The 144,179-nt window shown below is 47.4% G+C and overlaps 1 protein-coding gene across 1 annotated transcript; it reads right to left on the reverse strand.

The window, feature by feature from the left end:
- Positions 1–23,939: 23,939 nt before the first annotated feature.
- LOC125758593 (uncharacterized) lies at positions 23,940–77,946 on the reverse strand. Its single transcript, XM_049415930.1, has 2 exons — positions 77,739–77,946; positions 23,940–24,390 (listed from the first exon to the last, which is right to left on the reverse strand). The coding sequence occupies exon 2, from the start codon at positions 24,333–24,335 to the stop codon at positions 23,940–23,942; it is 396 nt and encodes a 131-aa protein (XP_049271887.1). The 5' UTR covers positions 24,336–24,390; positions 77,739–77,946.
- Between the last annotated feature and the right edge of the window lie 66,233 nt (positions 77,947–144,179).

The raw sequence follows: 144,179 nt of genomic DNA on the forward strand, positions 1-144,179 counted from the left end.
GCCCCTTTATGCTTCGGCCAATGGCGACATAAAAGAGGCCGTAGCGTCGGTGCCACTCCTAGCTCTGAGAAAGTGGCCAAATGTTTCCCCATCCCTCTAATTGGTTCTATCGCGAAGGGTCTGAACTAGCGACGACTATGTCCCGGCGACAGGCATACGAAGAGGCCCTATAGAAGGCCCAAAAATAGCAGCAAGAATTGGGAGACCTTCGGCGGAATGGGTTTCAGTCCGGCGCAAACGTTTCGTAGGTAACCACTTTCGCGTGGTTTTTCTCTCTTTCAGAGAAAACTATTTAGCTTATACGCGGGGACTTACTCTACTCTAGAAAGGCCAAAAAACTGGGCAAACACTCAAATATGGCCATGAATTGAGTGTGCACGAGACAGCTTTGTGCTCATGTTGTGAATTCGAATGGCTGTTTTCCATTTAATATGGGCAAGTTGAGCGGGTTGCGAAAGTCTGAAGAAACAGCAATAAAACGTTAACACGTTAGGACAACTTTAAACGCTGGAAGTTTGTCGCAAAGAACTGGCTGTAGGATTGAGTTAAAGTTCCCGCTCCTAGCTATCATGCCCGCAAGAGATGCTGAGCACTCTTGCTCACCAACCAGGGCAGAACCAGAGGCAGGATCAGCCTGCTTTGAAGTTGAGCGCCTACATCCAACCGTGAGCATCTATTTTGCGCAGAGCTTTGTATACCGGAATTAAGAGAAGTGATATTCGGGAACATTTCATTTGATTACCGCTTTCACCTCCACTGCCAGTGAGATAAGAATTTTAGGCATGCCAACTCACTGGCAGTGTTTCGCAAGGAAGGATTCAAACATTTTTTCCTCTTTTTGGGTGAGCGTCCGAATTTTGCTATAAATGCATGATTTGTGCGATGAGCACTGTCGCTGAGTGTAAACGCTTGAGGACGTAGATAAAGAAAGAAGACCAAAAAGAACACTGCAAGCTCGTTCTCTCTGTAAAACTGCACAAATAAGGCTCGTTATGCTTCAAAGTGCTTAGCGGTGAAATGAGAGACTTAGGCGAGTGGGCCTAAAACCCCGCTGCTCTTGCTCTTGACGCCAGCTCTTACTCTAGAGAGCCGAGTGGAGGCTATCCTGCTAAATAAGCCGGCGCTCTTAGAGGAAAAAAAAAAAAACATACCTTCGTGAAAGGAGAATAAGCTTGAAAGCCAGTCGCCGCATCAGGCACTGGCGGTGCACTCGCCGAGCGGCTGTTGTTGGAGCAACGGTTTCGGACCGCACCTTTTATTAGCGTCGCTAAGAACCCACCCTAGTCCCGGTATACGCTGTCCCGTACATAAACAGTGGCTGTAGAAGCACGGCCCCAATTGATGCCCCGGTGGAAGCGTGCGCCGCTTAGTCCGTTATCAGGCAAACCGCAATCCCGCGCGGTCTCGCCGCCCGGCCGTTAACCGCGGCCACGCGCATCGCTGCCGATGGTTAAGCCGCGGCAAGCTGTCGTTTCGACTATATAGACCTCCGAAAGTCTACGACCATCCCATTCTAGAGCCCTGTTGCTGGTGTCGTTATCCGCGCCGTCACCGTAAATGGCGCAGTTTCATCGTGGCACGACCTTCACTCCAGGATCGATCTGCCCTCGTGCATTGCCAAATCGTTCATCGTCAGCGCGGTCGCGCGACCGCTTTATAGCGCACGTGGGGTTCTTTTGAGCGACGGGCGCTCCGCGGTGCGTCCAGCCACTACCTCGTATAAGCGCGCGAAGAATATAACACTGCCGCGCAAAGGAGGGCAAGGAAAGCACGCCCACGCGCCCGACCGCCCTATAATACAGGCTGGGCTTTTTCCCGGGAGGGTGCTTTAACGACGACGCGGCCTTTTGTCGTGAAGCGGAAGCTAATCTCACCCGAAGGCTGAAAGCTGCCCGTGTTGTCGGTTGTTGTAGGCGTCGTTAATGCATGCGTCTGTTACTTGTTTTCTCCACTACTGCTTAATGTTCGCCTTGTAACCTTTGCACCGCCCAGTACTTCTAGCTTCTTTCTCCTTCGATATTTTTCGAAGAAAACACCCCTTTTGGAATGCCTTCTTTCTTTCTTTCTCTCACTCTCTGTTGTTTTTTTATTTGTCTTGGAGTGACGTGGTATCGTACTCTACGTTGTTGACGATTTCCGCTTGCGGTTTGAGTTGCAGGGCGAAAGCAAAAGATTGTGTGTAATGAAGGCGGAGATCGGCGCATCGCATCCAAAATCGCACAGTGTATTTCGCGCTTAATGCTGCTTGTGATTGTATAGTGCAGAGGCGTGTTAACTGTATAATAAATGAGTATCGCTAATAGCAGTACAATACTGCCCACGCCCACGCCCCCCCCCCCCTTTGATGAGGAACCCTACGCACGCATATGTCTGTCTCAACGCGACCGCGTTAACGAGCCCGTGTCGCGGAAAATACAATGTCGGTGTCGGCGACGTTGTCCGTGAGTGGAAGATCCCGATGGATGCAAATAATAAATATCACGGTTCGACTGGGGATCGAACCCAGCAATCAGCTTGGCAGTCGGGTACTCTACCGCACAGCCACGCCTGTTCTTGAGACTGCTTCTGACCCTGTATACAGTTTTCTTGTCGAGCGAGGATTCTGGTTAAGTGTAATATTGCGTGGCAGAAGCGTAGACTCGAACGATGCGTCACGCCACGTGAATTGCTTAGCAAGCGGGTGCTTGAAAGCTTCCAATCCAATACAAAGGGCTGTGCTATAATTCATCAATGTCATCAACAATGTGGAACTACAGATATGTAGTATGGCAGCTACAGATATGTAGTATTGCCAATGGCAGCTACAGATATGTAGTATTGCCTTACGAACGCGTAGTGGGTACTTCGTATACGTAATTGCAGTAAGCGCCCTAGGAGAATTTTACAATGACCGATGTCACGCGGACAGACTGACAGCACGGTTGAGGTGTCCAACGAGAAGCGAAGCACGGCAAGCCAATGAGAAGGCAACGCGAAGTGGGCCCGATAACACTATCGTCCTCCAAGATTTTTTTTTGTCATGGAATCAATATCACTCGATTACCAAAGCGCTTTGCCAGGACGGCGCGAAGTTCGAGGAAAAAGGCTGACGATGCTTACGTCGCATTGAGGCTCCCCCAGCTCCTGCCGCATTTAACTACCCAGGAAACTTTTACAAAATGTCGTCGCGTTCCTCGGCTTCCACACAACGCTCGCACCGTCGCGCGCGGCGCCGAGAGCTTGATTAACGGCTTTCCTACCCGCAAGGCGCATGCATCCGTTTACTATAGTTGCCGGAAGAGAGGTTTTCCACGGCCGTTCTAACAATTTTAGCCCCGAGGCAACAACAACAACAACAAAAAAGAAAGCTCTCTTAGGATGGTCTGCCACAACAAGCGCAGCACAGTGTGCACAACTCTTTTTTCTTTGCGTTTTTCGATAAACAAAAGCGAAGCGTACACAGGGGCTACACTTAGCTGTTACCCTAACACACGCGCACAAAACCAAGCAGGCAGTCACGGCAACCGCCTAACGCTGCTCTCCGGCGCTCGCCAGCAACAATGACGTCGGCGGTGTAGGAGCGAGCCTGAACGACGAAAACGAAAATATTCATAATGACAAAATGCTGAGATCGCTGCCGCGGGCGTCGGCGCGTGTTTCGGCGCGATGGAAAAGTGGCCATTATGCTAATCAGGTAATTAGCCGGCCCCCGGCAGCGAGGGGGCCCGCGTTCTCACCTAACGCTATAGCGTCGGCGACGCTACGCGCAGCGATGCTCGAAGCACCACGTGTGCGAGCCCAGAAGAAACGTGCCGCTATACAGCGCACATAAGCTATTTTCGGTCAAGGCGCACAGCTGAGCACCGAACGATACTCCATCTCGCGCTGCAGCAAAACACAACGCCAAGTCATCGGTTTGTTGCGCGCAAAGAAACTCTTTTTAAAGCATTCGATCCAACCCCACTCGCTTCCCTAACGTCGCCTTCTCTGCCGAACGCGCAGTTTCTTTGCCCTTTAAAACGCTCCTTCATTATAAAAGGAAGCCCTCCCGCGCACGAGCGCCCACATCTTCGCGACCGCTAACAACCGGCTCCGCATTCTTTCATTCTCTCCGCGATCAGGCGTCGTTAAGAACGCCGCCTCGCCTTGTTTATTCTCCTGCCTTGATTAAGCGCAGCTCCCGCGCCGCCTCTCGCGGCGGGCGGGTGGTGGTCCGATCAGCGTATCTCGTTTCGCGATGAAAAGCAGCCGAGACGCGGATGCTTACATTGCAAAAGAAATGGAGAAAGGCGCAGAAAAGTCCGGGTGTCAGGTTTTATCGATCACGTAACATTCGTGAAGCTAAAGCGTATGCTGGGCGATTTGGTACGACACCCTAGAAATTAAACAGCGTAAAAGACAGAGGACCAATGAAGGAAGGACACGAAACAGTGATGTGTCTTGTCCTTATTTTACTGGTCCTCTGTCTTCTGCGCTCTTTTATTTCAAGTAATGTCTATAAAGCGGTGCAGTTAGCTCTAATACCAGCGCTTGTTAGCGCGGATTGAGACAGAGAAAAAGGAGTTAGAAAGCAGAGAAACGGCAGAGAGGTTAACCAGGTTAACAGTGCGCTTTCGATGCTCTGCAGTGGGGGGGCAGGGTGAGCGCAGGGAGGAGCGTAGAAAGCCAGAGTTCTTTCTTGGACACTGCTTCCAGCCGTCGTCGTCCTGAACTGCGCTTAAAGCGCTAGTGTATTTTCTGAAAGTACAGAACCGACTGGAGAGTTGCGGTGGCGGATAGCACTGTCACCACACACACACACACACACAACACACACACCACACCACACACACACACACACACACACACACACGCAACACACGCACACGCACACGCACACACAACACACACACGCACACACGCGCACACGCGCACACACCCACACACACACCACACACACACACACACACACACACCAACACACCACACACACACACACACACACACACCAACTGTGAGCACAATTACGAATTCAGGACTTGATGGCGGGTTTCTCGATATAATTTGCCAGAATCCGAGATCTATTGTTGTGACCGGTGACACTTTGGTGACTTTTGCGCGCAGCGAAGGCATTGTGCGCAATATGCGGAGTTTGTTCGTACTTGTACGCATGCGCCCGTCGGTTACAGCCACATAGCTATTTTGGAGGAGGGACGTACATAGGTTTGTTTTTTTCTTTGCTTGTAGCTTGCAGAGCGTCATGGTGAGCTTCTTGCAGTGCTTGTTTCCGGTGTTTCATAAGGCCAATCCATGACTCGTCTAAGCGTAGGAATTCCTTTGTGCTATCGCAGTGGCGGTTGCCATTGAATTACCTCCCTTATTTTCCTTTGTCCACGTACTGTATGCATGTTTAGATATAAAATAATCAATTAGGACATTTAAAATGCCATACTACTTTAAATTTAAAGTGCATTGGTAGTCGGCCGGTATAGCTTACAGTGAGGACCACGCTTTAGTCAACCTTTCAGGGAAGGCGAGATAATCAACACACGATTGATTATTGATTGAGTGGGTTTAACGTCCATATGCAACACCGACGATAGCTATGAGAGCCGTTGTATTGAAGGCTCCCGATTCTTTTCCTCAGCTTTTGTTTCCTACTTTATTTTCTTTATTTTGTCCCGCCTTACTCACTACCAATACAGGTTAATACAGTAGATATTGTCACGGGGGTCGTGACGTCGACGAAGGCAGCAGTCGGCGTGTCCAAGATGGAACTCTTTATTTGCCCGAACTTGTGGCCGGGAAAAGGAAAGTCAAACTACAGTAATACACATTGTATACACTGATAGCGGCGCACAAAGCGTCAGCCGTCGATAAACTGATCCGCGGCAAGGCGCGTCGGCATTTATGCATGCGGCATCGAACATTCGAGCCTTATCGCCGATGGCCGCGTTAGTTTCAGAATAAACTCAGCTGTTCGCGTTTGCGCGCTCAAGCCCAACAGATGATCCCAAAACTATCTCGAACGTTCCCAGACATTCTGGCGCGGTTTGCGCAAGTCAACAGCTACACGCGCAATGGGCCGGTAATAGAAAACAGCAAAAAAGGAGCGTGTGTGGCAATATTTACCTTCCATTTTACCTACCCACCTTTCGCATCTCATTTTTCACTCCCTTCCTTTCCTCCTCTCCACACCAGCATGTCTCTTTCCAACCTAGCTGTGCCTCTCTCTCTCTTTCGCTATCACAGTCGTTGCATACAACTATATTTCAGCCCAAAGGCCGAGATGACCGAAATGCTTGACCTGGAAAATTAAAACATACTTTTGAAACTTGGCAGCGCGCTTGACTCAAATGTAAGCGTGAATCACACTTCGACGTTGTTAGAATGTGGCCGCCGAAGGCAGGACTTGCACCGGCGACGTTGTGTTTAGCAGCTGAACACTGCTGCCATTAAGCTTTTCCGTGCGTAAGAAAGCCAAGGAAGTGTCTGCAGTGTGCAGGAAGGCGGCAGAAGCGGCATTGAGCGCAGTAGCACGTACTATCTTTTCGACACTGCGTTGTGTACATATAGTCGGGTTTACGCAAGCGCGATTTTATAATAACGCGCGTGAGCGGAGTCCCACTCGCGCGTGGTGTTTTTGAAATTCGAGGCAGAGTTCTCCGAGAAGTCCATCCTACATCACACTGCGCGGAAACAAAGGCCTCTCCAGTTCTCTCGCGCAAACAATCTCTCAGGTATTCGGCGTACGCACGCAAGGACATCGCTTTACGGCCACGCTGCTGTTTTCAGAAGCAGCTGGCAGCGCCTCTAGCAAAGAGAACTTCAACGGCTATTCGCATAGGGGGAGAGACAAGCACACACAAGCGGGAGATAAACAACGAAAACAAAAAAAAACCAAAGAACGTTTCGCGCGCCTTTAGGCCCACCGTAATACTGCAACAGTTGCGGAGAAGTTGCACAGAAAGAAAATGTGGATCTAAATAAAGACCGCTTGAAATTCTGGGACAAAAGAACCAGAAGGTCTCGGCCCCAGAAGCCCTATTTCCGTGCTATTCGCGCAACGGGATAAACCTCCAGCTTGAAAAACCGTTTCAATTTGCATAGATATTCGCCATTTTCCACTGCTTTCAGAGAGCCCTCACCGCCGCCGAGAAGTGGAGTAGTTTCTCTTTTTTATTTCGCCGGCACCTAGCAGATGGTGGCTGTGCGAGAAACGACGAGACTCAAGTAAGCAACAACAAACGAAGAGTAAACGCAAGAAACAGACAAGGAATAACGGCAGAAGCACGGCCGAGGCGCACAATAGCAGCGGAGGCAATAGGAAAGGGCGTGCTGGCCTCCGTAAAAGCAAAACAATAATAACCACAGCGTCATCCGAAGCCGCGAGACGCGCGGTCGGACGCTCGCGTAAGAAGAGCAGATCTCGAAGTCAGTGAACGCCGAAAGTGGTTCGGGGAAAGGGGGAAAGAGGGGGGGGGGGGCTCGAGCCACGGTTTAGGCGCGTAGTCTCAGGCCTCGGAAACACTATTGCGAAAAACTAACAAAACACCGCACGGAGCGCTACCAGTTTTCCTTCCTTCCTCTCCCATTTCCCAGCGGACCAAGCGTCGGCGACACTGCGAGTTGGTTGGGTTGCGTGTGGCCGCCCGGGTGGTCTCGGGATACGTCTCACCGCATTTGAGTCTCGCGCATGCGCGAACCGCTAAACTAAACTGAGAAACGCAAGAAAAGTTGGGAATAAAGACACGCCACTACGCCTCTCTTTCTCTCTCTCTCTCTCTTTCATACAATAGTGCTCGAAGAAGAAAGCTAGTCCAGGCATTGGCGGCATCTTCATGCAAACCGATGCTGCAGAGGCAGTCGAGGCGCATTCCACGCAGCCCAGGCGATCCTGGTTGCGCGTCTCTAGCAGCCCAACAAGAATCGTTTATTCTCGCATTCTTCGTTATCTTCCAACCGGTCCTATTTCGTTTCTTCTTTCTCATTTCTTTTACCTCTCCTTTTTTAACTCGCAGCTCGCGTATTCGGGTACAAAGAAAGTGATATAGATTGGGGAGGCTTGAAAGCAAGCGCGGGATCCCGCCGGATCCTGAAATTGGACTCTCGCCACCGCTGGTGTGCGGAGAAACGCGCCAAACAGCCACAAGCAAGCAAGCAAGCAAGCGCCAGCAAGAACACCGGTAGCGGAGAGCGTTGTGCGTGAGCGCGTATTGTGACGACCCAACCGGGAGCAACAACGGCTGGGCGTACGCGCATCGGCCGAAGCCGCAGCCGAAGCTGCAGCTGTCGAATGCAGGCATCCTACCGCGGCTTTGCAGTTTGCGGCTTTGTGCTCTAGTTTTTAATAGTTCAAAAAAGTTTATTTTATTGTATTTTTTTTTTCTCGCGTGCGTGCGTCGGAGACGAGTGATTTCCGTGCTTTCTTGTTTTTTGTTCCGTTCAAATTCTGGGAACTTTTGTCCGGAGCCGGTATTCGCAAAAGCCCTCTCTCCAGGATTCTACTTTATGGTCATTCTTTTTTATTTTCCCGCTATCACTCAACGAACGCCGCCTTAACATGTTTCGCCACTGGCTTTGCGCTGTTGAGCAACCTCATAGGTGCTCGCGAGGCTTAGTTTTGAAAACGCCTGTTAGCATGCAGACTACGTATTATTTCCCCGATTTTTTTCGTATTTTTTTTTACTGGAGAGCGAAAGCATGAAATACCTTTTATTGTATTGTTCAGAGTATTCTCCGAATAAAGGGCGAGATCGAGGTTTCCAAGAAATTCTTCTTATGCAATGGCGGCCGGATGGCGCGAAGGTACTAATTTGGAGAGAGCATTTATTATGCTGTCGAGGTTTTTCTTTCTGTTTTTTTTTTTTGTCGCGATCGCTTCGTTTTCGCCGTTCGCTTCGCCGTTCCTGGGTAGATATAAACTGTCGATCGCCTCTGGCGCATACCCGCATACCACGGCAAGTGGTTTACGGGTATTCGTCAAACCGCCTTACCCTCCCTTGCCAATTTTAGTCGACACCAAGTTAAGGAGGCGATCACTCCTAGACGTAGGCGGCTAGATAGATAGATAGATAGATAGATAGATAGATAGATAGATAGATAGATAGATAGATAGCTAGATAGATAGATAGAGAGTAGATAGTAGATAGATAGATAGATAGATAGATAGATAGATAGATAGATAGATGATCGATAGATAGATAGATAGATGATAGATAGATAGATAGATAGATAGATAGATAGATAGATAGATAGCTAGATAGATAGATAGATAGATAGATAGATAGATAGATAGATAGATAGGAACGGTCCAAGTGGCTTTGGTTCGCTAAGAAATGCTTTGCATTTAGTGTAATGTGTGGACATTTTCAGGCATGGAGTTGTAATGCAGACGCTGCAAGACGACTATAAACGGTATTGTACATGGACTTTAGTTCATGTACTGTTCAGCTTTGTTTCCCGTTGAGGGAACAATGCACTCGAACGAAGGTACATTAAAAAAAAGCGACCCTTTTTACAGCTTGCCGTATAGCTGTAAATGGGATATATATATATATATATAATATATATATATATATATATAGATATATATTATATATATAATATATATATATATATATATATAGGTGGCACTTCAAGAAAACTTCATTTATTACGTCGACGTTTCGGTCAGAGTCTGACCTTGAGAAAGGTCAGGCTCTGACCGAAACGTCGACGTAATAAATGAAGTTTCTTGAAGTGCCAACCTCTCATACTTATACTTCTACGGCAACCAAAGGAAACCACTCCTTCAACTATATATGTATAAGTGTGTGTGTATATATTATATTATATATATATATTATATATATATATGTGCCGTGTCGATTTATCACAATGAAGGCTCCTAGATGGCAAAGTTTTAGACCGGCCGAGGTTCCTTCCTAATTGAGACAATATTCATCCTAGTCTAAACGTGACAACGAGTGATTACAATCTTTCCTTTTCGCGAACTTAGCAGTATCACGCGGGTTTCCACAGAACTGGTATCAATTCATGGCAATCACTCTCTGCATTCAGACAAAGAAAGGAAGGATTTTCCACGACAGCGCTGGCTCTGGTGCATGCAACACAAGGGGGGGGGGGTCATGACAGTGGTCTCGGAATCGCCATAGAACGCGTACATTGCCTGCGCGAAGGGAAGTCTTCAGCACGTGAAGCGGTGCATTGGTTATCTAGGCAGGGCCCGAACGATGGATTGCAAAATCGATGCTAAATGTCCGTTTGCGTGGTCGGGTACATCGAGGCGCCGACGGAGCCCTATTCATGCAGGGCCGCGTATCGCGTCTCGCGGACAGATAGGCTGTTGAGTCGTACGCGACTGCACTGTACGTTTACACAAATAGTCCGTATTACGAAAGATTGAAGGCCGCGGGAGACCTGAGGTATCGAGTTGATCTGATGAATACGCATCAACGAGACTGTGTGTTGACACGTATACGCTCTAGCGTACAACGAGGTGGAAGCGCTCGGTGCTGTCACTCTGTCGTGCTGCTTGTTCACGCGATTCGGGCCTGTTGCTGTTGTTGCGAAGAACTGCAATATTGAAAGGAAGTTTGCCCACTGACCGTCTTGTTTCTTTAATGGGCGCGTGCGTGAGAGAGTGAGGAGTGAGTGAGTGAGTGATGTGAGTGAGTGAGGTGAGTGAGTGAGTGAGGTGAGTGAGTGATGTGAGTGAGTGAGTGAGTGAGTGAGTGAGTGAGTGAGTGAGTGAGTGAGTGAGTGTGAGGTGAGTGAGTGGTGATGAGTGAGTGAGCGAGTGAGCAAGCACGGAAAGGCAGGGCGTTAACGAGACGCGCATCTGGTTTGCTACCCTGCACTGAGAAAAGGAATAAAGGGTCGAAAAGCGAGACAGAAGAAAGAGATATTGACAAAATCGGGAGCCACACCAAGTCTACTGGTAGTCGCACAGACCTGTTGACTTTAAGTACGTCAGCAAAGCTTTTGTTACCTCCTGCGCCTTCGACTCACATTGTCCATGGTCCTAGAATCTTGGCTACAGAAAATGTCCTCCAGTCCAGTTGTTCAGTAGCACTCGGAATGGACATCGCAAGGGTACTGCGAAGGGCTGTCGGGCGCGTCTTCAATATTTGCATCGCGCACCTGAGATTTCTCGCACTTCGAGGGGACGTAGCGAGGAAAGCAAAACGAATGCGTTCAAGGCAAAGTGGGTGGAGTGGGAGGTTGAAATATTGGGCTAAGCTGGGTGCGAGCGTGATCAAACCGTAAAGTGCGCGGACTTGGCAAAGGACGTCAGGGTACAAATGGACAAGGCTGCGTCCCACCATCCCCTGACTTGTTGGGAGCAAGAGCAGAAGATAGCGAGGACAGAAAGCGAGGGGCGCGCGAATGAAGAAAAATACTCGAAGTTTTCTTCTCGCGTCGCGAAAATTGAACTTCACAAGTTCGCGCTCGCCATTCTGTTTGTGTTCCGGGAAGGGGCCCAAAAACGGAGCGCGCGGACTCCGTGGAATTGAATTCTCGTTCGCCGCCGGCACAGTTTTCAATCATTTTCACTCATTGCGCGAAAAAAAAGTGAAATAAAGAAAAAAATGTACGAGCAGAACGTTAGTAATAAGACGGCCAGGTGGCAATGTCTTCTTATTTTTCGTGTTTTTTTTTTTTCTCTCCTCTTTCTCATATCCGCATTATTTCATTTTTTGAATGCTCCTAAACGAAACCCCGCGAGTGTGTGGGCCGTTTTACTTCAGTGCTGGACTCGTTAAATTATTTCTCTTTACTTGATTGAGCGAGCTCTTGCTAACAGGTAGCGACTTCGCGCCTTGTTACTTTTACTCTGCTGACCCTCCTCGAGCAGCTTCTCTTCGCCTGTGGCGACAGGTAATGGCTTCGCTGTACGAGGTCTCGCTTCCAGAATAACGTCGGCCTATCGTACGTGCCGCTTCTGTGATGGTCGTCGTGCGCTGGTCTACAGCAGTGCCTGTAAACACGTAACGCAATAGCTCGCATTACGGTTAGCGCTATCTCTCTAGAGGCGTATGGGACGAGCTGGGAGTGACGTGTTAATGCAAAAATAAGCGAACAAAATGCTAGGTGAACGGTAAAAGTTACGCGGAGCATAACTGACACGCTTCGTAAACTCTCGCTGTACAGCAGTATGGGCTGGACGAATAACGCTAGCAAAGCTGTTTATTTCGTGCTGCGAGCTAAACAAACGCTACATGTACAGCCATAGCTAGCCGCACAGGGTGCGTGGTAAGTAGCGGCACGTTGCGATCAGTGATAAGACTTCTTGCGGCGCTGGCCATCCCCTTGTTATGTGGTTCGTGATATTTGTGTTTTCGTCGAAAAGAAAAGGGGCCTAGACGTGCTTCCGCAGTGAGGAGCGGGCACGTGTTGTTATGGTAAATAAGCGCCACATTGTCTTTTTTTCCCCGGAGGCTGACGAATCAAGTTAGGAGAGCCGACTGGAGGAGGAGAATGAGTGAATATACGAACCTAATACCGTCGTCTTATTCCCTTTTTTTTTTATTGATATGATATATAAGGAGATGTTGGCGCACAATTTTGGCGCCGGCTACTCCTTAGCCCTTGAGGTGAAACTTGAACACATATCTTAAAGAAAACATACAAGGCAGTTCATTGTAAAATAGAACACTCGGGCACACATATGCAAAACACACTTATATGGCACATATCACAACACAATGATAAAGAAATGTTCCAAAGACAGCGAAGAAGTCTCTGATAATGTCCGTCGTTAATATTTAGTCTCTCTGTATTTTGCGCTGCTTTTATTTTAGTTTGAACAACTTCATTTTCGTGCTGTCTCTTAATGCCAGTACCTGTAGGCACAGTATGCCTTATGTGCTCTGGGAAGGCTCCAGGTTTGCCTACTGTGGCCTTCTATAGGCGTCAGGTTAATATTGCCGCTGTTCTCTAGCTATTCCTTCTTTCCCTATCTTAATACTTGACACAAGCTCTCCACATTGGCTCAGCACAGCTACGCGCGACCACTGCGTTGTCTAGGAGGAAGAATGATGATGATGATATATGTATTTAATGGCGCAAGGGCCAATGATGGCCAAAGAGCGCCAGGTCATAGGACAGACGATGTGATCAGTGATGGTGTTTAGGGCTGTATAAGGGCCCAAATTCTGCGCACTAAAGGTGCGTAAAAATATATAATCGTTAAAATTATGAAAGTGACGTGAAACATGCGTGATTAAGATGAGTGATAAGCGATCATGGTAATAAAGTGACAAAGCGTGGCATTAGCACTGCTACCTCGTCGATACCCTTGACTCCAAGGGCTGGGAGGTCAGTGCTTTCTCAATTTTACATACCGCAGCAGCAACCTCTGCTGAGAGGCCGTGCTACGGAGTCCCTGGGCATATAACGTTAAAAGTTCCTACATATTTTAGAAATTCTAATAGAGCCCATGTTGGAAAAGAGGTTCATTTCCTATTAGCATTGATGGATGAAGTGGTATTGCGTTGTTGGTATAATAACGCAAAGTGTTTTTTTCCTGTAAGACCTCCAGTCATGAGCATTGTACGAGTATGTGCAGCCACAGTTAGTGGCCACACCACATCTATCGCACCTCGGTGGGTCGCCACCGAAGAGAAGGTGTGCGTGTGTGCTGTGTGTGTGTCCTATTCTAAGTCTGCAAAATGTGACATCTGTACGACGTGTTTTTGATATGGGTGCCAGTGTCCTAGGTGTGGCTTCACCAAGTGCAATTTAATTTGTGTTTCAGTGTCCCATAAGCGTTGCCAGTAAGCTCTGAGCTTTCGTTTTAGGAACCGTTTTAGGTCTAGAACAGGGACAGCTATAGATGTATCGGGCAGCGTTGTCGTGGGCGGATGCAGCTAATTGGTCCGTCAACACGTTTCCTTGAATCTCGCGGTGCCCTGGCACCCAGCACACCACGACGTGCTGTCCGAGTGCATAGACAGTGCATAACAGTGAGAAAAGTGAGACTAGGACAGGATTTTTATGTCTTTTCAATGTTTCAAAGCCTTTACGACGCGTTAGGGAGTCAGTGTATATAACTGCATTTTGTAGTTTTGAATGTTTAATGTGTTTAACAGCCACACATCGCATAAGCCTCAGCTGTAAAGATACTTGTATTCGGGGCAGAGCGCCGGCATCCGAAAACGATGGGCCGACAGCTGCAAGAGGACACACCACGTGAGACTTCGAAGCATCGGTGAAAAATTCCGGACTAAGCTGTACTTGTGCTGCAGTTACGAGGAAGTACCTACGGATAATGTGCGATAGGTCTGTGCTTTGTAACTTCCTCGAAGGTGTATCACAATCTAGACCTGCCACTGCCCCGGCGGGAGATGCACAGCGGGAGCCATCAGACGGTGTTCAAGAAGTGGCACATCAGTTTCCTCAGCCAGGCCGCTCACACGAAGTGAGTAGGGAGTCTCACGCCGGACGATTCTTAAAGAGGGCACAACTGGACAGATCAATTGATAGTGGAGTGTGAGGGGTGTTCGTTGTTCGCGTTCACCTTGAGAAAATATCCGAAAGTCCTGTAGGATCTCTGCAAGTGGAGGACCACTCATTGGATTCCACATACAGGCTTTCTGCCGGGCTTGTCCGAAAAGCACCCGTCGAAAGGCGAATGCCCAGGTGGTGGACAGGATCAAGCATCTTCAATGCGCTTGGTGTCGCGGAGTGATAAACAACGGCCCCGTAATCGAGGCGCGTGCGGATGAGGCTTCTATAGAGATTCATCAGGCACTTCCTGTCACTACCCACGCAGTGCGTGACAGCAGGTTTAGGATATTCATTGTTTTATACATTTGCTTTTTTATATACTTGATGTGTGGTATAAATGTGAGCTTGTAGTCGAGTATTAATCCTAGAATTTATGCTCCGCCTCTACAGGTAGCCGTTGACATGCAGGTCAATTTCAGGATTCGGGTGGAGGGCCTCTATTTCTAGAGAAGAGAACACAGGTGTCTCTTTTGTGGATTTAACCGGAATCCGTTCTCATCTGCCCCATTTCGGACACCTTGTTCAGCCCAATGCTGGACCTGCCGCTCACAAATCGCTAATTGCATGATCTGAATGCTATCTGGATATCGTCCACATATGTACAATTAAAACATGGTTCGTGGGATGGAAAGATGCAAACGAGTTCATTTTTATAATGAAAAGCGCTACAGCTAAGCACACCACCTTGTGGTACGCCCGTTTCCTGCACGAACGGTCGTGACAGCGCATGCCCACACGAACACGGAATATGCGGTTCGACAACTAACTTTCGATTATATTTAACATCGGCCACGTATGCCTAAGTGTGAGAGGTCTCTCAGTATCCAACGCGCCCACGTCGTGTCATATTGCCTTTTCCATGTCGAGGAATACCTGAGAGAAAGAATTGTCTGTGGACAAAAGCCTCGCGAATTTGTGATCAATTACGTACGAGGTGGTCAATGGTGGATCGACCTCTCGGAAGCCGCACTGATATGGATCAAGCAGCTTGTTTGATTCTAAGAAATGTGTTAAGCGGCAGTTAATCATTTTCTCAAACACTTTGCATAGGCAACTGTTAATGCTATAGGTCGGTAGCTGGAAACACAGGATGGATCCTTTCCCTGTTTTAGAATTGGAATGACTATGGCCTCCTTCCAAGTAGAGGGCATCTCTCCAGAGGTCCATATAAAATGTATAAGGAAAGGAGGGTTTTCCTGTGTTTCGTGAGGGCAGGTGTTTCAGCTCTCATATATGACTCGATCGGAACCAGGAGCAGACTTAGTGCAGCTGTTTAGTGATGCCCGAAGTTCTGCCTAAGCAGAATGGTTGATTATATGCTTCGTTTTTTGTACATTTTCGTTTCTAACTTTGTTGTTCCATTTGTGCTTTGTACCTGTGGAATGTATCAGAGTAGTGTGATGAACTGGATATGTGTAGGAAGTGTGCGCCCAGAAAAATTAGCTTGGTCTTCCAAGCTTTCTCCTTGGGTGTTTACCAGGGGCAGTGAGCATGTTTGTTGGCCTTTAACTCTTTTTACCTTGTTCCATACTTTCCCCTCGTCTGTGTAGGAGTTGATACTTGTTATAAATTTTGCCCAACTCTCTCGCCGTGCTTGTCGGCGCGTTCTCCTTCCCTGTGATTTGACAAGCTTGAAGTGTTCGAGGTTTTCTGCTGTTGGAGATTCGCGTAGCATACCCCATGCTTTGTTTTGCTTTCTTCGCGCTTTTCTGCATTCATCGTTCCACCAAGGAACCCGGCGTCTTGATCCTGCACCGCTCGCTTCAGGAACACACTTGGAAGCGGCATCAACTAAAAAAGCTGTAAAGTACTTTACGGCGTCTTCTATGCTTAGAGCAGATATGTCAGCCCATGACAGGTGCGTCAGGGTTTGGTAAAGTTCCCAATCGGCTGAGTCAGCCTTCCACCGAGGCGCCTGCGGAATAGGTTCGTTTTCAGTTGGTGCACTCAGGATGATCGGGAAATGGTCACTTCCGTAAGGGGTTTTAAAACATTCCATTTTAAATAGGTAAAAGCGAGGGCGATGAAATGCTAAGGTCTATGGCGGAGTATGACTTGTTTGCGAGGCTAAAATACGTGGGCTCATTCGTGTTCAAGAGACATAAGTATAGAGTTGAAAAGAAGCTGTTCAATAACACGTCTCGGGCGTCACAGCGGGAGTCGCTCCCACAGGACACTGTGTGCATTAAAGGCCCCAAGAATCAAATAGGGCTCTTGTAGCTCACCGATTAATAATTCTAGGTCCCGTTGTGGAGCTGAAAGTGTGGTGGTATGTAGAGTGAGCAAATAGTAACTTAGTTTATTAAAAGAACGGCTCGGATGGCAACTGCCTCAAGGGTTGTTTGAAGCTTAGTTGTGCACACGCTTACACTTCTGTCTACTACAATGGCTACGCCACCTGATGACGCCGCAGCATCATCGCGGTCCTTTCGGAAAATGGCGTAAGGGCGGAGAAAATTAGGGTGCTGGATTTTAAGTGTGTCTCCTGTACACACAGCACTTTTGGACTAAGGTTGTGGATAAGTTCCTGTATATCATCGAGGTTTTTTAGGAAGGCCTCTTATGTTCCATTGTATTATATGTGGCTCCATATTAACTATAGAAATGGTTGCTGTGTGTACTGTAAGAAAGTAGGGAGTGTTCACGTGCATTGTTTTCTCTTTCAGGAGGCAGGACCGCCCGTCCGGCCCCCTGATGAGCTGTTTTGTTTCCTTGGCACGGGTCGGAAGAACCGCGCCGTTCTTTAGGGCACCTGAGGTGCCGACGTCCGTGTTCATTGCTCTTGCGACGGCACTGGATGCCCGCATCCGCGAGCTGGCAGTTCGGTTTTTCGGGCCTCGCCTGGTGAGACGAGGCCTTGAGACCCGATGACCCTGGAGTCGCCAGGCTCTGTTCGCGAGTTGGCGGAGTAGCCCCTGAGCTACTGCCGCCTTGGGGCAGGTGCCACAGCCGATGGTCCGCTCAGCGCGGGCAGGGCAAGTGTCGGAGGCCGGTGCGACGCTGCCCCCTGACGCGCCGCATCGGCATAAGTCGTGCCATGGAATGGTGAGCATCTCTTTCTGGCTTTCCTGAAAGAAATGTTTTCTCTCACTTTCAATGCATAATGTCTTTTTCTTTCTTCCACACAGCACAGGACCGTGAGTACGCTGGGTGGTCATCACCGCAGTCCACACAGTGAGCTGCAGCCTCACATTTGTCTGACATGTGGTCTTTAGAGGCACATCTGGCACAAGTGGGTTGTCCTTTGCATGTTTTAGAGAGCTATGGGCCGTACCTTGACAGTTAAAACACATTCGTGGGTTTGGAACGTATGGACGGACTCTCAGTTTTGTTGTAGCCTGTTTCTAGGGTTTCTGGAAGCTCGCTCGATCCGAATGTTAGTATTAGGTGCTTGGTTACCTTCTCTTGGTTGTCCCTTCTTATTTTATTCTTTGTACATTGACGACGTTTTGTTGTTTCCATCCGTCAAGAAGTCAGTTTCGGAGATGTTCAACAGATCCTCATCTGAGACGACACCACGAACAGTGTTCATGGACCTATGTGGGGTGACTGTGACAGGGATACTTCCAAGTGATGTGAGCTGAGAGAGGTTTTCATACTGCTTTCTGTCTTTGATCTCAAGGAGCAGATCGCCACTAGCCATCTTAGATGCCTGTAACCATGGTCCCAGTTCTTCAGTTAAGCTTCTTGCCACCAAAAGGGTGAGATCGTTCTCGCTTTTTCGTATGACTGCTCACTGTGAATAACGTGGTACTTCGGAAAGTGTTCATGTGTCTTTGAAAAGAGTTGGAGAGGTGCTTCGGTTCGTACCCTTTCAGGCTACGATCGGATTTCGAAAAAAAATGTGCTTAACATAGCATTCGCGTTATGTTTCGGCGGCGGTGCCAACCACCCACCACCGAGCCCAACAAGGGGACGCGACAGGAAATGTGCGAGGACAAGTCTGCCAGCGCCAGCTGTACGCCACCGCTATAACCACATATGGGAGCCAAGACTGGTCATCCACACAAGGTTAACCCTTGCCGCCATGAAAAATTTGAAGTAAACAGAAGATAGGAGAGGACAGGACAGATGAAAAGTGTGAGGAAAAGACGAAGATGAGGGGAGAGAGAGACAGGAAAAGGCGACTGATTTCCCCTGGGTGGGTCAGCCCAGGGGTGCCGTCTACGTGAAGCCGGGGCCAAAGGGGTGTGTTGCTCTGCCGGGGGGCCTTAAAGGTCCAAACCCGGCGTCGGCTCAACCCCCAGGATCCCCTTTTCCCCGGACACGGCAAAGCCACGCACGGCTAGGCGTGGGAGGGGGTCGAAACCCCCCGTTAGCTCGGGTCCGTGGTGTCGCTACACACCAAACGCCTGCTAGCGCAGACGCCCCTGCGGGGAGGAGGAAGAAGAAAGTGCTGTTGTGAAAATTGGCAGCATTAGCCAGACGTGGCTGTTATCTTGCAACGGCGTGCCCTCTATTATGATGAGACAGGACTCGACATAAAAAGGCCTAATTTCGGCTTCGCGTGCATAATCCAGTATGATAAGTATAATAAGTGTCCCAAAACCACGATATGAGTATGAGGACGCCATATTCAGTAGAGAGCATTTCATGCGAGTGCGGTATGCCAGTGAAATGAACTCTTTATAGGGAGAACATGTGCACTCGTTTTGTCGCTTGCATCACCGTCTATACTTGATGCAACGCAACACCACGACCGTCGTGATCAGGCCCGCCGACAGTGCTGGTGGTGCTGGGTTGTAATACTAACATTTTTTCGCTTGTGCGCTCGGTGATGGCAGTTTAACGCTTGTGGTGAAACGCCAAGGGTGTTGGATACAACTATTTCAACGCTCAAGAAATCTGTGGTTACACTTTGCTTCTGCCATTACCGTTAAAATTCACGCGTGTTAGCAGGCAGCGTCGACAGCATTAATGGCTCCTTATGCCCACGCTGGAGTATAAAATACACCTACGTGTTTGAGCTGTTCAGTGTAGTGTTAGCCTGCGGCGACGTAGTTTGACGCAAACCATGTTATTTTGTTTTCGTTTTTCTTCGTCTATTCCTTTCGTTTTCCACGCACGGCTGTATACCGAATGCATACGTCAAGAAGGGGCTCTTATGAGCGTCTACGTTGAGGCCAAACCATTGGCTTTCTGTAGACTAGAGCAGCACGCACTCCTAATGCTACGAAGGATCATATCCTCATAGCTTAGCAAAATTACACCTTTGACTGCCCTCGAATTGCCAGCCACTGTGGAGAGCTCGTGGACCAGTGCTACAAAACATAGGCTTGCCACTTCAACCACGTAACACCACCCCCAATCTCGCTTTCGTGCAACGTGAGGCTATCCGTTGCAGCCGTGATCCTGAACCTGGTAGTTTAGGAAACAAGAGGAAGGCCGAGAGAGGCCGCCCTCCACTTCGGCTGGTATAAGTTTCATGGCGAACAAAAATGTTTTTAATCAATCAATCAATCAATCAATCAATCAATCAATCAATCAATCAATCAATCATCAATCATCATCATCAATCATCATCATCAATCTCATCAATCAATCAATCAATCAATCAATCAATCAATCAATCAATCGGTCGGTCGGTCGGTCGGTCAATCAATCAACCTGCGCGTCATTTTCACGGCTGAAGTAGCACTACGCGATGGATTCAGTGTAATACACTATGTTTAAACGCCGTATTACTGCTCTAATTCCTTGTCTGTGCGTGTTGTGCTTAAGACAGTCGAGCAGCAGGTGTCGTATTTGATATTTAAAGCGACAGAACGGCACAGACGCAGCAAGCATGACTTACGCGTCACACTTCGCGAGCCGTGCGTCAAATGACTCTCTATGCAGTGTCGTTTAATGAAGTGTCGTAAGCGGTGGCATGGAACTGTCTCTCGCCTCCACCGACAGTTGCGGCTCCGACGGCCACTCCTAAAGTCTGTGCACTCTCATTCAGTGCCCAGGAGGTTATCATAATGCCACGCCTGTTTATTGCTTTATTTTCATTTACTTGGGTTTCACCCACAAAAACTGTTAGATATGTTCGACGCATACCACGCCGCAATGTTTGCGAAGCTTCGCGATTGTTTGATATCATTCTAAGTTTATGCGCAGGACCCGAATAGTCACGTTTATTCGAGAGCTTACGCGAGCTCCAGCGATAACGCTGGAAGGTTTGGTGATTGCATGATGTATAAAAAGGACGCGTTCTACTGATGGTCAGTTAATCGACGGCCGACGCTGTTCTCGCCGCTATCAGTGTACAGCTTGAATTTTTTGTACTTTGACCTTTCAGTTTCCGGGCAGAAGTTTGCCCACATAAAGAGGTCCGTATTTCCGAGTCCTGCTGGAGCCTTCTTCACTGCTGAGGCCACGTGACAGTATATTATCCTTCAGTGCGTGCTATGGGGAACATAGGATAAACGCCTATTAGCAGTCAAAATCGTTAGTTCAGGAAAGAAAACTAAGTATACCTAAGTTCTACTTTGATGGACTGAATCGGATTGTAATCTTCCGTTTCCACAGTTGCTACTTTTCAACTTCGCGTCGTGCTCCGTGGCCCCACGCAACTCCTACCAGAGACCGCGATAAAAAGATCAAAAGGCTTTTTATCATTCCCCCGCTCCTTTTTTTCTGTCTAGCTCATAGGGCCGGTGGTCATGTAGAGATACCGGAGCGCAAGCACGATTCTTGTGGCTTTGGATGGAGACCCGCTGGCTGCCAGTGCTGCCCCTCTACGCCCGCCTTGCAACCCGTCAGCGTTGTTCCTTTTCCTTCTGTGTCCGGCCGCAAGACGGCGCCACCGCTCGTCCCCGTGCACAGCATTAGAGCCCAATTGGCGCTCGCTAATAACGCGGCCACCGATGGCGGCCTCCCTAATAACGGTCCCAGCGTAATGGACTTCCGCCGAACACCCCCACTTCACCAAAGCAGCCCTTCTTTCGATGTACGCCTGGTCTCTCTTTCTTATTTTGACAATCTGTTTCCTCGTCTGTCCTCTCTTTGTGCTTACTAGCAGGAGCTGTGTAGAGAGCACACACACACACCTACGTACGTACGTACGGGCACACATACACTCACACACAGTCACGTACTCACACCCGCACGTACACACAAAAGGGAGGGTGCAGCCGACGCCTACGTGACACTCTAAGATCTACAGCCAAGCAGCATCAACGCGCCACGTTGCCTCAGCGAACCAATTGCATGCAGCTGCTCGGATGCCGCAGATTAAGCACTTAATGTCAGGGGAAAGATTGAACGAGTGTACCAGTCTGTCTTCCATTGTGTTTTCTCTCAACCATCTGGGCACGTTCGCGACATTTCAACTTGCGAATGCCCGTCGCTCACTCATTCGTTAGAACCTTGCAAGACACCAGGAGGTCAGTGTCTTCTCAAGAAGTCAACCGCTACGGCGACAGAACGACGTCTTTTTGCGCCCAGAGCCAAGCGCTGCTGACAAAACGGTCAGCTCAGAGCACCCTGCACGCAACATCGATGAGGAAGCGGGAACTGGGGGTTTCAACGTGGCGTTAGTTTCATACCTTTTGTCCTTCTCTTTCTTTTATGTTCTATATTCTTGTCTGCCTCCTTTCTTCGCGTCGTGTTATCGCGCTGATCTGCTAGCCCTTTGACAGTGTCTTTCTTTAACCTCTTTTTACTGTTCATTCATTTTTTCGGCCGCCCAGACGCCGCTTCCCGTAGCATTTTCGACGCGCCGTCCCTCGTGCACAAAGGTTTTCTTTTTGTAGCGGCCTGTCGTTTGGAAGCCATTTGCGCTGCGATGGGGATGACAGAAAGATCGTAGCCCTCGCAGAAATAATCCATAGCCGCGCGCCGGTACGTTCTTGATATCTGGTGGAGTGCGCTCTTGTGCAAGGCTTTTGTTCTAGTCACCAGCTCGTTCCAACAAGCTCTATCTTTTGTTTCCGTTTAGATTCGATAGCTCACTGATTAAGGCAGCTTTTATTAGCAGTTCTTTTCAAACCTGAACTATAACTAAGCTTGTTACTTGTAAAGTGGGTATTGATGCACTCAGAACAACAGCGAATTAGATGACTCTTTCACACAATACGTACATTTTCTCGTATATTTTATCTTTAATAAACCACAAAATGTCGAACTAGTGTGTGGCAGGGCTGATAGCTACTGCAAGTAATCAATAACAATCGCGATGAGATAATGAGAACTGAAGTGATTAGATTGGTAGTATGATTGAGATGCTACTCCAGAGAAGTGGAGAAAAAGATAAAAAAGTAACATAGGCTGAGACGTGATAACAAGGTCCGCGCTGATGAATAGTTAAGAACACAAACAAATTCACTGAGGCTCTTCGGGACTTTTGCACAGTAATAGCTGAACGCGATTTCGCGCTGCCCTAGAATGCTTCTTGGTTAGCCAAATGCTTAGCTAGCTTTCTCTCTCTTTCTCCCTTGTCTGGTACATTTAATATTTTTCACCGGGATGACATAATCTTAATCAATACAGCGAAAAATTGTAAAAAAAGACAAAATAGGTAAATTATATTTATTAAATAAAATAGTGGTTCATCGCGGGCGGAGACCCTCCTCGAAGGCCCGCAGGCTACAGCGGCTCGCAGAGCCTGCAGACCAGGCTTGTTAGTTGGCTTCCCAGGGTTTGTTCAGCGGTTACCGCCCCCAACGGCAACACATATTCAATAGGTGCATATGTCCTAGTCAAATGTAGCGGGTCACTCTGTTGTAGGGCATGTGTCTGAGCGTGAAGAAAGAAAAGCAGCTCAACCACCGGCAAGTGACACCTACAACATCAATAAAATATTCTCTCTCGCAGCAGACTGCTGCTTCCGTATGTACAAACGTTTATTCCAAGCGATATAAGGCAGGTGAAAGTGCGCAAGACATACCAGCAATATCGCGTCAATGCTTCGGATTGTGGACAGAATGACATTTCCTTTATTATTGTAGAGCCATTCCCATGAGCTGAAGTTATTCGGGGTGCTTATAAATTGCATATGTTGAACTCGATCCACGCCTAAGTGATCCAAGCATTTTGCACGTTGTATTTTAAAGAGAAATATAGCAAACAGGTTGACGGTATGCTGCTGGGCACAGCCGCCCCCTCTCACCTGAACACGAGCGAGTTGTCCCTGCGCACGCCGAGGAAGGGCAGCGCGAACGTGGCCACCCAGGCGTCGGTGACGGCGCAGTCGAAGTACGGCGCCGTCCACAGTCCGTCGCGGGCGGCCACCTGCAGCCCGCTGGCCACGTCGAGCACGCTGGTGCCGTAGCGCCGCAGCAGCCACGCCGTGTAGTTGGCGCCGGCGAGGCGGGCGAACCACGCGCACTGGTCCACCGAGTCCGCCTCGTACGAGTAGTTTCGGTGGAAGGCGAGGCCCCCGGAAGGGGACGCGTACGCGAACACGCTCAGCACGGGCGCCTCGCGGCCCCGGGGCACCACCAGCAGGCCGCTGCCCAGCACGCCGTCCTCGCTGAGCACGTTCATGCGCGCCAGCGTGTAGTAGAGGTCCTCGCCGTACACCAGCTCGGTGTCGTTCTGCAGCCGCGCGAGAGCGAGGTCAGCAGGTTGGCCGTGCGCACGGCCACCTGCGCCTGGCGCTCCAGGAGCGGCGAGGTGGTGGCGCGCGCGTTGGGCCGCACGCCCAGCGGCGCGAGTGAGACGCGGCTGCACGCGGTCCAGTGCTGTGACTCGTGCACGAGCTGCAGAGCGGCCGACACGTTCCGGCCTCGGCGCACCAGGCTGAGCACGGCGTCGGACCAGCGCGGGTGGTGCGGCGCGGAGGCGCTGGTGGTCGAGGAGGGCTGGACGGCCTGGGGCCAGGCCGCCAGCTGGCCCGCCAGCAGGAGCCAGGCGCAGAGCAGGCGGCGGCGGCCCATCGAACGACGCTCCTCAGGGCCCCGACGGCATCGCCCGCCGCGCTGGCCCGCTGCCCTGCAGCACCGAGAAAGACGAGATGAGTTCGCCGAGCACGCACGCGCTGTGGTGATTCAACGTTGCGAAGAAAGACTCTGAGGCTGGCTCTTGCAAAGTTGATCGAAAGGGGCATAACCCAGCAACCCTGGTTGTCTCAAAGCTGAACAATGCGAAAATCTTCATGCGACTCATTTAATGCTAAGCATGCAGTTATGGGCAACAGGCATATGCCTGCAACATCGGAATCTGCCTGTAACATCGAATTTCCTCTAATATTACAGGTTTTCCTAGTATCGCGGATCATTGTAACATCACGTTCGAAGCCTCAGAACAATATGGACGAGGGTACACACAGTGGAGATCAAAGTGAAAATGTATTCGTATAAAAAATATGGCGTTTAGGCTTTTAAATGCGAAGCTTTCTTAGCGAACCTCTGCCACTTTGAGCGTTTCTATCTACGTATCTATCTATCTATCTATCTATCTATCTATCTAGCCGCCTACGTCTGGGTGCTCTCATGATCGCCTCCTTAACTTGGTGTAGACCAAAATTTGCATGGGAGGGTAAGAGGATTTGACGAATATGACTGCCGGGTCATGACATAAATAACGTTAAAATCCTGTCGCGTACGTCGTCAAACCCTTTCCACTAGACACGTGTGGCACATACCCGTTTACCACGGGCCTAGGTGTACGGGTATGCGCCACAGGTGATTGACAGTTTGTCTACCCAGGAACGGCTAGAACAGACACTGGTAACTTAAATGCTAGAGAGTTAAGTAAAACCAACATCGGCAGCGTTGACTCAACGAATGGAAATAATGAAAATTAGGATCCCAGCAGGAATCGAACCCAAGCATTCTGCGTGGCAATCAGGTATTCTACGACTGAGCCACGACAGGTCTATAAATTGGTTTGGATAAGAACCTACGCAGGCGCAATATCGGTGCAACGTCAATTGTGGTTGTGGTGCTGGCTATCTAATTATACAAGAAAGCAATAAACACTACATGATACTCCTACGATGTGTACCCCTACGATACGGGCGTCATATCAGATTGAGTCTGTAGTCCAGTGTTGGCTACTATGTTATAGCAGTCTAATAAACATTACGTTTGTATTCCTATGATTCAGCAAGCTATATTGAAGAATTGCTCGACCCCGGAGGAATACATTAACGAAAGTTACATATGTTATCCACATCACCGCATCGTAAAGTGCACTTCGTCCACCAGAACGATGAAGTGTCCTCTTCATTTCTTAAGAGGCTGGGCGATGGCCTCATGCTGACCGAAGATGAGGTCAGATTGATTGACAGCCATTTGTATAGTAGGCTACGTAGGCCACATACGCCCAGTAGTCTACGAATAGGACAAACATCATCCACTGATGTTGGTCTACGTAGCACTATCCAGGCCTACCAGCCTCGATGGCCTATGCCTCACCAACGCGAAAGGTGGCTTCAGGTTCTGACATGTCGCCGGCTCTGTCGACAGACAATTTGTCGACGAAATGACCGAGGCATCCACGAATTCCAACAGCTCTACTATACCACGTACTTCAATACACATGGACCCTCTTCACCACGATCACGACCGGATCCTATAACAAGTCATGACCAGCTGCTGGTGCTCACTGATCACGGTGATGATGCCCTTGTTCAAGAACTGTAAAAAACTTCTTGCACATGCACACGTGTTCGTGAAAAGCACGTGCGTTCTCGGGACACGTATAAACACTACATATCAGCTTACCGCTTCTGGTGTTGGTAATACCCACGTTGTCATTGGCAGCGTTACCCAACCGTAAACAACTGCTTATATCACATATGCAGCTCTTCAACATATATATATATGTGTGCGTATAAAATATATACAAATCTTTAGCGTCATTTTGTAACGCGTCGCTCAGTAAAAAAATTTACGCCACAGTCACCTACCCGCCACATGCTTCGCATAACATCGACTCCCACGGTACGTGGGATCTGCCGAATTTTATTTCGATAGCAATTATATGGACAGTCTCGGCTGGATTTTGCCGTCGCCGTCGTCATGCACAATATATATATATATAAGTCCCAAAGAAAAATAATTGAGAAAAATGCTTCCGAAGCGCGGAATCGAACCAGCGACCTCTCGTTCCGTAGCGCGTTGCGCTAACCACTACGCCAGAAAGCGCAGATCCTTCACGTACCTAACGGCGAGCGTTATATACGTACCCTTTACCGCTGGCAGGACTCAGAGACGGCAGGCGGTTATAAGCGTTTCTTCATTACCAGAGAGATGGCGCGAGGAGCGCGAAGGGCGCATTTAAAGGTCGTCGGCGAGCTTGCTCGCTTATATTTGCGCAGTGAGAACCTTGCCCTTCCGCTGGTCTGCCGCGCGTTTTTTCGTGGTGAGGGAAGAAATGTTTCGAGCTTTCACCGTGTGTCCGCGTCATGTTACGGAGCGTACGAAAGTCACTCGAGCTCAAGGGACGCCGCTAAACGAACACACAGAAGATGAGCGCGAACTATCAAGTGTCACAGCTTGACACTTGAAGCACGCTAGTTTCCTTCGCTGCTTCGCCGCCTTTGCAACAGGAGCGCTGTTCAAACTGACAGTATCCATTGGAGAGCCTCACTTCGTATAGCATTAGTTTTCTGCTATCGCATTCATTGTTTCGCCCTTGCGGCGAAACTGTGGACTTTTTTTATTAACGTCTTTGTTACAAATAATCTTTACTTTGGTCGGCGCCGTGTGTTTTCTCGTCCATGTTATTTTCCTTACCTGACGGGATTCCGTCTAAAACTTGACCTCAGAAACATCTTTTCGTGCACGGTAAACATGGTTCACTGTTAAGCAGCTTTGTATTGTGACAAAGCTTACCACAAGAAACCTAGAAGAATGCAGACACTTTAAGGCCTCTGGCAGGACATAGAGGTTGGGATGAATTTGCCATCTTGTACGCATATGAGAGCGAGAGAGAGAGAGAGAGGTGGAGATAGGTGAAATAAATTGAAGTTAATCACAGCAGTGATCGGCCTTTCCTCTCTTGAGTGCGGATGGGGGACGGGACTAAAAATAAGGAAAGCAAGAAAAGGATAGAAACAAGACATACACTCAGGTGCAGTAGCGTTCACAACATAGAATGACATCTGTCAGTGTTAGAATCGTTCATGCGGGCTTTTTGTTCTTAGACAGTGCAAGAACGTACCCTTCTCTGCTACCAAGGTTTGTAATGGACACAAAATGCACAAGAACTTTCAAGTGAATGCAAACCTTGAGCATTGCTTACACAAAGATTCTTTCAGCAGGACTCTGTTTGGTACGTTAGACGAAGGGTGATGTTGTAATGAAGCGGCCAGCGCATTAGTTGACTCTTCGCTGCTGAGCCTGTTTTTATTTTTTGTTCCCTATTTGCACGTGAGACATGCTCGTAAGAAATGGCATGAAATCCTATAAGTTTATTATTTATCATTCTGGTAGCTTACAGGACTGTTGTTGCAATCATTCCTTGAAAAATATTGCACATATAGAGCCTCAGTCTCTCATTACAGCTCCGTTAACAAGCAGTAATTCACAGTGTGACGCAACACTGTCTTGTCGGCTGTGGATTTGTGCTAGCCTTCACCAAGTCTCACGTATATTGCATTCATCTATGCGTTCTACGTGCCGATGTGCAGTGGACATCGATTACCTCCTGTTACGATGCTCGCGTATTGATAAAAAACGCCCAGACTGGTCAGTGCGCCTTGAGAAGAGAAGACTTGATGATCGGTCTTTAACAGAAGGAAATATACTGCATATGAATGGAAACTTGAGCTAGTTGGTATGCGTTTGTCACTGGTTGATGCAGCGCACACGGGACGAGGAGGAAGAATTAAGAAGCACAGGACAGGCGCTGTACAGCACAGGAGAGCGCCTGTTCTGTGCTTCTTAATTCTTCGTCCCCTTCCCGTGTACGCTGCATCAACCAACGAAGAAGAAAATATATTCTGAGCCTGGCCTCGCAGCTCATCTGTGTGTAAAGCCATGCGATCTCTTCTGCAGTACTTGAAGGTGGCATACTAAAGTGCCTGATCGTAGATGCTCTGCACCATGCTTGCGAATCATCTAGACTCACGCATCCTCTCTCTCTTACTCCTCCGTTATCCACCTCACGTACAGGATAGAAAACTGGACAAAGTCTCAGTAACATCCTTGCAAGCCATTCTTCATTCTGTCTCTCTCTCTGTCTTGTGCCACCGCGTCAGGAAGCTTCACTGACGTCTCAGCATATAGGTTGGTCACTGCTGGCGAGCTCGGGACGCAAGCGCCAGACTTCCCATCCACGTTTCCTTTCTTATGGCGCGCCGGAGGGTTCGCTTTGTTGCTTCTTCGTGTAGGCGGGAGCGCCGTGCAAGTGGCGGCTGTGATAAACTGGGAATGGACGACCACGTCGCCGCGCCGTACAAGTCCGTCGCCAGGAGTGACGAAGTGGCTGCGCGCGGACAGCTTCGCCGAGCGGCTGTCTCGGAAGGCGGTGCAAAGAGGGGGAAAGGGCTCTCGTCTAATGAGTGTCGCAAGACTGATTGCCAAAAACTGCCGCAGCAGCCGTGCCCGGCGCGAAATGACGGAGAACCGATAACCGCCTCTGCGCACGCGCGGTGCGAAATAAGGTGCACTGGGCACGAACGACGTGCAAAGGACGATATGTATAAATAAAGAAGACCTACCGGTGCACGGCATAATAATACTCGGTTATACTGTTAGGAACGAGGGAAGAAAAATGATTAATGGCAGTCACAGTTTCTTATAGCGCTCTGCTGTCCGAGGACCACTTTATCATTTTTTTTTCTGTCTGTCATTTGCTTTTGCTTTACCTCTCGTTTATGGGAAATATTGGTGTCCAATATGATCCGTCGGACGATGGTTTAATATTCTCACCTCCGGTCTCTCAGGCGCTATATGAAAGAGCTTACGTGCCTTCCTTAATAAAATTTTTTGAATATGTTGAACGATGTCGGTCTTCTATGGTTCCTCAGACGATTTCAGTGAGAGGAATATGAATGAGTGAATGAGAAGAGATACTGAAACATGTTTATTCATATAGTTTCGCTTTCTTCTGATCTGAGTAATTGTGACGTGATAGCAATACTCATCTCCTATTCTCGGCTTTTCATACTTCGCTTTGCTACGAATAACGAGCAAAATACGATGTAGCGAAAATGCAGGGCGCGTGGTGGCCTGTTCTCAATAGTATTTGGTTAATTATTGAAAGACCAGTTCTATGTGCATTCTGTGCGCGTTAGCGCCGTTGGTGCCGCCGTTGTCGTGCTGTCCCTCTATATCAACGGCATATTTACGGACTACACGTGGAACTTTACAAACTACTGAGGGACATGAAGTATGTGCAGTTGCCAAAACGAATAATAGAATTGCCAATGCATTGTCAACGTTTCACTTGGGTCTCCTATTGCACACGCCAGTATGCGCTACTGCTGGCTTTCGTCCTCACAACATCATTATGACTGGCCTTGTTTGCACGAGGCGTTGTTCCTGCTTCGTAGCTACGTCGCGCCATTTTGCCTCCTCATTTTGCTATAGCGCGGTGTGAACAGTTAAAGCGAAGCGCCTAACGCGGCTATTAATGTTGCGTCGCGTTAGCGTCACACTGCCAACTTAACTCAGTACTCAGTGCATCGTTGCACCGGTGCACTTACATTATTTGGCCCGAATGCGTGTTCTGAACAGAGAAGTCTCACGCAAATGCAATATCCAGTTTGATAAAATGCGCGAGGGCGGTCACAGTCTCGCACACGAGACGGCGATCTAGACTTGATTTTGAATGCGCAGTCGCGCAGACTGCGTACGACTGTGACAATCGACAAGTAGCAGAAGGAAAGGTTCATTCGCACGATTGTTCTATTCATTTGTGAACGATAGCTCTTCCCACTTCTCCGCCTCATTGTTGTTACGGAATAGAGTAGGTTGATATTTAGTGTTCGATGAAGAGTGTGCTCAAGCATAACGTCATTGGGATCGCTATGACAGAAATTGTTTTTTAACACGAAAGTGCTTTATGCCGGGGTCCACCACGGCTTCACTGACGCATTTCCGTCACGGATATGACGGTGTAAAACATAAAGACTAACATATGGCAAAGAAAAAACAAAAAGAAAAAGTTCCGACACCTGGAATCGAACTTGCGACCTCGCGATCCCCAGCGCGCAGCGCAAAACGACTCCGCCGCAAACGGCACGTTCTTCATCACACTAACAGCGTGCTATTTATATGCACCATTTGCCAGTGGCGGTACTCAGAGATCAGGGTACATCAGCGTGTTTTCGTTATTACTAGCGAGATGGCGCGAAGGGCTCGAAGAGCGTAGAGTTACTGTATATGCTACCTTTAGGTAGCAGAGTTGCGCATCTGTCTTCCAACGCCGCTAGCAACCATGCATTGCGGAGAAGCTGCCGCTTGGGCCAATTTTTTTATTTCTCGACGCCGCCACTGCAGCGCACTGAATTAACACTAGCCATCAACAGCCAATGTTTATCGCCGGTCTTCTACACGCCAGACAGGTTAATCGGCGACACAGTAGGCATGTCGCCCGCAAAAACGAAGCGCGACTTCACCGCATAGCTGTGGTTGCTAGCCGGACCTATGCGCTACTCTGCTACCTAAAGGTAGCATATACAATGACTCTAGAAGAGCGTGCTTTAAATGTCGTCGCCCCCCGCGTTGAGATGAGCGTGTGTCTCTACAGGGAGTGGTCGCTCCTGCGCGCGCGCTTATCTTGTACGTCTTGCGCTCTCACCGCAAGTTTGCGTTCAAGATAGAGAGAGCGCGAAGGTCATTTCGCTCACTGCAGCGGCCGCTTTTGCGAAAGGAGCGCGCTGCTCACAAACAAATGTTACAACTGTGACAGTTCGCGCTCATTCTGTGTATACTTGTGCGTTCGTTTCGTGCGTCCTCATTTGTATTTGACCAGCGCGCTTTAACTGTCGAGCTGCGTTAGTTATTAGTTCGCGCTCATCCTGTGTATGTTAGTTCCGTGCGTCCTTTCTGCTTGAGCAACGCGTTGGAAGTTTCAAGCTGCTTGCCGTTCTTCGCGTGACACTACAACTTGTTGTTATAGCATTCATTCCTTCGTCCTCGGGGCGAAACAATGCACAACAAACGCTCAACTACGTCTGTGAAGACACCTTTTACTTTCGTGTTATACCGATTTCTATGACAGAGGGATCAGCCATGTTTTTTTAGCAATCTCCTGCTTTTTTAGTGGCGCTGACTGTAGAAATAAGGCGTGATTGGTGCCAGCGGTTCTTTCCTGCACGATGAGGTAATAACATTTGGGGTGGCATAGTGAACGCGTTCACTTGTATGGTCGCAAACGGAATGCAGTCCTGTTCATGCATTTCGCCGCTACAAATTGAGCCTTGGCTTGGCTTCACCAGGATCGAATAAGAAGCATCTTTTATTTTTCATCTTCCCCAGAGAAAAGCCAGTCCACGTTCTCCTTCCAAATGATGCCATGCAAAATGCGGTCGTGCACGGGGCAGTTTGCCACTCCAAATTGACCCCCGACTTGCGTTTTTTCAGATCCACTAATGTACTTTTTTTTTCTGGAACTAAAGTGCCTTTGCATTCCGCATTCAGCAGTTGGTCCTCCGCACGCACTTCCCGTGATGTTGTCGAAGTTGTTTACTCATTCATTCACGAGCTGTAAGCGCCAAGGGTAGCGGCCCTTGACTGATGAACGAAATGCAGACACACATGTCGCGAATGTCGGTATGCGCAATCAGTTTCTTTTTGCGCCGATCTTGTCCGCGTGAAAGGCCCCGCGAATTCATGTGCGGTGACGTGCCGTGGAAGATAAGTCACTCACACGGATCGCTGTCCTAATGCATGAGTTCGGGAGCATATATTTTGATGTGTATGTACAACTTTGTGCCGACAGAATCTCGGAATTTCACATGCACTGTAGTGGATGTATATAAACAGAGATCGAAGACGGCGCTATTTTGTGAAATAGTACAGATCCAGCGACTTGGTAAATTCAGGAATAGCCATCGATCCTGACGACATGACGAGCTCTGTAGTGAAAGAAAGAAAGAAAGAAAGAAAGAAGAAAGAAAGAAAGAAAGAAGAAAGAAAGAAAGAAAGAAAGAAAGAAAGAAAGAAAGAAAGAAAGAAAGAAAGAAAGAAAGAAAGAAAGAAAGAAAGAAAGAAAGAAAGAAAGAAAGAAAGAAAGAAAGAAAGAAAGAAAGAAAGAAACAAGTAACGCACCTACTGAATAGCGATTCGCTTTTCGGAACGCACAACAAGGCGCCAGCTCGTACACCGCGCTGGGTGCCTTCATGTTGTCAAAGATATTTGCGAATGAATGAATGAATGAATGAATGAATGAATGAATGAATGAATGAATGAATGAATGAATGAATGAATGAATGAATGAAAAAGAGCAAATAAAGCCACGGGGGAGGCCGACAAGCTTTGCAAGTCTCTTGTCTGACTTTGCGTTTTTTGTGTGCACTTTAAGGGCTGTAGTCGACGCTGTCGAATCGAACTCCCTATATGTACTCCGAGAGCGGTGAACAGGCAAGAAGGGAGCCTCCAATACGTCGACAACGTTCGCTGGCGTGTGGACGCCAATCGCGTTCCACGACGCGGGCAATCGGCACGGTTCGCTCGCACCAACGGCGCTGCTGAAAATTTGAGCAGCTTGCCGAGTCTGACGGCGTCGATTCGGGAAAGAAGCAACCCGGGCGGCTGCGACAGTCAGAGCGCCGAGAGAGCAACGGATGCGAATCGATTTCCCGAGCCGAGCACCGAGGAAGCTTGTGAGAACGAGGAGAACTTGAGCGCAAGTACGAGTGAGAGAGTGAGAACGAGAAGGAGATGCTAAAATGGTGTGCCGCAGCACTGCGCAGTTCGCTTCTTGCGAGCAGAGTTAGGGGAAGTGAGTTGAGTCGGTGCAGGCATTAGAGATGAATTCTTTTCTGGCGCACTTCTTCATCCAATGAAGCGGGATGTTGAACGTAATTGTGCTTTCGAGAGGCGCTGTGACATGTTGAACTAACCATTAATACTTATTAAAGGAATGAACAAAGCTAGTTGCTGAACGTTCGTAATAATAACAATTATTGGGTTTTTACGTCGCAAAACCATGATATGATTACGAGGGACGCCGCAGTGCAGGGCTCCGGAAATTTCGACCACCTTTAACGTGCACCTAAATCTAAGTACACGGACTTCTAGCACTTTGCCTTAATGGAAACGCGGCCGCCGCAGCCGGGATTCGATCCCGCGACTTCCGGGTCAGCAGTCGAGCACCATGACCCCTAGATGACCATGGCGGGTAGTGGAGTTTGGGATTGTATTGCGCTTAGTGTTACACTGAAGGAACAACACTGAGGAACGACGCCTACGTTTTGCTGTTTTTAACATGAAAGTCTTTTATGCTGGGGTCCACCACGACTTTCATGATGCATTTCCGTCACGGAAATACGTCAGCAAAATGCACACGATCAGATGGCAAAGGAAAAGAAAGTTCTCGGTCCTTCTCGGTCCGCGACGATGGGTGACGGACGCTCTAACCACTACGCCACGGTTAGTCACCATACCACGGTCACACATGCAGGAGACTTCACGAACGCGCCTTTTATCTCTCACACTTTCTTCTCACAATGCTTTTGGTTTGCGGGGTGGTGTCACCGTCTGGGAGTGGTAGAGGGAAGTGATGCATGGCCTCACGATTAGCTTCGGCAACGCGCCGTTGCACCGTTGCTACGGCCGTCTCATTGAGCGCATTTCCAAAAGAAGTGTAATTTTGCCAACGCCCTACACCGAGAGGTGGCGACTTTAGCCCAAGCCTCGCTCATGGCGTCCATCCATATGACAAAATAGCTCTGCGACGCTCGCCTGGCTGTCACACCGCGTTCCCGCTCGAACAGTGAGGAATCACGGCCAGACGCGCGTCGCGTTTCCCGTCGCGTTTCTAGCCCGGCCGTGGTGTGATCTTTCTCGTAATTATTTAACATTCCGCGGGATGGCGACCTTAGCCCAAGCTCAGTAAAGAAGCTCAGCGTCTAATAAGGCACGCTCTTCTAAGGCGGTCACACCGCTTTCTCTGATTACGCTCTCCCCGTGCGAATTGAACGGCCTGAGAAACATTAGCAACGGCCCGTTGCCGGAGCCAATGTCGGAGACCACGATCAGTGGCGTGGCCAGGAGGTGACACACCGGGGGTGACACGCCTACAGCTTCGAGTGCTCTGGCTCCGACTTCTAGGAAGCGCACACTTTCCCGTTTCGATCTTCAACTGACTAGGCTTTGAAAGAGTGCATGTCGAGTTAGTGTTTATTATGTGCATGTTGAAGCCATATTTGCCCGGGATTCACCATATGCTGTGTCTGTGTGTATGCTAACTACTAACCTGCCACAGAGGTTTAATCATGTTCTAGGACGTTAGTCGTCGGGATGGGGATGTGCCACCAGGCGTCAACGTGGGTGCGTCCACATCCCGGTTCACATCAAGCGGTGCAATAGCTGCCAAACAACAATAGACATTGTGCAAGCTCTCGTATATCAATGAATAATCAACATTCAAATACCTCTGCGAGGAGACGTTTCACTTTCGTGTTATATCGATTGCTTTGACAGGGGGATCAACCATGTTTTTTTTGTTGGTTATTTCTTTTTTCCTGAGTGTAATACTAAGCGCAATTGCATCATAATTATTAGTAGCTATAATTACAAGAAAATACAATAGGAAAGTTTTTGATCGATCAGATATACCTAGTATGGACGTCATGCCACGATGAACGTTCCCACTGCGGCGTGTTTCATAATAATATCGTGGTTCTCCAACGCAAAACATCTGGCATTATTATATTATATTGTTCTTATGAAACAATCCTGCTGCTCCTGCATATTATTAAAAAGTGGCTGGCAAATGGCGAAAAGGAAAGCATTGAACAGCGACAAGCTTTGCGAATTCGGCCCCCATTCTATAGAGACGACCAGACCCTACCACTTCATACGAATGCGACGGCTGATGCGAGGCACGTCGCATTTCGGATGCGCATTTGCGCGCTCCGCGCGTGCCATGCTGGAGAACTGGAAGCGAGGGGCGGCGAGGGAGAATTGTACCACGATTGCTTCCCGCACGCTCTGTCCACGTCGTTCACTCGGCCGTTTCGCGGCATAGCTGGCGGTCAAGTCAGCGCTGTTCACGGATGTAGGGGGGTGGGTGCTTTGCGGCGCGTGTTTATTTGACTTCTCCAGACCGGCGGGGGCTAACCGCGATTCCACTCGAATCAAATGGGCCCTCCTCGGACCACTGCGTGGGCCGAACCTCTCCCATATACAGCGTTACCCTGGGGTTACTTCGCGGGTAATTCGGATAGAGCAATCATTCTGACACGGCTGGTGTAATAAAAGTACTGTATCGGTTATCAGAAGATTCAGACTGTCGTGGATTCGCTACAAACAGTTCATCGTGTCTCGCGGTATCATTACGGTGTCCGACCGTCTAGGTGTTTCCTTGTGAATGTAGCCTTACCCTTATAAACTCATAGTTTTATAACGTGATTTTTGGTTTAAAACATCAGGTTAGTTCGGTTTCTCGCAGGAGTAAAGTACTGGATGATTCCGGGTAATGTATAATTACAAGGGAGCCGATCATGCACACTCTGTAATGTACTGTCTTGTGGGTCGTGTAATAGACCCAGAGGAGCAGGTCCACAACCATGGAATAAACTATGGCTTATCCATGGCTATGCGAGAGCCAAGACTGATCCCGTCGCTTAGTCGAAGGTGGTTGTAAACGTGCGGACGGCCGCTCCGCAAGTTGCTTTAAGCCTGCTCTCTCTCTCCTGTTCCTCTAATCCTCTACTTCCTTCCTCGTGGCGCTGAGCTGTGTGCTTTAATAGGCCGTAGATGACAGAGCCACCTTCATTTTCCAAACAATAACCTATACCCCCTCCCCTCACCGCGCTGGAGACGGCACACATTACAAACTCCTTGTTTTGCGAGTTGTGTATGTCTTGCGTCAACGTGCCTTGCCAGATACATTCTGCCTTTTGCCTTCGAAAGATACATTGTGTCTTCTGCCTTCGAACGGACACATTACGAGTTACCTTATATATGCGTATAGCCAGCTACACTACCCTTTCTTCTGCGATTATTGAGGAAAGGAAAAAGGCACCTAATTTCTGTCTGCCTTCAGGCGACACGGCGCAGTGCCTTGTAGGGGTGGGGGTAAGGAGGGAATGAAAGAATAGTAGGAAAAAAATAGAGAAAGAAGTGATAGAGCCATCCATCCAAAGAACAGAAAAGAGGACAGGAAAGATGTGGGAGACGATCACGGGAGTTCAGGGACGGGACAACGAACACAGCCAGAGGCACGGTGCACAACATCGACGAAGCGGCGAAGGCCCCGACGATGAGCGGCGCACGGCATAGCGGGCGAGGCGACCGTCACGGGGCGCCGATCAGCGAGAGGTACGAGGAGTAATCCAGGACATCGCGGCCGGCACGTCCGTCTTGCTTGAAATCCAGCGAGCGACTCCACTACCCTTACGCACACACATAAGTGTGTGCGTGTGTGTTCGCCTCTCTTTCGCTCTTTCTTTACTCTTCTTCGATCTCCCCCATCCCTTCCCCCTGTACAGGGTAGCATACCGTTTATGCCAAACTGGTTAACATCCCTGTCTTTCCTCTCTCCCGTTTTCCTTCCTACACTACTCTTACGCTTGTGTTGGTTAACTGTTCTTTTCTCTACCACTTTACTTGATGAAATATCCTCACTAAAAGAAAAACACGCGCGCAGCGCACCATATCTCTAGCACAGCGAATAGCTTTTCAAAAACACTCGCCCCCTTTGGGACACTGAGAATAATCCTCAGCTGTTTCTGCACAATCTTTCTTTTTTGTGTTCGATCACCAAACTACTCTACCAATCTTCCCACGAAGTGTGGAGATAAAAACGGCACTGTACTGTGGAAGAAATAATCTGGCGAAGGTATCGATAGGGACGGGGTCCGGCGCGCCGAGTTTCCGAAGGATGAGCTGTCGAGGGACCGGGCAGGGCCGCACGAAGCGGATCAGGCCTGCTGAACAGGACAAGCTCGGCACAAAGGCATCCGAACGCGTTGTGGTGGGCCGGTTTTAACCGCCGATCGATGGCCGCGCGGCTTCTTCTGCGGCACAAAACACCCGGGTCTACTCTGTTGGGAATGCTGCAGGCCAGCGTCCGCAGCTGCGTCAACGAACTGCGCTGTTCATCACAGGCACAAGTGTACCGCTCCCCCCGTCCCCGCCTTCCCCACCCCTCGAAGGAACGCTTGAGGGTTGATAAAGAGAACCCGCCGTAGATCTGCAAGGTCTTGTGGGAAATCACCGTGCCATTACCATATTACCGTATCACCGTATTACCAAACCACCGTATCATTAAGCGACCACTAAGTGGCGCCTGCGCCTTGGCGTTATCCCGTAGTATTAAGAGGGAGCATGAGCCCCATTAACACGCACTTGTAAATAATCAGAAAGAAATGAGTCATATGGTATTACGCGTAGTCCCTTTTCTGTCCTGTTGTATTCCCCTTTCTTCTTTCCCTATTGCATGGTAGCCAGCCGGTCTAAGAAGTGGCTAACCTCCCTGTCTCCTCCTCGTTCAAACACCAAGCGTAGTTATTATCTCTTATACACTGCGAACTAAACCGGAATCTCAGACTAATATATTCAACAACGAAGTAGAAACGGGATGTTTTTTGAGAATCGGAACCTAACGGGCATGTAACGATTTCTTTTTATTTCGCTTTGCACTTGGATGAAGAAGGTTTGTTTCAGGTTGGCCACGTTAACGGGGCCTTCTAAACCACGCGCATGACTTGGGATTTATTTGGGCATGTTACCTCATTTGAATATGAACCTGACTTTGCTTTGTGACGTTGCGAGTGACCGTTAATGTAGTTTTATATGTGTAGCGCCGGGATGTAGGGCAGAATAAGTAATTAAATTGTGCAATCTTGAAATAGCTGACCATCAACGACTATAGTGGTGTGAGAATAATATCTGATACCTAATATATGATTAGAACATCTTTGGTGATCGCTTTCATTACATTGTATGTAAACTGAAGTAGCTTTGGTAGGGGGGACATATTGCTTCTCGCATAATGTCAGTAAACAAAATGTGATTAAAAAGCCCGACATGATGATGTGTACCATTTTAGAGTGTTTGAGTGCAGCTCAAGAGCATGCTTGAGCTACTGTACGTAATAAACTTTGCTGGTTTTCCGCAATTATTCCTAGGTTACTTAAACAAACATCAACCTGTGTAAACCGGCTTTAAATATTTTCTCGCTTGAAAGCTGAACCGGAACTTAACCGCTTTTGCTGCACGGAAACGGTGAAAGTTCTGGTTCGGCAATCAGGGAAGACACCAGTGCAATAAAGTTACAACTCACCATTAGATCGCGTTTTTTACACGCCACGGTCTTCAATAGATTGATCCAGCTAAGAGGAAATGAGTACTTATACTATGATTCTCAGATCTGTAATCATTCTTCATGTCTAGTGACGAGCTTGCCCTGAAGCACATGCCAAATCGATGTTTCGTCTTCAATTTCCTGAGGGCATACTAATGCCTTATTTCGAAGTAGTTCACAGGCGCTTTGTGCCTAGCACAAGTTGAATTAAAAAGAAAGAACATGTAAATCCGTGTACAGCAACATTCACGCTGTCAAGAAATGCTGCAACACTGGAGGCCGAGACAAGCCAAGCCTAGGAGCGGACAAGCAAACAAACATTCGAGATGCTTCGAACCGAGGAAGTACAGGCAAACAAGACCACCGCGCGGATCCATAGCTGAACGGAACTCGAACGGTGTGCTTCCCTCTGCGCCAGAGGTCGAGTGGGCGAGAGACAGGAAGTAAAGAAGGAAGTAACGGGGGCGGATATGTAAGAGGGAAAAAAAAGGGAAGTGAAGGAATAACCCCCTGTTCCTTCGCCTCTCCTCGTCGGGTCACGGAAAAACAAGAGAACAAACGCAGCCAACGCCGCCGTCCTCTGCATAAGGCATCGATCTCGGATATATCGACAACGTCACTGGCAGAGTGCGTTCGAGGCGCGTAGTCTCGCGCATGAGGCTACCGAGCAAGGGCACCTTGCAAAGCACAACGAAGTCACGAAGGGATGCGTGGGCCCAGACGATGGGCGTTCACGCGCAGACCCTGCGGGCATGAGAGGCGCCGCCTCCGTGACACAATGTCTCTGGATGACTCTGAGCCGTCACGTCACGCGAGTGGGCCGAGACGACGTCCCGCGTAACATTTAGTGAGTGCGGAGGCTATCACGTGATTCTGTTGACAACTTCGCCACTCTTGTCACGCCTGCACCGTTGTTGTATGTGGCGTCTTTTTTTTTCTAAAAGAACCAAATCCAGAAACCGAAACTGGGCTAAGTTTCACGGGAGCGTAAAGCGCGCCTAGTATATTTCACTTCTAAAACAGTTGTAATCAAAATGGGGCGATTCCTGATTGTAACGTAGACTCGAAAAGGCAGTTTCGAATAAAAAATGAGCCAAATCCTGTACCTGTTTGAATCAAACTGAGCCAGATCCGTTGAAGCAGCGCTGCGTCAACAATCGTGACAAAAACAACCAACGCGGCCTTATATAATCTATTTCATTGTGTCCTAGTTGCTTTGATATTGGTGCTTTCGTTCCACAATTATTTTTCTTGGACTAGTTGGCACTCACTGAAGAACATCATTGTTGTAGGCAGAACTTCGAATATAAAGAGTAAGAGGCCGACTTTCCTACTTCTTTCTGCCTCTTTTCGAGCTTTACGCTACAGTATCATGCCTTTCTTTCGCTCCAAGACGGTATATTTGAAATAGAAGATAACTGAAACGAAGATATTGGGCGCCGATCTGTTCCTTGAAGAATAAAAAGTGATCCGAAACGGCGCGCATAAAACGAGCTAAGAAGAAGAGCTGAAGCATTTTTTGAAAGCCTTCAATAGATGCCAAGAACAAGAAAACTCTGCGTACAGTCCAGAATGATGCGCCTTTTGCCTGGAAGGACCACTCGCTCTACAAGTCTAGTCATCGCCATTATGCAAATGCAACAAAGGACGGCACCGGCGGGAGCAAAAATAATGATGTTAATTTTGTAGCAAAAAATGGTATATCGTTCATTCGCGGCGATTTAGACTTTTTTACGAGCTAATTCAAGTCAAAATGAAATGTTCCAATCAATCAATCAATCAATCAATCAATCAATCAATCAATCAATCAATCAATCAATCAATCAATCAATCAATCAATCAATCAATCAAATTCAATATTTGCTCCTCAATACAGACTATAGTGGGCTATATAGATCTTAGCCGCAATATAGATTTGAGGTATTTTGGTTACATGAGCACATTGGTAAAAAGTTATCGGAGCAGGCCCGAGCATATTGCCGGTAAAAAAAAAAAAAAAAACGGTGTTTTTCTCAGTCTCAGTTAAAGTGGACCTGGCTGTTATAGAAAAAAAACCGCTGGAAATGTCTTACGAGACTGCAAATAGATATTCAATAATTCAATACATTGTTCATGTAGTTGTAGCTGCAGCAGGTCGTAAAGTTAATGGGAGCTAAAGAGTGAAGGGAAATTAATAAAAGAAATGCTTGCAGTTTGCTGCTTTAAACTACACTATAAGAAAAAAAAAGAAAATGCATGTGCTACACTTTTCCTTGAGTCCTGACTCGCCACGTATATGACTCCCTTTCAAGATGTTAACTCTCGTTTTACAGCGAATCTGTTGTGAGATCATTTCACCGGCCGTTTTTGGCGCCGTAGTTGTCCGCCGCTGCCGCCGGTGTCCGTAACCAGTATCGCTCGAAATAAGAAAAAAGAAACGAAATAAGAAAAAATTCCAGGACGGAATGAGGTTCGAACCTGGGCCCTCTGCGTGGGAGCCTAGTATTCAACCTCTGAGCCATGCCGCAGCTTGAAACTGCTTTGCAAAAAGGTCCTATACAGGCTTCATGTCGGGAAGGAACCACATTAGCATATGCAATAGCGTGGTAGAAGAGTAAAATAAGCACCAAGCGTTGCACAACGCGAATTCTGTAACCAGGCGTCACACAATGCCAGTTGCGCAACGAGTAGGTTATTGAATGCTTCCAACCCATTACAAGGGCTCTGCCATAATTCTTCGTCCGCATCAGGCACAGCATCAACAAAGTGCGCATAATGCCTTACATGCGTTTAGCAGGCACCACGGCTCTCCGTAGAATGACGAAAAATGGCACAGTGCCTGCTGCCCTACTTCTCAAAAATTACAGTGATTTATAGCGTAGTGGGTTCCTCGCAAGTGCACTTGTATTGGTTGCCAAGGAAGCCCATAATGCATGATCCATTTCCTTGGGGTCGCAGTAAAATTTCAATGATTTACAGCGTAGTGGGTTCCTCGCAAGTACACTTGTATTTGTTGCCAAGGGAGCCCATAAGCGCATGATCCATTTCCTCGGGGTCTCAGTAAAGTTCTTCGCCTCCCCCCCCCCCCCCCCCCTCCTCTCTCCCACGTCAACGTATGTTATGCAGCATGACGGGAGAGGGCAATAGCGACCGGGCGTCACCTCAAATTACGTAACTGGTGGGCCGTTTAAAGCTTCCAACCCATTACGAAGGTCTGAGCCATAATTCTTCATCGTCATCAGTCGTCGCGTCAACAAATCGCACATAATGTCTTACAGACGTGTAGCTGGTGCCTCGCTTCTCCGCAGAATGAAGAATAATGGCTTAGTAGGTGCTTCGCAACTTCACAAAATCGTGATTTATGGCGTAGTGGGTACCTTTCTAGTGTACTTGTATTGTAGCCCCAAGAGAGCTTACAACGGGCTCTAGAAACGCCGCTCTTCCCGCTTTCGCTGTGACTGTGCTGCGGTTTCAGCGCAGGCCTGGCGTTTTTGCTTCCAACGACTCTCTGAAGAGAGTACACTCATCTTTTAAAAGAGTTCATGCGTCTCTTTGAAGAGAGTCATATATATAGCAAGTCAAGGCTCACAAAAAAACAGTCAAAGAACTGTTCTTTTTTTCCTTAGAGTGTAGGAAAAAGATAAAAAGGGAAATATATACGGAATGAATACGGAGAAGTACTGAAATTAGTCATTTTGGTTGTTCACTCATTTCTGTTTCTTGTTTATTGTACAAGAAAACAATAAAACAAATTTAGAAATTGAAAATTGAATTAAAATATTCATGCGCGATACACGGTGGCGCTCAAGTCAACGTGAGGTCCTAGGCTCAATTGTCGGTCACACCCAAGCGCGCACTTTATCGCAATTTCAATTAGCCGCCGACTTGAGGATGCCTGCGGGATTTAAAAAAAAATGATCATGCATTAACCGAGCTCTGGGTCATGTTTATTAAAACGCTTGTGGCTAGCCTTAGACATAAGTTGAACCTACGATCTTTGCGAAGCAGCGCGTTATCGAATGTCAGCCGACGTGACGGTTGCAGCATTAGATATAATAATTGGGCTAGTTGGTACGAGTTGACTTGGAACATAATTGGTGCAAAAAAGGACAGAGGACAACGTGAAGGAAACAAACAGAATGCTGCGCTATACTTCAACTGAGGATTTACTCACAGAAAAATACAATTCACAGGATGCGCAGAAACCTGCTCAACAGAGGAAAAAAAAAACACTTTAAGAACGCCTCCTATATTAGCGGGGTGTTTGCGCCGCGCTAATCTGCTTTGTACGGAATGCTGCTTAGATAACTTCCTTTAAATTTGTTAACGTCGACCTTAAAGTTCAGGCGCGCACCTAAAGGCGAAAAGAAAACAGCAACAACAACAAAAATCACAGCATATCCACGGAGTGAATCATGATGAGTGGGCGAAGCTGCGGAGGTTCATCGTAAACCGTGAATCTTCCGTGAATTCTGCCCAGTACATCATCACCGACGTGAGATCGGGCGCGTTTATACTAAAGGTTCGATGAGTTATGACGACTTGCAGCTCACTTTAATTTACATGTACGCTGTGATTTTCATTGTTTGAAAACCAGTGCTTTAGAAAACATCTGGCGTCTTTCGTTAAAGGCCAACTCCGGCGATTTTTCGAGGTCGATGGATCTCAATGAAATTCGCTGGATACGTTCCTTTGCACGTTTCCGTCATTTATGCCAAATTACAGGCTTGAGACATGCGCAGATTGTTTGCAAATGAATTTTACAGATTGTCTGCAAACGCCCTCCTGGCTTCCCACATTATTGGCAACATTGCGTCTGTGACGTCAGTATTGGAAGGCGGCGGAAGTGACGCAGCCGAGGGCACCGCTAACTTTGGCCGCTACAGCGAGCGTCTGCTGTGCTGGCCGAGACACTGTCATTATCAGACGCGGCACTGTCAGTCGCAGACATTACAGCTGATGCGCGGCGTGCTCACCTCTCCACTGTCACAGTTTTCATACTCCGCGCCGGCCTGACCGGCATGCCTTTCACGACTTCCCGTTCGTTCGTAACAACGTATACGTCATACGTAGACAGTACACTCGGTTGGGTTTCGGTTTCGGTGTTGCGCTTTTTTGCTTATAATAAAGGAGATTTATTGGGGCGTCGAGCTTATCGTTGGTCGCGTAATGCACCGAGCACAGTCCGCTAGCGCGAGGCTCTACTGCACCCTCGATGCTGCTGCTTCTGCGCCGGAGTACTTCGTCTTCGTTACAAATGGCCCCGGCGAAAAAAAGGAGCCATCCTGGCGACTTAGTCGTCTGCTGGTACCGTAGAATCATGATAGGGTTTCAGTCTCTGGACGTGTACAACCTCGCGGTTACGACGCCGCAGGTCAGACGGTGGCGTGAGAGGTTCAATAAGGTAGTTGACTGGAGAAGTCTGTTCGAGAACGCGGTATGGCCCTCGTACTTGGGGAGAAATTTAGAAGAGAGCCCTGGTGTGCGATGCGGCACTGACAGCCACACAAGGGCACCCGGGAGAAAGACGGGAGTCGAGTTCTGGGCATCGTGGATGGCTTTTTGGCGGTTCTGGTCATCGGAGGTAAAGTGGCGGGCCAGCTGGCGACATTCTTCTGCGTGCCTGGCGGATTCCAAGATCGGCGGGCACTCGGACGCGTCCGGTCGATAGGGCAGAATGGTGTCAATGGTGTGGGAAGGGTGACGGCCCATAAACGAGGTAAAAGGGGGAGAAACCAGTGTAGCGTGCGTCGAGGTATTGTAGGCGTAGTTACGAACGGAAGGACTAGGTCCCAATTCGAGTGATCAGGTGTGACGTACATAGCGAGCATGTCACCAAGAGTTCGATTAAAGCGCTCTGTAGTGCCATTGGTCTGCGGATGGTAAGCAGTACATGTGCGGTGTACAATAGCACATTCAGCGAGCAATTTTCAACGACCTCTGATAAGAAGACGCGGCCACGGTCGCTGAGAAGTTCTTGAGGACCTCCATGACGCAGCACAAAACGGTGTAGTATGAAAGAGGCGACCTCTTGTGCTGTGGCAGTTTGAAGAGCAGCAGTCTCGGTATAGCGTGTTAAGTGGTCGACTGCAACGATTATCCACCTGTTGCCGGTAGGAGTCAATGGAAGCGGCCCATAGAGATCTATACCGACCCTATCGAAGGGTCGGGAAGGGCAATGCAAAGGTAGTAGTTCACCGGCGTAGATGTGCGGTGGAGATTTTCGGCGCTGACATTCACGGCAAGAGCGGACGAAGTTGCGGACGAAAGTATACATGCCACGCCAGTAGTAACGGTGTCGAAGTCTTTCGTACGTTTTGAAAACTCCTGCGTGGCCACACTGTGGGTCAGCGTGGAAAGAGGAACAGATCTCCAACCTCAAGGCTCGCGGTACGACGAGCAACCACGTGCGTCCCTCTGGTGCATAGTTGCGTCGATAGAGGAGCTTGTCACGAATCGCAAAGTGCGGGACTTGGCGCCGGAGCATTCGCGACGCTGGCACTTGAGAAGGGTCGGAGAGGAGGTCTAGCAGAGACGCAGTCCACGGGTCATTGCGCTGTTCGGCAGCAATGCTGTCAAAGTCGAGAGATGATAATGTGCTCTCACACGTGGAATCAGCAGTGGCTTCCAGAGAGAGAGAGGGGAACGGGAAAGCGCGTCAGCGTCAGCGTGCTTCCGTCCTGAGCGATAAACCACGCGTATATCGTAATCTTGAATTTTCAACGCCCAGCGAGCAAGGCGGCCGGATGGGTCTTTTAACGTCGAAAGCCAGCACAGCGCGTGGTGGTCAGTCACGACGTCAAAAGAACGGCCATATAAATATGGGCGAAACTTGCCAAGCGCCCACACAATGGCCAAACACTCCTTTTCTGTGACGTTGTAGTTACTCTCTGCCTTGGTGAGCGTGCGACTTGCGTATGCCACGACGTATTCTGTGTGGCCAGGTTGGCGCTGTGCAAGCACAGCACCCAGGCCTACACCGCTGGCGTCGGTATGGACCTCAGTTGGAGCTTGAGGGTCAAAATGGCGAAGAATGGGTGGCGTCGTGAGAAGCCGTCGCAAGGTGGTGAAAGCTTCGTCGCAGGCAGGAGACCACGATGAAAGATCTTTAGTGTCGCCAAGGAGTTGTGTGAGAGGCGATATAATTGACGCAAAGTTTCGAACAAATCGCCGGAAATAAGAACATAGGCCAATGAAACTGCGAAGTTCTTTGATGCTAGTAGGTTTAGGAAACGCAGTAACAGCGCGCAATTTCTCGGGATCCGGGAGGATGCCGTCCTTGGACACAACGTGGCCTAGAATGGTCAGTTGACGCATGGCAAATCGGCATTTTTTAAGGTTTAATTGCAAACCCGCGTTGGTCAAGCAACTAAGGACGTGCTGAAGGCGGCGCAAGTGTGTTGCGAAGTCAGGGGCGAAGACCACGATGTCATCGAGGTAGCATAGGCAGGTGGTGATGGAAGCGTCTGCTGGTTGGCGTCCGGCATAGCAGAAGGTAGCCTCCGAGAACGAAGATCCAGGATGGTAGAGGAAACGTTACCCCGCACGGCTCCACCAAATATAAAGGAGATTTATTGGGCGTCGAGCTTATCGTTGGTCGCGTAATGCACCGAGCACAGTGCGCTAGCGCGAGGCTCTACTGCACCCTCGATGCTGCTGCTTCTGCGCCGGAGTACTTCGTCTTCGTTACAAATAAATCTCCTTTATATTATTTAAAATTATTCTCCAATTTGCCGAGTATTTCTGCTATCGGGCCCGTAGCAGGAGCGTCTCAGGAACATAAAAGCACCATTACTTTGACATGGCCAAAAAATCGCCGGAGTTGGCCTTTAAGCAGCTGGCGTCTTTTCGTTTTGCTTTAGAAACATCTGGCGTTCTTTCGTTTTGCTTTTAGAAAACATCTGGCGTCTTTCGTTGGTTATTTCATCAATCAACGCCGTGTTGAACGAAATTTTTATTGTTTAATCACGCACAGGAGAAATCTCGCCAGGCACTACCTTGGAGGTAAACAATGGCTGCTAATGGGAATGAGAGACAGAAGAAGTCGGCTTTTAGCTAACACTTCCACTTCCACTTCTACTAACGTTTCCTACTGGAACATGCCGATGGCTGCTAATGGGGAATGAGAGACAGAATAATTCGGCTTTTAGTTAACGCGCACGCTGCGAATTTTTTATTGTTCAACAACGCACAGGAAAAATCTCCCACCGGCACCACCTTGGAGGTCAAGATCTGGTACTAGCGTTACGACTGGTTACGCACTACGGCTACGACAACTACGAGGGACGAACGGGTGCCGCTTTAAGGAGCTTCGCCCCTAAAAAACACAAACGAACGAAAGTGAGAAGGAATGCGAACGAACAAGCCGGCCGCAATCCGCACAAGATGCAACCAAAAGACGATACGACCTGTTCGGAGCGCCGATGCAGTGAGGCGCTCTTCGCTGTAGTCATCAGAAGGCCTGTTGTCTTAATAAGATTGTCCTCAAGAGGTGCGTCGATGGCTCGCTTGGGCGGTGCGCCATTAGCCTAAAAGCTTCGGACGCTGTCGCGAACAAAGGATACACTGCGCAAGATACGCAGCGGCGATCGGTGTAAAGGCAAAGGCGCAGAGACTTGAAAGACGTAATTGTAACTCGGCAGCAGTAGATTGTGATGGGAATAGGGGAGGAACGTACACGGTTATTCAAGCAGAACGCGAATAAACTTGAGGAAAAAAAAAACAAATTGAATGAAGGAAAGGCAGGGATGTTGACAAAAAAAGTATTAGTCAGATCACAACGAGCAAATGATGGAATGACAAAGTAAAAGCTTTTTTCACCTTTATATTAGCTGTTTCTGGAGACTTCGATGTGGGCTCCATAGTACCTTCGTCATTCGTGTAATTGAATAAAAATAAACTCTCTAGTTCTACATGCCGGTAATACTATACGATTATGAGGCACGTCGCATAGTCGGCCACTCTGGACTAATTTCGACCTGGTGGGGTTGTTTAACGTGCTACTAAATCTACGTAAACGGGTGCTCGTTGCCTCCATCTAAACGCGGTCGCCACGGTCGGTAATCAAACCCGCGTCCTCGAGTTGAGCACTGCAATAGTTTAGACGTGAAGCTACCATGGTGAGTCAGTATCCGTGTAATCAACCGGCAGGAAGATGTTCAGGGCTCGGCGACTGAAACGCTATACTTAGGGGGCGCGGCTGCTGGCAGTGAGCTGGGCAGCGAGCGTGGCAGCGAGGGCGAAAGCGTTCGTGATGAATGAAAGCTGAATCCGGTAAACAGTCGTTCAGTCTGTGGTTCTCAGTTTTCCTTCGTGGTTCTCCTTCTAAAGCATGGCCTCCAGCTCCAGTCGCTTCGCGCGGCGCGACACGCCAGCGCGGTGTTCTGAAGCCATGGCAAGCAGCGCTCTGCCGGCGCCACCAAGAACCACCGACTGAACGGTTCTCTATCGGATGCAGTCACCATGCGTCACTTTCCTATCCTCTTGTTTTTTTCTTTGTCTTGCGTTGCGTCATTACCTACTGCACAGTATGAAAAAACTAGCACAACGACATGTTTTATTAAAACGAACGCGCTTGCTCTCACCGTCATCGTCAGCAGCCACGCGCTCCAAGTATCGCGTTTAAATTGCCGAGCACTGTTCATTTCGACTTCGCAGACGTTGGCGAACACTTTAGTCGGCAGAAAAAAAAAATGATATCGGTTGTTTCAGCTGGCGTCTGATGTATTATTGCGTGTGTTCGCAAAGCGTGAATCCCCGGGCGTTTTTCTACTCCGCCCAGGTCAGAATGCGGCTGCGCACGGCAAATATTTGACCACACGACTTCGTGCTGGACAGCTTGACGCTGTGGCCACTGAACGACATCAACGGCAACTTCGTCAAAACATCGCAAGGTACACCGTTTCGTCCAAGTCTCGTTTCCATTTACGTCGCTTTGCAAAGAAACGGCAGAGAGCTGTCGATTTACTCGGCGAGGTGTACAGCGGCACATTGTTTTTTTAACACGAAGTGCATGCGCGCGAGATCGTTTCAAGCAAAGCAGGTGGCTGGCTTGGAAACCGTTGTGAAGTGGAAATAGATGGTGATAGACGACGCGGGAAATGTATCGATAGCATGCCATTTGCCTTTTGCAACAACGATATTTTGCAATGCCGAATTTCTTCAAATAACAGAGTTCGCGGTCGCACGAAGAGCGGTGCGTCGACGCTGTTTAGGTTCCCAACTCGCAAGTACATCTAGCCAGTAAAGGCGTTCTTGTACCTCGGTAGTGTTTCTATAAGTAGGCGCCAAATGTGAGGGTTTTGCGTGATTTCTATGTTAGCGAACCCGTATAGGCTTCTTTGAAATAGCGCCACACTCCAAATGTGATGTTATTTTGATACATTTGAACGGCTGCAACGGCAGTTTTACGGCGTCGGCGAAATTTTATGCGCCCTGCGGGTGATTCGAGGCTACTAGTGGTTAAGCCAAGTGTTTGCGATGATCCTTAACTTCGCATGATATGTAAAAACATGTTGCCTTTTCTTAGTGTATACATCTATTTCAGGGGATCTTTTATTTCTTGTCACTGTGAAATGGTGCTTTAAAATTTTGTTCTGTTATACATCTGTCCTGTTTTGTGTCGTTTCGTTATTTCCGGAAAGGCAGGATGATATCTCCGCTAACCGTGCAGCTCGGTGTGATTAAAATACCCTGCCATTAATTTGCGGCATTGGTCCCCGCAATAATCGACAGCACAGTGGTGCACTGCGCTGCCGTGCTTCGTTCCGTGAGCGAACGTGAAGGCATATGACAAGTAAGGACACAGTTTTATGGACGGACCGCGAACACTGACGCATGACAAGTTGAATTGTTCAGTTGTACAGGAAACGAAATCCTTGCATTTGACGGTACCGTACGGCTTAACATTTATATTGCATTTTGTGATTTTGAAATATCAAGAACTAGGTTTTTTAATTGGAAGGTGCAAGTGATAATTTTTGAATATTAATTTATTAATGGGCATGTTCCTGCATTTTCACTGCTGAAAGAATTTTTATTTCGTAAAGAAAGCGCTCACAAATTAAGTAAACTGAGTATTGGGGATATTAGGCTATCGCAAATGCTTTTTGGCAATATCGCCGCCAGGAACAGCATAATTATTCACAGCACTATTGATAGTAGTAATACTACCGACGGTACTGTCGATAGTACCATTGATAGTTGACTTGCCTATAGTTTTGCATCACTAGCAGTAGCGATAGTTCCATTTCAAAGGCCTTATGAATGGAATTTCATAATTGCTGGGCTTTAACGTCCCAAAACGGCGATACGTTTGTGAGGGACGCCATAGCGGAGAGCTCCGGAAATTTAGACCAGCTGGGGTTCCTCAACGCGAACCTCAATCTCAGTACACGAGCCTTTTTCGCCTCCATCGAAAATGCGGCCGCCGCGGCCAGGATTCGATCCCGCGACCTTCGGGTCAGCAGTCGAGCACCATAACCACTAGAACACCGAGGCTGGTTGGCCTTATGACTATAGATCGACTGTGTCCTTCATGCAGGCGCCGCACAATGACGCGCGCTTTAGCAATATCAGTCGCCCAACGCACTCTTTCTTATCCTATAGCGAGATACATCATATGCATCGCAGATGCCGCTCACGAATGGCGCCACGTTAACGGCGAATATCGAGATAGAAGGAATAAAATGAAGGAAAGAAAGAAATGGAGGGGCACGGAATTCGTTAGGCGGTAGGCCGAACCGCCGTCTCACCCGTGGAAGCAAAAAAAAAGAAAGGTTCATGCACGAACGCAGTAAAGACGTAAAAAGAGACGAAGGCCAGGCCCACGTCCGGGGTCTCTAGGCATATACGTCGATATGAGACATACGGCTCTTCTCATTGAACCGCCGCCGTGCCTAGATAGCAGAGCTCGAAGATCCCCGTCCTTCTCACTTTCCTTTCATGGCTACGTCGGCGGCCCTGCTGGCAGGCATGCGGGCCTCGGTCAAGACGACACGGAAATCGATATCCCTTTGCAGAAGACTGCTGGCGATGTGAAAAGCGGGGCGAGGAACCGGAGAGACTGAGAAAGATCGGGCCGCTGAAGGGTGGGGTATGTTAGGAGGTGCACACAGTGTGCAGGACCTAGAGACGAAGCTGTGTGCTTCTTGCGAGTACAACTCGCAAGTTGGGTGTGCACTGCCCGAGAAAGCGTTGCTCCACTCCTCGCGCCATCGGACAACTGCGCCGTCTCGTCCGTCGACTCTGGACGGCCGCGTTTAGTATCTTTTTTTTTGTAAGTCTGTAGCTGAGGTGATGTTGCAGTGTAGAAGAGCATTGACGCTAAGGTTGACGCTGCGAGCACTTTTCTCGGCACACAGGCAACAAGAACCTTGTCTCAACTTACCCCTTCCACAGTGACAGGTCGCAAGCTTGTCATTTGTCATCTAGTTACCATACCCGCTCTTCGCCTCTCCTTTTTCTCTCACTCTTCCAAGAAAATGTTGCGTGTACATGGGGTATAGAATTGACGTCGCTGTTTGGATCTTTACTTATCACGTGGTCATCTTTAGTACGTAGTTATTATCATGCCTAAGAAAAAGAGTAACCGGCGCCACCTACAGCCACTGACATTTCCTTAAATTGACCTATTTAGAACAAAAATGAAAAGAACCCTTCCCTTTCTTATTAATTAGGGTCGCGAACTTATAAATAAAAGTACAGTATTGTAATACTCACTCAAGGCAATGTCCTTTTAAAAGGAATGTTCTCACGTCATGCATAATGTCCACGTGTTGACAGCAATGTTCACACACAAGACACACATTGTTGTTGCTGCGGCAGGTGATGATGATAATGATGTGCAATCATTGCCGAGCCTTTTCTAATATGTGGGAAGCTTTAGATCACTGACTATCTGCATAATTCACATGGTGTGACGCCTGGTGGAATTATACTCTACTGCCACTAAATATTACATCTGTTAACGTGATTCCTCGCACGACATGACTCTTTTATATAGTCTTTTTCCGAAAAAGTTAGAAATGTTCACATACTCCACTGCCACGGCTCGATCCCCCCCCCCCCCTTTATTTTCTCATTGTGCGCGATAGCTGCGACCGACACCGGCGTCGGCGGCGAACAACATTGCCACAAAAAATAGCTGATGTTGTGAGCTCATAACAGCTTACCCAGTGAAAGCATTACTTTCCCTCGTTACCAATTTCTGTGAATGCGACGAGAAAGTTCCAATGTGTCTTGACACCAGCTGCCAGTCTGTCGTCAAGACCTTGTGTATTCCTCCTTACTTTTAGTGTAGCTGTGACGATGTTTTATACCAAATAATTCACCGAAAAGCGGGTGAGCTGCCTTTGCTGAAGTTGAATGAAACTTGAAGTTGATTTCTTTACTTTATTTACGGAATAGGCCGCATAACAGTATCGTATCTGCGCAACTTAAGAAAGTACGCAGGCATTGTACCTTCATGGTTAAAGTCATCTGCCCCTGCTGGAGCTGCGTGACGTCTCAGTTGATTCCACCAGGTCGCAGAGACGTGTCAAAGAATGTGTCTCAGAGATGCGATGAAAAAAGAGTGTACTGAACACTGCCGTTCCAAGCAGAAACTGAATTATTCCTGCTTCACGCATGCAAGGCTCAATCGCTTCACCATCAAGTTTGGCATCTACGCTAATTGGCGTGACCGAGCTCTGCGCACCTCCCCCCCCCCCAAAAAATATTATACAAGCTCACGATATTACCATCGTGGGCACCCCACAAGACCTCACAACATGCGCAAGCCGGAATGGACGGATCCCGTCTTGTCGCACAGGGAGCCTGCACGCGGGAAAGCAAAAAAAAAAAAAAAAGCAGGAAAAGCTCACGCGCGTGTGTGGTACGAAGAGGGGTGGGAGTGAAAGGGGTGGCGAATGCGCATACTATATTACACGGGGCCGCTCGACGTGGGCCCGCCGAATTCCCGTCAGGGCCATCAAAGCTCGAGCTCAGTCCGGTCGCGCGAGCACACCCCGTCACTCAGGCTCGGGTCGGAACTCCGGTCGACAGCTAGGCAAGAGAAGGCGAGATAAAAGAAGAAAAAGGGGGATGGGGGTAGGGGGGGGGGGGACATAGACTGCGTAGTAGGAGGTGATGGGCCAGCCGGGCGAATGCTCTATTCTCCTCTTGTTTCTTTCTGGCTGGACTAGGAGATGCGACGAGAATGCAGACGACAAAGCCCTTCCACTCTCACTCCGCTCTCTCACACACATCTCATTGGCACGCAAGTGAAGGGAGAGTCTCCATGCGAAAGACGGTCCTTATACGATCGCGTCGTTCGACCGGCCTCGACCGCTATCGATTGCCATTGAGTGCCGATGTCGGCCTACCCGAGGACTATACCATAGGAACGCTCCAGAGCGCTCGGCATACATATATGCACTCCAGCGACTCGACAGAGAAGTGATGTAAGAGAAAGCAAAAAGAAAGGACGGAAAGAGAAAAGGAAATGCGATATCCGTGAGATTATGCACGGCTCGCCGCCTTTCTTCGCTCCGGAGCATCGCTGCGTCCTTGCGCGAAGCGCTTTCGCTGAAGAGTCGATTGTTGCCGCCGTCTCTATAGAAGTGAATACCAGAGGTGACCGGTAACGTCAGACAGTTTTAGAGCGTCTCTCACGAGTATTCGGTCGTAACCGCACCGCTTACGAAAGTAATGTTCTCTTTGCTCGAATTAACACCACCCTACGGACACCATGTTGCGTTGCGGTCGCGACGGTCATGTGAATTCGCTCTAAATAGACGAATTTTGTCACGTAGAAAACTGAACACGGACGACTCATTAGGCATTGAGGTGTAGGCAAGGATATTGCTCACAACAGATCGCCCTGATCGTGTTTCTGTTGTGTGCACGTCTTTAAATGTACACTTATGAATTGTGGGTTAGCTCTCGTAACTAGGCTACCTAGATAGATGTAACTAAACTGAAATGAAAGTCACGGGTTCGATTCCGGCCGCGGCGGTCGCATTTCGATGGACGCGAAATGCTAAAGGCCCTTGTACTGTTAAATGTCAGTGCACGTAAAAGAGCACCAGATGGTTGAAAGTTCCGGAGCGCTTCACTACGGCAGGCCTCTTAATCATATCGTGGTTTCGACCCGTACAACCGCGTATATTATTATTATTAGATGTAACTACATCGTCCATGCGCTTCAGAGTTCGAAATGTAAGACTGCGGCCAGCTATGTCTCCCTGCTGGCAGCAAACACAAGTATTAAATGGAAAAATAAGGTCCTTTCGAGCTTCTTGCAAGCATTTCCAGTGTTATTGTCATGGTGTCTTGGAGTATATCCCAAGGTGTGTACCAAAGCATAGACTGCACATGAGCTCTCGGAAATTGAAGGAATAAACAACATCTTGCGAAAATTCGAGGGTGCGTGTTTCATGGTACCCTGTCTACACACGTAGCCTGCTGTGAGCATTTACCGCATACTTCATCGAGCAATCTCCTGTCAATTCACCGCTGTCTTCCTCTAGACCATTCATGAGGGGCCTTTCAGCGACTAAATACGCCCGTAAAATGTCCGCATTTGGCGGAACTGCAAGATCGATACCAGGCGACCCGAAGAGCGATCGACTCTGTCTTGACAGAAAATACAGAAAAAAAAAAAAAAGAAAGGGGCCGCATCGGAACCGTGTCTACGGCGGCGATGTAAGCGAGAACCGTACGGGCTGGCTTCGCTGGGCGACTCACAGCACGCGTCAAAATGGCGCATTTGTTGGCACCGCGCCCTAAAAGCTAGACGAGCGTTCAACGACGCTCCTGGAACGTGCCCATCTCACTTTCACTGGCATCCATCACTGCTGCATCATATATAACGAGAAATAAGAAGAAAAAAAATGACCTTTTTATTTCCTTTACGTTATACACGGTGACTTTGGAGCGTAAATATAACGCCCGTGGGAGTAGTTTATGAGATTCCGTTAAGCTCTGGGAAAGTACACATCGTTCAAACTGACCGAGGCATTAACGATCGCTGTGAGCATACACTTAAGTGAGCATACACTGTCTATGAAGAATGAAGCTGACTCACACCTTCCGCATCACTCATAATACCGTGTTTTATGACGCGATATTATGATATCACACATCCGTGTGAACTCACATCTTCGACTAGGATCCTGGAGAGTGATGACAGTGTTGCGCGAGAGGTGGCTAAGGCCTGTTTGATTAAAGAAGTAAAGAGAAGAAAAGAAAGCAAAAACCTCACGGGGTCTCTTATGCATTCACCTAAGACGACTCGAAGGCGAAAGCCATCTTCTTTTTCTTCACAGACGATGTAGCGATCCTGCCCCGCCACCCTCCGAAAGCTTTCTGCACCTAACGTGGTTCTGCACTGCCTCCAGGATAGGAGGAACGTCACCTGGTTTTGCACTGCCTCCGTGATCGGCCCACCTTTGACCAAGCTATGATGTCATGTGATGACGTCATCATCTGATGTGACGTCACAATGACTCCACACATTTACACAGTCTGTGACGTCATTATGACGTCACGTGGTGACGTCATCAAGTGATGATGATTTTTTGCATCACTCGTGTTGTTCCCGACGCCGCAGGACGCCGACGGTCAATTTTTGCTTTGATGAGGCATCTAAGGCTTTCGCATTGAAATAATACATGCATGACTGAGCCTTCCATTGTGTTGCAGAGCAACGAATTTGCCTTTCCGAGAGATTTGTTTCTCTTATGCCCTTTGCGCATGCGCTTTATGCCTGAATACATGGAGGCTGCTTTTCTGAAAAATAGATCAGAAGTGCGTGCCTGTGCCTTTTGTCCTCGTCTGTCGTCTTTTGCTGCGCATTAATTATAGTAATTAATCATGCACTAGCTTACCCAGCAACGTGCTTTATTGAAATATGGAGCCGCCATTAGAATTGTGAGCGACGCCGATTGGTTGTGCATGTATCGCGACCGGATCAGTTGATGGCCTTCGCTTTCAGCTAATATTGGCTGAAAACGGCAAGGAAGCATCATGTACCGTTTGCATCTATAGCCTCATTAATAACGAGCGACGGCAGCTAGCACGAGATAGGAGATGCACAAGGGAGAAAATGATCAAGCGTTTTCGTGCTAATTAGATAAAACTGTACAGACGACAGTCTGTACAGTTTTGAGGAAGATGAAATTTTGCTTTCCAGCGAGCGTTATATTCCAGAAAAATATGAGTATTAATCTGAGGATCCGGTTAAGATTGCAACGAAGCCTACGACAAATGCAACGAAACTTATATGACGTACCCCTAACGGCTATCGTCGTTTTAAACCAACAAATAAAGAAAGAAGTTCTTGACAAGTTTTCACGCACGTCCTAAAACGTTCTTGTGCTTATTATTATTCATGTTAGCAAACGTATGGCAAACGAATGAATGCGATAAGCAAGCTAGTCAAGAACGGCAGTGATAACACAATATACAAAACTGTTAAAAAAAGGTACAGGAGTAGTTACATAAACACCTACGCAAAACACTTTACCACTATTAGCACAAGTTTCCGAGAAAATAAGAAAACACAAAGAACGGCTGCTAGACAACAAGACAGCCGCCAGGGGCAATCAGAGACTCCCCGAACTAAAGCCCCGAGCGCAGCCTTTTGACGAAGTTAGATCTTTGATTTCCCGTGTTGCCGGCTTTGATTGAGAGGGTTGGAATTGTTGCTGCCGGCGGAAACGGGCACTGCAGCCGAGGGACTCGCCCATTAATATTCGATTGCGAACGCGGAACCCGCCGCTCGAGTTGCCCTGTTGTCGGCAGTTGTGCGGCGCCGCTCATTTTCTGGCGCTCGGTTGCATTTCAGTCCATTTATCCTACAAGAACCAGATAAAAATTGAACACTAAAATAACTCTCGTTTGTGACTGTCTGCGCATAAGCGACGAACACTATTGTGCGTCCACGCCTATCACTTATTCTCTTTTTTTAATTATTTCTTCCTTTCCTAACTGCTTTTCTGCTAGCTTCTCCCTACTCCAGTGTAGGGTAGCAAATCAGGCGGCTCATATATATATATATATATATATATATATATATATATCTTTTTTATTTTTATTTTTTTGGAAAGCTTCTGCCTCTCTACAGCATTCTCACTTTAGCTAGCGCTAAGTGACAGTGCAGGCCAAATAATTTCAGTGCAGATCGAAGACGACTGCACTTTATAATTTAGAGCACGCTCGACGTCTATAATGCTGCAGTCAAGCATTTGGCATGCTTCAATTAAGCTAACAAAATTGAACGCATGTTGAGCTCCAGGGGCGTAGCCAGAAATTTTTTTCGGGGGGGGGGTTCAACCATACAATATGTATGTTCGTGCGTGCGTTTGTATGTGTGCGTGTATATATGCGCAAGCAAAACTGAAAAATTTCGGGGGGGGGTTGGGGGGGGTCGAACCCCCCCCCCCCCTGGGCTACGCCCCTGTTGAGCTCGGTTAGGTTCGGTATTGCTCACGGGAGAATGCGTATGACAAGAGCGGACCTTTCAACGAAAGAAGGTAACTTTAGGGGGTCGTTTCTTTGTTCATACAGCCTTAGTGAAAATCAACAGCTAATGATAGGGGGCGTTAACTGCACTGTTTTGACTGTATTGTAGCAATTATGATGTATATATAACGAAAATAATGTGGCCGAAAAGACAACTTGCCGCCGGCAGACACCTAACCTGCAGGTTTTCATGCTCATAAATACCCGATAAAGTGGACGAGAGGACGACCGCTGCCGAAGCTCAATTGGTAGCGCATCGGGCGCGTTATCCGAAGGTTGCAGGTTCGGTCGCCGCCCGTGGCAAGTTGTGTTTTCATCCACTTTACTTTTTTCATATCGACACGACAATTGCTACAATACAGTTAAAACAGTGCAATTAGCATCCCCTGCCATTATCTGCTGGTTTTCATTAAGAGTTGATCTTTGAATTTCGCTGAGATGGCAGGCTTTTGTATGCTATATGCAGTAATATACTCAAAAGCTTGAAACATCAAAGATCAGCAGATTCACATGTTTAGATTACCCACACTAACACAAGCAGAGTGGCACCACTTTTGTCGGCACCCTTCGCTTTTGCTTGTTGACTCACAACGAAGCGAAGTGGCATCAGTCGCAGAGAGACAGAGATCAGTCTGTAAGTCAGATTTGCAGCTTGCACAGTTATTGTCCCACTAACTCGTGTATCATCTCATAAACCGAAATAGTCAAGTACTAGAGAAGGTAGGGAAAGATTCCTTATTGGAGCTTAAGAGCTTGGGCAGTTCAGTTTTGCATTTTCTCATTGCTCGTTCCCAATATCAACAGTTGAAGGTCATGTGCTACTCTAAGTCTCATCGAATGCAGTGCTCCCTTTGAGGCAGGTAATAACATTAGACGTATGTTTCCAATAACCAAATCATACGATCTAGGCTACTGGGAGAAGATGGAGGCTTCTTCAAGGCAGTTGCTCCCTGAAGAAGACAAGGCCCCGAGTCGAATTGTTGGCCACTAGTCGAAAAATCCTGTTTAAGGATTTTTCATGGCTAAGCTACTGATAGGCATATGAAATGGACTATGGTCGCTCCTGTGTACAAGTACCGACAAGTTTAGTAGGAATACGCAACTTATGGAGTATGCGCGCTGGCAGGAACTGGTAGACAGTGAGTGTATGATCACATTGCTAGCTTCTGCACGAGGCGGCTAGATGGCACTAGATTGCAGTTGCACCCAAACAGATTATATATATATATATATATATATATATATATATATATATATATATATATATATATATATATATATATATATATAATATATCTGTAGCGAAGCATTCGAAGTCTGTAATGGGTCGTCCTCTTCAGCTCTTCTCGGAGAGCACGCTCCTCGCGCTCAGAGTCCGCGCTCTGTCTTGACTGTCGCCGTTGTGCTTCGTCGACCATTGCCGTCAATAAACAGCCTTATTATATATATATATATATATATATATACAGTCCCCGCGTTGTAATTTTATATGCACCTCCACGCAGCAGTGCGAACGCGAAAACGGCAGCATAAGGATGCAATAATTGTATAGAAATAAAGAAGTTAGCAGTAATGGCCCTTCCGCACCCGCTACAGTGAGCACAGCATGAACATAACCAAGGCGCATTAAAGCCTTATTATTCGCTCAGTGATACTCTTAGGCTTTGGAATATCCGTGGAATAGAAGTAAGCGGAGACAGGCTATATAGAGCAAGAGCTTTTTTTAAAGCGCTGCCGCACAGCAGTACCATCAGGTTGTAATCTACTACGCTTCGTCCGAAACCAAAACCTTCACAGTAACCTTTAAAGGCTTCTCGTTTGGTGAATGACTTTTCGTAAGAGTGTAATTAACGGACTCGGTTCGTTTGGTTCTATTTACTGCTGCACCCCATTCGGCGAGAACTCATCAGCATGAAATCACTGCGCAGAGAGAGAAAACGTATATTGAGATAGTTTCACTTCGCGCGTGTTCAGCGCAGGCGGAGCTGATTGGAACTTGGATTGGAGCTTGAACATGCGCAATTTGTTTAACTGTTTCCTTCATGACTGTGCTCGTGCGGGCTAAGGGCTTGCGTAATAACGCTGCAAAGACGGAGCCACTGAAACGTGAACCAAGCTGTGCTGAATGGAGTTTTACCAGCAAGATGCGCCGACTGGGTGCTAAGTCATAATGTGTGTGTGTGTGGGGGGGGGGGGGGGGGTGTGAAGGAAGGGTAGTTGCCCACTGAGCTGCAACTGGAAGCACGTGCATGACTGGAAGCAAGGTCGACGCCCCTCACAAGAAGCCCGCAATTGCTGTGCGGCGTAGAGAAGAGAGAACCGGAAGTTATTGCTCCCAGTCCCGCCGACGTTAGCGGTAGGCTTTTTTGCCCCCTTCTTTGGCTGGAAGCACTTCTTGTCTTTTCTTGTATGATTCAATATCTTGATTGGTTCCGCGAACTCTGGTTAAACACTGCATTGGTTTTACCAGAAGATCAATATTTTTGTCTGCACTAAATTAAGATTTGCATCGAGATTGTCGTGCTTGAAAGTTACAATGCATGACTGACTGTGTGAGGGTTCGATTTCAAACCGCTCTTTTTTTTTGCATTGTATGAAAACAGAACTCGCTCGCCAATTGTTATGAGGCTTTGTCACGTTGTTTTCTCCATCATGGCGGGAAAGGGTTCGGGTCCAGGTGACCCCATAGCCCCACATTATTTTAGTAAAAGAATACAGAAGATGTGGCATGGTATCATAAAGCGCAGCGTAGCATGCGACATGACACTGGCGAACGTGCAACAGAAATACGGCCAAGTAGGAAAAAGGTCCTCTTTCAGTGAGACATTTTTAACCAAAGTTTCTTTTGAAAACAGAAACACTCATGTGTGAGGTACCGTAAGATGCGATACTCAGTGGATTATAATCGAGCGTAATTTTACGGGAGATATAGCGCAGAAAATAAATGGCAAGATAGTTCTGCGCAAAGATGTGGTCTGATCAACATTAGGCTGTATATGTGTACCTTTATGTGAGAGGTCTTGAAAGGTAATACCCGGGCATCTTAACGCGGCAGTAGTGCGCGTATTGACTTCCAAAATGGTTTTACTCCCCGAAACGACGAAATGTAACGCGGTTCGCAAAAGACCCGACGACGGTAGTACGCATAGTCGATTACGAGTAACACGGCTCGATGTTTGGATTCTCCTTTTCCAAGTGAAGTAGAAAGTGTCGGGAACTCTTCCGGCTCATCTCCAATTCGGCGGTTCATTTCCGTTAAAGCGACGAACGCGCGTCTCTCCGTGCCGGGTGCAGAGGCCACATTTGCAAAAGAGCGAGGCCCGATATTAGTGGCAAGGCATCGTCATGAGAGCCTCCGAAGCGAGAAAAGCCGTAAGCCGAGACAAATCGGGCCAAGTCGGAACCATTACTTCGTGGAAGCTGGTTTCTTCTTTTGTAAAAGGGAAACGAAGATTGCACGGCAACGCGGACGCACACACGTGTCCTTCGTCTTTCTAGTTTGACTCGGTAAAGACTCGGTACGGTAGATGCTGCTGTTGATTTCAACAGCGTTCGTTTGTTCGGCTCTCCTAAGCGCGCCTGCGTGCGACGAGTTAATTGCATTCCGCCAAGACACGCCCTGTGCCCCACGTCTTCGTGCACCGGGACACAGAATGTGCTGGTAGCGAACGCGAGAAGGAGTGAAGGAAAATAAAGAGAAGAAACGGGAAGGAAGGGAAAACAATTCCCTTGTTGTTCCCCGGATGCGGTGTGCCCACGGGCACGGCAAACTTGCTGCGCGGTCGTGAGACAAAGGACAGGGATGCTTTTGCTGCTTCGTGCTGGTGCTGCCTGCTGCCAGACGAACTGTGAAACAACAATAATGCGCTTCTTTAGTCCTTGTCCAATTTCCCCAACACCTTTTGTTATTTAAGCTTTCACTTTTGTTTTTCGTAGCTAATACAAAATCCGGACAGCTCCATTTCCTACTTTCTACTTCAGCATTGAGTTACTACGATTATACATACCTATAGCTTTGAAGGCTTCAATGGCTTATGGTTCTGGAGAAAGAGCGATTATTATTATTATTATTATTATTATTATTATTATTATTATTATTATTATTATTATTATTATTATTATTATTATTATTATTATTATTATTATTATTATTATTAGCAGCGAAGCTGTTCTATACTCCGTTTCACACATCAGGTGCAACGCTGTGGAAGCTATGCAAGAAGTTCGGCCAGCAAAGTGTGTAAGCCCGCCTGTCTTCTGCTTGGCCTCCGCGATTAGTTCCGGCTGCGCGCTGCCAGTGCTAATCGCGGAGGCCATGACACAAAAAAAGAAAGAGACGCTGAGCGATCCAAAACAAACTATCGACAACAGTGTCAATAACGGGATTCGTTCATTTCTTGGACACAAATCACCTTCTTTTATTACACAGCCCATGAACGAAAAAAAAAAAAAAAACACACACATTACGGGTGGTAAATTCACTGTACTATTTCTTAGTGCGAACGCATCTACAGCAAGAAGTCTCGCTAGCTTCCGTAGCGTTGCATCTGATGTATGAAACGGAGTATAGCTCGGCGTAAAGTGTGTGACCGTGCCCGAAAACTATCATCATCATGAACGGGTATGTGCGACATAATTTGGGCAGATCCCACTACTCACCGCTACGGCGTGGCCTGTAATAACCCTGATAATGAGTACACAGAGAGGAAGAAAGAAAGAAAGAAAGAAAGAAAGAAAGAAAGAAAGAAAGAAAGAAAGGAAAGTACAAAAGTTCTTGCCGGAAAATAGTTGTTCATGAGGCGGGATTCGAACCCGCGTGCCCTGAATCCGAAGGCGAGTGTCCTAACCACTCGGCTATCCAGGCATGCTAGCAGAGCAGAACATAGTCTTGTATAGTACAGTGTAGCAAGGGGTTCCTGAGATCGACTGACTTTAGTGAAATATTGTAGACATGGTGAACGCTTGCACGTGTTTGCATTTTTTGTATTTACCTTCGTCCTCTTTACTTCTCTTCAAACTCCTGTCCACCTGTGCGCCCGCCTATGCTACTTTTACAGAAACGCAGCAGCGTGGCGTTGTTTAAGAATGGGAATGAATCAGCTGGCGACTTTACCAGCGGACAGAAACCTGGTAACTTCACTTTCTTTACCCTGAAATGACCAGCTCTTAAGCGCGAGTGCGCTATTTCATTGTCGCTCCTCAGAGCGCGCATGTTTTAACGCGATAGCGTTAAAGAGCTCGTTTCGGAGAAATTCCGGCGTCGGCGTCGTTGGTTGAGAGCGAAAAATCAGCGTTGTCCGCGACCGAACAATCGAGAAAGATGCGAACAAAATAAATAATAGAAAATCTATGGTTTGAATGAGAATCGAACCCAGGCCTTCTGCGTGGGAAGCAGGTGTTCTACCACAGAGCCACGGCATTGCTCGAAACAGCTTCGAAAAAAAAAAACGCTATATAAATGTCTTCTAGTGGGAGGAGCCTCCTTAAAGCATGTAATACTGCGTGGCAGAAGCGTAGACTCGCGCCAGGCGTCAAAACATGTGAATTGAGCAACGAGCGGGTGTTTTAAAGGCCCACCCATTACAAAGCACTCAAACACATTTAACCATCATCATCAGCAACAAAAGCATAAACAAAATGAGCAGATGCGTAGGTTCGCGTGTTGCCTTACGGACGCGTGGTGGGCCCTCCACTCATTCGCAAAAGGAAGTTATGGCGTAGTGGACACTGTGCAACTGTACTTGCAGTAGGCAATCTAGGATACTTTGAAACGACCAATGTTACGCACACAGACGTTCGTTTCCATGCGACACGGATCGGGCGCGCACCGAGAACCGAAGCTAGGCTAGCAGTTGAGAAGTCTATGGGCACGGGGCCCGATTTCGCTTTCGCGTTCTACTCTTCAAGGCGAAGTGCAAGCGTCCTCCAAGCTTTTGTTACTTCGGAAATCAAACGCTCACTGCGCGATGCCTTCAGTGCGAATAATTATCACAAATGCGCGTCTGTGTGCGTTCACATCCAAATGTACAAGCAACTTTCCCCTTACCCTTTCCGTTTGGTCATTGAAGAGGTCTCTCTTCCGGCTGTGTTCCCCACTACGTGCGTTTCAGCTGTACGCTGGCCGACGTACGATATATCTCGCGGGGAAGATAACTTCCGCGAAGGAGTTGCACTCTCTACTCGCCCAGTGTAGTGCGCGAGCCTATTTCGGGCACAATACGGTGCTGTTGTACGGCATAACCCAACATGGTGGGCGCCAGAAAAGGAAGAAACGAACAGGGCTTACAGGGTGCTCGTACGCACCGACGGGTTGCGTGAATGGAAACCATTATAAGATGCGACCAAGTGCGTACATATAGGGCCTCGCATCGGCGTAGACGTACAATCACTGCCGTGTCTCGTCCCTGCCCGAGGGTTAACTGCCGGCTCCGCTTCCTGTCAGAGACGTCTTCAACGATGCCGCTCCCGACAAACGGGCACTCGCACCGTTGTGCCGTTTGTTCACCTTTCGACGTTTCTCCGAAATCTCTCGAGACAGAAACTACTGGAAAAGCAGGCAGCGGACAATTTTTGCCCGGGATAGACTATTCGACATGAAAGGCCGAGAAACTTTGGAAATAACTTCTGAAACGTTCTAAGCACCATGTCAACAATTTCAGAGGTTTTCAGTGTTACGTTCTAATATTGTTACGAGTAATCAGTTTCTATTTACAAATGAAGGCTTGTAGAGATGAGGGATTGCCGAGACAGCCATAGACACGTCGTATTTGTTAAGTAGAGAAATTTAGAAATAAGCGGGGAAATTTAGAATTTATACTTCGTGTTTGCTAGCAACAGAGTTTGTCGTCCTCTTCATCTATCTCCCCTTATTGGCGCCGTCACAATGTCATCAGTGGAGGAGTGCTGACACCTACGTCGTGAACAGGGGATGGGACAGTAGTGGCCCGTATGGCAAGCTCCCTACTTGGCATTTCAAGCCGCACGCAACGATCCGCAACCTTCTGTTGACCTTGTTTTAAATTGTTTGAGCCTCCCGCGGAGAATTCACGTTCATCGAATGAATTCCTCAAGGGCGAGGAAAATGAGAACGTTTCTGTGAATAAATGACATGGATGCTTTCTTTTATGTCCCTTTTCTCGGGTGCCATTAGATGGTGTGCCGAAGATCAGTTTTCCCACAGACGTGATGACTCAGGAAAGAACAGCCTTCTAAAGAAGAAAAAAACTAATGCAGGTATATGAGGCAAACTAAAGTCTTCTAAGTGCCGTGTTGTGAAGGGGCTCAGATTAAGTTTGGCTGTTCGTGGTATAGTAGCTCATTGCACAGCGCTGCTGAGTTCCAGCTCGCAGGTTTTCATCCGGGATCCGGTGACCGCGTTGTGATGGAGGCGCAAAATTGCTTGTGGATTTCAATTTTAAACAAATCCAGGCGACCAAAACTGATACGGAATTTCTCGCTATGACTTGCCTTACAACAAGATTATACTTTTCGGCGGTAAGACACTTGAAATTACGTTGTTGTTGATTAATAATTTTTCCTGCTTGGGAAGGTAGGCTACACTATCGACTGCGGACCCGAAGGTCGCGGGATCGAATCGCGGTCGCAGCGGCTGCATTTTCGATAGAGGCGAAAATGTTTGAGGCCCGCGTGCTTATATTTAGGTGCTCGTTAAAGAACCCCAGATGGTCGAAATTTCCGGAGCCCTCCACTACGGCGTCTATCATAATCATATCGTGGTTTGGGACGTTAAGCCCTAAATATTATAATTAAGGTAGGCTACACTAGAGCCGGCCATACCAGCGCATAGTTAAACAGCTTTCACTACCCATTTGCACATACATACGTATACTCATTGCGCCAACAAGCAGCGTATTATGTCTACAAAAAATATAAACGAGAAAAAAAAAACATACACAAACCAAGTGGAGTGACCGATAAGTATACCCGAATTTAATTATTTCGACAAAATATCGACTAACTGCACTTTGATGTACGCCTATGTCTCTCTACACATGATTGCTCAGTACAGCAAGCAAGCAAACATAGCGGAATGGTTCACTGTTGAGGCGGGAGCGATTACACGTTTGCTCCCACTCATGCAAGGTGTAAACATACACAAACACTGTCGGAAATTCAATCACTTGTCACTGTTTTAAAGGACAAATAAGCTAGCACATATTGACCAGTCGTCTCGTCATTAAGAGTGGTTGGTGACTGGCCCTAGCTGTGTCCGTCCTCGCCATTTTATGACTCCGATTGCTGCTGCGTGTTGCAGGCCTACGAATGCCTAACGATCGGGAAACCGCGAGCGCGCTTCGTGCCTCGTTTGAATTTCCCGCCTCCCCGGAGGAGGGCGGAGCTTCGTCCCAGCTAGCGTCTCGCGTGTGTGGGCCAGGCGAACGGGGCCTTCCACGAAAAGCATGCGGCGACGACGAGAAAACAGAGAAAGTGAGAGATAAATAGAGGGAGAGTGCAGAAAGCTGGTCAAAGGCAAGGAGTAAGGCAAAAGCCCCCCCCCCTCCCCCCCCCCCCCCCCCTCCCCATGCCAAGAGCTCAGCGCGCTCGCGCGGTACTTGTTCCGAAAGCGGGCGAAGAAAAACAAACAGCTCGCAGAGAGTCGGTTTATGAGAAAAGATGCGTGCCGCCCGCTGCTGCCGCACTCGGGCCCGACACGTCGGGTCGTTTCCCAAAATACAAGCCACGCGCCACCCTCGAAGACGACGACACGCGCCACGTGCGACGGGAAAGGCGGGCACACGGTGCGGAATATGCAGCGAAAATAAAAATAAAAATAAAAATAAAAATAAAGAAAAAATTACACCATCTTCCGCTAAAGGGGACCATAAGTTGATGCGAAGCGGGAGCACTTGCACGATCGCGTTCCGTTGGCGTTCGTTGGGCATGCTACCGAGCTCGCGTCGTGGAACGCGACGCGGTCGACAGGCAGAGGGGGCAGCGTAGGAGGAGGAGAGAGAAGGGGAGCGGGCGCTGCCATCATAGCGCAAAGAAAAAAAATCGCCACTAGCTTAAAAAAATAGGTGGCTTGCGCTCACATTTTCGGCAGGACACGTCGGGTCGTTTCCCAAATACAAGCCACGCGCCACCCTGTTTGCGTTTCAGAGGAAGAGTGGCGCGTTTCAGGGAAAGCGGAAGAGAGGATGGAGAGGAGAGGTAGATGCCACAGGAAGTGGCATGAGCACGGGTGGAGAGGGTGAGTGTGAAAAAAAAAAAGAAAGAAAGGAAGAAACAAAGCAAGAAAGCAAGAAAGAAAGAGAAGTACAAAAATTCTTGCTGGAAAATAGTTGTTCATGAGGCGGGATTCGAACCCGCGTGCCCTGGATCCGAAGGCGAGTGTCCTAACCACTCGGCTATCCAGGCACGCTAGCAGAGCAGAACATAGTCTTATATAGTACAGTGTAGCAAGGGGCTCCTGAGATCGACTGACTTTAGTGAAATATTGTAGACATGATGAACGCTTGCACGTGTTTGCATTTTTTGTATTTACCTTCGTGCTCTTTACTTCTCTTCAAGCTCCTGTCCACCTGTGCGCCCGCTTATGCTACTTCTACAGAAACGCAGCAGCGTGGTGTTGTTTAAGAATGGGAATGAATCAGCTGGCGACTTTACCAGCGGACAGAAACCTGGTAACTTCACTTTCTTTACCCTGAAATGACCAGCTCTTAAGCGCGAGTGCGATATTTCATTGTCGCTCCTCAGAGCGCGCAGGTTTTAACGCGATAGCGTTAAAGAGCTCGTTTCGGAGAAATTCCGGCGTCGGCGTCGTTGGTTGAGAGCGAAAAATCAGCGTTGTCCGCGACCGAACAATCGAGAAAGATGCAAACAAAATAAATAATAGAAAATCTATGGTTTGAATGAGAATCGAACCCAGGCCTTCTGCGCGGGAAGCAGGTGTTCTACCACAGAGCCACGGCATTGCTCGAAACAGCTTCAAAAAAAAAAAAACGCTATATGGATGTCTTCTAGTGGGAGGAGCCTCCTTAAAGCATGTAATACTGCGTGGCAGAAGCGTAGACTCGCGCCAGGCGTCAAAACATGTGAATTGAGCAACGAGCGGGTGTTTTAAAAGGCCCACCCATTACAAGCACTCAAACACATTTAACCATCATCATCAGCAACAAAAGCATAAACAAAATGAGCAGATGCGTAGGTTCGCGTGTTGCCTTACGGACGCGTGGTGGGCCCTCCACTCATTCGCAAAAGGGAGTTATGGCGTAGTGGACACTGTGCAACTGTACTTGCAGTAGGCAATCTATATAGGATACTTTGAAACGACCAATGTTACGCACACAGACGTTCGTTTCCATGCGGCACGGATCAGGCGCGCACCGAGAACCGAAGCTAGGCTAGCAGTTGAGAAGTCTATGGGCACGGGGCCCGATTTCGCTTTCGCGTTCTACTCTTCAAGGCGAAGTGCAAGCGTCCTCCAAGCTTTTGTTACTTCGGAAATCAAACGCTCACTGAGCGATGCCTTCAGTGCGAATAATTATCACAAATGCGCGTCTGTGTGCGTTCACATCCAAATGTACAAGCAATTTTCCCCTTACCCTTTCCGTTTGGTCATTGAAGAGATCTCTCTTCCGGCTGTCTTCCCCACTACGTGCGTTTCAGCTGTACGCTGGCCGACGTACGATATATCTCGCGGGGAAGATAACTTCCGCGAAGGAGTTGCACTCTCTACTCGCCCAGTGTAGTGCGCGAGCCTATTTCGGGCACAATACGGTGCTATTGTACGGCATAACCCAACATGGTGGGCGCCAGAAAAGGAAGAAACGAAACAGGGCTTACAGGGTGCTCGTACGCACCGACGGGTTGCGTGAATGGAAACCATTATAAGATGCGACGAAGTGCGTACATATAGGGCCTCGCATCGGCGTAGACGTACAATCACTGCCGTGTCTCGTCCCTGCCCGAGGGTTAACTGCCAGCTCCGCTTCCTGTCAGAGACGTCTTCAACGATGCCGCTCCCGACAAACGGGCACTCGCACCGTTGTGCCGTTTGTTCACCTTTCGACGTTTCTCCGAAATCTCTCGAGACAGAAACTACTGGAAAAGCAGGCAGCGGACAATTTTTGCCCGGGATAGACTATTCGACATGAAAGGCCGAGAAACTTTGGAAATAACTTCTGAAACGTTCTAAGCACCATGTGAACAATTTCAGAGGTTTTCAGTGTTACGTTCTAATATTGTTACGAGTAATCAGTTTCTATTTACAAATGAAGGCTTGTAGAGATGAGGGATTGCCGAGACAGCCATAGACACGTCGTATTTGCTAAGTAGGGGAAATTTAGAAATAAGTGGGGAAATTTAGAATTTATACTTCGTGTTTGCTAGCAACAGAGTTTGTCGTTCTCTTCATCTATCTCCCCTTATTGGCGCCGTCACAATGTCATCAGTGGAGGAGTGCTGAAACCTACGTCGTGAACAGGGGATGGGACAGTAGTGGCCCGTATGTCAAGCTCCCTACTTGGCATTTCAAGCCGCACGCAACGATCCGCAACCTTCTGTTGACCTTGTTTTAAATTGTTTGAGCCTCCCGCGGAGAATTCACGTGCATCGAATGAATTCCTCAAGGGCGAGGAAGATGAGAACGTTTCGGTGAATAAATGACATGGATGCTTTCTTTTGTGTCTCTTTTCTCGGGTGCCATTAGATGGTGTGCCGAAGATCAGTTTTCCCACAGACGTGATGACTCAGGAAAGAACAGCCTTCTAAAGAAGAAAAAAACTAATGCAGGTATATGAGGCAAACTAAAGTCTTCTAAGTGCCGTGTTGTGAAGGGGCTCAGATTAAGTTTGGCTGTTCGTGGTATAGTAGCTCATTGCACAGCGCTGCTGAGTTCCAGCTCGCAGGTTTTCATCCGGGATCCGGTGAACGCGTTGTGATGGAGGCGCAAAATTGCTTGTGGATTTCAATTTTAAACAAATCCAGGCGACCAAAACTGATACGGAATTTCTCGCTATGACTTGCCTTACAACAGGATTATACTTTTCGACGGTAAGACACTTGAAATTACGTTGTTGTTGATTAATTATTTTCCTGCTTGGGAAGGTAGGCTACACTATCGATTGCGGACCCGAAGGTCGCGGGATCGAATCGCGGTCGCAGCGGCTGCATTTTCGATAGAGGCGAAAATGCTTGAGGCCCGCGTGCTTATATTTAGGTGCTCGTTAAAGAACTCCAGATGGTCGAAATTTCCGGAGCCCTCCACTACGGCGTCTATCATAATCATATCGTGGTTTTGGGACGTTAAGCCCTAAATATTATAATTAAGGTAGGCTACACTAGAGCCGGCCATACCAGCGCATAGTTAAACAGCTTTCACTACCCATTTGCACATACATACGTATACTCATTGCGCCAACAAGCAGCGTATTATGTCTACAAAAAATATAAACGAGAAAAAAAAACATACACAAACCAAGTGGAGTGACCCATAAGTATACCCGAATTTAATTATTTCGACAAAATATCGACTAACTGCACTTTGATGTACGCCTATGTCTCTCTACACATGATTGCTCAGTACAGCAAGCAAGCAAACATAGCGGAATGGTTCACTGTTGAGGCGGGAGCGATTACACGTTTGCTCCCACTCATGCAAGGTGTAAACATACACAAACACTGTCGGAAATTCAATCACTTGTCACTGTTTTAAAGGACAAATAAGCTAGCACATATTGACCAGTCGTCTCGTCATTAAGCGTGGTTGGTGACTGGCCCTAGCTGTGTCCGTCCTCGCCATTTTATGACTCCGATTGCTGCTGCGTGTTGCAGGCCTACGAATGCCTAACGATCGGGGAACCGCGAGCGCGCTTCGTGCCTCGTTTGAATTTCCCGCCTCCCCGGAGGAGGGTGGAGCTTCGTCCCAGCTAGCGTCTCGCGTGTGTGGGCCAGGCGAACGGGGCCTTCCACGAAAAGCATGCGGCGACGACGAGAAAACAGAGAAAGTGAGAGATAAATGGAGGGAGAGTGCAGAAAGCTGGCCAAAGGCAAGGAGTAAGGCGAAAGCCCCCCCCTCCTCCCCCCCCCCCCTAGGGATGGTCGATTAAAATTTTTAATCGATTAATCGTTAATCGTTAATCGATTTAGCCTTTAATCGATTAATTGCTTTCAACGGAATGTTTTAATCAATTAATCGATTAATCGACACTTTTTGTGGATGCTTTAAAACCTACATCTCTTTGTTTGGGAGGAATCGTTCGTCTTTGATATGGACCCAAATCTTTTTATCAGACGCGCTGACGAGAGAAAATTCCCACTTTTCAAAGTGTCGACGACGGCCACCTTGTGTCCAATGTGCCAAAATTCCCACTTTCGCACACTGGACACAAGGGGCCCGTCGTCGTTGGTTGATGTCGCGGATTCAAGCATCTGTGGCCATCATATCCCTGGACTATTCGGCAGCAGGTCGTATTTTCTCGAAGCCTGCCTACTCGAGCTCATCGAAACCGGAGGCGCGTTCGGGGACCACACTGGTTGGAAAGTAGCAGCTGAAACATACAGTGTGGCGGAGGGTGAGGAAATCCCGAGAAAGGTAAAAGAGAGAAGAGGAGGAAGAGAAATTAAATAAGACGCTCGCTCTCGTAAGCACGGCATGTTTTCTCGGTGTGTCGGTTAGATATTGTGGAAGCCCTACATAGTAATATAATTGCGGACTGACGCGATCTTTTCCTTGAGGTCACCCATGCAGAGATTACACAGAAACATACTGGCCTCAAAGAGACCATCGGAACAGGCAACTGCGGGAGTGACATGAGTTTCTGCCTCCCGGCTAGAATAAACAGCAGCTGCGCCAGTATACTCCGCAGGTTTCATCCGATCGTTGCCTTAAGGCGGAGCCACTCGCACCTTTTCAATCGTATACGTACAGCCTTAACTGTGAGCGCTATCTAGTGTATCAGACATTACAACATAAATTTCGCGACTGTCCTTTCTTGTCACAGCAGAAGACGGGGGCATCTATATGCGACCATACAGTAATACTAAGTGCTACAAGGTCACTTCTTCAACAGTAATGCACTGGATGCTAGACATTCGATAAATGGACGCGTAATGTTGCGGATTACATAAAGGGTCTATAAGACCCTCTTCACAATGCGCGAGTGCGCATTCCTGCGCTACATTTTGTCTCAACTAACGGCAGCAGCATTCGTGCTTCAAGTAGAGACGCGGTCGCAGTTGCACGTGCTGTCTATTACGCGTGTTCGTGTCAAGAGAGCCGAGTCTACATTTTCCGCGTCCCAGCGCAAGCAAACCGCACTGGAACACTCCGTTTGAAGAAGCGACTAGCTGTCATTAATTGGGCTAACTGCATCGAAGGAAAGCTAGCTGAACAATTATGAAAGTAGTATATACCTTATAAGACGGACAGTTGGGCTAGTTTGTATACAGCATAATAAAAGATGTTTACTAGCGTCTTTGTCCTATTTACGCTAGCAAACATGTCTTATTATGTATATACGGATTACCTAATCCTCTCCCCATCATCGTACTTCATCACTCTTTTTCCCCCGTTGCATTTTCCCCGGTGCAGAGTAGCAGGCAGCGGCGTACTAGCTCAGACCACCCTCTCTGCCTTATAATATATTTTTCCTCTCTCTTTCATTGGTAAAGAATATTTTGTTTGCTAAAGTTTAAAACACAACGGCACTAAGAACCAATCAGGAAATAAGATATATGAGTCAAGAAGTAAGCAATGCCGCACTTACACATGAAACGAGTAAAATCTGAGGGTTGAATAAAATACAAAGAAAGTTGCGATTGGCACTACAGGCGACGAAAACTACTCATTTATCAAATGTAAGGAGAGATAAGTTTATGCGGCAACACGATGAAACAGCGCGGCAAAAAACGAACACGAACAAAATAAGCAACAAGACGACGCGCTGGCACGTATGAGGCAGTAGCAGCAGAAGACTGTGAGCCTGAGAGAAGCGGGCAAGTTCATTTCTGCCTCGATGGGTGGAGCCGTCTCCTGCCCGGGCTTGAAGCATTGGCGAGTGCTAGGAGTTGGACGCCGTACGCGACGGAGATCAGAGCGAGTTCACATCTTTCTCTATGGGCTATGGCCGCCGCCAGCTCCGGGCTCGTTCTGCTAGCGCAGAAATATGCGCTGTAGTGAAAGCAGTAAAAGAAAGAGAGGCGCTGTGCACGGCATCTGCGTCTCAGGATAGCGCGCCTCGCACTCATGCGCTCCGGCCAAGAGGCGAGGTTGGGGGCGGAGTGGGGGGTGCCGTAATCGATTAATCGAGTAGTTTTAATCGATTAATTCGATTAATCGAAAGCAGGAAATCGATTACGCTTAATCGATTAATTGTTTACCTTTAATCGATTAATCGAATAATCGTTCATCGATTTTACCATCCCTACCCCCCCCCCCCCATGCCTAGAGCTCATCGCGCTCGCGCGGTACTTGTTCCGAAAGCGGGCGAAGAAAAACAAACAGCTCGCAGAGAGTCAGTTTATGAGAAAAGATGCGTGCCGCCCGCTGCTGCCGCACTCGGGCCCGACACGTCGGGTCGTTTCCCAAAATACAAGCCACGCGCCACCCTCGAAGACGACGACACGCGCCACGTGCGACGGGAAAGGCGGGCACACGGTGCGGAATATGCAGCGAAAATAAAAATAAAAATAAAAATAAAAATAAAGAAAAAATTACACCATCTTCCGCTAAAGGGGACCATAAGTTGATGCGAAGCGGGAGCACTTGCACGATCGCGTTCCGTTGGCGTTCGTTGGGCATGCTACCGAGCTCGCGTCGTGGAACGCGACGCGGTCGACAGGCGGGCGAGAGGGGGCAGCGTAGGAGAGGAGAGAGAAGGGGAGGGGAGGCGCATGCGCTTGAGCTCATCCAAAGCCACCTAGAAAAAAAATAGGTGGCTTTGGCTCATCGCGGCGTTGCGCAGGAGAGAATTTCGGCATGTCTAGCACGCGTTTCAGAGGAAGAGTGGAGAGGATGAGTGGAAAGGGAAGTGGGAGAGGGTAGATGACAGGAGGAATGGTGAGGGGGAGTGGAGAGGAGGTGTGTGGAGAGGGTATGTGCATGCGCAGTAAGGGTGGTCACACCGCACACCACTACCGGACTGAGCTCCGCCTTAAGATACTTCGCATCTAATAAAAATAAAGTGACGATAGGCAAGAGCAGCAGTGAGCAGATCCACGTATATCCTCGCTGCGAGTAGTTGGCCGATCTGTAGCGCTTGTGCGCCGCTGATCGAGAGGGCATTGACAGCCGCGGCGAGAAATAGACCCGAGCTTATGGCAAAAAAAGTACAGGCGCCAACGATTCTGTCTAGAACGCTGGGACGTCGTGTTGGCGACCGAGTAAGATGAATATTTCTGCATTGCTGCTTTGATTCGCCGACTGAGGAGGGAACGTTTGATTCGGCTTGGTACCCCAGATCTCATGTCTGCTCTAGTTTTGCTTTTTGACCTCACAAACTGAAAGGGAGCGTAGTATAATAATAAATAAATGTGGAAGTTTTACGTCCCAAAACCACGATATGATTTTGAGGGACGCAGTAGCGGAGGGCTCCGGAAATTTCGGCCACCTGGGGTTCTTTAACGTGCACCGAAGTCTAAGCACACGGGCCTCTAGCATATAGCCTTCATGGAAATGCAGCCGCCGCGACCGGGATACGATCCCGCGGCCAAATGTAACAGTTTCATTCAACTGACTCGTTTTGGTGTCGCACTCACGAGTTATGACACAGATAGCATATCCTGCAACTACGCTGGTCCCACTTGCGAACTGTCAGGTGCAAGAAACGGTTGAAAACATGTTTGCATGCGTCCAGCGTACGCGCGACGTCGAGAGAAGCTGTTTTCTTCCGTCGCGCACATTGGTACCAGACCGTTATCGGATTAACTTATCTTAGGTCCTTGGCCCGACGGCAACAGCGTAGTCACGGTTACATGTAGTCAGTCTTCTGGTGACGAGTCACGATAGTTGGCACAACGTTATTCATAACCTCTCGTCGTTGTTCCATCGTTCTTTTCTTTACCGGTCTCCCTTCTGCACTGCGGGTCTATAGGCGAGGCCGACTTCTCTTTCTTTGTGCACCTTTAGTCTCTCTGTCATTGTATGACAAAAAAAAAAGACTTTGCAGCACGTAACGACAAGCCAAAGTTGAACGTAGCTAATTAGATGCGATTAATAGTGTCTCCTATTCGTATGTCACAACAACGCCCGTCTCTCAAGCCCACATAGTGATCCAGTTTTCAATGTCCCTGCTAACGACGCTTACAGGAAGGTAAAGGAAGATAAGCCGCGATAAAATTATAAAGTAATTGTGAAGAGAAGATGGACGAAGTGCGAAGTGCTGAAATGAACGCGATGAAGGAGCCGGGCCAGCTTGCTCTATCTATTGCATTTGTACGATGTTAGTGGGCTGTTAATACAGCTTGAAATATAATTAGCGTATATGTAAGTGATTACACTTCAGGTAACGCTCACTTACCTTCGGAGTGCGCTGCTAGTGCAATCGATTGCATTATTTTAGTAACATATAATGGTAAACGTGGTCGAGGACTCTTTTTCTTCATGTCAATAGTACTAATCCACATAGATGGCCTTCCCTAATACGCAGTTTCATGCACCGACCGTAAAACACCCAGGGAACTGGCACCGTGTTCACAAAAAACGTCGCACGCAAAAAGAAATTTTCTTAAGAGAATATTTCAGCCAATCACGATGCGGGGCATATCATTAGTCAGGCCGGCTGACCAATGGAAAAACGTGCTTATGAAAGAGGAGTTTTGTGAATTCGGCCCTGTTAACTAAGCAACTTTTATAAGCATAGGAAAACGTTTTCTTGGGCTAGTTGGTTCAATATTTCTATAGGAAAATTGTAGCGCAAGACAACTTGAACTGTTTTAGCGTAAATCAGTTGGAAATTAGCGCCAGTTCCGTGTTCTTTGTCGATCCTTGCGTTGTCTTGCGCTACAATTTTCCTACAGAAATGTATACAGTTCCCGAGCATACTTTTCATTCACTCCAGCCTACCGTCCCTTTTCTTTTTTTGTCGTTCTTCGTATCCGATTTACCCTATTTTATACAATCGTGCACCATTGTAAACGTTCCATTATTTAATTGCACTGTTCGTTAAGCAAATCCCTGCCCCTTCTATCTCATTTAGCGATGCTCCCTGGAACTTAAGGACAAAATAAACGACACGAACAGCTTACTTTTCCTTTTGTATGATTTTGGAAGAAGTGAGTGGTAAGAAGTTAGAAAGTATAGAGTGCAAGCCTCGCCTACATGAAGCGAACTGTACGTGCACCCCTGCAATCCAGCGCCTGGTGCTGCATAAAACAGCACCACGCATCGTAATGACGAGCGAGCTGTCGAAGTCATTGCTCTTATACCTTCTGCCGATAGCGCAACGGCTATATGCATATATTTTACTGCCGCTTGCAGAAGTGTAGGGTCGTCGAGTCACCGTTCTCTCCGCGTCAGTCGTGTAATGAGAGTCACGGATCCGGCGTAATGACGCCAACGCAAAGCGTAAATGAGGACCAGACCCTCGGGGCGGAGTGGTGGTGGGGGGGGGGGGGGGGGGTAAGAAAGAAGGTTTCATCCTACAGGAGTTACATAAGCGCCCAGAAAGCTTTTGCTGGCGCCGCTCTCTTTTCAGCGCCACGCAGGAAAGCAAGACGCTAGCGAGGCGACGAAGCGTGGGATAGGCACATAACGAGCACCAGCGGCGTTATGCGGAATGCGCGTAGTGCTATACAGCTGCAGCGCCGGCAGAAAGTCCTCGAAACGAGCGCAAACCGACGACGAAATCTCGAGAAATGCAAGCAATGCGGCCGCGTTTGAAGCGAAAAGTGGCTTGCTGAGAAGAAAGCCCGAGAACTGGGACGAGCCAGCTTGCTATTACAGCTTGAGAAACGAAATTTCTGCGCGCATTCTTGCTTCTAACGTGTTATGTTCAGAAAACCCGGCTTGGCCAAGTAGAGATGTGAGGACTAATAGCGCAACGTAAGATGAAGGTCCATCAACGCTGGCTGGAAACCATGCGAATTAAGGATGTTTCAGCGAATCTGTTATTTAAGTGCTATATTACTAAAGTTAATAAATATGACTGGTGCTTACTTTCGTACTATGTATACTTCAAAAGGTGTTCATGATTATGCAGTTCATTGATCATTAGTTGTACCTAAACACAAAGCAAAAGATTATGCGGAGGCACAGTGTTGACGGACCAATGCCATGAGGACGATAGAAACGCACGATACATGTGGAAGGAAGTGTGATGAACCGTAGCGAAGTACGACAAAGTGTTTTACTGCATTTACGCGTAATATATTTCAGTGTCCCAGCAGGACGCATCCATTCCGGGGGATTACGTACGGGCGCGTACTAAAAAGCCCAAGAAAGGGGTGTGTGTGTGTGTATGGGTGGCTCATATGTAGAATATTTCCGTAAATCAAAGAAAAGATTTGAGTTGAATACCATGCTCTTTTACATCAAGCATTTATTGTCCTGCACTCTACATCGTTACCTTATTACACCGGTGAACACACGCGGCTACCATTTCGTCGGTCGATACTGAGCGTCTGTTTGGTGAAGCCTAGTTCAAATGCTTATCAAGCAACAATTCGACGATCAAACGACCGACTACCCACTCCAAACATAGGTAGCGTAGGCAGAGAATAGAGCGGGAGAGTTGTACAATTTGAGAAATTGCTTTCATGTATTATCCACAGTGCTCTTTTTAGAGCGAAGGTGTATCTGGCTAGGGTTCCGTGTATTTTGCCTGTCCGTCAACAAAAACGCATGTGCGACACCAGTTAGGCAAAGCCCACCTCTCTCCACCGGTCCACTAAAACTGGAACACCCAGGCGGCAAACACCAATTAAGATCGTGCAGAAAGCGCTAAGAGTATGCGGCAAGCCAGACAAGACGACGCATCTCGAAACGGAGAATGAGGCAGAAAGATGCAAGCACCTTGCTGCTCAATTGGAAAACGCTAAAATAGTAAACACTAAATTCGAAAGGAGCTTACTGTACAGACGCTTCAGATTTAACTGCGGGGCGTGTGATCGGCTGTGGTTCAAAAATCATGGTCACACTGTGCCGTGTGCTAAACAGCGTCGCTGGCCATTCACTTTCACAGCGTGGAACAGCTCACAATTTTCTATGTGATAGAACACTGACGTAGCGTCTTCGATGGTGCGGTGTCCTTCGTGCCCGGCACCACCAGTTCGCTGCCGAATGAATGCAAGGAACGCTTGCAATAAAATAATTTCAAAACCTTTCCATGCGATGCGAGTACTAAAAAAAAAAAAGATACCATCCGTAAGAAAATAAAACAAGAAAACCGCTTCAATGTGCGGCCCGGCAACGTTTTATCCCTGCGAAGATTAAGTATTTGCCTTGACAGAGAAAAATATTTACTCACAACCTTATTAAAGCAGCTGGCGCCGTGCCCCGTTTATGAAATCGGTGACGTGCCGAAGGCAAGAATGGCTTTGGCCTTAATTAATGTCCATTACGATGCATGTGACCCATTGATTTTGCGTGGCGTGGTGCATTGGTGACCGGTTCCGATCGCGTGTTTGGACTGATTGTTTCTTTCTCACCAATTTTCTGTTACCTTGTTAGTTCCTCTCCTCCTTCCCTAATATTGAGTGGGAAGCTCTTTGTCTTCACCAATCCAATTATCTGGCTCTGTTATTATTCTTGTATACTGTGTGCAGTCAAGGATGTACGACAAGTGCACTGTGTGGGCCTGATATGACGCTCCTGCGATAAAAATGTAAAGTACCGTCACACGTGTGACGTTACACAATGTTGCACAGCTGGTGTCAAAGGTTTGTAGACCACTTGGTCTGAGAAAACTGAATTTTTCTGCAATGGGGGACCATGTTCGCTCGAACTGCGCAGTACATGTTCTTAACGCGTTTTACAGCAGGCCGAAAATCTAAGTTCAATGCGGCCTGTCGAAGCATCGGTAATATTGAGCTTTTTCTTGTGTCTCGTGGTCTCTAAACTTTTGCAGCTGCCTGTACACGGTAGAGGCATGAACAAGAGTGATGCCTGTGCCATTTTTGCATACGGCCTTGTAGCTGAACTTCTTTTTAACCCTTTCAGCCCTAGATTTTTTGTTTTGGCCGGAAACATTTTTTGTGCGTGTTTTCCTAATGGTTAGCATCTCAAAAGACCAAAAACGAAAAATTGAGCCAGTGGTGCAAGTATTTATGGATTAATTAGCAAGGAACCAAATTAGGTCATCAGTGCTCAGTGGTTGTGAATTTAGGAAAATTGTTTCTTTATTTCTCCTGCTCACTAGAGTACACAAAATGTGAACCACGTCTCATTTTTCAGTGTGATACTCCTTGAAACAGCGTCTGTACGACGTCCCGAAAACGGCGCTCAGCCGCCTCCTGACCCGCCTCGGCGTCACCCATCACTTCGGTCAAGCTTTTTCTTCTTTGTGGCTCCCAGCCCCGCATATATGTGGCAACATTGGTGTCAATCACAGTGGGGATCATTGAAGAAGTATATCCCCCTAGAATGAGCAGTTTTGGTTTCATTTCCGAGGTGCTAGGGGAACTTTGTGCAGTGACGACGCCAGGGCCGAAAGGGTTAAACTGTCACAATCAGAACCAGAAAACAGAGAGAGAGAGAGAGAGAGAGCAGGAACACTTGTGGTATGTCATTGGATAAACCAAAATTTTAACAAAGCAACTATATTACATGTTTTCTTGTGTCAAAATTGCGGTATGGTTATGGTATTTCTTGTTTTTTTTTTTTATTTTATTTATTTATACAAGTACCTGCAGCGCCACGAGGGCATTATTGCAGGGGGGCAATTCAGGAAAAAATAGATACAATAGCAAAATATATGTAAATTCACATACAGACATGAAAATGTCTGTATGTGCATTTAAATCTAGATACACTTAAATCTAGATGTGCACTTAAATCGTGCACTAAAAACGTGCACTTAAATCTAGATGCCAGAGAAACAAGCCAGATAACAGAACTTCTGCAGAAGAGCACGGGGGCACCTTGAAAGGTTGATAAAGTGGAACGAAGCCTTCGTTTAAGTGTGAAGCCCGACAGGTAGTCAAATAGGCGTTGAGTAGGAACAAAGAGATGTGGAGGAGACGGCTGATATTTTTTATAGATGGAGCGCCTGCATTATAGCGCAGGTCGCTGTTTACGCCTCACTTTTTGTGCGGGTATGACGCTGAAAAAAAAAAAAATCACGCCATCTCCCGCTAAAGGGGACCTCGAGGAGATGCGAAGCAGCGTTTCGGCATGTCGAGCCCGCGTTTCAGAGGGAGAAGTGGAGAGGGGGAGGGGAGAAGGGAAAGGGAGTCGAGAGGAGGAGGAGTGGAGATGAGGTGTGTGGAGAGGGTTTACGCATGCGCAGTAAGGGTGGTCACGCCGCACACCACCGGTTTGAACTCCCCCATAAGATGCTTCCCATCTAAAAGTACGTGCGAATAGTTGTGTAAAAACTCAACGTTAGATAGCTGTCATGTTTAGGCGCGCACATTTCAAATCTAGCGGCGGATTTACGACTCCGAGTGATCTCGCTAGCCAATAAGATACACTCGCGCGCTTACAGCTTTGCTGTCCGGTGGTTTTCACTGCGTGGAACTGGCTGATTTTTTTTTTCCGGTAGATGCCATCATTGACTCTTTGTTGAAGCCCCTGTGCTTACTCTTCTCGAAGCTCTTCCTTGAGAAAAATTTTTTTTTCTCCGGACCCTTGAAAATATTGCCGTCGGACAACGTTTGAAGCCGCGACGCACAGTACTCTTCTTTTGAGGGGAGGCTTGCACCGTCAAGGAAGTGTGTACAAACATGACCCCCATAGCCGTTGCCTCTCGAAACGCCGCAGTGAAACAGGAAGTACAAACTGAGGAGAGTCCAGAAAAGGAAGTTGGTAGAGGATGTATAAAAAAAAAACGCCTTGTAAAAGTGCAGATGCGAGCTACATAGCAACGCTCTTTTCGTAGAGCACCAAGTCTTCCGAAGAGATGCCTGTAGTAAAGGCAAATAAACTTGTGTTTTCACTTCGCAGTGAATACAAGCGAGCTCTGTGATTACAGTGTCACCCATTGCCGATTTTAAAGGCTGTTCCTATGAAAGAAAAGTGCTGTAGGTGAAACATTCTTCAGTATTACGCTTCAGATATTGTCACAGGCAATTCAATCAAAGGCGAATTATAACTGTCGCCCTTAAAGAAAGATCAAGGACGACATAGGATTTCTTCTGCCAGGTCGAATTTTTCCTCAAGTGCAAAACTTTAATTCTGAGGGAACCGTAAGAGAGAGAGAGAGAGAGATGACTCTTTATTGAAAGGCAGGTAATTTAGCCGGCGTATACAAATCACTGAATTCCTATTCTGCGTGGGGATGGGTACTGGGGATGGAAAGACTGGAAAAGAGAGAGAAAGAATAAAATAAAAGATGTTAAAATAGAATAAAAAATAAAAAAGCTGACTGAGTTCTTTGGCTCTTGAGCTTGGACGTGCACTGATAGAGTCTCTCATTGCGTGCATTCAAGGGGCAACTAAAGTTTGTCGAGCTGACCGATACTATGTAAATAAGTAAACAGAAGTTTCATCGCACACCTCTGTTGCGAGAGGCAGGCTAAAGGGCCCAATACACAGTCAAATGATAAAGTTGTTTGCGTTATAGAGAGCGTACGATGTTCATAGAGCGCGCACGGCATGCGCTCGACACTCAAACAAAATATGTTCCGCAGTTTCGATGGAGCCCCAGTTGTTGCAGTATGGACTTCCCGCTTGACCGAAGCGGTACGGTAAGCTGTTTCCAGAGGCAGTGTTTAGACGAAGTCGATGGTTCTACGTACGCCCCACCACGGTGGTCTAGTGGTTATGGCGCTCGACTGCTGGCCCGAAGGTCGCGGGATCGAATCCCGGCCACGGCGGCTGCATTTTCGATGGAGGCGAAAATGTTTGAGGCCCGTGTACTAAGACTTAGGTACACTTTAAAGAACACCAGGTGGACGAAATTTCCGGAGCCCTCCACTACGGCGTCTCTCATAAATCTTATCGTCGTTTTGGGACGTTAAAACCCAGATGTTATAATTAATATGATGGTGCTACGAACGGGTAAATGACAATCTGTATCTTTGTCTAACTCGATTTCAGTAGAAAACAGAGACATTACGCGCGGAACAAGACCTGCGTCTTTAGTTATGCCTATTTTCCGTAACAAAGAAGCAAGAAGTTTTCAGAAATTCTTTTTCAGAAAGCCTATTGTACCTTTATGTGTCCTGCAGCTTTGAGTGCGTACGGCTGTGCTGAAAACTGTCGCGTACACATGCGTTCTGTGGAGCAAGGGCCTTCGAACATGTGCATCAGCTAGCAGTGGTGCCGTGGGCATTCAGGTTGCGCGGTCCTTATATTTGTTTCATTTCACCTCAACAATGAGGTGCAGCTTGACTCGAGTCTGTCTGGAGGGTATTCTCTACACACTACAGTAAATAGATAGATACAGTGAAAGTTACGGAGTTGACAGCCACAGAGCATCGAATCTCGCGCGTTGAGTTCGGGCACTGCGTGTTGCATTCGGCTGCGGCCGCACTTCGCTGCGTCCTCGCGCAGGAAAACGTGAGCCGCATCCTTGATGGCGTTTTTTTTCTCGGTACCAACGATGTCGAGAAATCACAGATTCCACACGACGCTCCACTAAAGTCCCCGCGGTCCCCGCTGTCGACGCCACATAGCATGGCGTTTACCTCCCGGAAACTCCCAATCTGAGCGCAACACGGCCGAGCCAATATAGGCATTCTCTGTCGAAAAGAATGTACTAAAGAACGCAGCAAACAAACAAGCACTCAGGGTCCTCAAGGGAAGTTCCGTAATTTTCCTGAACGCCGTCGCACGCTGTTGCATGCACTTAGGTTGTCTCCCGGCTAACGGAAAATCGACTTCAAGATGAGTTTTCTGCATTTTTTTGGTAGATCTCCTATCCATGCAAGATTACTAGTGTTTACACGACCCCCTGACGACTGCATTGCTTTTTATTTTCAGGAGCTTCGTGCGCAGCTTTCAATAGTAATTCGAGTTCCATTGCTTTCAACTTCTGTGTTTCTTTGTAGGCAAGCGAATTTTCGAAAGAAAATCGTTATTTTCCCGTTAATACTCGGGAGCGAAGTTGCTCGGGACTTAGTGGCGCTGACAGTTCAGTAAGTTGGAACTCACGCAAGTTCCAGAATGGCGAGATAAAAGCGAGTGTAGGCGATGTGCGCTGCGCCTAGTTGCTGAATTGTGGAATGCTAAGTAGATGCTGATATTATTACTTCTTTTCGAGCAAAACAACCATTTATATTACGGTATGTGAAAAAAAAAGGGAAAAGTATCCCACGGCAACTAAAAACTCCTTTCCAATTAACATAAAAAACTAATGCTATACGAAGTGAGGCTCGCCAATGCATACTCTCAGTTCGAACAGCGCTCCTGTTGCAAAGGCGGCCGAAGCAGCGAAGGAAACTAGCGTGCTTCAAGTGTCGAGCTGTGACACTTGATCGTTCGCGCTCATCTGCTGTGTGTTCGTTTAGCGGCGTCCCTCGAGCTCGAGTGGCTTTCGTTCGCTCCGTAACATGAGCGCGGACATCACGGTGAAAGCGTGAAACATCCCTCTTCCCCTCAGCACTAGAAAACCACGCGAGCAGACAGCGGAAGGGCAAGGTTCTCCCTGCGCAAGTATAAGAAGAAGCGAGCGACCTCGCCGACGACTTTTAAATGCGCCTGTCGCGTTCCTACCGCCATCTCGCTGGTAATGAAGAAACGCTTATAAGCGCAGCCGTCTCGGAGTCCGTCCAGCGGTAAAAAGTGTGTATATAACGCTCGCCGTTACCTACGTAGAGGATCTGCGTTTCGTGGCGTAGTGGCTAGCGCCACTCGCTGCGGAGGGAGAGGTCCCTGGTTCGATTCCGCGCTTCGGAAGCATTTTTCTGAATTATTTTTCTTTGGGGCTTTTATATATATATATATATATATATATATATACATATACATATACGGTAAATAACAGCGGCGACGGCAAAATTCAGCCGAGACTGTCCATATAATTGCTATCGCAATAAAAAACTGGACCGATTATGTCAAGCACGATAACATCTCACTTGCTTAACGTAGCGAATGTAATTTATGTGAATCACGCTTAGTTGTATTATGAGTTATGTTCTATTCGCTTCATTATGAACATGCGAGCGATCTTCCTCTACTTTCTCTCTCTCTTTCCCTATCCTTTTGCTCGTCTTCTCCCACCATAATTGCTGACCGCCGTTCAGGTGTCAGCTTCTCACGCTGGACAGTTACAGTGCAGTCAGCAAGAAACTTCATTTAACTCTTCTCGTTTTATGCATACATATTTCCGCACATAAACGCCCACTTACCGCTACTACTAGTATTATCCTTGACTGACATCTGTGTTAGTTGCAAGTGCCTTGGCTTCACTTTACAATATCCTTTTTCCATATTGGGAAAGGGGGTGAAGGGGCGATGCACAAGGTGCGAGGGGCAACGAAAGTCGTTGTTCTACGGTCCGCCCGAACATAGACATATACGGCTTCGCTGTTAGAGACGACACAGCATACTCGGCGTTCAAGCTCGTAACCATCGCTGGATGCTTGCAGAGCGGCAAAAATTAATTACGTAAGCTACAGTGTCGGCTGTGGCTCCGTGTGCTCTTTGCTATAAAATGTCTGTCGTGAAGCGTCTCATGTAACAGCGGTGGCAAGTTGTGAAGCTACCTTTGCTGGCAATGTAATAGTATTTGATTAACTTCAAGGTAATTAAAGGTACTTTATTGAATGCACCGGCGTGAACTTTCGTGCCACTGCGCTCTAACAATCAAGTGTGGATTAAAAGCATTTGTAGTACATGTGTTACAACTGCCGCAGCGCTTATTAAGGCGAAAGCCTTAGATGCCTCATCAAACGCGAGATTTGACCAGCGTCCAGCGTCGGCGTCTCCCGTCGGCGTCCGCACGAGTTATGCTAAAAATAATCATCATGTCATGACGTAACCACATGCCGTCATCCTGACGTCACAGATTGCCGAAATTTGTGACGCCATCATGTCGTCACTGTGACGCCACAAGGTGATGCCATCGCATGGCATCACCTTTCTTGGCCCGCGTCAGCCAGTTGGCGCGCATGACGGTGCAAGTTGTAGCGAGCGCGGGCCAAGAAACCACCGTTAACTTATCGGCCTACCGCTGCAGCGGAGCCGGCGGGTCGCGGCCGCAGCTGATTTCGTTCGCTCAAACCACGGCTGAGACCAGCATGTTCGCTGTGCGCGAATGCGCTAGTCACGTGGTTCTTTTTGTATTTCGCGGGCTTTTTTGCAGCTTGGAAAAAATGGTATACGTGAGGCTTTCTTTATCTCAAATAATTCAGTTGGGGTTTCTGAAGACATTCTCGAGCTTTGCAAGTCGCATTTCTTGACTAAAGTCAATATTTAGCAATTTAGTTAAACAATCCTAATGAACAAATTAATTACTTGCCAAACAAAAAATTGTCCGTAGTGCGCAAGGTGACTGTGAGCAATTTGCAACTGATTTCACTCGCCTGCCTCCAATAATGTATTTTTTCACCCTTGGCTAAAGATAGGTGGGACACCCGTTATATATACGTGTGTGTGTGTGTGTGTGTGTGTGTGTGTGTGTGTGTGTGTGTGTGTGTGTGTGTGTGTGTGTGTGTGTGTGTGTGTGTGTGTGTGTGTGTGTGTGTGTGTGTGTGTGTGTGTGTGTGTGTGTGTGTGTGTGTGCTTAAATCTTGCGTGTGAGTTTCATTTAAGCCTGACGGTGCTTTTATATTGCTAGCTTTGAGAGCTTTAGGCCGATGCCGATCGTGACCATACTGCTTGACGTTGAACATATTCTTAAGCTGCATGTGATACCTGTAAGCTATGGCCGAATTCACCAAAACTTCTCTTTTGTAAGTGCTCGATTGTCATTGGTCGGCCGGTTTCATTAATGATATACCCCGTATCAGCACTGGCGCTGAAATGCTTTCTTGCGAAAATTTGTAGCGTAGGGTGATGTTGTGAATGCGACCCCCGGTTATAAAAATAGTTATGTTAGCAGACCATTCTAGGCTATTTTGCAATACGCAATTTATCGCACTTCGGCGCTTATGTTGCTATCATATTTTCGTTATTTATTGTAACTTGCCTATTTGCTACAACGCGTAGCGTTACGTAATTTTTTCGTATGTCAAATAGACGCGCACAAACACTCCTCTATGTTTCTCGCCATGTTCTCACAAAATAACACCTATATACTTAAAAAGTGAAAGCATATAACAAAAACTACAAAGTGGTGTTTTTTCCAGCGGAAATTCACCCCTATATAAGCTATACCAATACTAAAGTGGCGCATGTTTTTTTTTTTTTTTCCTTGTCTTCTCTGGCTTTTCTTTCCTAATTCACAACATCGTCAATGAAGAGAACTTTCGAAGAATTCCTGGCATAATGGCGCTCGTGCGAGGCATTCTGCTTGCTTCACAGACAAAAAACGAGTGTCTGGGCTTTGTCGAAGGATTAGCGATTTTTAAGCCAGCGCCACAAAATGTCTTGTCTCTCGAGAACACGCGCAACAGAACCGATGGCTGGTTTTGGGGGCAAAAGGCCGGGAATGCAGGATTACTCAGACTGCCTTCACTTTTAAAACTAGAATAAACACTGCTAAAGAAATTCAGGAGGGAGGGTCAGGAGAGGAGAAACTGAACGTATCTCGTCAGAGGAGTGTGTACTCAAGGTCTTAAGAACAAATAAGTATTTGGCATATCTTGAGGTTTAGCGCTAAGAATGGATGCCGGACGACAAGAGAAACGAGAACAAACCTTCGAGTACTCGTATTTTCTGTCGTTCTGCGTGGTTTTTTTGTTTTTTGTTTTTTGTTTTTGCGCTAAGCCTGTAGATATGCAGTACCAGCCAGCCGACGAGTCCGCTTTGTTGAATATATTTGTGCCGCTGGAGCGCCACTTGTTATTACTCCGCGTACTTTCACGTCCTTGTAACTGTGCACTTAAGAAAGTAAAACAAGTCGTTGCTGCAATATTTTCATTTACTTAATTTTCGTGCATTCGCGCATGATTTCAAAGGCAAGTAAAGAAAGGTTGTGTGGCCTTACTCTCGTATGTCCGACTTTTAAGGCTTGGCGGCTTTTTCAGTATCTCGTGTGCAAAAGGAATGTTTTTCAGTAACTTTAACAGTAAATGTATATATCTGTATCTCTCTTCACAATGCGTGAAAGAAGCTGAATACCAGTTAAATTGTTCCTTTCTCGTCGAATGTTGGTTGCTGTCGTTTCAAGCTTTAGTGTAAGGCGTCTTCGGGTAGTTCAATACATTGTATATTACCTGCCGTTAAGCTGTGTAGTTAGTTCTAAGACAGCAGTAGAGGATTCGCGGCTAGAGATATATTCTACAGGAACGAGAAAGCATGCCATGATTGTCGAACTTTCTTAAGGCGCCTATGTAACTGACTTTCTCTTTTGCCCGCGCGCACGTGGTGTGATAAACAAGTGCCGAGTCCTAACATCCAGATGCCGAATTCGGATAGCTTTTTCATCGTAAGAACTGTTTTTTGTAATTCTGCAACCAACTCGGCTGACAATATGTCCTACATCGCGGATGACTGAATTTTTTTCTTACGAACAGTTATTGGGGGGGGGGGGGGGGGGGGCGTAAAGCGTCTTCGAGAATGTGGCACCAGTTATTTCATTAACGTATATATGTACCCACGCAGCTGTTGCCGCAGTCATAACACGGTAAGTCTCAATCGATATAGCAAGTTTGCCTGACCTTAGATGTAAACTTATACGAACGATATTTTCTGCAGTAGATACTCGGTTACTGGTCGAGCTCTAATAAAACATGGTAATATTTCTGACCACTGTCCGGCTACACGGTCAATCCATTTTTTTGTCATTGATTTCAAAGTATATTTTAAATAGTTCTTTAAATAGGCCTCAATATAGTTTTAGAATTAGATTTGCAGCGTTTGCTTTGGTTGGGTAGGCATACGCTATTTTCAAATATAATGTAGGTACCTTGAATATTAGCGTGTGACGCATGCGCAGTGGTGACCAACGCTAGCGGAAAGCCTTGGGTACAACTGATTTCGTTAAATGCGAGAAGCTCACCCATGCTGGGCCCCAGTTATTGCCAGATAACATGGCTCACTCACCCGAATTCGGTTTTAAGTGTTACGTACCCTTTGCATAAATCAACACGTTGCCTCACACTCGTGTGGCACTTCAATAAGGAGGAACAGCTGCACCCAAACTCCAATTGCACAAAGGCCAGTTTTAGAATGAAGGTTAGAAACTTTGAAGATGTTAGCATGACGTGGTTCAAGCCTCATCTTAATTGTAGTTAGAGAACCCATACGTTGAGTAACTGAATTTGGTAAATAGTATGTGAAGGGCGGGATTTCAGATGAGAAAGTAACCGGCTGTGTTTTGTCGAACTTACTGCATTGAAAAGAGGGCTAGAGATGAAATGAAAAACAAAAAATAGGCAGGATAACCAGAAGAGAAATTCCAAAAACAATTAGGCAAAGAGAAACGCACTACAGATTTATTTGACAACTGGTACAAGCTGGTCCGAGTTCTGTACAAAACGTTGTAGCGATGAAAACAGTGTATGTGAAACTTGAGCGTATACCCTTGATTAAAAAAAAACAGAAAAAATAGTTTGTAGCTAGAAATGTGCGCGCAATAATTTGCTTGTGGATGAATGCTCCACTCCATTGTGCAATGTTTAATACTCGTAATGACTATCGCTAACTATAGCACGCAGCAAATGAAAAATATTGAAAATTGAGTTCTGAAAGAAACTATAAATGAAATGTAGCACAGCATAAGCAAACAGAAAACAAAATTGTGATAAATCTAGAACAATTGCCAACTGAGAAGTGTTTTTTGAAGGAGCGCGCACAATTATTTGCATTTCGTACGCTTCGAACTGACAGCTAGTTTCCGTCAGCTTTCCAAGCCCCGGACTTACATTTGCCTGCGCTTACGCAATCGGAAGAGAAGGCCTACGGGCGAGATGACACCGCCACAGTAGCAGCCGAGACGGCGACTGTCTGGTCTAACCGGTTGACACCGGCCAAACAGATGGACCGTTCCTTTCTTCCCCTTATATATACCGGCATTCACACCGCCACCAAACTCCCACCGCATCCCATTAGCGGCCTCGCGCTGCTGCAAGGCACGACTAGCGAGCCAAGGAGCAAACGCCCGCGCTGTCGGCGGCCAGCGTATACGAGCGCTTCCTTTACCCAGTTCCTATCAGCGGACTGGCCGGCCTGTCCGTTTGCAAACCGGGCGCCGTTTAGGGGCGGCCAAGCCATTAGCAGGCCTTGATAAGCGCGCCGTGAGTAATGGTGAGCTGGCACAGTCTCGGAATAAGGGAAACGAAGGGAGTCGATGTGAGAAAGGAAGGCAGGCCGTCGCCTCATTTCGGCGACGGCGCGGTGCGCAACTTGTGTCTGTTGGATTTTCTCTTTCCCGCCGTTTCGTTTTATTCGTCACTTTCCTGACACATTCGGCACATTCCGACCGGCAAGATAGCAGAACAACATCGCGGCAGGGTCGCATAGTGTCCGTGAATGAACCGACTGACCTCCCCGTAGTCGGTGAATCACATTGTTCGAATGGGAGAGGCGACAACGACGGCGGCTCGGTCTGAAAGAAAGGGGACGACGGCCACCACTAGGCCGTCGTCCTACTAGGGCGCTTAATGATCACCGCCAGCAACCGTCGTCGCGCCGTCGGTCTTTTTCGTTGTCGTCGCGAAAAGCTCGGCGGCGTCGACACGTTGGCGCGCTACGAAAGGACAAAGGGAGAGGACGAAGGCAGCAATTGAGGGACGAAAAAAAAGAAAGAAAGAAAGCGCGCACGCACAGCCGCAAGAGTGATGTAGTACTGGCTGCGAGGCTCGCGCGCTAATGAAACTGTCCCCGGCGCTGATTCTGCTCTGGCTCGCCAGACTCCCGAATGAAGGAAAGAGAAGGACGCGAGCGAAAAAGCTCTACCGGGTAGGGAAGCGGGCGACAACTTCCCGCCATGGGCGTTGGTTCGGTCTTGACAAGCTGTGGGGGGGGGGGGGGGGGGGGGGGGCAGGCTCTCCTCACCCACGCGACTGTTCTCCCTACGATATAGGATGGACGAAAGCCAGGGAGCTCGTGTGGGGAAGCGAAACAACAAGAGGACGACGTTTTGCAGAGCGCGGTAAAGTGAAGTGCACGGAGACATTAGGGAAGAGAGGAGACGGGAACAGCGACCGCGAGCGGAACTCGTACGAGCGGACGAGAAAGTGTCTCGCTACTCTCTTCGGAGAAGGATGACTGCGTGTCTGAAAGAATCCCCGCCTTATTCGCAAGCGTTAGAGTGGAGGCCATGGTCGACGCTAACGCTCTGGCAAGTCACCTTGAGAATGCAGTGAAGCGTAGCGCGCGGAAAGCCTTGGTTGGCTGTTGAGTCCGGCAGCAAATTTAAACGAAAGAAGTTATTGTGCTGGACTGCAACCTCACATAGCGAACATAGTAAGCCAGTTCGGTGTGATGCCACCAGGTGGAGAAAAGTGGATTAATCTTCGTCCCCCTTGGGAACTTCCGCCTCTGTTGCTGCCAGAGTTCAGAAGATGTGGTGCTGACACCAACATGATGGTACATACAGACTACAAAGAGTCCATATAAAGATATCGTGGATCGTACCAGTACGTTAAAGAACCTCCATGCTGTCAACAGTCATTCGTAGTTGTCCACTTTCGTATCTTGGTTAACTTTTGTACTTATATGCAGAAGCTGCAGTGTTATTTTGTAACAGTCACTGTGGGCAAGGTCCTTTAAGTAAGCGATGTTGGGTGTATTACGTGATATTTTTTAACTTCGCGAAATAGGAGCCTAGGAAGTCGCGTTTGTAGCCTTATAATTCGTGATTGTCGAATTTATATAGGAAAGTTGACCTAATAAGTGCTCATCTCGAGAAACTCATGAAAGCAATAAGCTATTCTGCAAAAAACTATGCGCTGTTGATTTTTATGAAGCATTTTACGCGGGATAAGACCTTACTTTCATTTACTTGCGAAATTCTACATAATTGAAGCTTAATTGTACACTCTCCACTTGCACTTAGGCTATCTACAGTCACGAATTTCATTGCCAGTCTTCTTATATGTATAGAGGAAATTGCTGTGTTGCACCATTCCAGCCTCGAATTCCGTTATTAAGCTGTATGTGAGATTGCCAGATAAGTCACTTAGCAAACCCAATATTCGCACGTCTTCTTTACTTATTGATTTTGCCATAATCAATGCGAATACTAAGTGTACGTTGGTTAGATTAGTTTTGTTAGCAGAAGGTCAGCAGTGGAAAGGAAACCATGAAAAATGAAGAAAACAAATATACACAATCAATAAAAAGCCAGATGGACGAACTCAACGCTTTTCAGCCATAACAATTTCTTAATCGGCTGAACACATTTACGTCATACGGCGTGCCAACGTCATAAGCGAAGCATGTTGCCTAGCACATCGTTAATTTTCTGGTTTTGCACGAACATAACCTAATTACATTTTGCTGTTTCTGTTACCGTTATGCGATTTCATAAAAAGGTGCAAACACACAATTAAAAAGAAAGGTTGAGTGGCAGAAGAAAACGAAAGTGATCGTAATAACTGTAAAATAATTTCAGATCATAACTTTCAGGGTGGGGCGGGACAGGGATTAATACTCTTTCCCACCGCCCCGCCCGAAAGAAACTGCCGGACTAACCTTATTTAAAATTCATTCATTCATTCATTCATTCATTCATTCATTCATTCATTCATTCATTCATTCATTCATTCATTCATTCAATGTTTCTTCAGATATACACTTAATAATTTAACATATTTTAGATTAGTTCTTGAGCTTTAATGCCTCTTCAGTGATTAAATGCATCCCTGTCCTTTTACTTTAGTACAGGTATATTTCCTGGTCGCTCTAGCAGTTTCATCCGATCAGGCGTCAGTTATGATTTGTTGTCTACATGCCCATACATGGATGGGATAGAAACTAGAGGTAGTGGAGTTTTTTGTGTTTTTTTTCCGCAGTGAAACATTTGTGTTTAGCTATATAATGAAGCCGCGAATGTAAATGTATTCGTCTAAATGTTCGTATGAGTACATTAACGTCAATGCGCAACTCTGCATCTGGCACCTGTTAGTTGGTGTCTCTCGCAAACATTTGCTTGAAGCATCGAAATGGCTGACGATGTTGTCCGTCACCATATTGGCAGCGTGGGAACCGTTGTACACATCCGTTGTCATTGTCCTCGCTACCATAGAGTTTCCTGAAATTAAGTAGAGGGGACTCTGGCGCTGCGATCGTTCAGCCACCATGGGAATGATGGATAATACACAGATTTGCCTAGTCTTCGTACCTACGGGCTTCAAACGCACTTGTGGCTTTGTTTATTGCTGTGTTTTGGTTTTCCTTTGGATAAAAGAATAGACCGTTGTGAACTTCGTGACCAGATTTGAATTGGTAAGCCTGAAAAAGTTAAAGTGGTGAAGTGGAACGGCTGAGTTTTGCTGAACATTGTTTTGCAACAAAGGGCTGCAGGCGACGCTGAGCCAAACGGAGCCGAAAGAACGAAGTTTAGACATATCCGTGTACTACCCATCATTCTCATGCTGGCTGAAGCGTCATGCGCTGCAGCTCCCATAGACACTAGCGCGAGAGTTCCCTCTAGTGTATCTATATGAAACTCTATGCTCGCTACAGCTCCCGGAATACGTCTCGACGATCAGGCGCTTTCCAAGCTTAAAGTGCTAGAATATACGACTTACACTGCAACGTGCACGTCCATTGGCAATCATGTGTGCTCATGCTTTGTCTCTCTCTCTCTTTTACCGTCTTACGTGTAGGGTAGCAAATTGGGCAACGTATAGTCGACATCGCCAGTAAACAACGCATAGCATCTAAAATTCAAGATCAAATATTGGGTTGGCTTGGCTACGGAAGGAGAAGGGACAGACCTGCGTTGGCAAGAAGGTACTGGAAGTTACCTGCGGCAGGTGGATGCTGTCTGGTAGGGGCTAACAATATGGTGGCAAGAAAATTTGAGACATTTCAACATCGATGACCTGTGTGATAGGACGAAGTGGAAAGAAGGAAAGTCGCAAAATAAAGCGACAGGAATAAAAAAAAATGGGGCAGGTACACGTTATTGGTGCAAAGAGGAAACAGCGTAGCCGGTGGCCTCCTCCATTCCCTCCTCCTCACTTCCCTTTCCAACTTCCTTGCCATACTATATTACACATGGCTATGCTATGCTTCTTTCTCTCTCTCTCTCTCTTCTGTTTCCGTCCATCTCTTTCTTTCTCCTTCTTTCCCTCTTTTTTCCCATTCTGTCGCCCATAGCGACGCAACCATATTGTTTCCATAAATGCTTGTCTGCTAGCGTGCCTGGATATCCAAGTGGCTGCGATACTCGCCTTCGTACCGTGGGTATGCGGGTTCGAATCCAGCCTCGCCAAGAAACTTTATTTTGTTTTATTTATTTCCTCTCCTCCTGCTTTCCTTCATCCAGCGCGTTGCTAGGCGACGCGAGATGCCATGGCTGATAAATCTTTGAAGGTAGAGGCCGTTCATGGTGATGATAGTCTTCTGTTACCGCCGGACGGGGTTTTGCCACGCTTAAGAAGCTCTACTGTTAAAGCGAGCTCGGGGAAGCAAAAAGAGTCAGTAAAAAGCGCCGCACTTATGAACTCTTCTTGCTTTCGTTGCCTTCATACTATATCAAATGCGGGCAAAACAGGACGATGCAGTTAAAAACAGAAATGGAACGCGAAGCTTTTTCTACGACTTACTGGACGGTACTACGATTTTTTACTGCGCATTACGAAAACACAGCGGGCGATATGTAGTCTTGTACACGGTTGTGAACATTAGCAATGTTAAGTGGCGAGATAGAGTTTCATCGCATCATAATTGAAAATAACTAGGTTGTAAAGGAGCTAGGAAACATAACAAGGTTTCGTAAATTTCAAAAGTATGCAACACGAAGTAGCCGATAAAAATGTGCAAGGGGGGGGGGGGGGGCTGGCAGTGCCAAGCGGCGAAGGCTGTGAGGACACGCTTTGCTGCCATCAACGTCTTCACACTGATGCGTTGCTGAGGAGCTGAGAAGAGTGAGGGTGGCTCTACGTATTCTGTTTTCGGTCGAACGTCTGAAATATTTGGTAGAAGGGTACCAAGCTAAGTGATGCAGCGCACTACTGAGAACCAGCGACTTGGTAAATTCAGGAATAGCCATCGATCCTGACGACATGACGAGCTCTGTAGTGAAAGAAAGAAAGAAAGAAAGAAAGAAAGAAAGAAAGAAAGAAAGAAAGAAAGAAAGAAAGAAAGAAAGAAAGAAAGAAAGAAAGAAAGAAAGAAAGAAAGAAAGAAAGAAAGAAAGAAAGAAAGAAAGAAAGAAAGAAAGAAAGAAAGAAACAAGTAACGCACCTACTGAATAGCGATTCGCTTTTCGGAACGCACAACAAGGCGCCAGCTCGTACACCGCGCTGGGTGCCTTCATGTTGTCAAAGATATTTGCGAATGAATGAATGAATGAATGAATGAATGAATGAATGAATGAATGAAGAATGAATGAATGAATGAATGAATGAATGAAAAGAGCAAATAAAGCCACGGGGGGAGGCCGACAAGCTTTGCAAGTCTCTGTCTGGACCTTTGCGTTTTTTGTGTGCACTTTAAGGGCTGTAGTCGACGCTGTCGAATCGAACTCACCTATATGTACTCCGAGAGCGGTGAAACAGGCAAGAGGGAGCCTCCAATACGTCGACAACGTTCGCTGGCGTGTGGACGCAATCGCGTTCCACGACGCGGGCAATCGGCACGGTTCGCTCGCACCAACGGCGCTGCTGAAAATTTGAGCAGCTGCCGAGTCTGGCGGCGTCGATTCGGGAAAGAAGCAACCCGGGCGGCTGCGACAGTCAGAGCGCCGAGGAAGAGCAACGGATGCGAATCGATTTCCCGAGCCGAGCACCGAGGAAGCTGTGAGAACGAGGAGAACTTGAGCGAGCAAGTACGAGTGAGAGAGTGAGAACGAGAAGGAGATGCTAATAATGGTGTGCCGCAGCACTGCGCAGTTCGCTTCTGCGAGCAGAGTTAGGGGAAGTGAGTTGAGTCGGTGCAGGCAATTAGAGATGAATTCTTTTCTGGCGCACTTCTTCATCCAATGAAGCGGGATGTTGAACGTAATTGTGCTTTCGAGAGGCGCTGTGACATGTTGAACTAACCATTAATACTATTAAAGGAAGGAACAAAGCTAGTTGCTGAACGTTCGTAATAATAACCAATTATTGGGTTTTTACGTCGCAAAACCATGATATGATTACGAGGGAGCCGCAGTGCAGGGCTCCGGAAATTTCGACCACCTTTAACGTGCACCTAAATCTAAGTACACGGACTTCTAGCACTTTGCCTTAATGGAAACGCGGCCGCCGCAGCCGGGATTCGATCCCGCGACTTCGGGTCAGCAGTCGAGCACCATGACCCCTAGATGACCATGGCGGGTAGTGGAGTTTGGGATTGTATTGCGCTTAGTGTTACACCTGAAGGAACAACACTGAGGAACGACGCCTACGTTTGCTGTTTTTACATGAAAGTCTTTTATGCTGGGGTCCACCACGACTTTCATGATGCATTTCCGTCACGGAAATACGTCAGCAAAATGCACACGATCAGATGGCAAAGGAAAAGAAAGTTCTCGGTCCTTCTCGGTCCGCGACGATGGGTGACGGACGCTCTAACCACTACGCCACGGTTAGTCACCATACCACGGTCACACATGCAGGAGACTTCACGAACGCGCCTTTTATCTCTCACACTTTCTTCTCACAATGCTTTTGGTTTGCGGGGTGGTGTCACCGTCTGGGAGTGGTAGAGGGAAGTGATGCATGGCCTCACGATTAGCTTCGGCAACGCGCCGTTGCACCGTTGCTACGGCCGTCTCATTGAGCGCATTTCCAAAAGAAGTGTAATTTTGCCAACGCCCTACACCGAGAGGTGGCGACTTTAGCCCAAGCCTCGCTCATGGCGTCCATCCATATGACAAAATAGCTCTGCGACGCTCGCCTGGCTGTCACACCGCGTTCCCGGCTCGAACAGTGAGGAATCACGGCCAGACGCGCGTCGCGTTTCCCGTCGCGTTTCTAGCCCGGCCGTGGTGTGATCTTTCTCGTAATTATTTAACATTCCGCGGGATGGCGACCTTAGCCCAAGCTCAGTAAAGAAGCTCAGCGTCTAATAAGGCACGCTCTTCTAAGGCGGTCACACGCTTTCTCTGATTACGCTCTCCCCGTGCGAATTGAACGGCCTGAGAAACATTAGCAACGGCCCGTTGCCGGAGCCAATGTCGGAGACCACGATCAGTGGCGTGGCCAGGAGGTGACACACCGGGGGTGACACGCCTACAGCTTCGAGTGCTCTGGCTCCGACTTCTAGGAAGCGCACACTTTCCCGTTTCGATCTTCAACTGACTAGGCTTTGAAAGAGTGCATGTCGAGTTAGTGTTTATTATGTGCATGTTGAAGCCATATTTGCCCGGGATTCACCATATGCTGTGTCTGTGTGTATGCTAACTACTAACCTGCCACAGAGGTTTAATCATGTTCTAGGACGTTAGTCGTCGGGATGGGGATGTGCCACCAGGCGTCAACGTGGGTGCGTCCACATCCCGGTTCACATCAAGCGGTGCAATAGCTGCCAAACAACAATAGACATTGTGCAAGCTCTCGTATATCAATGAATAATCAACATTCAAATACCTCTGCGAGGAGACGTTTCACTTTCGTGTTATATCGATTGCTTTGACAGGGGGATCAACCATGTTTTTTTTGTTGGTTATTTCTTTTTTCCTGAGTGTAATACTAAGCGCAATTGCATCATAATTATTAGTAGCTATAATTACAAGAAAATACAATAGGAAAGTTTTGATCGATCAGATATACCTAGTATGGACGTCATGCCACGATGAACGTTCCCACTGCGGCGTGTTTCATAATAATATCGTGGTTCTCCAACGCAAAACATCAGGCATTATTATATTATTATTGTTCTTATGAAACAATCCTGCTGCTCCTGCATATTATTAAAAAAGTTGGCTGGCAAATGGCGAAAAGGAAAGCATTGAACAGCGACAAGCTTTGCGAATTCGGCCCCCATTCTATAGAGACGACCAGACCCTACCACTTCATACGAATGCGACGGCTGATGCGAGGCACGTCGCATTTCGGATGCGCATTTGCGCGCTCCGCGCGTGCCATGCTGGAGAACTGGAAGCGAGGGGCGGCGAGGGAGAATTGTACCACGATTGCTTCCCGCACGCTCTGTCCACGTCGTTCACTCGGCCGTTTCGCGGCATAGCTGGCGGTCAAGTCAGCGCTGTTCACGGATGTAGGGGGGTGGGTGCTTTGCGGCGCGTGTTTATTTGACTTCTCCAGACCGGCGGGGGCTAACCGCGATTCCACTCGAATCAAATGGGCCCTCCTCGGACCACTGCGTGGGCCGAACCTCTCCCATATACAGCGTTACCCTGGGGTTACTTCGCGGGTAATTCGGATAGAGCAATCATTCTGACACGGCTGGTGTAATAAAAGTACTGTATCGGTTATCAGAAGATTCAGACTGTCGTGGATTCGCTACAAACAGTTCATCGTGTCTCGCGGTATCATTACGGTGTCCGACCGTCTAGGGTTTCCTTGTGAATGTAGCCTTACCCTTATAAACTCATAGTTTTATAACGTGATTTTTGGTTTAAAACATCAGGTTAGTTCGGTTTTCTCGCAGGAGTAAAGTACTGGATGATTCCGGGTAATGTATAATTACAAGGGAGCCGATCATGCACACTCTGTAATGTACTGTCTTGTGGGTCGTGTAATAGACCCAGAGGAGCAGGTCCACAACCATGGAATAAACTATGGCTTATCCATGGCTATGCGAGAGCCAAGACTGATCCCGTCGCTTAGTCGAAGGTGGTTGTAAACGTGCGGACGGCCGCTCCGCAAGTTGCTTTAAGCCTGCTCTCTCTCTCCTGTTCCTCTAATCCTCTACTTCCTTCCTCGTGGCGCTGAGCTGTGTGCTTTAATAGGCCGTAGATGACAGAGCCACCTTCATTTTCCAAACAATAACCTATACCCCCTCCCCTCACCGCGCTGGAGACGGCACACATTACAAACTCCTTGTTTTGCGAGTTTGTGTATGTCTTGCGTCAACGTGCCTTGCCAGATACATTCTGCCTTTTGCCTTCGAAAGATACATTGTGTCTTCTGCCTTCGAACGGACACATTACGAGTTACCTTATATATGCGTATAGCCAGCTACACTACCCTTTCTTCTGCGATTATTGAGGAAAGGAAAAAGGCACCTAATTTCTGTCTGCCTTCAGGCGACACGGCGCAGTGCCTTGTAGGGGTGGGGGTAAGGAGGGAATGAAAGAATAGTAGGAAAAAATAGAGAAAGAAGTGATAGAGCCATCCATCCAAAGAACAGAAAAGAGGACAGGAAAGATGTGGGAGACGATCACGGGAGTTCAGGGACGGGACAACGAAACACAGCCAGAGGCACGGTGCACAACATCGACGAAGCGGCGAAGGCCCCGACGATGAGCGGCGCACGGCATAGCGGGCGAGGCGACCGTCACGGGGCGCCGATCAGCGAGAGGTACGAGGAGTAATCCAGGACATCGCGGCCGGCACGTCCGTCTTGCTTGAAATCCAGCGAGCGACTCCACTACCCTTACGCACACACATAAGTGTGTGCGTGTGTGTTCGCCTCTCTTTCGCTCTTTCTTTACTCTTCTTTCGATCTCCCCCATCCCTTCCCCCTGTACAGGGTAGCATACCGTTTATGCCAAACTGGTTAACATCCCTGTCTTTCCTCTCTCCCGTTTTCCTTCCTACACTACTCTTACGCTTGTGTTGGTTAACTGTTCTTTTCTCTACCACTTTACTTGATGAAATATCCTCACTAAAAGAAAAACACGCGCGCAAGCGCACCATATCTCTAGCACAGCGAATAGCTTTTCAAAAACACTCGCCCCCTTTGGGACACTGAGAATAATCCTCAGCTGTTTCTGCACAATCTTTCTTTTTTGTGTTCGATCACCAAACTACTCTACCAATCTTCCCACGAAGTGTGGAGATAAAAACGGCACTGTACTGTGGAAGAAATAATCTGGCGAAGGTATCGATAGGGACGGGGTCCGGCGCGCCGAGTTTCCGAAGGATGAGCTGTCGAGGGACCGGGCAGGGCCGCACGAAGCGGATCAGGCCTGCTGAACAGGACAAGCTCGGCACAAAAGGCATCCGAACGCGTTGTGGTGGGCCGGTTTTACCGCCGATCGATGGCCGCGCGGCTTCTTCTGCGGCACAAAACACCCGGGTCTACTCTGTTGGGAATGCTGCAGCCCAGCGTCCGCAGCTGCGTCAACGAACTGCGCTGTTCATCACAGGCACAAGTGTACCGCTCCCCCCGTCCCCGCCTTCCCCACCCCTCGAAGGAAACGCTTGAGGGTTGATAAAGAGAACCCGCCGTAGATCTGCAAGGTCTTGTGGGAAATCACCGTGCCATTACCATATTACCGTATCACCGTATTACCAAACCACCGTATCATTAAGCGACCACTAAGTGGCGCCTGCGCCTTGGCGTTATCCCGTAGTATTAAGAGGGAGCATGAGCCCCATTAACACGCACTTGTAAATAATCAGAAAGAAATGAGTCATATGGTATTACGCGTAGTCCCTTTTCTGTCCTGTTGTATTCCCCTTTTCTTCTTTCCCTATTGCATGGTAGCCAGCCGGTCTAAGAAGTGGCTAACCTCCCTGTCTTCCTCCTCGTTCAAACACCAAGCGTAGTTATTATCTCTTATACACTGCGAACTAAACCGGAATCTCAGACTAATATATTCAACAACGAAGTAGAAACGGGATGTTTTTTGAGAATCGGAACCTAACGGGCATGTAACGATTTCTTTTTATTTCGCTTTGCACTTGGATGAAGAAGGTTTGTTTCAGGTTGGCCACGTTAACGGGGCCTTCTAAACCACGCGCATGACTTGGGATTTTATTTGGGCATGTTACCTCATTTGAATATGAACCTGACTTTGCTTTGTGACGTTGCGAGTGACCGTTAATGTAGTTTTATATGTGTAGCGCCGGGATGTAGGCAGAATAAGTAATTAAATTGTGCAATCTTGAAATAGCTGACCATCAACGACTATAGTGGTGGTGAGAATAATATCTGAATACCTAATATATGATTAGAACATCTTTGGTGATCGCTTTTCATTACATTGGTATGTAAACTGAAGTAGCTTTGGTAGGGGTGACATATTGCTTCTCGCATAATGTCAGTAAAAAAATGTGATTAAAAAGCCCGACATGAATGATGTGTACCATTTTAGAGTGTTTGAGTGCAGCTCAAGAGCATGCTTGAGCTACTGTACGTAATAAACTTATGCTGTTTTCCGCAATTATTCCTAGGTTACTTAAACAAACATCAACCTGTGTAAACCGGCTTTAAATATTTTCTCGCTTGAAAGCTGAACCGGAACTTAACCGCTTTTGCTGCACGGAAACGGTGAAAGTTCTGGTTCGGCAATCAGGGAAGACACCAGTGCAATAAAGTTACAACTCACCATTAGATCGCGTTTTTTACACGCCACGGTCTTCAATAGATTGATCCAGCTAAGAGGAAATGAGTACTTATACTATGATTCTCAGATCTGTAATCATTCTTCATGTCTAGTGACGAGCTTGCCCTGAAGCACATGCCAAATCGATGTTTCGTCTTCAATTTCCTGAGGGCATACTAATGCCTTATTTCGAAGTAGTTCACAGGCGCTTTGTGCCTAGCACAAGTTGAATTAAAAAGAAAGAACATGTAAAATCCGTGTACAGCAACCATTCACGCTGTCAAGAAATGCTGCAAACACTGGAGCCGAGACAAGCCAAGCCTAGGAGCGGACAAGCAAACAAACATTCGAGATGCTCGACCGAGGAAGTACAGGCAAACAAGACCACCGCGCGGATCCATAGCTGAACGGAACTCGAACGGTGTGCTTCCTCTGCGCCAGGAGGTCGAGTGGGCGAGAGACAGGAAGTAAAGAAGGAAGTAACGGGGGCGGATATGTAAGAGGGGAAAAAAGGGAAGTGAAGGAATAACCCCCTGTTCCTTCGCCTCTCCTCGTCGGGTCACGGAAAAACAAGAAACAAACGCAGCCAACGCCGCCGTCCTCTGCATAAGGCATCGATCTCGGATATATCGACAACGTCACTGGCAGAGTGCGTTCGAGGCGCGTAGTCTCGCGCATTGAGGCTACCGAGCAAGGGCACCTTGCAAAGCACCACGAAGTCACGAAGGGATGCGTGTGGCCCAGACGATGGGCGTTCACCGCAGACCCTGCGGGCATGAGAGGCGCCGCCTCCGTGACACAATGTCTCTGGATGACTCTGAGCCGTCACGTCACGCGAGTGGGCCGAGACGACGTCCCGCGTAACATTTAGTGAGTGCGGAGGCTATCACGTGATTCTGTTGACAACTTCGCCACTCTTGTCACGCACTGCACCGTTGTTGTATGTGGCGTCTTTTTTTTTCTAAAAGAACCAAATCCAGAAACCGAAACTGGGCTAAGTTTCACGGGAGCGTAAAGCGCGCCTAAGTATATTTCACTTCTAAAACAGTTGTAATCAAAATGGGGCGATTCCTGATTGTAACGTAGACTCGAAAAGGCAGTTTCGAATAAAAAATGAGCCAAATCCTGTACCTGTTTGAATCAAACTGAGCCAGATCCGTTGAAGCAGCGCTGCGTCAACAATCGTGACAAAAACAACCAACGCGGCCTTATATAATCTATTTCATTTGTGTCCTAGTTGCTTTGATATTGTGCTTTCGTTCCACAATTAGTTTTTCTTGGACGAGTTGGCACTCACTGAAGAACATCATTGTTGTAGGGCAGAACTCGAATATAAAGAGTAAGAGGCCGACTTTCCTACTTCTTTCTGCCTCTTTTCGAGCTTTACGCTACAGTATCATGCCTTTCTTTCGCTCCAAGACGGTATATTTGAAATAGAAGATAACTGAAACGAAGATATTGGGCGCCGATCTGTTCCTTGAAGAATAAAAAGTGATCCGAAACGGCGCGCATAAAACGAGCTAAGAAGAAGAGCTGAAGCATTTTTTGAAAGCCTTCAATAGATGCCAAGAACAAGAAAACTCTGCGTACAGTCCAGAATGATGCGCCTTTTGCCTGGAAGGACCACTCGCTCTACAAGTCTAGTCATCGCCATTATGCAAATGCAACAAAGGACGGCACCGGCGGGAGCAAAAATAATGATGTTAATTTTGTAGCAAAATAATGGTATATCGTTCATTCGCGGCGATTTAGACTTTTTTACGAGCTAATTCAAGTCAAAATGAAATGTTCCAATCAATCAATCAATCAATCAATCAATCAATCAATCAATCAATCAATCAATCAATCAATCAATCAATCAATCAATCAATCAATCAATCAATCAATCAATCAAATTCAATATTTGCTCCTCAATACAGACTATAGTGGGCTATATAGATCTTAGCCGCAATATAGATTTGAGGTATTTTGGTTACATGAGCACATTGGTAAAAAGTTATCGGAGCAGGCCCGAGCATATTGCCGGTAAAAAAAAAAAAAAAAAAGACGGTGTTTTTCTCAGTCTCAGTTAAAGTGGACCTGGCTGTTATAGAAAAAAAAACCGCTGGAAATGTCTTACGAGACTGCAAATAGATATTCAATAATTCAATACATTGTTCATGTAGTTGTAGCTGCAGCAGGTCGTAAAGTTAATGGGAGCTAAAGAGTGAAGGGAAATTAATAAAAAGAAATGCTTGCAGTTTGCTGCTTTAAACTACACTATAAGAAAAAAAAAAGAAAATGCATGTGCTACACTTTTCCTTGAGTCCTGACTCGCCACGTATATGACTCCCTTTCAAGATGTTAACTCTCGTTTTACAGCGAATCTGTTGTGAGATCATTTCACCGGCCGTTTTTGGCGCCGTAGTTGTCCGCCGCTGCCGCCGGTGTCCGTAACCAGTATCGCTCGAAATAAGAAAAAAGAAACGAAATAAGAAAAAAATTCCAGGACGGAATGAGGTTCGAACCTGGGCCCTCTGCGTGGGAGCCTAGTATTCAACCTCTGAGCCATGCCGCAGCTTGAAACTGCTTTGCAAAAAGGTCCTATACAGGCTTCATGTCGGGAAGGAACCACATTAGCATATGCAATATAGCGTGGTAGAAGAGTAAAATAAGCACCAAGCGTTGCACAACGCGAATTCTGTAACCAGGCGTCACACAATGCCAGTTGCGCAACGAGTAGGTTATTGAATGCTTCCAACCCATTACAAAGGGCTCTGCCATAATTCTTCGTCCGCATCAGGCACAGCATCAACAAAGTGCGCATAATGCCTTACATGCGTTTAGCAGGCACCACGGCTCTCCGTAGAATGACGAAAAATGGCACAGTGCCTGCTGCCCTACTTCTCAAAAATTACAGTGATTTATAGCGTAGTGGGTTCCTCGCAAGTGCACTTGTATTGGTTGCCAAGGAAGCCCATAAGTGCATGATCCATTTCCTTGGGGTCGCAGTAAAATTTCAATGATTTACAGCGTAGTGGGTTCCTCGCAAGTACACTTGTATTTGTTGCCAAGGGAGCCCATAAGCGCATGATCCATTTCCTCGGGGTCTCAGTAAAGTTCTTCGCCTCCCCCCCCCCCCCCGTCTCTCTCCCACGTCAACGTATGTTATGCAGCATGACGGGAGAGGGCAATAGCGACCGGGCGTCACACAGTGCAAATTACGTAACTGGTGGGCCGTTTAAAGCTTCCAACCCATTACGAAGGTCTGAGCCATAATTCTTCATCGTCATCAGTCGTCGCGTCAACAAATCGCACATAATGTCTTACAGACGTGTAGCTGGTGCCTCGCTTCTCCGCAGAATGAAGAATAATGGCTTAGTAGGTGCTTCGCAACTTCACAAAAATCGTGATTTATGGCGTAGTGGGTACCTTTCTAGTGTACTTGTATTGTAGCCCCAAGAGAGCTTACAACGGGCTCTAGAAACGCCGCTCTTCCAGCTTTCGCTGTGACTGTGCTGCGGTTTCAGCGCAGGCCTGGCGTTTTTGCTTCCAACGACTCTCTGAAGAGAGTACACTCATCTTTTAAAAGAGTTCATGCGTCTCTTTGAAGAGAGTCATATATATATAGCAAGTCAAGGCTCACAAAAAAACAGTCAAAGAACTGTTCTTTTTTTCCTTAGAGTGTAGGAAAAAGATAAAAAGGGAAATATATACGGAATGAATACGGAGAAGTACTGAAATTAGTCATTTTGGTTGTTCACTCATTTCTGTTTCTTGTTTATTGTACAAGAAAACAATAAAACAAATTTAGAAATTGAAAATTGAATTAAAATATTCATGCGCGATACACGGTGGCGCTCAAGTCAACGTGAGGTCCTAGGCTCAATTGTCGGTCACACCCAAGCGCGCACTTTATCGCAATTTCAATTAGCCGCCGACTTGAGGATGCCTGCGGGATTTAAAAAAAAATGATCATGCATTAACCGAGCTCTGGGTCATGTTTATTAAAACGCTTGTGGCTAGCCTTAGACATAAGTTGAACCTACGATCTTTGCGAAGCAGCAGCGCGTTATCGAATGTCAGCCGACGTGACGGTTGCAGCATTAGATATAATAATTGGGCTAGTTGGTACGAGTTGACTTGGAACATAATTGGTGCAAAAAAGGACAGAGGACAACGTGAAGGAAACAAACAGAATGCTGCGCTATACTTCAACTGAGGATTTACTCACAGAAAAACATACAATTCACAGGATGCGCAGAAACCTGCTCAACAGAGGAAAAAAAAAACACTTTAAGAACGCCTCCTATATTAGCGGGGTGTTTGCGCCGCGCTAATCTGCTTTGTACGGAATGCTGCTTAGATAACTTCCTTTAAATTTGTTAACGTCGACCTTAAAGTTCAGCGCGCACCTAAAGGCGAAAAGAAAACAGCAACAACAACAAAAATCACAGCATATCCACGGAGTGAATCATGATGAGTGGGCGAAGCTGCGGAGGTTCATCGGTAAACCGTGAATCTTCCGTGAATTCTGCCCAGTACATCATCACCGACGTGAGATCGGGCGCGTTTATACTAAAGGTTCGATGAGTTATGACGACTTGCAGCTCACTTTAATTTTACATGTACGCTGTGAATTTTCATTGTTTAGAAAACCAGTGCTTTAGAAAACATCTGGCGTCTTTCGTTAAAGGCCAACTCCGGCGATTTTTCGAGGTCGATGGATCTCAATGAAATTCGCTGGATACGTTCCTTTGCACGTTTCCGTCATTTATGCCAAATTACAGGCTTGAGACATGCGCAGATTGTTTGCAAATGAATTTTACAGATTGTCTGCAAACGCCCTCCTGGCTTCCCACAATTATTGGCAACATTGCGTCTGTGACGTCAGTATTGGGAAGGCGGCGGAAGTGACGCAGCCGAGGGCACCGCTAACTTTGGCCGCTACAGCGAGCGTCTGCTGTGCTGGCCGAGACACTGTCATTATCAGACGCGGCACTGTCAGTCGCAGACATTACAGCTGATGCGCGGCGTGCTCACCTCTCCACTGTCACAGTTTTCATACTCCGCGCCGGCCTGACCGGCATGCCTTTCACGACTTCCCGTTCGTTCGTAACAACGTATACGTCATACGTAGACAGTACACTCGGTTGGGTTTCGGTTTCGGTGTTGCGCTTTTTTGCTTATAATAAAGGAGATTTATTGGGCGTCGAGCTTATCGTTGGTCGCGTAATGCACCGAGCACAGTCCGCTAGCGCGAGGCTCTACTGCACCCTCGATGCTGCTGCTTCTGCGCCGGAGTACTTCGTCTTCGTTACAATGGCCCCGGCGAAAAAAAGGAGCCATCCTGGCGACTTAGTCGTCTGCTGGTACCGTAGAATCATGATAGGGTTTCAGTCTCTGGACGTGTACAACCTCGCGGTTACGACGCCGCAGGTCAGACGGTGGCGTGAGAGGTTCAATAAGGTAGTTGACTGGAGAAGTCTGTTCGAGAACGCGGTATGGCCCATCGTACTTGGGGAGAAATTTAGAAGAGAGCCCTGGTGTGCGATGCGGCACTGACAGCCACACAAGGGCACCCGGGAGAAAGACGGGAGTCGAGTTCTGGGCATCGTGGATGGCTTTTTGGCGGTTCTGGTCATCGGAGGTAAAGTGGCGGGCCAGCTGGCGACATTCTTCTGCGTGCCTGGCGGATTCCAAGATCGGCGGGCACTCGGACGCGTCCGGTCGATAGGGCAGAATGGTGTCAATGGTGTGGGAAGGGTGACGGCCATAAACGAGGTAAAAGGGGGAGAAACCAGTGGTAGCTTGCGTCGAGGTATTGTAGGCGTAGGTTACGAACGGAAGGACTAGGTCCCAATTCGAGTGATCAGGTGTGACGTACATAGCGAGCATGTCACCAAGAGTTCGATTAAAGCGCTCTGTAGTGCCATTGGTCTGCGGATGGTAAGCAGTACATGTGCGGTGTACAATAGCACATTCAGCGAGCAATTTTTCAACGACCTCTGATAAGAAGACGCGGCCACGGTCGCTGAGAAGTTCTTGAGGACCTCCATGACGCAGCACAAAACGGTGTAGTATGAAAGAGGCGACCTCTTGTGCTGTGGCAGTTTGAAGAGCAGCAGTCTCGGTATAGCGTGTTAAGTGGTCGACTGCAACGATTATCCACCTGTTGCCGGTAGGAGTCAATGGAAGCGGCCCATAGAGATCTATACCGACCCTATCGAAGGGTCGGGAAGGGCAATGCAAAGGTAGTAGTTCACCGGCGGAGATGTGCGGTGGAGATTTTCGGCGCTGACATTCACGGCAAGAGCGGACGAAGTTGCGGACGAAAGTATACATGCCACGCCAGTAGTAACGGTGTCGAAGTCTTTCGTACGTTTTGAAAACTCCTGCGTGGCCACACTGTGGGTCAGCGTGGAAAGAGGAACAGATCTCCAACCTCAAGGCTCGCGGTACGACGAGCAACCACGTGCGTCCCTCTGGTGCATAGTTGCGTCGATAGAGGAGCTTGTCACGAATCGCAAAGTGCGGGACTTGGCGCCGGAGCATTCGCGACGCTGGCACTTGAGAAGGGTCGGAGAGGAGGTCTAGCAGAGACGCAGTCCACGGGTCATTGCGCTGTTCGGCAGCAATGCTGTCAAAGTCGAGAGATGATAATGTGCTCTCACACGTGGAATCAGCAGTGGCTTCCAGAGAGAGAGAGGGGAACGGGAAAGCGCGTCAGCGTCAGCGTGCTTCCGTCCTGAGCGATAAACCACGCGTATATCGTAATCTTGAATTTTCAACGCCCAGCGAGCAAGGCGGCCGGATGGGTCTTTTAACGTCGAAAGCCAGCACAGCGCGTGGTGGTCAGTCACGACGTCAAAAGAACGGCCATATAAATATGGGCGAAACTTGCCAAGCGCCCACACAATGGCCAAACACTCCTTTTCTGTGACGTTGTAGTTACTCTCTGCCTTGGTGAGCGTGCGACTTGCGTATGCCACGACGTATTCTGTGTGGCCAGGTTGGCGCTGTGCAAGCACAGCACCCAGGCCTACACCGCTGGCGTCGGTATGGACCTCAGTTGGAGCTTGAGGGTCAAAATGGCGAAGAATGGGTGGCGTCGTGAGAAGCCGTCGCAAGGTGGTGAAAGCTTCGTCGCAGGCAGGAGACCACGATGAAAGATCTTTAGTGTCGCCAAGGAGTTGTGTGAGAGGCGATATAATTGACGCAAAGTTTCGAACAAATCGCCGGAAATAAGAACATAGGCCAATGAAACTGCGAAGTTCTTTGATGCTAGTAGGTTTAGGAAACGCAGTAACAGCGCGCAATTTCTCGGGATCCGGGAGGATGCCGTCCTTGGACACAACGTGGCCTAGAATGGTCAGTTGACGCATGGCAAATCGGCATTTTTTAAGGTTTAATTGCAAACCCGCGTTGGTCAAGCAACTAAGGACGTGCTGAAGGCGGCGCAAGTGTGTTGCGAAGTCAGGGGCGAAGACCACGATGTCATCGAGGTAGCATAGGCAGGTGGTGATGGAAGCGTCTGCTGGTTGGCGTCCGGCATAGCAGAAGGTAGCCTCCGAGAACGAAGATCCAGGATGGTAGAGGAAACGTTACCCCGCACGGCTCCACCAAATATAAAGGAGATTTATTGGGCGTCGAGCTTATCGTTGGTCGCGTAATGCACCGAGCACAGTGCGCTAGCGCGAGGCTCTACTGCACCCTCGATGCTGCTGCTTCTGCGCCGGAGTACTTCGTCTTCGTTACAAATAAATCTCCTTTATATTATTTAAAATTATTCTCCAATTTGCCGAGTATTTCTGCTATCGGGCCCGTAGCAGGAGCGTCTCAGGAACATAAAAGCACCATTACTTTGACATGGCCAAAAAATCGCCGGAGTTGGCCTTTAAGCAGCTGGCGTCTTTTCGTTTTGCTTTAGAAACATCTGGCGTTCTTTCGTTTTGCTTTTAGAAAACATCTGGCGTCTTTCGTTGGTTTATTTCATCAATCAACGCCGTGTTGAACGAAATTTTTATTGTTTAATCACGCACAGGAGAAATCTCGCCAGGCACTACCTTGGAGGTAAACAATGGCTGCTAATGGGAATGAGAGACAGAAGAAGTCGGCTTTTAGCTAACACTTACACTTCTACTTCTACTAACGTTTCCTACTGGAACATGCCAATGGCTGCTAATGGGGAATGAGAGACAGAAGAATTCGGCTTTTAGTTAACGCGCACGCTGCGAATTTTTTATTGTTCAACAACGCACAGGAAAAATCTCCCACCGGCACCACCTTGGAGGTCAAGATCTGGTACTAGCGTTACGACTGGTTACGCACTACGGCTACGACAACTACGAGGGACGAACGGGTGCCGCTTTAAGGAGCTTCGCCCCTAAAAACACAAACGAACGAAAGTGAGAAGGAATGCGAACGAACAAGCCGGCCGCAATCCGCACAAGATGCAACCAAAAGACGATACGACCTGTTCGGAGCGCCGATGCAGTGAGGCGCTCTTCGCTGTAGTCATCAGAAGGCCTGTTGTCTTAATAAGATTGTCCTCAAGAGGTGCGTCGATGGCTCGCTTGGGCGGTGCGCCATTAGCCTAAAAGCTTCGGACGCTGTCGCGAACAAAGGATACACTGCGCAAGATACGCAGCGGCGATCGGTGTAAAGGCAAAGGCGCAGAGACTTGAAAGACGTAATTGTAACTCGGCAGCAGTAGATTGTGATGGGAATAGGGGAGGAACGTACACGGTTATTCAAGCAGAACGCGAATAAACTTGAGGAAAAAAAAACAAATTGAATGAAGGAAAGGCAGGGATGTTGACAAAAAAAGTATTAGTCAGATCACAAACGAGCAAATGATGGAATGACAAAGTAAAAGCTTTTTTCACCTTTATATTAGCTGTTTCTGGAGACTTCGATGTGGGCTCCATAGTACCTTCGTCATTCGTGTAATTGAATAAAAATAAACTCTCTAGTTCTACATGCCGGTAATACTATACGATTATGAGGCACGTCGCATAGTCGGCCACTCTGGACTAATTTCGACCTGGTGGGGTTGTTTAACGTGCTACTAAATCTACGTAAACGGGTGCTCGTTGCCTCCATCTAAACGCGGTCGCCACGGTCGGTAATCAAACCCGCGTCCTCGAGTTGAGCACTGCAATGGTTTAGACGTGAAGCTACCATGGTGAGTCAGTATCCGTGTAATCAACCGGTAGGAAGATGTTCAGGGCTCGGCGACTGAAACGCTATACTTGGTGCGCGCGGCTGCTGGTAGCGAGGTGGGCAGCGAGCGTGGCAGCGAGGGCGAAAGCGTTCGTGATCAATGAAAGCTGAATCCGGTAAACAGTCGTTCAGTCTGTGGTTCTCGGTTTTCCTTCGTGATTCTCCTTCTAAAGCATGGCCTCCAGCTCCAGTCGCTTCGCGCGGCGCGGCACGCCAGCGCAGTGTTCTGAAGCCATGGCAAGCAGCGCTCTGCCGGCGGCACCAAGAACCACAGACTGAACGGTTCTCTATCGGATGCAGTCACCATGCGTCACTTTCCCATCCTCTTGTTTTTTTCTTTGTCTTGCGTTGCGTCATTACCTACTGCACAGTATGAAAAAACTAGCACAACGACATGTTTTATTAAAACGAACGCGCTTGCCCTCACCGTCATCGTCAGCAGCCGCGCGCTCCAAGTATCGCGTTTAAATTGCCGAGCACTGTTCATTTCGACTTCGCGGACGTTGGCGAACACTTTAGTCGGCAGAAAAAAAAAATGATATCGGTTATTTTAGCTGGCGTCTGATGTATTATTGCGTGTGTTCGCAAAGCGTGAATCCCCGGGCGTTTTTCTACTCCGCCCAGGTCAGAATGCGGCTGTGCACGGCAAATATTTGACCACACGACTTCGTGCTGGACAGCTTGACGCTGTGGCCACCGAACGACATCAACGGTAACTTCGTCAAAACATCGCAAGGTACACCGTTTCGTCCAAGTCTCGTTTCCATTTACGTCGCTTTGCAAACAAACGACAGAGAGCTGTCGATTTACTCGGCGAGGTGTACAGCGGCACATTGTTTTTTTTTAACACGAAGTGCATGCGCGCGAGATCGTTTCAAGCAAAGCAGGTGGCTGGCTTGGAAACCGCTGTGAAGTGGAAATAGATGGTGATAGACGACGCGGGAAATGTATCGATAGCATGCCATTTGCCTTTTGCAACAACGATATTTTGCAATGCCGAATTTCTTCAAATAACAGAGTTCGCGGTCGCACGAAGAGCGGTGCGTCGACGCTGTTTAGGTTCCCAACTAGCAAGTACATCTAACCAGTAAAGGCGTTCTTGTACCTCGGTAGTGTTTCTATAAGTAGGCGCCAAATGTGAGGGTTTTGCGTGATTTCTATGTTAGCGAACCCGTATAGGCTTCTTTGAAATAGCGCCACACTCCAAATGTGATGTTATTTTGATACATTTGAACGGCTGCAACGGCAGTTTTACGGCGTCGGCGAAATTTTATGCGCCCTGCGGGTGATTCGAGGCTACTAGTGGTTAAGCCAAGTGTTTGCGATGATCCTTAACTTCGCATGATATGTAAAAACATGTTGCCTTTTCTTAGTGTATACATCTATTTCAGGGGATCTTTTATTTCTTGTCACTGTGAAATGGTGCTTTAAAATTTTGTTTTGTTAAACATCTGTCCTGTTTTGTGTCGTTTCGTTATTTCCGGAAAGGCAGGATGATATCTACGCTAACCGTGCAGCTCGGTGTGATTATAAGACCCTGCCATTAATTTGCGGTATTGGCCACCGCAATAATCGACAGCACAGTGGTGCACTGCGCTGCCGTGCTTCGTTCCATGAGCGAACGTGAAGGCATATGACAAGTATAAGGACACAGTTTTATGGACGGACCGCGAACACTGACGCATGACAAGTTGAATTGTTCAGTTGTACAGGAAACGAAATCCTTGCATTTGACGGTACCGTGCGGCTTAATAATTATATTGCATTTTGTGATTTTGAAATATCAAGAACTAGGTTTTTTAATTGGAAGGTGCAAGTGATAATTTTTGAATATTAATTTATTAATGGGCATGTTCCTGCATTTTCACTGCTGAAAGAATTTTTATTTCGTAAAGAAAGCGCTCACAAATTAAGTAAACTGAGTATTGGGGATATTAGGCTATCGCAAATGCTTTTTGGCAATATCGCCGCCAGGAACAGCATAATTATTCACAGCACTATTGATAGTTGTAATACTACCGACGGTACTGTCGATAGTACCATTGATAGTCGATTTGCCGATAGTTTTGCATCACTAGCAGTAGCGATAGTTCCATTTCAAAGGCCTTATGAATGGAATTTCGTAATTGCTGGGCTTTAACGTCCCAAAACCGCGATACGTTTGTGAGGGACGCCATAGCGGAGAGCTCCGGAAATTTAGACCAGCTGGGGTTCCTCAACGCGAACCTCAATCTCAGTACACGAGCCTTTTTCGCCTCCATCGAAAATGCGGCCGCCGCGGCCAGGATTCGATCCCGCGACCTTCGGGTCAGCAGTCGAGCAACATAACCACTAGAACACCGAGGCTGGTTGGCCTTATGACTATAGATCGACTGTGTCCTTCATGCAGGCGCCACAATGACGCGCGCTTTAGCAATATCAGTCGCCCAACGCACTCTTTCTTATCCTATAGCGAGATACATCAGATATGCATCGCAGATGCCGCTCACGAATGGCGCCACGTTAACGGCGAATATCGAGATAGAAGGAATAAAAGGAAGGAAAGAAAGAAATGGAGGGGCACGGAATTCGTTAGGCGGCAGGCCGAACCGCCGTCTCACCCGTGGAAACAAAAAAAAAAAGGTTCAGGCACGAACGCAGTAAAGGCGTAAAAAGAGACGAATGCCAGGCCCACGTCCGGGGTCTCTAGGCATATACGTCGATATGAGACATACGGATCTTCTCATTGAACCGCCGCCGTGCCTAGATAGCAGAGCTCGAAGATCCCCGTCCTTCTCACTTTCCTTTCATGGCTACGTCGGCGGCCCTGCTGGCGGGCATGCGGGCCTCGGTCAAGACGACACGGAAATCGATATCCCTTTGCAGAAGACTGCTGGCGATGTGAAAAGCGGGGCGAGGAACCGGAGAGACTGAGAAAGATCGGGCCGCTGAAGGGTGGGGTATGTTAGGAGGTGCACACAGTGTGCAGGACCTAGAGACGAAGCCGTGTGCATCTTGCGAGTACAACTCGCAAGTTGGGTGTGCACTGCCCGAGAAAGCGTTGCTCCCCTCCTCGCGCCACCGGACAACTGCGCCGTCTCGTCCGTCGACTCTGGACGGCCGCGTTTAGTATCTCTTTTTTTGTAAGTCTGTAGCTGAGGTGATGTTGCAGTGTAGAAGAGCATTGACGCTAAGGTTGACGCTCCGAGCACTTTTCTCGACACACAGGCAACAAGAACTTTGTCTCAACTTACCGCTTCCACAGTGACAGGTCGCAAGCTCGTCATTTGTCATCTAGTTACCGTACCCGCTCTTCGCCTCTCCTTTTTCTCTCACTCTTCCAAGAAAATGTTGCGTGTACATGGGGTATAGAATTGACGTCGCTGTTTGGATCTTTACTTATCACGTGGTCATCTTTAGCACATAGTTATTATCATGCCTAAGAAAAAGAGTAACCGGCACCACCTACAGCCACTGACATTTCCTTAAATTGACCTATTTAGAACAAAAATAAAAAGAACCCTTCCCTTTCTTATTAATTAAGGTCACGAACTTATCAATAAAAGTACAGTATTGTAACACTCACTCAAGGCAATGTCCTTTTAAAAGGAATGTTCTCACTTCATTCATAATGTCCACGTGTTGACAACAATGTTCACACACAAGACACACATTGTTGTTGCTGTGGCAGATGATGATGATAATGATGTGCAGTCATTGCCGAGCCTTTTCTAATATGTGGGAAGCTTTAGATCACTGACTCGCTGCATAATTCACATGGTGTGACGCCTGGTGGAATTATACTCTACTGCCACTAAATATTACATCTGTTAACGTGATTCCTCGCACGACATGACTCTTTTATATAGTCTTTTTCCGAAAAAGTTACAAATGTTCACATACTCCACTGCCACGGCTCGATCCCCCACCCCTCCTTTATTTTCTCATTGTGCGCGATAGCTGCGACCGACACCGGCGTCGGCGGCGAACAACATTGCCACAAAAAGTACCTGTTGTTGTGAGCTCATAACAGCTTACGCAGAGAAAGCATTACTTTCCCTCGTTACCAATTTCTGTGAATGCGACGAGAAATTTCCAATGTGTCTTGACACCAGCTGCCAGTCTGTCGTCAAGACCTTGTGTATTCCTCCTTACTTTTAGTGTAGCTGTGACGAAGTTTTATACCAAATAATTCACCGAAAAGCGGGTGAGGTGCCTTTGCTGAAGTTGAATGAAACTTGAAGTTGATTTCTTTACTTTATTTACGGAATAGGCCGCATAACAGTATCGTATCTGTGCAACTTAAGAAAGTACGCAGGCATTGTACCTTCATGGTTAAAGTCATCTGCCCCTGCTGGAGCTGCGTGACGTCACAGTTGATTCCACCAGGTCGCAGAGACGTGTCAAAGAATGTGTCTCTGAGATGCAATGAAAAAAGAGTGTACTGAACACTGCCGTTCCAAGCAGAAACTGAATCATTCCTGCTTCACGCATGCAAGGCTCAATCGCTTCACCATCAAGTTTGGCATCTACGCTAATTGGCGTGACCGAGCTCTGCGCACCCCCCCCCCCCTACAAATATTATACAAGCTCACGATATTACCATCGTGGGCACCCCACAAGACCTCACAACATGCGCAAGCCGGAATGGACGGACCCCGTCTTGTCGCACAGGGAGCCTGCATGCGGGAAAGCAAAAAAAAAAGCAGGAAAAGCTCACGCGCGTGTGTGGTACGAAGAGGGGTGGGAGTGAAAGGGGTGGCGAATGCGCATACTATATTACACGGGGCCGCTGGACGTGGGCCCGCCGAATTCCCGTCAGGGCCATCAAAGCTCGAGCTCAGTCCGGTCGCGCGAGCACACCCCGTCACTCAGGCTCGGGTCGGAACTCCGGTCGACAGCTAGGCAAGAGAAGGCGAGATAGAAGAAGAAAAGGGGGAATGGGGGTAGGGGGGTGGGGGGCATAGACTGCGTAGTAGGAGGTGATGGGCCAGCCGGGCGAATGCTGTATTCTGCTCTTGTTTCTTTCTGGCTGGACTAGGAGATGCGACGAGAATGCAGACGACAAAGCCCTTCCACTCTCACTCCGCTCTCTCACACACATCTCATTGGCACGCAAGTGAAGGGAGAGTCTCCATGCGAAAGACGGTCCTTATACGATCGCGTCGTTCGACCGGCCTCGACCGCTATCGATTGCCATTGAGTGCCGATGTCGGCCTACCCGAGGACTATACCATAGGAACGCTCCAGAGCGCTCGGCATACATATATGCACTCCAGCGACTCGACAGAGAAGTGATGTAAGAGAAAGCAAAAAGAAAGAACGGAAAGAGAAAAGGAAATGCGATTATGCACGGCTCGCCGCCTTTCTTCGCTCCGGAGCTTCGCTGCGTCCTTGCGCAAAGCGCTTTCGGTGAAGAGTCGATTGTTGCCGCCGTCTCTATAGAAGTGAATACCAGAGGTGACCGGTAACTTCAGACAGTTTTAGCGCGTCTCTCACGAGTATTCGGTCGTAACCGCACCGCTTACGAAAGTAATGTTCTCTTTGCTCGAATTACCACCACCCTACGGACACCGTGTTGCGTTGCGGTCGCGACGGTCATGTGAATTCGCTCTAAATAGACGAATTTTGTCACGTAGAAAACTGAACACGGACGACTCATTAGGCATTGAGGTGTAGGCAAGGATATGGCTCACAACAGATCGCCCTGATCGTGTTTCTGTTGTGTGCACGTCTTTAAAGGCACGCTTATGAATTGTGGGTTAGCTCTCGTAACTAGGCTACCTAGATAGATGTAACTAAACTAAAATGACAGTCACGGGTTCGATTCCGGCCGCGGCGGTCGCATTTCGATGGACGCGAAATGCTAGAGGCCCTTGTACTGTTAAATGTCAGTGCACGTAAAAGAGCACCAGATGGTTGAAAGTTCCGGAGCGCTTCACTACGGCAGGCCTCTTAATCATATCGTGGTTTCGACCCGTACAACCGCGTATATTATTATTATTAGATGTAACTACATCGTCCATGCGCTTCAGAGTTCGAAATGTAAGACTGCCGCCAGCTATGTCTCCCTGCTGGGAGCAAACACAAGTATTAAATGGAAAAATAAGGTCCTTTCGAGCTTCTTGCAAGCATTTCCAGTGTTGTCATGGTGTCTTGGAGTATGTCCCAAGGTGTGTACCAAAGCATAGACTGCACATGAGCTCTCGGAAATTGAAGGAATAAACAACATCATGCGAAAATTCGAGGGTGCGTGTTTCATGGTACCCTGTCTACACACGTAGCCTGCTGTGAGCATTTACCGCATACTTCATCGAGCAATCTCCTGTCTATTCACCGCTGTCTTCCTCTAGACCATTCATGAGGGCCCTTTCAGCGACTAAATACGCCCGTAAAATGTCCGCATTTGGCGGAACTCCAAGATCGATACCAGGCGACCCGAAGAGCGATCGACTCTGTCTTGACAGAAAATACAGAAAAAAAAAGAAAGGGGCCGCATCGGAACCGTGTCTACGGCGGCGATGTAAGCGAGAACCGTACGGGCTGGCTTCGCTGGGCGACTCACAGCACGCGTCAAAATGGCGCATTTGTTGGCACCGCGCCCTAAAGCTAGACGAGCGTTCAACGACGCTCCTGGAACGTGCCCATCTCACTTTCACTGGCATCCATCACTGCTGCATCATATATAACGAGAAATAAGAAGAAAAAAAATGACCTTTTTATTTCCTTTACGTTATACACGGTGACTTAGGAGCGTAAATATAACGCCCGTGGGAGTAATTTATCAGATTCCGTTAAGCTCTGGGAAAGTACACATCGTTCAAACTGGCCGAGGCATTAACGATCGCTGTGATCATACACTTAAGTGAGCATACACTGTCTATGAAGAATGAAGCTGACTCACACCTTCCGCATCACTCATAACCGTGTTTTATGACGCGATATTATGATATCACACATCCGTGTGAACTCACATCTTCGACTAGGATCCTGGAGAGTGATGATAGTGTTGCGCGAGAGGTGGCTAAGGCCTGTTTGATTAAAGAAGTAAAGAGAAGAAAAGAAAGCAAAAATCTCACGGGGTCTCTTATGCATTCACCTAAGACGACTCGAAGGCGAAAGCCATCTTCTTTTTCTTCACAGACGATGTAGCGATCCTGCCCCGCCACCCTCCGAAAGCTTTATGCACCTAACGTGGTTCTGCACTGCCTCCAGGATAGGAGGCACGTCACCTGGTTTTGCACTGCCTCCGTGATCGGCCCACCTTTGACCAAGCTATGATGTCATGTGATGACGTCATCATCTGATGTGACGTCACAATGACTCCACACATTTACACAGTCTGTGACGTCATTATGACGTCACGTGGTGACGTCATCAAGTGATGATGATTTTTTGCATCACTCGTGTTGTTCCCGACGCCGCAGGACGCCGACGGTCAATTTTTGCTTTGATGAGGCATCTAAGGCTTTCGCCTTGAAATAATACATGCATGACTGAGCCTTCCATTGTGTTGCAGAGTAACGAATTTGCCTTTCCAAGAGGTTTGTTTCTCTTATGCCCTTTGCGCATGCGCTTCATGCCTGAATACATGGAGGCTGCTTTTCTGAAAAATAGATCAGAAGTGCGTGCCTGTGCCTTTTGTCCTCGTCTGTCGTCTTTTGCTGCGCCTTAATTATAGTAATTAATCATGCACCAGCTTACACAGCAACGTGATTTATTGAAATATGGAGCCGCCATTAGAATTGTGAGCGACGCCGATTGGTTGTGCATGTATCGCGACCGGATCAGTTCATGGCCTTCGCTTTCAGCTAATATTGGCTGAAAACGGCAAGGAAGCATCATGTACCGTTTGCATCTATAGCTTCATTAATAACGAGCGACGGCAGCTAGCACGAGATAGGAGATGCACAAGGGAGAAAATGATGAAGCGTTTTCGTGCTAATTAGATAAAACTGTACAGACGACAGTCTGTACAGTTTTGAGGAAGATGAAATTTTGCTTTCCAGCGAGCGTTATCTTCCAGAAAAATATGAGTATTAATCTGAGGATCCGGTTAAGATTGCAACGAAGCCTACGACAAATGCAACGAAACTTATATGACGTACCCCTAACGGCTATCGTCGTTTTAACCAACAAATAAAGAAAGAAGTTCTTGACAAGTTTTCACGCACGTCCTAAAACGTTCTTGTGCTTATTATTATTCATGTTAGCAAACGTTTGGCAAACGAATGAATGCGATAAGCAAGCTAGTCAAGAACGGCAGTGATAACAAAATATACAAAACTGTTAAAAAAAGGTACAGGAGTAGTTACATAAACACCTACGCAAAACACTTTACCACTATTAGCACAAGTTTCCCGAGAAAATAAGAAAACACAAAGAACGGCTGCTAGACAACAAGACAGCCGCCAGGGGCAATCAGAGACTCCCCGAACTAAAGCCCCGAGCGCAGCCTTTTGACGAAGTTAGATCTTTGATTTCCCGTGTTGCCGGCTTTGATTGAGAGGGTTGGAATTGTTGCTGCCGGCGGAAACGGGCACTGCAGCCGAGGGACTCGCCCATTAATATTCGATTGCGAACGCGGAACCCGCCGCTCGAGTTGCCCTGTTGTCGGCACTTGTGCGGCGCCGCTCATTTTCTGGCGCTCGGTTGCATTTCAGTCCATTTATCCTACAAGAACCAGATAAAAATTGAACACTAAAATAACTCTCGTTTGTGACTGTCTGCGCATAAGCGACGAACACTATTGTGCGTCCACGCCTATCACTTATTCTCTTTTTTTAATTCTTTCTTCCTTTCCTAACTGCTTTTCTGCTAGCTTCTCCCTACTCCAGTGTAGGGTAGCAAATCAGGCGGCTCATATATATATATATATATATATATATATATATATATATATATATATATATATATATATATATATATATATATATATATATATATATATTTCTTTTTTATTTTTTTTTTGGAAAGCTTCTGCCTCTCTACAGCATTCTCACTTTTAGCTAGCGCTAAGTGACAGTGCAGGCCAAATAAATTTCAGTGCAGATCGAAGACGACTGCACTTTATAATTTAGAGCACGCTCGACGTCTATAATGCTGCAGTCAAGCATTTGGCATGCTTCAATTAAGCTAACAAAATTGAACGCATGTTGAGCTCCAGGGGCGTAGCCAGAAATTTTTTTCGGGGGGGGGGGGGTTTCAACCATACAATATGTATGTTCGTGCGTGCGTTTGTATGTGTGCGTGTATATATGCGCAAGCAAACCTGAAAATTTCGGGGGGGGGGGGGGGGTTGGGGGGTCGAACCCCCCCCCCCCCCCCTGGGCTACGCCCCTGTTGAGCTCGGTTAGGTTCGGTATTGCTCACGGGAGAATGCGTATGACAAGAGCGGACCTTTGAACGAAAGAAGGTAACTTTAGGGGGTCGTTTCTTTGTTCATACAGCCTTAGTGAAAATCAACAGCTAATGATAGGGGGCGTTAACTGCACTGTTTTGACTGTATTGTAGCAATTATGATGTATATATAACGAAAATAATGTGGCCGAAAAGACAACTTGCCGCCGGCAGACACCTAACCTGCAGGTTTTCATGCTCATAAATACCCGATAAAGTGGACGAGAGGACGACCGCTGCCAAAGCTCAATTGGTAGCGCATCGGGCGCGTTATCCGAAGGTTGCAGGTTCGGTCGGCGCCCGTGGCAAGTTGTGTTTTCATCCACTTTACTTTTTTCATATCGACACGACAATTGCTACAATACAGTTAAAACAGTGCAATTAGCATCCCCTGCCATTATCTGCTGGTTTTCATTAAGAGTTGATCTTTGAATTTCGCTGAGATGGCAGGCTTTTGTATGCTATATGCAGTAATATACTCAAAAGCTTGAAACATCAAAGATCAGTAGATTCACATGTTTAGATTACCCACACTAACACAAGCAGAATGGCACCACTTTTGTCGGCACCCTTTGCTTTTGCTTGTTGACTCACAACGAAGCGAAGTGGCATCACTCGCAGAGAGACAGAGATAAGTCTGTAAGTCAGATTTGCAGCTTGCACAGTTATTGTCCCACTAACTCGTGTATCATCTCATAAACCGAAATAGTCAAGTACTAGAGAAGGTAGGGAAAGATTCCTTATTGGAGCTTAAGAGCTTGGGCAGTTCAGTTTTGCATTTTCTCATTGCTCGTTCCCAATATCAACAGTGGAAGATCATGTGCTACTCTAAGTCTCATCGAATGCAGTGCTCCCTTTGAGGCAGGTAATAACATTAGACGTATGTTTCCAATAACCAAATCATACGATCTAGGCTACTGGGAGAAGATGGAGGCTTCTTCAAGGCAGTTGCTCCCTGAAGAAGACAAGGCCACGAGTCGAATTGTTGGCCACTAGTCGAAAAAATCCTGTTTAAGGATTTTCATGGCTAAGCTACTGATAGGCACATGAAATGGACTATGGTCGCTCCTGTGTACAAGTACCGACAAGTTTAGTAGGAATACGCAACTTATGGAGTATGCGCGCTGGCAGGAACTGGTAGACAGTGAGTGTATGATCACATTGCTAGCTTCTGCACGAGGCGGCTAGATGGCACTAGATTGCAGTTGCACCCAAACAGATTTTATATATATATATATATATATATATATATATATATATATATATATATATATTATATAGATATATATATATATATATATATATATATATATATATATATATATATATATTTATGTATATATTGTAGCGAGCATTCGAAGTCTGTAATGGGTCGTCCTCTTCAGCTCTTCTCGGAGAGCACGCTCTCGCGCTCAGAGTCCGCGCTCTGTCTTGACTGTCGCCGTTGTGCTTCGTCGACCATTGCCGTCAATAAACAGCTTTATAATATATATATAATATATAATATATATATATATATTATATATATATATATATATATATATATATATATATATATATATATATATTATATATATATATATATATATATATACAGTCCCCCGCGTTGTAATTTTATATGCACCTCCACGCAGCAGTGCGAACGCGAAACGGCAGCATAAGGATGCAATAATTGTATAGAAATAAAGAAGTTAGCAGTAATGGCCCTTCCGCACCCGCTACAGTGAGCACAGCATGAACATAACCAGGCGCATTAAAGCCTTATTATTCGCTCAGTGATACTCTTAGGCTTTGGAATATCCGGGAATAGAAGTAAGCGGAGACAGGCTATATAGAGCAAGAGCTTTTTTTAAAGCGCTGCCGCACAGAGCAGTACCATCAGTTGTAATCTACTACGCTTCGTCCGAAACCAAACCTTCGCAGTAACCTTTAAAGGCTTCTCGTTGGTGAATGACTTTTCGTAAGAGTGTAATTAACCGGACTCGGTTCGTTTGGTTCTATTTACTGCTGCACCCCATTCGGCGAGAACTCATCAGCATGAAATCACTGCGCAGAGAGAGAAAACGTATATTGAGATAGTTTCACTTCGCGCGTGTTCAGCGCAGGCGGAGCTGATTGGAACTTGGATTGGAGCTTGAACATGCGCAATTTGTTTAACTGTTTCCTTCATGACTGTGCTCGTGCGGGCTAAGGGCTTGCGTAATAACGCTGCAAAGACGGAGCCACTGAAACGTCAACCAAGCTGTGCTGAATGGAGTTTTACCAGCAAGATGCGCCGACTGGGTGCTAAGTCATAATGTGTGTGTGTGTGGGGGGGGGGGGGGGTGAAGGAAGGGTAGTTGCCCACTGAGCTGCAACTGGAAGCACGTGCATGACCGGAAGCAAGGTCGACGCCCCTCACAAGAAGCCCGCAATTGCTGTGCGGCGTAGAGAAGAGAGAACCGGAAGTTATTGCTCCCAGTCCCGCCGACGTTAGCGGTAGGCTTTTTTGCCCCCTTCTTTGGCTGGAAGCACTTCTTGTCTTTTCTTGTATGATTCAATATCTTGATTGGTTCCGCGAACTCTGGTTAAACACTGCATTGGTTTTACCAGAAGATCAATATTTTTGTCTGCACTAAATTAGATTTGCATCGAGATTGTCGTGCTTGAAAGTTACCATGCAATGACTGACTGTGTGAGGGTTCGATTCAAACCGCTCTTTTTTTTTGCCATTGTATGAAAACAGAACTCGCTCGCCAATTGTTATGAGAGCTTTGGTACGTTCTTTTCTCCATCATGGCGGGAAGGGTTCGGGTCCAGGTGACCCCATAGCCCCACATTATTTTAGTAAAAGAATACAGAAGATGTGGCATGGTATCATAAAGCGCAGCGTAGCATGCGACATGATACTGGCGAACGTGCAACAGAAATACGGCCAAGTAGGAAAAAGGTCCTCTTTCAGTGAGACATTTTTAACCAAAGTTTCTTTTGAAAACAGAAACACTCATGTGTGAGGTACCGTAAGATGCGATACTCAGTGGATGATAATCGTACGTAATTTTACGGGAGATATGGCGCAGAAAATAAATGGCAAGATAGTTCTGCGTAAAGATGTGGTCTGATCAACATTAGGCTGTATATGTGTACCTTTATGTGAGAGGTCTTGAAAGGTAATACCCGGGCATCCTAACGCGGCAGTAGTGCGCGTATTAACTTCCAAAATGGTTTTACTCCCCAAAACGACGAAATGTAACGCGACTCGCAAAAGACCCGACGACGGTAGTACGCATAGTCGATTACGAGTAACACGGCTCGATGTTTGGATTCTCCTTTTCCAAGTGAAGTAGAAAGTGTCGGGAACTCTTCCGGCTCATCTCCAATTCGGCGGTTCATTTCCGTTAAAGCGACGAACGCGCGTCTCTCTGTGCCGGGTGCAGAGGCCACATTTGCAAAAGAGCGAGGCCCGATATTACCGGCAAGGCATCGTCATGAGAGCCTCCGAAGCGAGAAAGGCCGTAAGCCGAGACAAATCGGGCCAAGTCGGAACCATTACTTCGTGGAAGCTGGTTTCTTCTTTTGTAAAAGGGAAACGAAGATTGCACGGCAACGCGGACGCACACACGTGTTCTTCGTCTCTGACGTTTGACTCGGTAAAGACTCGGTACGGTAGATGCTGTTGTTGATTTCAACAGCGTTCGTTTGTTCGGCTCTCCTAAGCGCGCCTGCGTGCGACGAGTTAATTGCATTCCGCCAAGACACGCCCTGTGCCCCACGTCTTCGTGCACCGGGACACAGAATGTGCTGGTAGCGAACGCGAGAAGGAGTGAAGGAAAATAAAGAGAAGAAACGGGAAGGAAGGGAAAACAATTCCCTTGTTGTTCCCCGGATGCGGTGTGCCTACGGGCACGGCAAACTTGCTGCGCGGTCGTGAGACAAAGGACAGGGATGCTTTTGCTGCTTCGTGCTGGTGCTGCCTGCTGCCAGGCGAACTGTGAAACAACAATAATGCGCTTCTTTAGGCCTCGTCCAATTTCCCCAACACCTTTTGTTATTTAGGCTTTCGCTTTTGTTTTTCGTAGCTAATACAAAAACCGGACAGCTCCATTTCCTACTTTCTACTTCAGCATTGAGTTACTACGATTATACATGCCTATAGCTTTGAAGGCTTCAATGGCTTATGGTTTTGGAGAAAGAGCGATGGAAATTATTATTATTATTATTATTATTATTATTATTATTATTATTATTATTATTATTATTATTATTATTATTATTATTATTATTATTATTATTATTATTATTATTATTAGCAGCGAAGCTGTTCTATACTCCGTTTCACACATCAGGTGCAACGCTGTGGAAGCTATGCAAGAAGTTCGGCCAGCAAAGTGTGTAAGTCCGCCTGTCTTCTGCTTGGCCTCCGCGATTAGTTCCGGCTGCGCGCTGCCAGTGCTAATCGCGGAGGCCATAACACAAAAAAAGAAAGAGACGCTGAGCGAACCAAAACAAACTATCAACAACAGTGTCAATAACGGGATTCGTTCATTTCTTGGACACAAATCACCTTTATTACACAGCCCATGAACGAAAAAATAAAACACATTACGGGTGGTAAATTCACTGTACTATTTCTTAGTGCTACGATTCTACAGCAAGAAGTCTCGCTAGCTTCCGTAGCGTTGCATCTGATGTATGAAACAGAGTATAGCTCGTTGTAAAGTGTGTAACCGTGTGCGAAAACTATCATCATCATGAACGGGTATGTGCGACATAATTTGGGCAGATCCCACTACTCACCGTTACGGCGTGGCCTGTAATAACCCTGATAATGAGTACACAGAGAGGGAGAGAAAGAAAGAAAGATTAAAACTAATTCGAAATACAAAAATAGTGAATTAGTCATTTAAGCATGTCATACCCTTATATATCCTAAATGAGAAAACGCAACAACTGAGCAGCTTTGTGCAACAATGTCCGGGGCTGAATCCACTAGGCTCTCCATTCATGGCGTCATCAGCCCGTTGTCATGGCTATAGTTGTCACGGACCACTAAGACGTGTCACGGACCACTAAAACTAATACATTGTAAATAAACACCCCAAACGAAACATTTCATTGAACGAATTTGTCCTCATCATTGCTTACGTTATCAAGAAGCGTGTTCATTCGGCAAGCGATTAGGGAATATAACGGAAAAGCGACGCCTCGCACATTTAGCAAAAGCGACGCGGGACATGTTGCGGCACATTTGCATAATCGCGCACAACATACGCACACAGACGCAAACAAACAGGCACTCACATACAGGGAAAGAAACAGGAAGGCGACAACAAACCTTGCCCCTTGTTGGAGACCACGTGACCACGGCCTGGGAAGCTTGCGCTCCTCTGGCGCACTGCACAAAGCGAAATGACACTGAAGCACTGACGTTCGTTAAACACATGTGATAATGTTGTCACAGCGCTGAATACACCTATAGTTTTTTCATCGCCAAGCGGCTAATGAATATGCGACAAAGCGACACCGTACGTAATAAATGGCCGCCATTTACAGCTCTATTTGCACGCCCCAGTGCCTCAACGCTGACAATCTGGGTGAATCACTGCGATGTACACAGCATGTGGCTATGTCATGCCGTTTAGTGGTGGTGAGCTTTTCTGTTTAGTGAATCGTACTGCTAGCATTCAAGGGTTTAGTCCTTATAAAAATCAGAGCGAACAGCTGTAGGTTATCAGAAATCGGAGCTGGGCCTGAATGTGTCTACGTCGGCGCACCTGCACGGACGCAACATAGTACGACTCACTCGTCCTGGATGCGTAGGAATAGGAGAAGGCGCACAGCGCCATGCTGGCCAGGAGGAGCGCGTAGTAGGCCATCGGCATGCCCAGGATGCGGCTCTGGCGTATCCTGCATTTAAGGACGAAAGGCTGCACTGTACATCTTAAACAAAAAGCGAAAGAACTTGCAGAAGGTTGCATATTTCGAACCTGTCCTGCAACATTTTTGTCGTGAAATATTGGCCGGGCTAAAGCTTGATTATATTAGACACTCTCTCCCCGGCTGCATGCTTGTACGCCGTTCAAGTTTTTATAGAGCAACAACAGCACTTGCTGTAGCGCCTACTTACAAGTGCATGGAGATATAGGTATTTAGTGAGGATGCATTGGTTCCTTATTCGCCCTGCGTTGTGCAATATCTTCACGCACAGTTTAAGAAAACACTTTTCATTAAGCGCTTAGTCCGGCTAAACTTGTGCCCTACGAACAAATAGCTAAAACGAGAATATGTCTATAGGTATCGAAAGAACACTGTCTTCCACCAGAGTCTCACACCTCTTCTGGAGTCCCGTGCCGTTCGCAGGCGCCTGTGTTGTCGGAGCCCTTGACATCCACCAGTAATTCTCTTTTTTTTTCTCTCTTCCCGTGGACAGCTAGGAGGGCGTAGGAAACGTCCAGCGCTCGTACTCTGAATGTAGGTTGCACGAATATTAAGGCTACTATGTTTCGTGTGACCCTCAAAATTTGCACACTCACAATTTCCACGAATTCACCCGAAAAGTTCGGTGTACAGTGCGACCATACTGCTGAAGTTGGGCACATCTTGAGTTAGATAGCACTAAGAGACAGCTAAAGGGGTGTCAAGTATCAGCTTTGAATGGAGGCGGGAAGGGGAAGAGGAGTGGATGATACGGGTGGGGGGAGGGGGGCGGTTCAGTGGTAGTCAGCAGAGCATCCAGTTGCACTGTTAGAAAATGCGCCATATGTTGTGCCCTTTTGCCGCGCGGCACAACAGGGATTACTTTTAACAGCGAAGTTGTTTGCAAATCGTTCCTTGTAAGTCTATTCAGAAAACTATCATCATCATAAACGGGTATGTGCCACAGAAATTGGGTAAATCCCACTACTCGCCACTGAACCAATAAAAGATGGTTGATCCCTCTGTCATAGGAATCGGTATAACACGAAAGGGAAACGTGTCGTCACAGAAGTAGTCGATTGCTTTAGTGCATTGGTATATCAGAGCTTGTATAATGTCTATTGTTGTTTGGCAGATGTAGCACCGCCTGATGTGGACGCACTCGCGTTGGCGCCTAGTGACACATCTCCGTACCGACGACTAACGCCCACGATCATGATTTAATCTTTTGCGGTAGCTGAAGTTCTTAACATATACGTGGACATCACATATTGTGAATCCCGCGCACATATGGCACCAACAAGCACATAATAAACAGATACTCGGTATGCACTCCTCCAAAGCGTTGTGGAACGCGAAGAGAAACGCTACGCGCGTTGTGTCTTCCCTCTAGCCTGGCAGTTAATTCTCGCAGGGCGAGCGGCGAACGCGGTGCGACAGCCAGGCGAGCGTCGGAGAGCTATTTTTCGATATGGATGGATGCTATGAGCGAGGCTGGGGCTTAAGCCACCACCTCGTGGTGTGTTAAATGAAATTACACTTCTATTGGAAACGCGCGGAAGGGGACGATCGCAGCAACGGCGCGTTTTTTTTTGTTTTGTTTTGTGTTTAGAGCCTGGTGGCACCAAGGAGGTTGGTGGCACACATGTAACCACCCCGTTTTAAAGGGAACGCTCATAGCATCCATCCATTCATCCATGCAAGTGCACTGTGAGAGGAAAGTGTGAAAGATACAAGGCGCGTTCATGTAGCGTCCGTTATTTGTTTGTCAGTAGCTCAGTGGGCTAAACGCCCGCCAGCCATCGTCGCAGACAGAGAGGTCATAGGTTCGACTCCTGGCAACGGAATTTTTTCTTTGCCATTTGATGGTGTTCATTTTGCTGACGTATTTCCGTGACGGAAGAACGTCATGAAAGTCTTGGTGGACCCCGGCATAAAACACTTAAAAATTAAGGCAACAGTTAGCCCAACAAATGGCTGCGAAGCGACGGCTGCGAGCCGAAGACCCTGAGTGTGTACAACGAGAGAATACTATAACGGGAAAGGCAATGACGGCTGCGAGAAGACCCCGAAGCTATGGAAGGCCTACGCCAACGACGACGTGCCCATAGATCTATGAGAGGTGCGAAGGCTTGGTTTCAGCGCGAGTTAGTGTCCCTGGACTTTGGACAACCGTGTCGTGTCTGTGACTGTCTGTGGCTTAAGTGGAACTCTCTGCGCTGAGAATAAACGTAGAAGCAAACTAGAACCTCCATCACCTAGCTAAGGCCTACGAAACGACCTAGACGCAACCAGATTAGTCTTCAGAATCACCTAGTTTCGCTGTTTCAAGCCTTGCGCGGCTTAGTGCAAACTTCGCCAAATATTTTTTGTAAGTCGCACAATAAGACTTACGCCAGTATGGCCCTGGTCGAGGCGTGCATTGTGTCCGCCTCCGATCCGCTGGCCGTCGATCCCGCGGAGCAGCCCTAGGGCAAAAATGAAAGAAATGCGATACGTTACAGCCCAACAGACTTCAACTTCCGAGTTTATCAAATAGTTTGTCATCGGGCATACAGTCCTGAACTAAACAGCGCTTCGGAACGGTCATTCAGAGAAGATCATACGGGAACGTAGTCTTCCGATTGATACAGCCCGTGTTATCTACTGTAGCGAGACGATTGCGGTGGTTTCGGAAAGAAGATGCCCTCCTTCCTCGTTCCATACTTACCGAACACCATCCCTTGATATCGAAACGCTTGACACGACGTGCCTTTTGTCGTACTGTCGCCCCAAGGTGACAAGATGTGTGAATCATTGAACGATTACTGCGCATGGCACAGCTACTTACAGGTGTTTAGCGGGTACCACGGTTCTCCGCAGAATGACGAAAAATTGCATAGTGGCTAGCTTCCTTACTTCACAAAAATTATATTGATTTATAGCGTAGTGGGTTCCTCGCAAGTGCACTTCTATTAGTTGCCAAAGAAGCCCATAAGGCCCACATGATCCATTTCCTCAGGATCTCAATAAAGTTAATTCCCTCCCTCTTTCTCTTTCTCACGTTACCCTATGTTATAAAGCTTGGTGGGAGAGTTAAATAACGACCAAGCGTCACACAGTGCGAATTACGTAACTAGTGGCTCGTTTAAAGCTTCCAATCTATTACAAAGGGCTCAGCCATAATTCTTCATCGTCATCAACCGTCGCAGCAACAAAGTGCGCATAATGCGTTACAGATGGTACCTCGCTTCTCCGCAGAATGACGAATAATGTGGTGGGTGCTTCCCAACTTCACAAAAATAATGATTTGTGGCGTAGTGGGTGCGTTGGTAGTGTACTTGTATTAGTAGCCACAAGAGAGTTTATAACGAGCTCTAGAAATGCCGCTGTTCCAGCTTTCGCTGTGACTGTGTTGCACTTTCCGCGCAGGCCTGGCGTTCTTTTTTCTTATTTAGTGCTTTTTTTTTTCCTTATTTCGCGCGATAGAGGTCACGGACACCGGCGGCGGCGGCGAACTACGGCGCCAAGAACGGCCGTTGTTGTGATCTCATAACAGCTTTCGCTGTAAAACGGGAGCACAAGATAAAGAAGTCTGCAGGACGAGGCGCAGAACTAACAACAGACATGTCTCTTGTTAGTTCAGCACATTGTCTTTTGCACTGCTTTAAATATGAACCTTCAACTCGCCCAATCTTACATCCTTTTACAGGTGAGCTGTGTGTGTCTTTTTAATGTCGTACATGCTCCTCGCGCTGAGAAAACATAGAATTATGCTGCACCACTTAGCCCAACGCTCAGCCTTAATGTTCTACCTTGAGCAGGAGGCGACTCTCGCCGGAGAGGGCAGCCAGGCCTCCCTCTTCGCTTCCCGCCATCTTCGAGGAGGCCGAAGTCAGCGAGGGAAGCTGGACGCTGTACAGGTGCCTGGATTCGGCCGATCCCACCGAAGACGACGCTGTCTGCAATCGCAAAAGCCCAAGAGGAGCAAGAAACAATACACATTCACACGAGGAACCGCTAAGGCAAAACGTATAACAAACTGTGAACTCTTTCTATGCCATCTCTAGGGGGAGGAGCCAAGAAGCAAACGTGAAATACGACGACCTCACCGTGATCGCCCAACCATGCTCGCAGAAAGTCTTCGATGTGATTTCGTAAGAGGAAATTAATATTAAAGCAAGTAGTGGCTTACACATGGCCTCAAACTGGTGATTAAGAGTGGGTAAAAATAGACGCTTGCTTCAAGTGTACATGACGAAAAGGTTAACAGTGCCAAACCAAAATGAGGGCAGAGGAGGCAAAGAACGCCGTGTTTTGTGCGTCTCGCTTCCTTGTGTCATTGTGGTCATTCGGTGCTCGTGTCTACTCACAGCGCGAACGAAACAAGGATGACATCAGAAGAATGACGCAACATGAATGCTGCTCGTATTGCGCTGTCCTTCTGGTTTCCTTGCCTCGTTCGAGCTGTGGGTAAAGATGAAGATGCACAGGATCGCCCAAGTATAGCTACCGCAACTGGTACTGTTCTGCCGTAGTTTACCAAATGACCCAGTTCCCTGCAGTCAACTCTGATCTCTAAGTATACTCATTCGTGAAATGTATTTCGGCTGTGAATTTTGCGACAGAGTCGGTTTCGACATTCTCTTAACTGTGAACGCCTAGCGCCTTATATAGGCCCATAAACGAGTAATAATGTGGGCGACTCGATCTAACTTTGTGTGGTTCGCGCTTAAGTCACGTAATGACGACTTATTGGACGAGCACTACGACTCAAGGTGCGTCGTCGCCTCACAAGTGGCTCCAAATCAATAAGGGCAAACGGCATGTTTATATGAGAGGCACGCGTGGTTGACTACGAACTTGTCGATCGGTACTGACAGATTGTGACCGACCGATTGCGATTTCAGTATGACCTATACTGATTGATTGATTGATTGATTGATTGATTGATTGATTGATTGATTGATTGATTGATTGATTGATTGATTGATTGATTGATTGATTGATTGATTGATTGATTGATTGAAGCCACATATCGGCTACGAGATGTACCAACACACGTTTCCTTAAGGCCGGCAATGTAGAGGGGAATATCTCCGCCCCAAAGCAAGAAAGTCAAGCCATAAAGGTTGTTAACTAAGACCATGCCAACTAGCTCGTCAATGGCAAAGATGAGCGCTTGCCGTCGAGGAAGACGGCTCCTGTGTCTCGGAGACGCCCGACGCCTCCAGGCCCGGCAAGAAGCGAAAGATCTGGGCGCCGAACAGCTCTGGCAGCCGCTCGGCCGGGATACGGAGCCCGCGATGCCGGCCGACCTGGCGCTGTTCGGCGTTGTCGTGCATCCTGCAGAGTATCGGGCTACGTCGGCCTTGAAGGAACGGACCGCCCCAGTCCACCTAGCACGTCCAGCGAGATTTAAATGTCGAGCGCCCGGCTGCCTTGGTCGCTTACGGAAGGCCGCGTGGTAACGTGAAGCACGTGATTTGTGCGTGCCTATCTGCATTTCTTCTTCGTTTTCCCCCGACTGATTGTTCTTATAGTGTGCTGCAAATTTTTGTTTCTTATGCTGTACCTCAAAAGATGACATACATCTTCAAGGTCGAGTGTCGACGCATAGTATACCTCTGTGCAGTATGTGTTATGAAATGTAAAGTGTAATAAGTGTGTTCTATAATGAAGAAGGTGTCACAGGCAGCTCTGGGTCATTGTCGTTATTAGAGGGCAAGGGTGAATCGGCAGCTGCTGGTGCCGAGATTGCGGTGAGATTCAAAGGTGAAGTTTGCAGCTACGCATCTCTACAGGAAAGTTAAACACGAAAATATTGGTATCGCATTATTAAGTAAAAAAAAAAGAAAAATCGCCGCCCAAGCAATCCGTTCAGATAGCGAAGCTGATACGTGCGGGCCCGGATGTTCGTCAGTGGGTTAATGCCAACCAGGGCTGGGCAAAGATACTTTGAAATTGTATCGCGATACGATACAAGATACTGAGGCAAAAAGTATTGGAGATACAGATACAAGATACTGCCGCAATAATTGTATCCGATACGATACTTGGCAATTGTATCTTAAGATACTTCGATACATTCTCAAATTTCTTATTATAGATCCATACAATGTAGCAAACGTCTATACACGAAAATGTATGCTTCAAGATTTCCTAACTGTGACATATTTTATTTCACTTGAATGAAATGTCTGTTAGTGTCTTAAAAGTTTTGCCCTTCTTGCTCAAAGTACATTAGTTTCCTTCAAAAACAACTTATTGGGGCTTGTTTTAGCTTCTTCACAGGGCAACTCTTTATACACTTCACTGACAGCGGTTCCTGCTTGTCATTTGTGTAATTTATGGGAGTCGCTGCTGAGCTTGCCGACCAGCTAGCGGGTCGCCATATAATCACAATGACGTCAATAAGAAGCCTTCGCACGACGGCGCAAATACCGGTGTGGATTTTTACGTTGTCTGTAAAAGACAGTTTGCACAATACCGTATATCCGGACAGGTGTACAGCAGCAACAACGATAATAGCGACTTTTTTTTGAGGGGGGAGGGAGGGGGGAACGCATGGTGTATACGGGGTTTGAGACCGTTCGCTAGCGGCCCGGCCGGCACACATGACCGTCTCCGTGTCATTTGTTTTTATTTTCTAAATAAGTATGTTGGTGAGCTACGCAGACATGACTGGTCTCAAGCATTTCTTTCGTGAGCAATATGTGGTCAGCATGTGCCGAGACATAACCGTGGAACAAAAACATATTTCAATCCGCGTCCAGATTTTACTCGTTGTGTACATCGGTATCGAAGTTTCTCGATTCCTGACTCCAAATCCACTTCAGAAATGAAATATATATGAAATATGGGAAAACCTTCCTTTCAAATGGCAACGTCATTTTGTTCAAACTCTCTCCGACCCCACCATCTTCACTGTCCCGTCCCTTGGAGCTAAATTTCGCGACTGCGGCCCGCCGGCTATAAGCTGAGTTTTAGACCCCTGGTGTATACGTATAGATGACGTAAAATTGCAATAAATTTCCATGTTCTACATAGCTGCTGGCCTAAGGGATTCTTTGTTGATATACTCACTAACGTGCAATATTTTAGCAATTTTTCTTCAACGAGAGGACACGTCGAACACAGAAATGTCTCAGGCGTATTGTATAGTTGCACAAAGCGTCGCACGGCACCGCCGCTATACGCGCTATTGCCGCTTATAGCTCCCATTACGTGGCGATTAGTAATATGAAGAATATTTAAGAAGGCCTAAAACAAGAAAACAAATATAGATAAAGTATCGAGGTGGTTGTGTGTCAAACATTCACATTGAATGAGCACAGAAATGCAATACAGACGGCGCCCTTAATAGCTACGAGCATGAAGTATCGTCAACTTACCTGTTGAGACAATAGAAAATTCAGTGCCTATGGAAAATTGCCTGAAACAGCTTGTTGGGACGCTTATGAGTAAAACGGAGCATTCAGTAAAACAACGTTTATTTAATCCCCTTCCTAACATTTTTAAGATGGCTCCTAATGCTTTCCATTGTTATAATGCAAACTCAATTTCTCTATTTTCTTAAGCGGCAAGCAAAATATTTTGTACTGTATACTCAAGACACGCCCACATAATAATATATTTGTTTTCAAAATCGCCTCGGCAACGTGTAAATGTGTAAACAGTAGTAGAAATAAAGCAGACAGAAGAATAAAGCAGAAATCTTATTTTGGGAGCGCGTTACAAAAGATATACTGCAGTGACCAGACCGGAAAAACAGTGGTAAACCTAGGTAATGCATGTGATGCAAAATGACAGCTAAAAAAGCACTTGCGCTAATAATCAAATTATGATTTCATAAATTATTTGCATAAATGTAGATGGACGTTAAAAATATGGTACGCCAGGATGTTTTCTGTTAGGTAAACGCTTGCTCTATTAGATCTAGCATCGGTACCCGTGGCGCTAAAGTTGTTAGAATCTTATTTGCATATAAGTTAATTCATTGCATACAAGTCAAACTTACATCCACGAGATCCTTCAAATCACTGATATGTAAAATCCACGCGACGCAAAGCACCCCATTCTTACACGCATCACATTTCGTTACGAGCAAGACGCAAAAGAATCTTCAATAACGACACTGTTACATCAGAATTTGCGCGATAGACCCCGCATGCAGTGGAGTACGCGGCAGAAGGCAGTGGCTAAGAGCAAGTGTCGCGGCATTGGCGCAACTAAAAAGAAAAGAAACAGAGAAAACAAAAGGTACGTGCGCTGGGCGTAGATGTCCGCGTGCTTGTCTTCCTGATCTTCTACCATCACTGGATGACTCTGGCGTAAAAATAAAATAACGTCACTGCCCTTAGACTTATTCAGATGGCTTAGTGAATCCAGTAGCAGCTTGAAAAGCGGAGATTGGCCAGCGATTATTGTTTCGCACGGTTGTGTTGCGATAGAAGTATCTTGTATCTTAAGATACACGATACGTTATCGAATGTATCGGAAATACAGATACAGATACTCTTCTTTCGAGACGTATCGCGATACAGATACAAGATACCCATAAAGTATCTAAGATAGTATCTAAGATACATGTATCTTCGATACTGCCCAGCACTGATGCCAACGGTTCATTAAAGGCTTTCTTAATTATTGGTTACCTCTGTCCAGAAATTTTAATTGGTGTCTGCCACACGTATGTTGCCTTCATTTTTAGTGGACCAGTGGTGGGATTTGCCCAGTTCCTGTGACACATACGCGCTAGGAGTTTTTGCACACACCAGGTTACTAAGGAACAACCAACCAACCAACATAGGATGGACGAATTTTGGTTTCGCCAAGCCATATGCAGCTTCGCTGCAAAATATGTGGCATATTTGACATGACCATGGAACCTGTATATTGCAAAAATAACTACAATATAACGCAACGCTCAGTTCCATGTTCAGAAAAGTTAAAGTTTATTACGAGGGACGCCGAAGTGAAGAGCTCACAATTCATTTCGGCCACCTGAGATTCTGTCTTCGACTTGGATCTAAACCAAGGTACATGGGCATTTCTTTTTGCATTTCACAACGCTAGAAAAGCGCCTTCACTGGCCTGGAACTGACTCTGAAACCTAGGGCTGCTGAGCAGCAGAATGCCATAGCAACTGAGTCACCACAGTGAGTGCGCAGCTTTGCATAAAATATTCGTTACAAAGTTTATCTTGCTTGCATTTAACGCTACACTACTTTTGCTTCACAAAGTGTGAAATAGTTTTGTTGGTTGGGTCGTTGATAACTGCTATCAGTTCTTCCTAGTTCGTTGTCACGATAGACGAAGCAGGTTATTCGAATTTAACGGAAAATTCTACACTCCAAGGAAAAAAAAAAGAGCCCTTTAACTCTTTTTGGAGAGTTCTGGCTTGCCACGTATATGACTCTCTTTAAAGAGGCTCGTCAACTCTCTTTGGGGGTCATTATACCCTCTTCTGAGAGTCGTGTGACCCGCAAGAGGGTCAACGTGCCTCTTTAAGGAGATTCATATAGCCTACGTAGCAAATCAGGACTACCCGAAATGAGTCACACACACTATTTATTGTTTTTCTTAGAGTGTACATTCAGGTAAAATATAAGCACTTCGTGGTTTCGCGGGCCGTGGGTGATCGCCGAAGAGTACATCAGCAGTGCGGTAGCACGAATGTTATGTGCAGGGCTCCAACGAGAATTTCGATTTGGATAATGCAACGTTTCTGTTCCAATGGCACATTTATTTTCGAACTTTAACAGTGTTACGAGAGATGCTCCGACTCCTTTTATCAACCGATTATGGCAAGTCAATAATAAGACAAAAGTGGTGTCGGGCGAAACGAATATTTACATTGTAACCACCTTGACCGGAAATGCAGTTTGATGACATGCCTTCGAATAAACCGCTGAAACATAAGGGCGGAATGTCATTTCGTAAAACAATGACACGTTACGCTACACTAGGACGTGATGATACCGTGCCCTGCTTTTGTATTACTGCTTTAGATGTCATTACTGCCTCTTAAATTGCGGGTTTCAGGTATGCACGACTAATATTTCGCCTGTTTATTCACTTCTTTATTTCTCGTGTAACGCTTCTTCTTCGGTGTTATTTCGATCTGAACTTGGTCCTAATTCAAAAAACCTCGTTACGCTAGCATTGTTCCTAAGGCAAAGTTAGCCAACCCTGACACAGCATTACCGAAGATAGCAGGCCACTTACATAGAGCACTTACGAACAGCTCTGCGAATTCGGCCCCCGAGTCTTCACTCTGAACACGTTGCCTGGCAGCTAGTGATGCAGAACTATCGGTAAATAGACTATCGATAGCATCGATAGTTTTCATGAAACTATCGATAGTTTAAATAAACTATCGATAGTACTACTAACGACAAACTATCGATAGTGCAATAGGTAGCACCATAGTTAATATTACTAGCGATACTGCTGCGACACGTGTTTATTGCTTTGTTTTCATGTATTCGGGTTTCACCCACAAAGACTCTTAGTACCCTTTGACCGCGCCGTAATGTTTGAGAAGCTTCACGATTGTTTGAGATCATTCTGTTAAGATTACGCGCCGGACGAGCATAGTCAAGTTTATTCGAGAGCTTACGCGAGCACCAGCGATAACGCTGGAAGGTTCCATGACTGATTTATAAAGGACGACGCGTTCCACCGATGATCAGATTACTCGACGCCCGACGAATGTTCTCGCGCGCAGCGTGTATGGCTTGTATTTTGAGTTTTGATTTTCTTGGCAAACGTTCGCCCAAATAAAGAGCTCCGTATTTCCCAGTCTTGCTGCAGCATTTTTTACCGTCACAACCACGTGACAATACTATTGTCACGTGGTCGTGACGGTGAGGAAGACTCCAGGAGGACTTGGAAATGCGTAACTCTTTATTTGACCGAACTTGTGGCCGGGAAACGGAAAGTGAAACTGCAAGCAAGGCACGCTGTGTACTGATAGCGGCGAACAGAGCGTCGGCCGTCGATAATCTGATGATCGCTGGGACGCGCCGTCTTTTATACATATATCATGCACCGAACTTTCCAGCCTTATCACTGGTGATCGCGCAAGCTCTGGAATAATCTTGACTATTCGCGTCCTGCGCGCAATGTTAACAAAATGATCTACTACAATCGCGAAGCTTCTCGAACACTGCGGTGTGGTCAGCGTCGAGCGTGGCTAACCGTCTTTGCGGGTCAAATCCAAATACATAAAACAAGAAGCGGGCGTGGCACTATCGATAGTGGAGGGAATAATGATGCTGTTGCTGGCCGGCCATATTGCCAAAATATTTGCGATAGCCTACTATCAGCTTCGCTTAAATTGTGAGCCACTTTTGGCGAAAGAAATAAGTTATTTACGCAGTGAAAATGGCGGAATATGTCCATCAATAAATTCACACCGAAAAACAACCAGTTACACCTTGCAATTAACAATCTTAGTTATTGATATTTTTTTTAAATGTTGAAATCATAAAATGCAATATAAATTTGAAGCCGCGCAGTTCCACGCCTTGTTTTCCGCTACAGCTGAACAGTTTCACTCTATGATCATGTGTCAGCAAAGCACTGAGGTGAAGAACACAAGCATGTCAACTTACTTGTCCTTGAGCCTGCTCCTCCGGATCCACCATGTACCACGCGCGCGGGGAACCAAGTTTATTCTGCAATGAGTTCGTGCTGATGATTTTATACTATCGATAGTACCATCGAATTTTCCACTATCGATAGGCTATCGATAGTATTTTTTACCATCGATAGTTCGATAGTGACTCAGCTATCGATAGTATCGATAATACCATCGATAGTTCTGCATCACTACTGGCAGCACAACGTCCCTGCGCACGTTTGGTTGAAAGCGACGGCAGCTTTGCGTGCGTTTTCACCATGCATGGAAGAGTCAATGGTATATAGTATGCCGTCGCGAGAAATGAAATCGCATGCGTGGCTGAAAATAGTTCTGTACGGCATCGGGGTGATCATCAAAATAGTTTCTCTTCGTACAGAAAACATAGTGAACACGTAGTGCAAACGTGCGCACATATCATTTGTGTACATAGCACAGGTAAATGCTTATCTTCATAGGCGTGCACAGAGGGGGGACGGGGGCGGCCGCCCCCCTAGTCACCTAAGGGGGGACGCAAAGTCTGCCCCATACATTGACTTAATAGGGAGGGAGGACGCCGCGATGAACCTTCGCCTCCCCCCCCCCTTATCATAATCGTAAAGCTTCATTTAACTTTCCTCATCGTTATTTTTTACGGGTGTACAGCCTAGAGAGTCGCAGGCTCAGCTTCTTTGATCAGTGTCTCTGACGCCATTTGATTAAAGATCACTCACACTTACGTAATCTCTCCATCTCCAAAGAAAAAAGGAAAAACAACGAGCCATGGCATCTGCTCTTATAGCTTCACAGGAGGCGACCGGCGCTTCCTTAACTTTGACGACCACCGTTTCACAAAGAAACTAAGCAAGAATAATCTCGAAATAAAGGCTGTGGATGGAAGTGGTGCGTGTATTAGTGGGCTATCACGAGAACTACTCGAAAGAGGACTTCGGCGCTTGACCGCACACAGTAAAAATTTAGCCCCTTCCGGAGGAGTAGGCGGAAACGCACATTTACGACTTTTCGGTGCCCACCGTCGAACACACGCGTGGCACGTAGCCTCGAGCACTGCGGCCTCGAGTGCCGCGGACCTTGTTTTCCTCCCCGTCGATTCCTTGCCGCGCCAGATTATCGATAAGTCACGAGGATCCGTGCGTTAATCAGTGCGGTCTTCTCGAAGTGCAGCGAGCATGCGCGTAATTAAAATGCTGCGACCACGCTAGGTCCAAGACAGAGCGGTTCACGCTTCCATTCAAATTCGCACCACCAAAAACACGCGTTTGCTAAATGCGTATCGTGTATGCGCGCACTCAGGTGCACAGAGAGATACATGCGTGAGGTTCACCGGAGTCAAGCCCGCCGGTGATCTTAGCACCCTACATTGCAAGAATGTTGTACCGGAAGAGAGCGTATATAGTGGGCGGTGAGCGAATTTCTCACGGTTCAGCATGTTATGTATGTACTTCTCGTTCCAACCGTTTCTCGCCTTCTAAACATACATGGAGGAAGGCTGCGCAAAGGAGTCGCGAGCCTCGTGCACAATCTGGCAGTTTGATAGATGATAACGTACACAACGGCACGTGGGCATGCTACGTAGATGCCGTTCACCGTTCCGAAGCGCCGGAGTAAGGCCCGAGCGTCGAACGAAGCCCGTGTTCGTGACAGCGCGTCGAATGCGTTTAGGGGCCCCGGGTTGGGTGCCATCCAGTTCTACCTTTGCTTTCGCCGCATACTTAAACGCGCGCTTCGAGATATTCGGGCGCCTATCAATCCTCTCTATGTGTGCTTTGGGCCGTGCGAAGCGCGATCCTTATATTGGCGGCGCAGCGCTTGCAAAGGAAATTACTTATTGAAGTCGCGTCTGCGCCCGCCGCGAGTGGGTTCGCAGATACGCGCGTAGACCGCGCGCAATCGGCGTGAACGATAGTGTCGGCACACCGGGTTATGGTGCAGCACTGAAATGTGTATATGTATAGTGTAGACGATTCGTGGCTCGATTTATTGTGGAGTCGAGCTCGCCCGGTGCAGTTCCTCCGTATCTGACAAGGTTTATGTGCCGTAGGCGTGAGTGTGACCTGGATGAGACAATGTGCATTGTTTTGTGCGCTAAAACCGCGGTCTGGTTATGTGCTCACATCATAGCGTAAAACTCCAAATAGATTTTGACCCCCTGTGGTTCTTTAACACGCACCCCGATGCCCTATGCCCGATCATTCTAGGGTTCCGCTCACATTAGCGTGAGGCTCCGTGGCTAGGGCTGGGGAGTGGTTTTGTGAAGAACAGGGCCCGTATTCACAAAAACGTCTTTCGATCATAGATCGGCAACTCAGACTCAGGTGGAGCTCACTCAGACTCACTCAAGAAATATATGTTGTGCTTAGGGCAAACTCGGACTCAGACTCACTAAAATTTTCCTCAGCCGGACACACCTCCGACTAAAACTCCCCAAAATATTACTCACCCGGACTCACTCAGACTCAGACTCACGGCCCGATCTCTGTCTGAGTGAGTCGACTCATGAGTGAGTTTGCCGACCTATGCTTTCGATAAAAATTTTTGTAAGATAATATTTCAGCCAATCACGATGCGGTACATATCATAGCACTTACCAAAGAACAGTTTTGTGAATTCTGTCCCAGAAAAGCGGCGCTATTGCTTCCGCAGCCTTTAAGAAAGCACGGCTCAGCGTCAAAGTGAAGGGAGTCAGAGAATAGAAGAAACGCAGTGTCCATCGTGCTTTCGTGGGATTGAAATAACGACCTCGAGATCAGCAACGCAACGTAGTAACAGTCAACTTTCGAGTGTTAAGACCGAGTTATAGTTTGTAGCGTCATATGAAGGACATCTCATCGCTCAACGATATTAAAAAAAAAAGTGTGGAGACCGCCCCTAAGCTGGGGACGTCCGTAGCGTTGTGTGCATTTCTATAACCGAGGGTATACGTTCGTATTTGCACTACCGATTTAATGTAAAGCCAGCCTTGTACGAACCCGACTGCTGGCTTACTGACTGCGGTGCTTTGCTGCTAAGTACGAGTGCATGGCTTCGATTGCTGGCCACTTCAGCCGCATTTCGATGCGGGTTAAAAAGAAAAAAAACACACCCTTGTCTACATGTATTTAGGTGCACGTTAAAGAATTCCATATAATCAAAATCAACCCCCTCCCCCCTCACACACTACCACGGCGCGACTAAACATCATATCTCGGCTTCTTCATTAAACCTTCAGAATCGAAAAAAATTATCTCATCCACGCGAGTCATTGCCCCTTGAAAGCAAGCCATTCCAGAATAATTCATGGCTGAGAGACGCAGCTGGAAAACGCTTATGGCTCACCATCGCGACCGTCTGCGAGGGATGACCAAGAAGCGAGTCAATGCGAACCGACTATTGCGACCTGCCCACGTCTCACCCAAAATGGCTCCCGATGTGATGTCGTTCCACGTCTGCTCGATCCGCCATCACGTCGTAAAATAAGCGGACGTCCTGTTCCTGCGCGTATGATTGATTCACCAGCTTGCGACTGAGCCAAAGCAGTTGCTCTTCGACCAAAGCAACCATTCGCGGCTTTTGCGACCAATTTGTTGACGCCAGTGGTTGTAGTCGCCGGCGTGAGTGAGCCCTTACAGTGACCTATTCACACGAAAGCTAAGTTTAACTTTATTAAGGCGAAAGCATTAAATGCCTCACCAAACGCGAAAAGTGGCCGTCGGCGACGGCGGCAGTGTCAGTACGATTGATGCAAAAAATCATCACGTGATGACATCACTACCATGACGTCACAAGTTCCCAATATTTGCGATGTCATCCTGTCGTCACTATGATAACGTGACGTCACACGTTGACGCCATCGCATGCCATCCTCCATCGTGGGCCGATCCCTGACGAACTGCAAAACCACGTTGGCTGCAGAAATCTAGGGGGGAGGGGGGTATTGATACAGTCGACTGAGAAGGAAAAAAAGATAGCCTTCATCTTCGAGTCGTCTTAGGCAAATGCGTAAGGGACCTGCTCACTTTTTTTCTATTTTATTTGCTGGTTTAGAAACAGGCACAAAATTTCACACAAAGACGCGCGCATGGGACACAATGGGCCTTAAACGTCTGTCTGAAGTATGAGTGGTTGATAAAACGATATGCTACCGGGTGCCTATTCAAGAGAGGCAACAGGTGCGACAATAGGAGCGACTTTTTTTTTCTGAGATGTTACCGAATTATCTGACACTGCGCTTAAGACATCACTCAGCTGTATGCGGTATTAGCTCCAGCCCTTCCAATTGCTTTCTAGGAAGTAGATCGCAACTTCGTAGCAAAGCTGAGGTGAGCAATATAAATCACACTTCGCGTTACCCCACGCTACCATTCAGAAGAGAAACGTGCCCTGTGGTCTGCAAAACCGAGAGCTGTGATTTGCCCCAACGGCGGTGGCTCGGCACAAAAGCCCGGGTAGAGATACGCAGTGTCAACTAGTCTTTACAAAACGAATCCTCCATTTCTCGCGAACTACGGTACACATACTTTCCGGAGTTTCAGGCTGTAGAGTGAAGATATTTTTAGAAGTGTGGAAATAAAAAAAAAACATGGTTGATCCCTCTGTCATAGGAATCGGAATAACACGAAAGTAAAGCGTGCCCTTACAGAAGTAACTGAATGCTTACTGTACATTGATATAAGAGAGTTTGCACAATGTATATTGATGTCTGGCAGCTAATGGCACCGTTTAACGTGTATGCACCCACTTTGATGATTTGTTCTACATCTACATCCCGACGACTAACGTCCATGCTAAATGGTTAAACAAACCCTTGTGGTAGCTGTAGTAGATAACGGTGAAAGCGTAATCAGAGAACGAGGTGTGATAGCCAGAAGAGCGTCGCATATTGGACGCAGAACTTGGTCGCCATCCCGCGGCATGTTAAAACGTGATTGAACACCACGGCCGGACTAGAGGGCAACGCAAAGCGCGTCGTGCCGCCTCGGTAGCCCGGCCGCGATTTTTCTCGGGGCAAGCGCGTGAGCGTGGAACGCGGTGTTACAGCCAGGTGAGGGAGGCGCGCGTCGCGGAGCTATTTTTGGTTTGTATTAGCGTGATGCTATGAGCGAGCCCGACGCTTTTACTACGCTTGGGCAAAGGTCGCCACCTCGCTGTGTGTTAAGGCATTGACAAAATTCAACTTCTATTGAAAACGCGCCGAACGGAACGGACGCGTAACGCGGTGCAGGTGCTAGTTGCGGTGGCCGCAGCAATGACGAATTACTTTACCTTACCACTCCCCCAGAGGTCAACACCACCTAGCCGACCGGGAGAGTGGTAGATATAAAAGGCGCGTTTGTAAAGCCTCCGGAGTCTGTGCCCGTGGCGCAGTGGATAGCGTGCCCGGCATCTGATGTTGCGGACCGAGCGGTCGTGGGTTCGATGCTCGTTGACGGTGCCTTTTTTTCTTTGCCATCTGATCGTGCATATTTTTTCGACATCATTTCCGTGACGGAAATACGTCACTGAAGTCTTGGTGGACCCCGGCATAAAACACTTTCGTGTTAAAAGACGGGTGCGCACCGCTATGTCCCCTTCTTGCTGCAAAGCAAAGAAATTCAAGCACCTGGCACTTCACACTTAGTTAAAAAAGGGCAGCAAGAAAATACGCGTCGCATATTCCATACATGAGCTCGTGGTCCAGCTGACATGGGCCAAAATATTCAAAGAAAAGCTTCTGAGACAAGTAGTCGGGGTCGACAGTGTTCCATCAGCAGACGCGTTTCCGCAAACTGGAGATTTACTTAACTGATTTAGTAGACATCCGATCATCAGTTTATTCATTTATTGACAATTATCTGGTGCAACAATGTCGGCGTTTTTTTTTTTTCAGAAGTTTGTCAAACGATATTCACAGTTCGAAAGCGAAAATCTGCTTCATTTTTTCAAGAACACCAGATTCAACTGTTTCTGGCCGCACTAAGTTATTCTTGAACGAGTAGTAGTAATAGACTTTTATTCAGCCAAATTCATAGGCCGAGCATTTCGACCGCCTGCGCGATCAGTCGACGCTGTTCTTCTTCCCCTTCGGCGTATTCGTCTTATTATTTTTTTTTTCGTGCTCGAATCTGGCACTTATAGATTTTGACAGAGCTCTCTAGAATGAGCAGAGACAACTCATTTAGAACTGTCGCTCTCGCGATTGGCTGATGCAAGCTGCAGTTTTCATTCTATTGTCAATTTTTTTAGACGTGTACAATATTTAATGTGAAATAACCAAGCCCGTCCAGCCAACACTTTCAGCGTGATGGAAATAAAAAGCGCTACTTTTAACGCGGACAATAGACAAGAACGTGGACACTGATGGCGTTCGTCGTCTTGTCTTCTGTTAGCGTGAAAAGTCGCGTTCTTTATCTCCACCATCTAACCGTACCACCTCGCCCGAGTGTTTGTTGATATTCTTAGCGTGTTCAGGCAACACTGCGTGAATTTGAGCCATAATCCACGGGGTGAGGTATTCAGCTCACTATAAAATTTCTCAAATGCTGTTTTCATGGTATACCCGCGCACTTGGGTCACTCCTCTTGACCACTTTAATGGCACCATAGTCAGCATTTAAACATACTTTGTCTGGTCCAATCTACCTCAGAATATTAAAAAAAATCACGTCTCTTACTGAAACGAGTGCAATGCAACGTTCTCTTATATTGCGGTCTAAAGATGTCGTTACCGTTGATTTGTTTAATGAATACGGTCCAGTGGCAAACACTGCGCTATAACAGCTGTAGCAGTAAAATAAAAACAACTACTAACAGTTCGTAGCTCTATGAACTCGAGTGTTACAGTGAATAGAAACGTCTTGGTCAGAAGTCTTGACAGACCTGGAAATATTTGTCGGTTGCAGAGCGCTTTCGGACACATGCATGTCATGACACGATTAGGGAGGTAATTTTCCCACAGGATCACCAACTGCTCTTTTTTTAACAGCGAAGCATTTTTAGGTTGTCGGTAACTTGTGCTCCATCGTAAAAAAAAAAACAAAAAACTATCACCATCATGAACCGGCCCGCGCTGTCTTCATTGTCTTTACAGTGAAGCCGTTTAAGCTATCGGTCACTTGTGCTCCGTCGTGCATAGCTCCTTAGGTCGGTTATATGCGCCACAGGAATTGGGCAAGCCATGCTACCGTGTACAGCAGATGCAAGATTCAAACGAAAACGAGTGAGTGAGTGAGAACTTTATTATGGTCCGAAAGTGGCAGAAGCTGAACGCGACTGGAGGTCCCGCTAGCTCAGCCAGCTGGCTCCATCCAGGAAGGTGCCGGAAGCTGGAGCCTCTCGGCGATGTCCCGGGCCCTGTGGACTGCCAGGAGTTGGTTGATGAGCTCCACGCTGCGCATGGCAGCCTCCCAGGAAGGTTTGTCTGGTAATCCTGACCCCGAATTAAAGGGGCACAGCCAGAGCATGTATGTTCGAAATTGCAGTGCACGTGATTACAGTGCTGAGAGTGAGGTCAAAAGTCTGGATCGATTCTGTTTAGCATGGCTGGAGTGATGTACGTTTTTGCCTGTAATTGTCGTAGTGTGACCGCTTGCGCATTATTCAATTTAGGGTGTGGCGGGGGAAAGAGCCTGCACCCTAGTTTGTGAGCTGAGGTGAATGATATTAATGGATCCACATATCCACAGAATGATACTAATGGATGATATTAATGAATGATATCTCGTGGAATGATATTAATGGATCCTTGAAGTCCTTGCATCCCCGTTCACGTCCAGTCTGAGATAGCCGGTCACCGCAGCGGGTAGCTAGTTCGCGCGCTAAGCTGGTGAGCCCTCTCGTTAGGGTTGCCGGTTGGGGATGATGAGATGTCACCCATGTGGGCCGGGAACCATATGATGTGTGTTAGGGAATCTTCCCCTTCGTTAACCTCAGTAGTCGTCTTATTCACAATGCTTGCGGCTGCGGTGGAGACGAAGCCAGATGAAAATGACCTGATGGCCTGCAAGAACGAAGAACGGACGTCATCATCTTTTCAGACTCGCGAACTGCCATCAAACGAAAACGAACACGTGAAAAAGAGAGAGCGAGAGAGAA

The sequence above is a fragment of the Rhipicephalus sanguineus genome, chromosome 5, assembly GCF_013339695.2.
Source record: "Rhipicephalus sanguineus isolate Rsan-2018 chromosome 5, BIME_Rsan_1.4, whole genome shotgun sequence".
NCBI lineage: Eukaryota > Metazoa > Arthropoda > Arachnida > Ixodida > Ixodidae > Rhipicephalus > Rhipicephalus sanguineus.

Coding starts and splice junctions, on each gene's coding strand:
- LOC125758593 (XM_049415930.1), bottom strand. CDS start 24,335: ATGGGCCGCCGCCGCCTGCTCTGCGCCTGGCTCCTGCTGGCGGGCCAG.